This window comes from Phodopus roborovskii, unplaced genomic scaffold (genome assembly GCF_943737965.1).
Source record: "Phodopus roborovskii unplaced genomic scaffold, PHOROB, whole genome shotgun sequence".
Taxonomy (NCBI): Eukaryota; Metazoa; Chordata; class Mammalia; order Rodentia; family Cricetidae; genus Phodopus; species Phodopus roborovskii.
This window is the reverse complement of record NW_026126459.1, coordinates 2,669,304-2,813,482: the sequence shown is the minus strand read 5'-3', so window position 1 is coordinate 2,813,482 and position 144,179 is coordinate 2,669,304. Positions and strand designations below refer to the sequence as shown.

At 46.6% G+C, this 144,179-nt stretch overlaps 1 protein-coding gene across 2 annotated transcripts; it reads left to right on the top strand.

Annotated features, from left to right (window-relative positions):
- Positions 1-24,378: 24,378 nt before the first annotated feature.
- Positions 24,379-140,169, top strand: Cacng2 (calcium voltage-gated channel auxiliary subunit gamma 2). Of its 2 annotated transcripts, XM_051189305.1 has the most exons (5): positions 24,379-25,359; positions 25,624-25,769; positions 125,442-125,525; positions 138,164-138,304; positions 139,490-140,169. In XM_051189305.1, exons 2-5 carry the CDS (start codon positions 25,628-25,630, stop codon positions 140,023-140,025), a joined length of 903 nt encoding a protein of 300 aa, XP_051045262.1. In that variant the 5' UTR covers positions 24,379-25,359; positions 25,624-25,627; the 3' UTR covers positions 140,026-140,169. The 2 variants fall into 2 exon arrangements, with proteins under 2 accessions (XP_051045262.1, XP_051045261.1); XM_051189304.1 differs by having other exon boundaries at positions 24,379-25,769.
- Positions 140,170-144,179: the final 4,010 nt, after the last annotated feature.

The window sequence follows — 144,179 nt, the reverse complement described above, 5'->3', positions numbered from 1 at the left end:
AACACACAGGCAGGAGCCCTGCTTCTACCCTCAGACAGCTTCACAGTCTGATGGCCCAGACAAGCAGAGTGACAGAGCAAGCTAGCATTCCAAGCCATGAGGCCACAGGAGAACACTGTGAGTCTGGGGCTCTAAACCTAAGTGATAAAGGAGTGATAGACAGAGCTGGTGAATGGGTATCCTTCTATTCAGACCTTATAGGCTCTGCATTGCATTAGCCCAAGAGTGTGGGATCATATAGTAGAGTCAGGGTATCTTTCAGCCACTGGAGCATGGAAAGGATGCTGTATATGCCAATCTGTGTGACACAGTCAGGGAAGTCTGGAGTTAGGAATTTGGTAATATTAATATATAGCCAGCATTCATGTGGCTATCCCAGTTGTCCCAAAGGGTCCTGACATGATCTAGGAAAGGGATAAAGTCTTCACAGGTATAAATAGCTGTGATATATCATACAGAGCGGGATCAAAGCCATATCAACTTGAGTGTGCTGTCCCTGTGTAGATCAGACAGGGCTGGCTCTGGGAAAATCTGATCTTTCTTCTGTATCTCCCTGCAATGGCCCAGGAGAAACGCCTGGTCTGTTCTTGAATGAGGTACAAAGCAAAGTCCAAGCCTCTTCTGTATTTTCCTAGCTACATCCCTGTGTTTCAACTTATTGGTCCAGATAATGGTCTCATGACTCCTCTCAGAGTACTGAGACCAACGAGCTAAGACAATAGACACCACCATGACTTCTGTCTAGAGGCCAGGTGCATAGCAGTTGCTCAGAACCTTCACAACTGTGTCTCCTAATAAATGCTGTTGAGGATGCAGTTGTTGGAGGGATAATGAGTCCAGCAGTCCCTGGCCAAGACCCACATGCAGAACTTCAGGACAAGGAATGTGGCCGAGATGTGATGAGGTGATAATTCCTGCTCTCATGGGTCACTGCTGCTCTGTGGCTGGTTCACACCAGCGGTTGAGTATGCTCTGACTGCACATAAGTATCTGTTAGGTAAGAATAAGAGTCTGTTGATAACATGGGGCTCCCAAGCCAAGGCTACCTTTCCTGGATACCATAGGACTGTCCCCGAGAGGGCAGGCATTGAAGACAAAGACAGACCTGTTCTCAGTGTCTGTCATACCGTACCACATGCAAGGAACAGAGGGCTCCCACTGCAAAGAATGAGTCCCCAGGAAGGGCACTGGGTCACAGGAAAGGGGTATCCACAAGGGCTGGCTGGGTGGAGCACTTAAAAGAAAGATGCTGATGAAGGTGCAGAATGAGAATCTAGGGTTTAGCATAGAACAGAGATGCCAACTACCTTCTTAGGCCTGGGTGGTAGTCCTGTTCCTGCCCCCTCTTTTAAGGGAGCAAATTTATTATTTTTCTGCCCTGAACTTGAGGTCCAAAACCAAAGTATTGTATATTGAGTTTAGGTCGTGTACGTCAGAGCAGGCATGTTCCCTCAAATAACATTGCCTGGAAACTGGACCCAAAGAGGAAGAGAAGACAGTTTTGTGTGAAATTGCCATTTAAAACTTTGAAGTGATCAGGGTGGGTCTGGTGGTGTGGCTCAATGGCAGAGCACTTATGCATCATACTCCAGGCCCTAGGCTCCACCCCCAACACCACAAAACCAAACAGAGCATGTTTTGTGTGTATATGACCCCAACCCAGCCTCTGTGTGTAGAGACAGCAAAGGACCAGTGGGAAAGTCCCTGAGCATGACCATCGTAAGCAGATGAACTGTAGTCCTGAGAAACATTGTCAGGGATCCCATGACCTCACATACTAGAGCCTCTGCTGCCAATTGGAACTCTTCCCCTTTTGGGCAGTGAAGGCAGCTGCAAGATTGGGACCCCTCCCTGAGAGAAAGGAAAAAGTTTACTGTGCCCTTTGGAGGAAGCACCAGGTATTTTCTGAGCGTCCATTTTGTGCCAAGGCCCTGTCAACTTTGCTTCAGGGACTCCTTCACCTAAGGGGGCACTGCTGGGATGTGAGCCTAGGTCTATCCTGGAGCTGGAATACCCTCACCCCCTGATGCCACAGAACAGGCTGAGCTCTCATTCATCCTGCCCTTCCAAGAGGGCTGGGCTCATCTCCAGGAAACACCTCTCAGCATTTTCTGTGATCATCATTCACCAAGCTTCCTGCCCATGCATCTCCAATTTCATCGTTAGCTCACTGAGCAGTGGCAGCATTCCCAACCTCATTCAGGAGTCTTGTCTTCTGCAAGACACTAGGGACAGCAAGGAGGAAGGGGAGGGGACAGGGGACCTGAGTGGCTTCAGGTCAGCACCTTCCTCATGGTCATCCACAGGGAGGGTCATGGGTCCAGTGAGCTCCCTCTACCTCAGTGCAATTTCTCTAAGCGGTGAATCTATGCTCCTAAACTATAGTGGGGATGTAACAGGAAGCCTGGGTCAGACAGCATGGGTGTGATGAGGACACTGTAGGCTGAGATATGCTGGCAGTAAGGACCCATCTGTGAAGACCAACAAGCCTAATATCACGAGAAGGCTCATGAGTAGAACTGAACCACTAGGCCCCAGGTTGAGAAAGGAGTGGTGTGACCATCCCTCCTTTGATAGTTGAAGGCATTTAGGAGTGGATGTAGGTAGGGTCTATTGAAACCCTCATTTTAGGGGATGTCATTAAATAAGGTAATGATGACTGCAGTGGCCACAGTCCCATTTGCCCCTGTAAGTGACTCTTAGTTTTACCTCATTCCATCCCTATCAAACATCTCCAATGAAAATGCCATTATCACCTCCTTCTTCTCCTCCTCCTCTCCCTCTTCCTCCTTCTTCTTTTTCTGTTTTCGAGACAAGTTACTCTGTGTAACTTTGGAGCTTGTCCTGAAACTCACAGGTTGGCCTCAAACTCACAGAGATCTGCCTACCTATGCTTCTGGAGTGCTTGGATTAAAGGTTTGCACCACCACCACCTGGCTGCTCTTATGTCTTCTACTGGACAGATGAATACCAGAGGCCCAGGGAGCAAGGTGACTCTCCCAAGACCACACAGCTAAGGGGTAATAGATGCCACCCTCGATCTCTGAGGGCTTGCTCCAAGTTCTAGCTGGGATGTGGGCCTCATGGCCCATAGGGTACAACCTATAGAGGCCTTGAGAGCTCAGCTTCTCGTCACTCTCCCTCACCCTACACTCCCTGGAGCAAGATCAGGATTCAACAACAGCCCAGACACCTGCAGCTAGAAGTCAGTGTCCCTCATACCTTCAACCACAGGCAAAATATGGTGTCGAGGCACCTGGTGTGTTACAAATAATTACTTGACCATTCAAATTAAGAGAAAAAATGTCATCCTTGTAACTGATGCCCCTAGATCTCTCCATGAATCAAGAAAAGCCAAGATGTCCTCCCTCCCAGTGGGTAGTCTGAATGTCTCCTTTTACCTATAGGTTCTGGGGATCAAACTTAGGTCATTAGGCTTGGCAGCAAGCTCCTTGCCCACTTAGCCATTCTTTTGGCCCTCAACTCTTCATTCCAATTAAAATGTCAACTGATAGTTTATTGACAAACAAATTACTTGGTAATTGAAAATCAGAGTCTATTAATGTTATCATACACAGTGGGACATCCAGTCTTGATATCTGTGTGAGGATTTTGACAGTCCCCAGAGGCTTTCCAAGCTGACCAAATGTCTAGTGACTCAGCTGAGGAGCTGCAAGCTCTCATGTGGAGAGTTGGGAAACCTGACACCTCACCTCATAGGCACCTGGGCTGTGAACTCTTGGGTGAGCCCTGGCCCTGTCTGGGGCCCAGTTTCCTCATTTAAAAGTTTGTCTTATGCCTCTAGGAATCTTCTCACTTAGACTTGAGGGCTGTCAGGGAGTCTCAGACCCAGGTCTGTGAGCCTTTGAGGGCAAGGCTCATTTGCTCAGCGCTTGAGTTTGCTCCTATGGCCACACAGTTTCAGACTGAGGGCAGCACAAGCCTCCAATGTAGAGGCATCATACCCATCTTGTAGAACAGAAAGTGGCAGACAGCTGTTATGTAGGAGATGGGAAAAGGGCAAGGCCAGGAGTGCCTGAGACAGGTCCCAGTCCCAGATCTGTCTAACAGGATATTGCCTGGAGGAACAGAGACAGAAGAGAAGGAGGATGTCTCCAGAAGCTCTGTGTGATGCAGGGGACAGAGTGTGGACACAAATTTAGGGTGCTCATTCTACCCACTGGGAAGGGGCTATGGGACCAACAAGGCAGGAGACTGTGCCTTGGCACAAAATTGATGGGGCCAGGTGAATTACAGTGCCTTCTCCAGATCCCAACAGCCTCCACCCCTGAGGGCCCTGAGATAACCAAATCTGGAATCCTGCCCTCTGCATCCCTCTCTCAATGGCCTTGAGTTTTATAAGGCTCAAGATCCCCCAGCCAAAGGATTATGAGTGCTGGGTAAGGCAGGTTCTTCATTTTTGTGTTCACAGGACACCTAACCACCAGGGGAAGAACAGAAACTGTGGAGTTGCCTGGCTGAGCAGAGTGGGGATGTGGCTTTGTCTCTACCAGCACGTAGTAGGTACTCACTGGCTTTACAGGATAAACATAGCTGAAGCCAGGCCACTACAAGTGAGGTTCAGGACCCCAAGAGAGGATTTTTCCAGCCTATCTCACTCCAGATTTTGTTCACCAGGGGCACTACTATGTGTCAGGCTCTCCTCCCACCCCGACTCTTAACTTGCTTCTCAAAGGCACACAATGATACTACAAGGCATGACAGGGTAGGAATCTGGCCCACTGTCGTGCATTCCAGGAGAAAGTGCAGAGCTGGAATTTTGATTCAGATTTAACTAATTCCAGAATCCTTTCTTAGTCATTCCATTTACTGATTCTCAAAACTCCAACCTCGGGAATTTGTGTCTTTAGTTTAACCATCTGTTGTTCAATATTTGAGGTCTGTGTTATGGTATTTCATCAGACATTTACACTAGAGTATGAATGTATATTTTGATAAGAGCATCTGGGTTATGCATATGTTAATCAAATGCCCACATTAATATTATTACTGTGTTAATGTCATCACTCGATCGTCTACTACTTGTCAAGACCATTAGGAACTCTTTACAGTCATTAAACCATTTTGTCTTATAACCTTCTAGGACAGTGAAGATGACATTTCAAGACTCCATCTTTGGCCTCCTCCTGCCCCATTGCCCTAATGTGTAGCTTCCCTCCTGCCTGTCCATGAAAGTATGCCCTAAAGACCCAGCTGTCTCAGGAGAAAGAAACTCTGTGACCTTGAACATCTCCCTTGAATATCCCTGCTGAGCAAATAATCACCAGGTAAGAGGGATGCTGCTTCTCCACATAAAATAACTGAGTGATTTTCTGAGTCATTTAGAGCCTCTGGGATGGAGGGTTCCCTAGAAGATGCAAGAAGACTTAGCTTCCCTATGCCATAGGAAAACTATCAAACAAACAAACAAAAGAACTTGGAGCTTTCCAGTGTCCTGAACAAGTATTGCTAAAGGATATCAGGAGGCACCCAGACACCCAGATAGAGGAGCTGGAATGACCTGTAGGTCCCAGGGTTCAAGTTCAGAACAATGAGGAAACAGGAGGCTGGGTGGACCAATCGCTAGCCAAATCAGATGTCAAAGGCCAGCCTGTCCCTCTCCCAAAGACTCACCCTGAATCTCATTTCTAGGCATCTGATCCCAGCTGCTCAGGAGGCTAAGGTGAGAGGATCATAATTATGTTCAAAGCCAGCTTGGGAAACTTGTCTCAGAATAAAATAGAAAATGATGACTGGGCTCCATAAGATCAGGCTGTGGAACAGCATGTATAGCATTTTCTTAATTAGTGTTTGATGGGGGAAGACCCAGCCCATTGTGAGTGATCCCATCCCTGGGCTGATGGTCCTAGGATCTATAAGAAACAAGCTAAGCAAGTCATGACAAGCAAGCCAGTAAGCAGCACTCCTCCATGGTCTCTGCATCAGCGTCTGCCTCCAGATTTCTGCCTGTTTGAGTTCCTATCCTGACGTCCTTTAATGATGGACTACAATAAAACCTTCCCCCGCCCGTGCAAAAGATGGCTGGGCAATGGATGAGCACTTGCTTAAACGAGTCAGTATGATTCTAGATTCAATTACCAGTCCCAAAAGGAAGAGAGAAGTTCCCAGGCCATCCTGTGGGTAAGGTGTTCACAGCCTCATTTAGGACCATGAAGAACAAACAGCTGAACCCTTAGCACAAGCAGCAGGGAAGTAGTCACATGTTCTTCCAGCCAGCAAGCCCTGGATTTAAGGCCCCCTGGATTGTTTTCTACCATGGACCGCCCCTTGGGTTTTAAGCCTCTATGTTTCTGCATAACCCACAGCCTCTCCTTTTCTAGGACCCTGTTATTGTCCATTCCAATTTCATCAGCATGGAATAGTAAGGTATTTTGAGGGAGAGAAAGAAAGGCATGTTCCCATAACTTTTATTACACTCCATTGTCTCTTTTATTATTAGCTATTAATCTCTTATGTGCCCAATACATAAATTGAGCTTTATTATAGGTTTGCAAGTGTAAGAAAGCCACAGAATCTAAAGTTCAGGGTTACCACTGCTTTCAAAGCTACTGTTGTCACTCACAAAAGAGAGCCACCTCTGCCCCCAATGCTCTCCCTTCTGTTTTCTGTCACCTTCCAGTGCACAACTCAAAATGACCCAGAAAGGTGAACAGACCTTTAGAGGTCTGGCATCTAGCTCAGACCTAATGCATCCAACTAAGGAAGGAAGGAGGGAGTCAGGCCAAATGACTCTAATACTGATCACTTCTGACTTTTTTTTTTTTTTTACCTAAGACCAAAACAAAACAAAACCCACATTTTCTTTTCTTTTTAAAGGCATTGTCATGTAGCTCAAGCTAGCCCCTAAGTCCCTCTGCAGTCAAAGATGGTCTTGAATTTTTTTGTTGTCTTGCCACCGTCTCCTGAGTCCTGGAATTATGGGCAGGCACCATCATGCTTGGTTTATGAAGTTGTGGTGAGTGAACCCCAGACTTCTTGCATACTAGGCAAGTACTCATCAACTGAGCTGCATGGCTAGCACCCCAAATACAAATTCATACATCTAAATTATTGCCTTTTCACTAAGCCTTTAGCCAGTTTATCAGCTTATCCAAGCAGGCACCCAGCCTCCAGCTTCTTTGTCCCCTGCAGTTCTGGAAAGCCACACCCAGGTAGCCCAGGCCAAAGAAAGGGGAAGTCCCTCAAGAACCACAGTCTAGTATCTCTGGATCCCGAACAACTCAGGCTGCACAGCCACACTCCCCAAACACCACAGACACATGTCATCTGCACCTGTGCCTCTCAAAAGTCACCTTTCTGTCCCTCTACCTCCCACATCATCCATAGGGACCCTCCCCTTATACCCCAAGAACCCTCCTGAGCCCCAGGCAGAGACTCTTATCCATTTTCCTCTTTTCCTCTCATTGTGAGCTGTATTCCCAAAGCTATCCCAACACTGTCAACAAGTAGGAGAATGAAGAAGTGCCCGACAGCAGCCAAGAGGTCAGAGACACTCAGCCACACAGCCTGTCCTTCCCAGTGGTTGCTGGAACACACTATATTTCACTCATTCTCTGGAGTCCATTGAGTGTTCTGACTTCATCTTTCTCTATTCCAACATGCAACTTCGGGTCAGTTATTTCTTAAGTGAATTCAACAACTGTTTATACCCAAACCTCACTCATCCACAGTGAACATCCCAGGTACCAGGCTAAATTATGCAGAGAGGGTCCTTCTAAAGTCTGTAGGTAAAGAGGGCCAATCCATACAACCAATGAGCTCAACACCAGCAGAATCAAACTTAGGACAGCTACAGAGTAGCAGGAACTGTGTCATGTGTTACACACACACAACATGAGTTTGATGCAAGCAGTTGACCCTGCCAGTGACCTTGACAATCTGCCTCAAGATGCTTCTTTAAGGCCTGACCACAGGTCAGTGCAGCCCCAGGGTCAGTGCCTCTGGTCACAGTCTTGTCTCCACGAGCTCTCAGAACTTGCTAACCCGCCTGCCATCACTGCCTGTGGAGCTGGAGTTTTAAAGCAGCATAGATCAATTGGAAAAGTGGATTATCCCCAGTTAGTGACTAATAATAAGATAATAACACTATAACGGGCCTCAAAAGTGCGTAGGAGCTGAGAAAATGTAGCAAGAGCCAAAAAATTGAATTTAAGTTATGCAAAAAGAGAGAGTGAGAGAAAGAAAAAAAATAAAAGCATGTGGCCTTGCAAAGAGGCAAAGAGCAGTTAATTTAGTGTCAGAATTCAATTTCTTCTCTGTAGTAGATGAATTTAGCGTGGCAAAATGAAGAGAAATGTATTTAAACAATCATGAGTTTATAAATCCAATATATCGTCAGCATCTTGCTAAGATGTCTTAGCTCACATTTTTAACCTGTAACATCTTCCCACGGTTCTCAGCTTGGCCAGGGCTGTGTGTCCCTCCACACCACTCATCAAAGCTCTGTCTTACCAACTACTTCTTGCTTCCAAGTCTACACCTGGGGTACACACACACACACACACACACACACACACACACACACACACACACACACACACACACACACACACCCCAGGCTCCCACACAGCCTCCTCATCTTCCCTTCTATCTCCGCTCGAGGGGCCTTCTCACTTTCTCCCTCTATTTATTTCTTCCCATGAGTCAGTCCACTCACTTCCTACTGTGACAGAATACTAGAGGTGAGATAATTTACAAGGAAAAGAGGTTTTGTTTGGGTTTGGGCATCTCAGAAGTCCGGTACCCCACATGGGAAGCACAGAAAGGCAAATCAGTGCAAGAATGGCAGAGGAAACAAAGGCCAAACTCTCAAGAGAGCTTCCCCCATTCCTGTGAGAAAAACATTCAGCCCCATGCTTTTCAATGCCTTCCTCCAAGTCTGTTCACACCCCAGCATCCTGCTCCCATCCGACCCCACCCTGCAATCAGAAACAACCCACTGCAGGCAGTGCTGCACCAGGCTCAGGGGGTGGGGCAGGGTGGTGCTTGCATGCCGCAGCCTATTCCTGAAGGTCAGAAGAAAATTTGGAGGACTCACCTCTTTCCTTCCATTATGTGAGTTCCAGGGATTGAACTCAAGTCAACAGGCTCTGTATCAGGCATCTTTAGACCTGCTGAGTCATCTCACTGGCCCCTGTGTGCACAAGTAAACTTTTTTTGTTTGTTTTTGAGACAGGGCTTCATGTAGCCCAAGCTGGCCTCAAACTCACTGTGTAACCTAGGATGACATTGAACTCCTGATCCTCCTGCCTTCATCTCCCAAGAGCTAAGATTACAAGTGTGTGTTACCACACATGATTTACACGATGCTAGGGGTTGAACCTGGAGCCTTGTGCAAAGCAGGCAAGCACACTATCAACTGAGCTACATTCCTAGCCCTAAAGCTTTTTGTAATATGGACTATCTCTGGTATACATTAAAATAGGGAAGACGTGATAGCTCCCTGCTAACTGACCTCCTCCCTCCAAGCCCCAGTGCCAGAATGATGAAGCAGTGGTCCATCTTAGTCCATCTGTATTTTCACCTATCTTTGCCACTTAGGTTACTTAGAAACAGATTTCAAGTATCATAATCTTATCTTTATACATTCTGGCAAGTTTCCCTAAAATAAAAAGAGGGATTTGTATCTGTTGGTTTAATTTGCTTTGAATTATGGGGAAAGAATCTCATTATTTAGCCCAGGCTAGCCTAGAACTTGAGGTTCTCCTGCCTCAGACTCCTGAGTACTGGGATCATAGGTGTGTCCAACCATGCCCAGATGGGGCTCTTTTTAAAATATAACCACAATTATCACTATCTTATTATCACATCAAAAAATAGTGAACACAGTGCCATTGTTATAACCTGAACATGACCTATGTCTCCTTTAGCCATCTCTATATCTAAAGATCTTAGAGACAGGTTAGCCCATGGTGGGAGTTCTAAGCTCCTCCAGTGTGACAAGCTTCCAGCTCTCAGCACCTCAAAGGTGGCTCCATTTTGTAGGCTTGTCTGCTCTGTGGCGGTTTACCCACTGGATACTTTGCGTTAATAATACAGTGGTTCTCTCAACCTGTGGATTGCAACCCTTTGAGGTCACATATTGGATATTTACAATTCATTACAGTGCATTACAATTCATAACAGTAGCAAAATTACAGTTATGAAGCAGCAACAAAATAATTTGATGATTGGGGTCACCACAACATGAGGACCTACATTAAAGGGTCAGAATCACTAGTTGATTAGCTGCAGCTGCCAGGGTGGAGGATGAGTGGTATTGAGGAGAGAAAAGATCAGCAAGAACATTCCAGACACATTTGCTTCCTGACAGGAAGCTTTATCCATCTTAGACACCAGGATACCATAAACTCAGACACAGCTGAATATGACCACTGCAGGTTTGTGCCAAAGAAGGAAGAACCAGGTACAGCTAGACCCCATGGAAAATAAAAATCAGTGGGAGGATGTGGCTTGCTGGCAGTCAGGACAAACTGTGTTGATGAAGATATGGCTTACAGTGGAGGACAAAGACAGCACAGAACTAGAGCTGAGTATTCAGGAGCCTCAATCACACACCAGAGCTGATGTTTCAATCCAGTGGGAAAAGGAGACATTGTTTATTAATGATGCCTGAGCAAGCCACTATCTTTTGGAAGCAAGTTAAACCTCATGTTACATTATACATGTAAACCCCCAAGAGGACTGGAGAGTTAACAACCAAAACATTTTTAAAGCAATAGATATCTTGAAAGAAAATGTAGGAGATGGCAAAAATAATAGTTTCAGGTATCAAAACAAAAGTCATGTTTTAAAAGAAAGACACAGGACCAGGGAACTGACTTGGCAGATGAAAGAGCTTATTGTACGGGCAAAAGGACCTGAGTTTAAATTCCCAGCACCCATGGCCATGTGTGGTCACTCATGTTTCTAATCCCATAGGTGACAGGCAGGGACAGGAGACTCCCCAGAGCTGGATGACCGCCAGCCTAACCAGAATGCCAAGATGGAAAGATATAGAGCAGTTCCCCCCACACACCCTCTTCTGATCCACGGATGCACACACATGCATATACCACCCATCACCATCCCCAGTAAATGAACTATTTTAAAATTAAAATTGAAAATATTTCATTACACAAGCATTATTTTCATGGCAAAAGATATCATTTATAATGTCAATACAAAAACAAGCAATTTGAATATGAAACTATTTGCGACACAGTTGTCACACAAAAGGTTAATTCCTACACATTTAAAGAGCAGCTAAGAACTTGCAATAGACAACAAGGGTTGGAGTTGGACAAAGATGAGGCTAGGTTGGACACAGCACATAGCTAAGTCATCAACAAGCATACTAAAGATGAACAAGTCTTACCAGGAATTGGAATTATAGGAATTATGAGATTTCATGTTGCCTGCATCATTCAAGGGAAAATTCTAAATGATGCTAACACCTACTGCTGGAGTGGCTGAAGGGGAATAGATGGCCCTGGAATTGCTGGAGATAGCAGGGAAGTGTTACAAGGTCTGGCAACATTACCTATAAAAAAAAATACATGTGTCCTTCCACTGAGTAACCACATTACTGGAAGTGTGGTCAGTAGGGATAAAAGCTCTGATTGGAGAATGCATGTACAAGAATGTTTGCTGCAGCATTGTTTAGAGCAGCCAGAAATAAAGTGAATGGCTGTCAGTGAGAAAAGATTCCATGGAGAAATCAGAGAACTCCTCCCTGTGAAAATGAGGTACTACCATCTTAAGACTGGCCCTGATTACGCCACAGGCCTGGACAGAGTCCTGCTAGTGTGGTTGTTTGAGTGGGGACAGAATGAAGCCCCAATGCCTTCTACTGACCCTGAGGGTGTGAGTGTGTGAGTGTGTGAGTGTGTGTGTGTGTGTGTGTGTGTGTGTGTGTGTGTGTGTGTGTGTGGTTGGCTCCATGGCTGTGGCTCTTAAGTGTGTTTTGTGACTGTGCATGTTTAGAAACATAAAGCTGCCAACAAGGACATGAAAGAGACATGAGAGAGATGTGACTTCAGAGAGGAGGTTACAAGCAGAGAACGGCAGAGTGTGGAAAGGGACATGCCTGCAGGCTTGAGCCACTTGGTGGCTTTTCACCAGTTGTATGCCTGGTGTCGCACATAAGGACCATGGGGGCTGGCGGAAGGTACTTAAATACAGAGATCATGCCATAAAATAAGAGGGGTGTGCCTGACCTCTGTTGGGGGCTGGCTGCTGACAAGAGTAGGCTGGGTGTGATAGCATGGGATCAGAATCCACCGCTACATCTCAAGACCTGTATGAGGGAACACTGACATTTCTGTCATCCCTGGGCCACCCCTCAATACCACAGACCTGAAGCTTGCTATAATTAACCCCTACTGACCCATATAGTTGCTAGTCAGTATCTTTCTATTGTGAAATGAAGAAAGTGGGGCTCTTGGATTGAGAAGCACCTTCCCACAAGCCTCTGAGGCTCAGAACCCATGTCACATCCTCTGCCCCCTCACCAGCGTTGACAGATCTCCTTAGAGTAGGGCAAGCCTTGGCTAAACGCCAGAGCCCAGCCCAGAGAGGAAGGTGTGAACTCAGTTCACTGGGCAGAAGAGGAAGGTGACTTGCACAGCCTCTCCACACTCTGGAACTCTGGCTGTATAGTGGTCAACACTTTCAGACAAATGGAGAGAAGTATACAGACTACAGCTCAACATTTGCTAGTTACTCAGCTTAGTATGATTACCTCCCCTGAGCCTCAATCCCCCTCCCTGCAGGGTTTTTATAACAGGAGAGAATACACTCAAGGCACAATAGGTGATTCCCAAATATGGAGTCCCACAGCAGAAGCACACACACAAAAATAAATAAAACACACCCTGGCTGTCCTAGAACTCTTTCTGTACTGTAGACCAGGCTGTCCTCGAACTCACAGAGATCCTCTAATTCCCCTGGAGTGCCAGAATTAAAGGTACATGCCACTACCACCTGGTTTGGGGCTGGAACCTTGACTCTATTATATCTTAGCTGTGTGAACTTGGGCACGCTGCTTAACTGTTCTGTGCTTTGAGTTGTGCATCTGTAAAGTGAGCAACATGACAGAACTTGCCCTAAGGGTTTGTGGTGAAGTTTAAAAATGTTTACACAAAGTGAAGGGTATCTGGTACACAGTCCATGCTCAGTGAGTGAGCTGCTAAGAACAGTTAACAGGCTCTGTTTTTAAGAAGGTTTGCTGTGACCTGCATTTCTCCCCCTCCTTTTGTCCCACCCTTTTAAAACAAGTGTTGTGTCTATGGAGGTCTGCTCTGTTGAAGTCCTGAAAGATGCCAAGGCCAGGGTGAGGATGTGTCTCAGGCAGAGTGCTTGCATAGTGTGGAAAAGCTCTGGGTTTGACCCCCAGCACCTCAAAAAACTGGATATGGTGGTGCACAGCTGTAATCCCAGCTCTTGGGAGGTGAGGGCAGGAGAATCAGGAATTCAAAGTTCAGGGGCTAGAAAGATGGCTCAGTGGTTAAGAGCACTGTCTGCTCTTACAGAGGACTGGGGTTCAGTTCTTAGCTCCCACCTGGCAGCTCACAACTGTCTGTAACTTAACTTCCAAGAGATCTAAGCCCTCTTCTGAACTTTACACACATGATGCACAGACAGGTGTGCAGACAGAATACCCATACACATAAAATAAAAATAAGTTTATGGGGACAGAGAGAGAGAGAGAGAGACAGAGAGAAAGAGAGAGAGAGAGAGAGAGAGAGAGAGAGAGAGAGAGAGAGAGAGAAAGTGAGTCAAGGTTATCCATGGCTGCATAGCAACTTTGAGGCTAGCCCTAGGCTACATGAGATTCTGTTTTTTAAAAATGCAAAAGCCATATGATGATACCACAAACAAGGACTCAGGATCTAGGAGCCTGGACTGGGTCACCTACAATGCAACGAGAAGGGGAAGTTGTTTTGAGTATGTTTTTCCCCCGCCGACTTGGTCCCACAGCCGCGCCAGCCCCAAATAACACACAAACATTGTATTAGATATTATGCTGTTGGCCTGTTACTAGCATTACTTATTGGTTAGCTCTGTCTTAAGTATTAACCAGTTTCTATTAATCTAAAAATTTCCACGTGGTCTCATCTTACCAGAAAGAGGGTCTAGTATTCTACTCTCTCTGTCCTCCATGTTGAATCTCCTCTCTACTACTTCCCAAATCCTCCTTGTCTCCTAGTCCCACCCATCTTGCTTTTCTACTGGCCAACAGAGCTTTATTCATTAACCAATAAGAGAAACATTTACAGAATGACATCTCCCATCATCTCCTCTTTTCTATCTAAAATTTAAAAAAAAGGTTTCAACCTTAACATAGCAAAATATATAACAAAATTGTTATCAGATAAGAGCCACAGTTAACAATATTTACTTAATTAACATTTAGCAAGATTTAAAGTAAATATTCTATCATCTATCCTATCTTTATGAGTCTAAAATCCTATATTTAAGTTATCTCTAATCCTAACTAGGGAAACTATAACCATAACTATCTGTCTTCAACTCCTTCAAAGACCACAGAAGGATAGTATATAAACTCTAGAAATGACAGAGACAACTCACTGCCTGGTCAGTCACTGAAGTTCTTCTGTAACGTTCCATCTTCAGCCTATAGGCCATAGTGCATCTGGCAGACTCTTCAGCAAGGCAGGAAACTTTAAACTGCCCACCTGTATTGGCAGTTTGTCAGTCACTTTTCTCTGTGTCCTGCAGTCTGGCAGACTCTTCCATGAAGCACTGTCCATCCTGTTTCAGCAGTCACTTTCCTGTGGGTCCTGCATGTCCAGTTTATACAGCATAAAGTCAAACAGTCCAGACAAGAGCAGTATCTTGTCCAAATTGTTAGTCTTGCCATATTGAAAGCAAACTCCATAATGTGTTTCTTCAAGGTCTGTCTTCCTTTCTGACAGGTGGTATTGCCAGGAGCAGTTATGTCTCACTGTTAAGAAAAAACCAAACCATTTTAAATGCCATATTCTGTACGTCTTTGAAAGGTTTGGAGAATGCCTATCCATCTCAAATACATCTTGAAAACCTAACTAACTTAACTCTAAGTTTTGACTATCCTGGGTAACTATGTATAATCTGTACTAAATTATACATTACATTTCTAAATTAGCTATATAAACACAATACCTAAACAAGAGAAGAAATATACATATCACAAAATTGACCTTAAATTTGTATCAATAAATGAAAATCCATTCCAAAACAAAGTATTCATATCTACACACAATCCCCTTTTTACCTTTAAAGAGCTTGGTTGTGGTCATTAACTATTTATAACCAAGCCTATTTAAATGAAAACAAACATTTATAGACAATATTTGGGAATTTGGGCATCGTTCTTTCTAAACTGCTTCCTGCTGGTAGGGGGTGCTGTCATGGGGTCTTAAGATGATGCAGAAATCCTGGCTGTAGTGATCTACAGGGAAATCACAGAAATCTGCTTGCCACTGTCTCCCGAGTGCTAGAATTAAAGGCGTGTGCCACCACACCCAGCTACTCTCTGTCTTTTTATTATTATTTTTTAAACCATTTTATCCTGTTTCTTTTTCTCTTTCAAGCCTATGTATATTTTTAAACACACTGTAAATCTTTAGAGGTTTTTCTTAATCTAAATCTGTCTTTATTATAAATCTTTATCTTTTTCTGGCCACGAGTCTTTTATCTGCTAAACAACATTGGTCAAATAAAAGCCATACCTGTATTTGCCACCATCTATCAATGATGGAGGAGGGTAGCTTTACCTCCAGAACTGAGAGCTGTGCTCACTGCCTTGGTCTATGCTACCACCCAGCAGCATGTTGCTGGCTTGGAAATATGGTCACTGCCATTGCCAGTTCTCCTACACACCATTAAGTTGTTAGCAGAGCTCTTTAAAAGCCTTGTGGGTTTCTGCTGCTATGCTGAGTTAGGAAACCTCCCTTAAAGGAGCTGCGCAAATCTCTGCTTGTCTCAGAGAGTGCCCGGAGTTCTAGCCTGTTGGTCCTACATCTTGAAACTCCTCCTACCTCTTCCCGAAACTTCCTTGTCTCCTAGTCCCGCCTATCTTGCTTTCCTATTGTGCTTTATTCATTAACCAATAAGAGAAACATTTACAGAATGACATCTCCCATCAAGAAATGGAAGAGCCAGCCTAGCTGTGTCCCAAGTGTGCCCTGGTCTGAGGCCTGGGGTCACAGCAGAGGGAGCTTGTTTGGGGGAAGCAGCAGTTAGACTGACTGCCTGTCCACTGGCCTCAACCTGGTGGATATAAGGACCTGCACTAGTCCTCAGTGACCTTGGCCATGTATCCACAAGCTGGGTCAGTGACATACAGCTGCATATGTAGGATTAGCCCCCAGAATGAGCTAGCACACAGTGGGAGAGGCCATGAATACCACCACTGTGATCTGCATTCATTATTCTCTGATCACAGTGTCCAAATTACCTGTAACAGCCAAAGGGGAGAAAGGTTTGTTTGCCCACAGTTTCAATCCATCAAGGAGGGAAGATGTGACTGATGAACCTCTCCATCTTTGTCATCAGAGGTGAAGCAGCTGCTTGTTCACATGACAAGGACCAGAAAGTATGGAAAGAAGGAGGCCAGTCCCAATCCCTGCTTTCTCCACTTCCCAAGCTCTCAGCATGGGATGCTGCTGCCCACATTCATGGTGGGCCACTGCCCCTCAGTTTCTCTTCTTTGGGAAGACTTTTGCAGACATACTCACAGGTATGCCTCGACTTCCTCTGAGTCTAACTGACCAAGCTGACAGTGAAGACTATCATCACAGAGCTCCCATCCTGGCCTCCAATGGCTGAGGAGTGAGCAGTCAGTCTGTCAGAGTTTAAAAAGTGCTCAACCCTAGGGACACAGTTTTCTGCAAGTCTACATCTCAGTGTGCTGTCAGTACCTCATTCTCTGGTGCCCAAGAACCGGGGAAGGCTCTATCTGACATAGAACCCTCTGAGGCTCATTAACCCCACATGTGATTTATGTCCTCTAAGCCTGCAGAGTCCAGAAAGCTGCCTTCCAAGAGGCAGAACCAGGCTGTGCATTTTCCATTCCATTAGAAGTAGGGTAAAGGACACCTCCTCCAGGAAGCCTTCCCCACTGTGCCATCACCCATCCTGCTCCATGGTCCTCAATTAATCTTGTCCTCCTTGGGCCTCCTTGAACTTGGCACACAGTAGATACCAGGTTGCATCCATGGCCTCCCTTGCCTATTCTCCCCTCCTGGTCCCTCCTGGAACTTTGGGAAAATAAAATGATCTGTGGCTCCCACCCACTCACCATGCTCACAGCTGCGAGTTGTGTGGTCGATTGCTTAGCATCCACCTCTGGAAAGGTCTGTCCAGGAGGCAAACACCCACTGCCTCATGTACCTATGTGCTCCAACTTTGGTTGTCTGTCCCATATCGCTCGAGCTCATCTGCCTAAAAACCCTTTCTGAAAAGGCCACTTCAACTTCTCACATCGTCATCTGGCTTGCAGTTACCAGTTCCTCAAAGCCCTTTCTGGATGGAACCCCGAGAGTAGAGTCCCACCCCCTGAGGGGATACAGGGCCAGGCCTCCCTCCTCTTTGCCTCACCCACATCCTGTCTCCCACGTTATTCTGAGTGACATTTGATTATGTGACTCCTGAGCAGGGACCACGTCTTTCCCTCTTTTCTGTTTTATTCAAAGCGCACACTGCCAATGGGAGCTTAACACGCAGCTCATATTTATTCAGGGCTTACCACGGGAGGACTGCAAGTGCGTTTTCAAGTTATTTTATTTAATTATCAGAACAAGTACCTCCAGGCAGGCGGCGCTCCCTCACTTTTCACACAGGGTAGGAAGTTGTCACGTTCCTGGGCTCTGGCTGCTAGAATGCATCAAGACTTGGGTCTGATCCTCAGGGACCACTCCCCAGCTCATGTGGCATCCAGCCCTGCCATCCCAGTAATCACCACCGTCATGATTTGAGATTCATTGGCAAGGTCACCTCGTATCTTTCTTCCTTGCCCCTGGATAAGCTCTGCACCACCCCAATACCTCTGAAGCCTTCCTGTTGTTCCCAGAGACTCCTTCCACAGGCAGATCTTCCAGCCCCGCCCCTGTCCTGGTGGGTTTCCCAAACAACCATGACCACTTCCTTCTCCTGTGATGCTCAAGCCTCCACTTCTCTCCATACAGACCCAGGGGCTTTACCATTGGAGCCATGTATGTTGATTGAGGTCCTACTTTGTGCCAGACACTTTACAAAAGATCATAGCAGTCACACAGCCCAGCTCTGGACCTAACACCATAGCTAAGGAAATAATAAACACCGTGGGAAGTAAGAGGCTGCAAAGGACTGAAGTAGACTGAGGATGAGGAGACAGTGGGGTCACCCTTTGCTGTGTGGTTGTTCTTTGTACCTGTAGGAACTGGGGAATAAGCCAGCTCCTAGAGATGAAGGTCCCTGGCAGATGATGCTGACATAAAGGCTCTGAAGTTGTCATGGGATGGCCTCTAGAAACCTCCAGAAGGAAGTATAGAAGAAGAATTCAACCTGTGATGTGGGTGTCAGGTCAGTAGACCACTCATGACTACCACCCCGTCTTTCTCCAAACTACTCGCTCAGTTCTCTCCTTCCACTATGTGTATCCTCTGGATAAAACTCAGGTGATCAGGTGTGACAGCCACTGTCTTTTCACACTGAACTGTTTTATCTTCACTGTGTCATCTTCTATACTCACAGTGGTATCCTCCTTCCCCCTCATGCTTCCACTCTGGCTACCCTTTGCTCTCCCTGCCATCCCCTGCCCCATCATGTACCCTTTTGATTTGAAATTTTCTCCTCTGTAACTATGCTATTAATTTTCTTTCATGATTTTCATGGGTGGCTCAGCTTGTGGGGAATCCCACACCCGCCCTCGGGCTGTGATTCATGGCTCCAGCTGGGGGTGGCAGTCCCCAGGAGAGAAACAACTTCCCTGAAAGGATTCTTGTCATGGACATCTTCATAGCAGAGCTCTGCTTCCTGCTTTCCTCAGACTCAGAACAAACCACACCCCCAGTATACACGCTGGGTAGCCCAGTGCCCCAGCATTCTAAAGCTTGCCACGGGGAACTTCCTGTCTCCAGGCATCTCCTTCTCCCAGCCCTGGAATAACTGCCCTGCTTGGGCCTTTCCACCTCAGAAACCCCATGAAGTGCACTTTTCCCAGATGCCCCTATCACACCCCAGTGGCCAAAGTCAGGCCCTTCATCTCTTTACTTCCAAATGCCCCATATTCCCCGCTCAGTGACTACAATCCACTTTGGACATCTAGAAAGTAGTCATCCAGCAACTCCATACTCTGATAACTTCTAGATGTTGGGGCTTCCATAAGGGACAAGAGACAGTATTTGACATCCAGAGGAGAAAGGTGGGTGGAAGATACTTTGGATCATTAGTGAGAGGGTGTCAGACTGCAAAAATAATTGCAACAGTGGAAACAAACCAGACCTCTTTATCTGTGTTCAGTTATGTATGTCAGTGAGTACACCTTCCTGGAGGTGAGAATGAGCAATGCCAAGACCTAAACTCTATGTTTAGGAGGAAATAGCAAGAACAAAGGATCAGAGCATGCACTATTCCCATACTTACAAATGAGGCTGAGCCCAGAAAGGTTAAATCCCTCCATGGAGCCACATAGCAAATAGGTAGCAGAGCTGGATTCCAGGCCAGATGCAGTTGGCTCCACAAACTCTTCTGTCCCACCTCCCCAGCTTCCTCCTGAGCAAGGACAATAAGGCCAATGGGTATCTGCAACCGAGGGCGCCTCACTTTCTTACTGGTTTGTCTCTGCAATGCCTCGCTTGGAGTTCTCCCCCTCTCTTGACCTTCTGACATTTTCTTATGACGTTGATGGGTTTTCTGGTCACCAGAAAGCCTTCTGAGCCCCTTTAGGGTAGAACTAACTGCTTTCTATTCTGGCCTTGCATGCCTTTTATTCAGTCACTCATCAAACCCGTATTGCAGACATAGTATGTGCCAGGCAATCTTGAACATCAGTCTGGAATTCCAAATGCAAAATTAAGTGCTACAAGGGTATGTAGGAAAACATAGTATGAGATGTGTAGCCCAGAGACAACACACATTTGGATTTTTGCATCAGCAAAAGAGCTTTTTTTTTTTTTTTTTTTTAGTGTATACCTACTATGTGCTGGGCTGCTTTCTTTGGGTTGGAAATATAGCATGAACACAGTGGATAAAATCTCTTCCTTCATGAGATTTGCTTTCTGCTGGGAATAGAAAGAAATCAAATAAATGATTTGCATCCCTAATTAATTAATTAGCATGCAAAGAAGAGAGAGAATGAGAGCATGGAGTGGAGAGGTCTTAGAACATGGCAGCCAGCTCTGTGATAGAGGCAGAGGTCTCAGCTTCCAGTTCCCCACATCTACTCCTTCCAATTCTCCCCCACCTCAGTGCGGATCTCTGTGCTCACCTGGCTCTCCCCAGGTGCTCCTGCCCACCACTCCCATCCAAAGTTCCCTTATGCTGACCCGGGCTGCCTCATCACTGGCATGACAAATAACCACATCAGCCTGGCTGTCCCTGGTCCCAGGCTTAGTTGATGTCTTCCCTTCAGGTTATTCTGCTCTGGCCTCTTTTCCAAGGCTGCTGGGCACTTCCTGCCGTCATGTCAGCATCAGCCATACTTTATTGTTCTGTTTCCTTGTAATTGTTCAGTAGTCCCTTCTCACACATTTAAACCTTTACAGTCTGTTTCCTCAGCCTGAAATGTTTTCTCTTCTCAGTTCCCCACCCTACCCACACCCACCTTCCATAACTGCTTCTTCTCTTTTCTGCTAGCTGGCTTTAAAATCACAGTGATCCTTCTGCCTCTGCCTCCTGAGTGCTGGAACCACAAATATGTACTGCCATGCTGGAATCCTTCCCTTCACCTTTCCAGAGACTGCCCCACTTAATAGGAGTCAGCATAGTACCTGACACACAGTAGATACTTGAGTTTAGATTAAAAGCAAAAACACTGAACAAATCAGCTTTGGACTTGTTAGTGGCAGTCAGAGCACTTCAAGGTGTTCACGTCTCTGCTGACCCACTTATTTGACATATGACCTTGGGTTTAGGATGTGACCCCTCTGGGCTTTTGATTACCTAAAGGCAAGGTTCTTAGCATATAGTTGAGGATTACTTGACCTGATTGTGGTATCAGCATGAACACATATGACACCCAGACGTTTCTGTAAACTGCCTGAGAAGCAGATAGTTCTAGCACAAGACCCTTTCTCAGAACACTCAGAACTGGACTAAGACTCCCAGGCCTGTCATGCCCTAAGTCTGAAAAACGATGCCAGATACTTGCATCCTTAGGTGGCTCTGTTTCCTAACCTGTAAATGGGAGTAAGGCGATACCTTTCATAGGAGGGTTGTGGGATTCAATATGGGCTAGGACCCAACAAATGTCAGCCTGTGTCATAGCTGTTCACACATGACACTGGTGACCACAGCACAAGACTTGTACCCCCAGTTCTTGATAAATGAAAATATAAGTTTCCAGAGAGGGTAAGTAACTGTCCAAGGTCAAACAACAAGGAAACGGCAGCCTTGCACTTCAAGGCCAGGTCTGCCATGCCCAAATCCCATGTTATTTCCACTCCGTCAAAGAGGCATCTCAAAATAGGCCTGTGGCATTTCAGCTAATTTCCTCTAAGCCCTTCCCAAGTAACAAACTGCAGTCACACAAAGCTGTTCCCTAGACATCCACTCATCAGCCACTAAGCGCAGGTGCCTGGCATGTCCCAAGCAGCAAATAAGGCCTGAGCAGGTCCAGCTCTCCCAGATGGCCTTTCCTGGCCTGCACAAGGACCCCATGGCATAGAACTCATTTGGAAAGCGGGGGAGAGGATGTGAGATGAGAAGTATGCAGATGAACACAGAGTGCTATGGGTGTAAATTGAGTAAAGACACGAGAGGCATCCCCCTAGCTATATGCCAGGCTCTTTACCTTTCTTCTGCCACATTAAGTCTACACTGTAACTGCTTGGTCATAATTTACCAAGAGTCTACTGTGGATCCAGAACTTCTTTGGGTTCCAAAGTCTTAAGTGTGACCACGACTCAGATCTTGACCTCAAGAGCTTATGAGGCAATAAAGGGGGTCACAGCACAATTAATTGTGATCAATGTGGTGGCCAAAGTCATAGCAGTGTGGCAAGCAGTGAAAAGCAGGGAATAGGTGGGAAGCTTCCAGACACTGAAACTGGGTCTTTAGGAAGCCAACTTGAACAGAATATGGAAATTATCCGAGTCCCAAGTGAGGCTGTGTCCACAAGCCTTTCCTCCTTGCATCTGTCTCTGCTGTCTCCATGCAGGCTGTAGGGACTGCTTCCCTTTCCTCCCTACCCCTGTCGTTTTCCTGGTGACAATCTGGCCTAAAGATGAATCAAATGCTGCAAATGTTAAAACCACTGTCAGAAGTTCCAAAGTTAGCAGGGTCTGCAGACAAACACAGCCTTCAGAGCTTCTGCTATGGGTGCCTTTTGAGCAGAAAGCTCAGGGGCTTATTGGGAAGAGAGGAAAGGATGTGAAGAAGTGTTTTGCCTCCACAGTGTATGGGTAGGTCAAAGGCAGTCAAGGTGATAGGAGCCAATGAAGGGAACCCTCTTGGACACATATAAGGACACCCAAGCATCTCTCCCAGACTGTCATCCTCAAAAGACCTGGCTGATCTCAGGAGCCTTGAGACCTGTGCCTCTCATACTTCTTAAGGATAGCTACTGAATGGGGCTGGAGGGTAGCTCAGCCATTAAATGTTAGACTCACAACCGAAAAGTTTAAGGGTAGCAGCCCAAGAAAAGCCTAAGCCACTACTGAGCTGCCCCTGGGATGAACAGACCATTCCTTCTCTCTTCCCCACTGCTATTCCTGCCCTCCCAGGACAGGAAAGCAAAACCTGAGAACCCGTTCCCTGCGAGCCAGCTCCAGCTTCCACTAAATCTCTTAGCACAGTTGCAGAGTTCTGAGTCCCTTTCTCCAGATGCCAGGACTCTGTCCCTGAACTAGAGAGGCAGCTATTCATCCTCAGAAGGGCCCTTCTTGTCTAAAGAGGGAGCAGAGACTGGGAGAAAAGGATGTTTTATGCCGAGCAGTGAAATGGGCAGTATCTACCTGTGATTAGAAGGTAAAAGGAAGAAGTTAGGCAGTAGGCTTCACTGTTTCTACTTCAGCCCTCTTCTGTGGAACTCTAATTTCGTGATCACTGATAAATTATCAAGCAAGTCTTCACAAAACAAAATTAGGGGGTGGAATTACCAAATTATGAAATCAAGGCATCTCTCTACACCCTTCAACTGACCCATCCAACTAACAGCTTTCTCTAGCCCCTCCCCTGAATGAAAAACATAACCTAGAGACTGCCTCATATGTTCTCCTTTTACTTAATCACAAAACTGGTCAGAGAAAACATGTCATCCACTGCTGTGAGCATTGTCAAAGTGCATCAATTCCCAGGGTCACATTAAGGAAAAGTTGCACACACAGTTTGGAAAGGTGACATAAGAATCAACCCAGGCTCACAGTTCTCACAGAAATGTTTTTGTAAAAGATCTCTTCAATCTCATTTATGAATGATGAGGGAAACTTGGAAAGATCTACACTCACCCACTTCTCCTGAAAACATTTTTATCCCTGAGATGAGTATCATGGCCCAAGCCACAATTACCAGCCACCCTCCCCATATTCTTTCACGCAAGTAATCCTTCCAAAATGTCTGCTTGTGGAAGCAATATGTAGAATTTCACAGAAAATTACAGTGTTACAGATAGAGCTATGCACACCTCTGTTAGCCAGAAAGACACAAAGATCAAGAAGGGAATGAGGAAAGAGATATGTCTATCCAGCCAATAAAACAACCTCCCCTCCCTGAAAAGCATCGTGGAACCCATGGTTGGGGGCGAGAGCACATAGAGATTATGTTTGTAATTACCCATCCAGGTTCTATGTCCATCTCTCCCAAGTGGAAACGCTGCTGATTGAAGTTTTGTGGCAGTTGGACTGGGAAGGTTGCATTTGAAGCTCTGGGCACGTAGAGATGGAATAAGAAGGAAGCTGATCTGGAAGAAATACAGATGTGGGAGGGAAGAGGAGAGTAAAGGAGAGAGGGGAGGAGAAAGGGGAGAGAGAGAGAGAGAGAGAGAGAGAGAGAGAGAGAGAGAGAGAGACAGAGAGAGAGAGAGAGAGAGATCGCCAGCTACGCCTTCCTTCCAGTTCCAGGAGGCCCCGGACAGCGCTCATTCCGGAACTGTGGTACAGGAGTCAGGGGAGGCCAAGCAGCCCCGCGCTGGGCCCTGGCCTGGCCGGTCCCTGGAGGACAGAACCCTCTTGGTCCAGGCCTGACTCCTGGAGGGCTATAGAGCTCAGGGAGCGCGCAGAGTGGGGAGCTGTCCAGTTCAGCACCGTGGCGACGCAGTAGGTGGGCGCTCCTGCTCTGAGAGCTGTCCAGTCCAGCACCGCGGCGATGCTGTAGGTGAGAGCGCCCGATCGCAGGGAGCTGTCCAGTTCAGCACCACAGCGATGCAGTAGGTGGGAGCGCCCGGCCGCGGAAAGCTGTCTGTTTCAGCAGCGTGGCGATGCTGTAGCTAGGAGCTCCTGGCCCGGGGCTGCACTGCCGCGAGAGGGGGAGGCGGGCGGGCCTGCCTGCTGCAAGACGCCGGCTCGCGCGCCCTATCGCTCACTCACTCTCTGGCTTCCAAGGAGCTTTGCGGATCGGGGGAGGGAACCCCGCCTCGATTCTCCGGGAGAAACCCCCTCCCTCCCCCACTTCGCCGACACTACCCCCGCCGCCAACAACAATAACCGCGGCTGCTCGTCCTGCCGCCGCCGCGCCCGCCAGCCCTGCTGCCACCGCCGCCACCGCCGCCACCGCTGCCACCGGGGCACAACCATGGGAGGCGAGACCCCCGCACCGGTGCAGCTGAGCTCGAAGGCTTGCAGAAGATTGGACAGTCTCCTCTGAAACGGAGGCACCCCAAGAACCCCCTCCCTCCCCAAGGAAGAGTACTGGCAAAGCCACGGATTTTCATGGCGCAGGCCGCAGAGCCGCGAACGAAGACCGAAGGTTGCCTCCAGGCTCTCCCAGTCTCTAACTGTCTAGGTCCGGACCATGAGAGATGGTGTTGAAAATTCGGCTGTTCTCAGGCACGCTGTGGAAGCCATCTCCAAATTAGCGATCACATATGGAAACTGGAGACCAGAATTTTAGGAAAAGAGATTAAGACATCTCACTTGGGGGGGTGGGGGGTGTCTTTTTATTTATTTTCCCTTTTTTAAAAAAATCGCTGCAACTGGAACAGTTTTTTGATCTCAAAAGGCAAGCCTCTCTTCCCGTGTGATCTTTATAATTTACACACTTTTCCGTGAGCTTTCTTATCTCCCTTTTTTAATATATCTCTCCATATTCTCTATTCACACATATATCCATTATATTAGTAGTGGAATTACCATTCGCACCCTCACACACACGCTCCTGAGAACCAGAAGTCTGTTGGGTGTTTATATAATGAAGAATTATGGGGCTGTTTGATCGAGGTGTTCAAATGCTTTTAACCACCGTTGGTGCTTTCGCTGCCTTCAGCTTGATGACCATCGCTGTGGGAACCGACTATTGGCTGTACTCCAGAGGGGTTTGCAAGACCAAAAGTGTCAGTGAGAATGAAACCAGCAAAAAGAACGAGGAAGTTATGACCCATTCTGGATTATGGAGAACCTGCTGCCTCGAAGGTATTTGATCTCTTACCTCCTCCCCTTCCCACACTGCCCCTCCTCTCCACCCTCCCCCTCGCCACCCGACTCCAAATAAGTCCCCTCCACATTCCACCATTTTCCCACTTCACTCCCTCGGCTGCCGCTGTTGCAGATCAAGGTTGGCTGGGTTAGTTTCAGAGGAAAGAAAATCAATAAGCAAAACCCACACTCTCTACTCTTTGGCTTCCACCTGTCCTCCCAAACCTCCTCATTGGAATGTTGTATGCTACAATGAAAACACGAGATTGTCCGTAGAGTCAGATGTGCTCTGGGTGCTTTGGAGTCATTAAGGTTTGCCTTTGGGTCTAGCTTTGCCACCTATGAGGAGGGAAAATAATTTCTTCCCTGGGTGCTGCTCAGCCTTTTGCAGCTAAATCTGAAGGATTCAGAAAATGTTCTTCCCCTCACTCCTCAAAAGTTACAGACCCATCACCAACTGTAAATCTCCTTTTAAAAAAATCAGTTGTTTCTAAGAATCCTTATTTGGTAGATTCTAATTATTCCAGGAGCTCAAGCTGAGTTCAAGAGCATTTCGTAATGTCTATGAGCCCCACATATGATGCAAGGTGGCTGACTGTGTGTTTGTGTGTGTTTTAACATTTACAAAGTCTATAAATGCATGCGTCTCTCACAAGAAACAAGCCCAAGTTCTAATAAACAGTGGTCACTTGCGGGTTAGGCTGAGCGCTGATTTGCTTCCACACAGAGTGACATGTCTGTCATCCAGAAGCAAGTCCAGTCAGCACAGTGCAGGCAGGAGGTGAGGGCATGGAGAGGTTGAGAGGGGATGGGAAAGCATGGGGTGGGGGTGCCAGCTGTTGGCCTTGATCTTGCAGAGTCATTGGGGCATGTGTGCTGCGTGTGCCATGGGCCAAGGGGCCCCCATAGCATAAAGGCTGGAGACTAGGACATGAGGGAGGCATGTGCTTTGGGGACACATTAATAAACACAAGAGGAGGGAGGAAAACTCTGCAGGTCATACAAGCTGAATTTAGACACAGACTTTAATATGAAAGAGTGCATTTGCATAGCTATATCTGTCTGTGTGCACAAGCCACCTATAGGAAGACAGGCAGAGAGACACATATGCTCCTGTGTAGAAAGAGGCTTGTGTGTGTGTGTGTGTGTGTGTGTGTGTGTGTGTGTTCCACTGATGTGAACCAAGACTGGAAGCCCTTGGAGGCATCTTCAGGAAGTGAGCACTGCAGGGGTGTTTGTTAAGCTCAATGTGGGATGGTGCTGCAGGGAGTTAGGGCCAGCAAATGAAGGAGATGATAAAACTAACGCGGTCCTGGGATCTAACCCATATCAAGCCAAACACTAGTCTGGGAAAGAGCTCACATCACATCCCCCCCAGTGTTCTTGGTGCAAACGGTTGAGTGATGGCTGAACATGTTTTGAATAGCTAAGTGACTTCATTGAGCGATGGTCTGTTTGACGCATACTGCATTTGGTACCCTTTCTCTCAGTCCAAGCTCTGCCTTTAACATTCTGCAGAGATGCTCTCTGCTGAATACTCCATGCTCGTCCCCAGCCAGAGTCAATATCAGGAAATTAATAGGGACCGTTTTACACACACGCATTTTGCCTCTCTTAAAAAATGAAAAGCCTTTCATAGCGCCAGTCATTTGCAGTGGAAAGGCAGCTTCCATGTAATTAAACATTTATGGCAAGCTTTGATGCCGAAAGAGAAAGAAAGCAAAGTGAATGAGGGCTGCTTTGGGGACATGATCCTGGCAGCTATTTGCATTTCTTGGATTTTGGTTAGAGGGATAAGAGATCTGCAGCCAAGAAAAATTAGAGAAAAATCTGTGTCTTTATTTTAGGGCAAATGTAATCAGATACTGGTGACTTGGTATAAATATACTTTTTTAATCAAGGGCTTATTGACAGATCCTTAATACTGTGATCTTTTAAATGTCTTATAATTCACAGTAGACATGCAGACTTGCAGTGGCTTTGGGTCACTTGTACATCAAAAGGCTTAAGTATTTTCATTAGAAGCCCATCTGTTCAGTGTCCGCAGCTATGCATCCCTTTCGCTTTCTCTCCAGGCTGTACTCTCTTCCTCCTCAATCGACTATGAAGGGTTAGAATTGCAACACTCCCCTAGAGTTGTGTGATGTGCACAGGAGCTGTGGGTTTGGCACTGTCCCCAGTGGCCTCCCTGGGTGCCCAGTCCAGGCACTTGCCTCCAGGCGGTGATGGGGGAGCTGGGTTAATAGTCCCTTTTCCACGTGGAGTCCAGGTCCACACTGGAAGAGCTAGTGAGTTTCAGGACCTGTCTGATTTGGCTTTCCATTTCTAGAGTTTTTGTCCTGGGATTTTACAGGCTTAGGACCACCTTGGGAAGCCAGGCCTTGGCCACTCAGGAAGTGGCTGGAGAATTTTAAGGTGCCTATTTTCAAATTGAATGTACTTCCAAAATCTGAGGTTCACAGTTTCCTTTGAAATGGCATGCACAGCTCATATGGTATTGACAAGTTTGTGTCTCCGTGTATTCAGAATAGAGTCAGCATCAATGAGGTTTGGGTCATCAGCACTTCAAATCAGGGCCTGGGGTGACAAAGTAGACTCTCCAGAAATAGCCCCCCATCCAGTCTTGAATTGCACTGCGTACTGTTCCCAGAGACCTGGGAACAGGTTTCCAATGTCGCCCTGAGATGTTGCCGATAAAAAAGCGGGCCTGGCCTCTTCGCATCTTTTGCTCTCTACTCTTCATGAGGACTTCTGTGTGTGGTCCCCTGAGACTGTTATTTTCTTTTACCTCTTCATGAAAAGAAGAACTGGGAAATAGCTCCTTGCCTCTGCAGCTGCTTTTGAAATTAATGAGTCTGCGGAGGGATGAGAAGGGACATGGCCACCTGTTAGGGCTACACTCTGGGAAAGGAGAGAGATCAAGGAAACACCTCGGGCCTTATTTTCCCCTCAGCAGATAACTGAAAACTCTCTCTGTGTGAACTCGAACTCTCTGGCAGGTAGGTGTCCTTATTAGGATTAAAGCCTGTGGTGGGAGAGAGGGCAGGCAATGTGTGACACTGGTATATGCAGAGTGTTGGAGTCGAGAGCTGAACTGACTCTTTCAGAAAAAAAAAAAAAAAAAAAAAAAAAAAAAAAAAACTTGGTCAAATCGCCAAGAAGTCACAAGAATGACTTGCTCCAAGTACAGCACCTCTTGGAGAATCAGCCTCTGCTGTAACCTCACAGGAAGCATCATCTCCAGGGACAACAAGAGACTTGTCATATTGGTCCTCTCCAGCTCCTGTCTCCCTGTCTCCACTCTTCCCGAGAGAACTTCCATCTCTGCAGAGGAGTCAGGAGTCAGTACAGAAACCACCCCCATCTCAGTCCCTCCTTGCTTACCTCTTACCTCACCATAAGGAACAACAAAAATATTTCCCTCTGCCCAAATTGGTGGCTTCCCCCGCCAAACCTTCCAGCTCATGCAGCATCAATGGTGCCCCCATCCGTTTGTGCTCGGCACCTTCGATCTCGTTGAATGATGAGCACCTCCACCATCCCTAACTGTCTTTTCTAAGTTCAGAATTGCATGGTCCTCACCTTCTGCCTTCAAAGTGGCAGAATATTCCAGGCCTCTCAGTGTGCACTCTTTTTTTTTTTTTTTTTTTTTAACCGAGGGAAGGAATAGAGCTTTTGGTCTAAGGGAGGTCACCTGCCTTTCTGCACACTTTTGCCTTTAGCTGAGCCTTCTCTCTGTGTGTACACTGCTCCCTAATAATATAGTATTTTTTAGATAACCTGACTTTATCTAGTTCCTAGAGTCTAGGAACTTTGCCCACAATAGGTACATAAGAAATATTTATCAATATCTTGATTCAGAGATTCCAAATATGATTGAAATGAATACAAGCATGATGAGAATGGAGAGAGATCAAGAGAGACCAGAATGATTTGTTTTTCTCCCTGGAATTCGTTTTTAAAAAATAATAATGAGTCATGAGTCTATTATAAAATAAAAGAAGCCAAAGGATTCTGTCATAGGGCTGTGCAGTTCCTAACTGGCCAAAGTGGGGGCAAATTTTTCAAAGGAAGGGGGAGATAGTACGCACAATCTCTACAGGGTAGGGACAAGGAACAGCTGGTTTTCTTCCATTTCTGTTAGTCCCAATACAAGTGTCTCTCAGCCATTTCCAGAGCACGGACTTCTGGCCAGACAGTGGGTATTACAATACACCATCCCTACTCAACATCTCCAGAACCTTATGTGCTTTAAGAAAATGCCCATGTAGCTCATCTAAAGGCCCTAGAACACCTCCACCCAGGCCATAGGTTCTGATAGCAGCTTGCCAGAGAGCATGCCCAGTGTTTTAGCATCTCTTACCCGCTACCCAAATCTGACATTACAAAATGTACTTCACAGCTCCCCACCCCACCATGCTCTTTGACTTGCTTCTGCTTCCCAGGTGAGTGGGAAGAGGGGAGCACGTACCAGGGTCACGTGGCAGAAAGTGGCTGAGCCAGAACTTGTACTCAGGCTCCTGTGACACATGGGGCTTCTCTCTCTACTATGTTCCATATACTTCGGAAACCCATGGGAAGCTCTGGGCATGGCTTCTTTGCTACTATTCATGGTCATGGCTTATAACAGGCCATGTTTTATCTGCATCAGATGGAGACTTGTAGAGGCAGCATGAGTAGTCAGGAGGGCTGAGCTCTGATCACTTAACTCTGCCAATGTGCCACCCTTCCCCATCCATCCCCTCTCTCTAGCTGCCCAGAGAGCTCCAGCAATTGTCTCTGCATTCCCAGCACTTCCCGGGGATTAGCAAACACACAGTACAATTGGACCTTTAATGTAGGTTCTGAGAATCAAACTCAGATGCTGATGCTTACATAGTAAGCTTTTTTTTAACCAACGGAGCCTCCCTACCCACAACCATTAGCATGCCTTGAGTGCCTCTTTTCTACTAAGAACTTCTGTTATTTCCCAGATGTTAGCTCTCATCTAAGCTTCACAGAGCTGAAGCTTAGAACAGCACCCTATTTCAAGAAGCTCAAGAAGGTTAAGAACTTGCTGAGGTCATATTGTGCAAGAGCTGGGATTCCAACCCATGTCCATCTAACCCCAACACCTCATGGGCTCACAATTTCCCCTGGACTTCCTCCCCAAGCCTTTCTTTGAGATTTTCAGGCTGTTGATGCCTGTACTCCTATGCCTGATGACATCTTCAGCAATCCAAGGCTTAGTTTAGAGTAATGTTCCTTACCCAGGGCAATGTAGGGAAGCTGGAGAAGCCACTCATCAGATTTTCCCATTATTCTCAAAACAGAAGATACTGCTCAATACAAAGTCATCCTCCTTGTAGTTGGGGACAGAGTAACAATTCCCTGTCCTTTATCTTCTATCTACTTCCCAGCTTCTTTGTCACCTCCTGCCTTGGCTGAGCTGGGCTCTGTACCCCACTTTGCTTTCCCATGCATGCCCAGCATAGTACCTGTCATCCTTAGTTTTGTTTTCAGTGTATTTGTTTGTTTTCTGAAGCAGTCTTGGGGAACCAAACCTAGCCTCGAACTCTGTGTGGCTGAGGTTGGCTCCTGGTTCTCCTGTCTCTGCCTCCTTCAGGATGATGCTAGAAGGTGTATAAGTTGCTTTGCTACAGTGAAATACCTGAGACACTGAAGTGAAGAGTCAATTCAGTGGCTTAGAGAATTTGCTACTCTTGCAAAAGACCCTAATTTGGTTCCAAGCACCCATGCCAGGCAGCTCACATAGCCTGTAACACCAGCTCCAAAGATTTCAACACACTCTTCTTCTGGCATCTGATGGTACATGTATGCTCACACACACATTCCTATACACATATACACGTATACATAATTAAAAATCAATACTAAAAGAAAAATACCAGACAAATGCAATTTAAGGAAGGAAGTATTTATTTGGACTCACAGTCCATTGTGTCAGGGAAGGCATGACTGGAAGAGCCAGGGGCCAGCTGGTGGCATTGCATCTGCACTCAGGAAGCAGGGAGAAGTGAATGCTGGTGACCATCTTGCTTTCTCCTTTTCATCCTAACAGGGACCCCAGCTGTCTTAGTTAGTGTTCCTGTTACAATGAAGAGACGGCATGACCATGGCAACTCTTATAAAGGAAAACACTATTGGGGTGGCTTACAGTTTCAGAGATTTTGTCCATTATCATCATGGTGGAACATGGTGGCATGCAGGCAGACATGGTGCTGGAAAAGGAGCTGAGAGATCTACATCTTTGATCCACAGGAAGTCAACTGAGACACTGGGCATAGTTTGAGCATAGGAAACTTCAAAACCCACCTACACAGTGACACACTTCCTCCAACAAGGCCACATCCACCCCAACAAACTCATACCTAGTAATAGTGTCACTCCCTATAAGCTTATGGAGGCCAATTAAATTCAAAGTCCCACACCAGCCCATGGGGTGATACCTTCTACACTTTTGTTTTGTTTTGTTTTCTGAGGCAGCGTTTCTCTGTATTGTTTTGGAGCCAGTCCTGGAACTAACTCTGTAGACCAGGCTGGCCTCAGACTCTCAGAGATTACCTGCCTCTGCCTCCCAAGTGCTGGGATTAAAGGTGTGCGCCACCAATGCCCAACTGATCCATCCACATTTAAGGGTAGGTCTTCCAACCTCACCCTCATCTAGATAATCCCTCATGGGTGTTGCCAAAGGCTTGTCTCCTAATGGTATTATATCCTGTCAAGTTGACAGTCAATATTAACCATGGCAGCCAGCTTACAACCCAGGCCCGGCATGCCTGTTATCTTCTAAGTTGCTATTTCCTGAAGACCATGGGTTTCTTACCCATTTACAAAAGAACTTTCTTTTCTTTTCTTTCTTTCTTTTTTTAAAGACAGGGTTTCTCTGTGTCCTGGACTCTCTCTCTCTGTATACCAGACTGGTCTCGAACTCACAGAGATCGCCTTGCCTCTGCCTCCCGAGTACTGGTACAAAAGTACTTTCTAAAATATCATTGTGTTCAAGAACAGGATGTGAGTGAATGGCAATGTGAAAGGGACCACCAGGGTTTGGACCAGTTCTTCTCAACTTTCCTAATGCTGCAACCCTTTAATATAGTTCCCTATGTTATGGTGACCTCCAACCATAAAATTATTTTTGTTGCTACTTCATAACTGTAATTTTGCTACTATTAGGAATCATAATGTAAATATCTAATATGTAGGATAGATGATATATAACCCCTGTGAAAGAGTCATTTGACCCCCCCCAAGGGGGTCATGACCCACAGGTTGAGACCCACTGGTTTAGACAGTTGCTGGAAGACTGGATGTAGAAGGGATGGTTGAGAGAGGTGAATAAGAGGTGTGATATTGGATAGAGACCTCATCCGAAGGGACATTCTTGCTTAGTCATTGTTTAGGGTCTACACCTAAAGGAATGCAAGAACAAAAGAATAAGGTTTTTAAAAAACCCAGCAGGTTGTATTTTGCATTGAAGACTGAGACATGCATTTTTCTTGGATTTTCCAAACTCCAGCACCTCCAAAGTTTTCAATCTGTTCCGGTCAGGCCTACTGTTTCTGTCATCTCTAGCTTCCAACAGCCTGGGTTCAAATCCAGCCTGTTCACTTACCAGCCATGTGGCTTTGGGCAAGGAATCAAATCTTGCTAACTCTATTCCTCCCACAAATGTCAGGAGAAAGGATGGCACTTGCCATGTGAGTGGGTCGTGACCTTCTCCAAAAATGCCCCTTGCCCCACCCTTAGTCCAATGAGGGCATCAATTAACATAGATTAAGCACCCACCAGGCACCAGGTACCTCCACAACCCCAGTGTGCCTGACAATTGTCACCTTAGCACTGGGAATAGAGATCAGTTAAAGATGGTGTTAGGCCTCAAGGTTCCACAACTGTCCCATGAATATCCATGGCATTGGCTTCCCTTGGGGGAAAATATTTGTGACCTTGGTCCTCATCTTTGCCTGGTAACAATAGTGGGATCCAGGCAGCAGATGTCTCTGGTAAGACATATGCTATGCTCTGGCCAAGTCCCCATAGCTCCCAGACATCCTGAGTGGCTACTTTGATTGTTAGTGGAATGCAGGCATAGGCCCATCCTTTGATGTCTAGAAACCCAATCAGTACTGCACCAGGCAGGAAGGACTGAGAAGTAACAGAGGCAGGTGGAAGGTATCCACCTAACCACACCTATAAACAAACACACAAGCAGACTGATTCTCTGAATGGCACTGGTGGGAGCCAGGCATGTGACTGGTTCTGCCACCCAAAGAGAGAGATCTGTGCCCATGACGCACCACCATGGCTGTGTTTTTAAAGGGTAGCTCTCCCAACCCTTGATCCCAAGTCAAGAAGTACTTCCTTGCTGAGCTTGCACTTCAAAGTAAGCTTCATTCATAACTAAATATTGGTTGCTAGGAAGACAGATTTTGCATACTGCCTGTGCAGGAATGCAGGGGATGGATTTCTGGTGGATCAGAGGGTACCCCATTTCCAATTTGTATCTCTAAAGACCTTCTAGAGTGGGAAACCTTTAAGAGTTCTCTAGGTAGGAAAAAATATCAACCAGTGATCACTCAGAAAAGGGTGTAAATGGAATGTGGGGCTGGGACAATGGCTCAGTAGTGCAATCATAGGACATGAGTTCATATCCCCAACTACAATGTAAAAGCCAGTTGTGACAGCGCATGTGTATACTCCTGGCACTAGGGTTGGTGAAAGGTGGAAACAGGCAGGTCCTGAGGCATTGCTGGACAGTGAGTCTACACAAAGTGACAAGTCCAGCCAGGCTCAGTGTGATCACTGCATCAGAGGAAAGGACACACGATGTGGACCTTCGGCCTCCACATGCACAGGTGTGTGCACTCAAACATGCCACATACATACACATACCACACATGTACATAAAAACACACTACATATATACACATGCTGCAAATATGCACAAAAATCGGTCAAAATAAACATAATTTTTTTTGTTTGTTTTTGTTTTTCAAGATGTCCTGGAACTCACTGGCTGGCCTTGAACTCACAGAAATCCACTTGCCTCTGCCTCCTGAGTCCTAGGATTTAAAATGTGTGCCACCAATGCCCAGCCCAAACCGATAAATTTTTAAAAGACATATTATTTGATCTAGGAGAATAGTTTGACTTAATCCACTTTGAGTTGTCTTGAATGACAACTGTATTAGACTCTGTTGTGTCAATGGGTGACTGAATCCAGCCAAAGCCTGGGGAAGAAAAGACTGCTTCCCGTCCCCTGACCTCTGCCTGATTTACTTCTTGCATGCATTTCCACAGCACACGTTGCTCCCATCCTAGCCAGGGTCCTCTATTGTTACTCAGTGTCCTTGCCATTGTGAAAAAAGGTGACAACCATGTAGCCGTTAAGACAGTGTGTTCTAGGAGTTTGGTAAATGTCTGTGGTGGCAGATTTGTCTCGTCTCTGAAGGAGAGGAAGCAGTGGGAAGGCACCGAGGTCTTTACCATGAGCTGAGTTCTCACAAGGGCCAGAGAAGAAAGCAGACATATATTAGGGGTCCTGGTAGGGAATCTTCCACTAAGTATTCTTTACACTGGGTTTTGCAGGATGAAGATGAGTTTGCTGAGTAGAACAGGGAAACTGTTCAAAGGAGAGGAAGGCAATAAAACCCCTCACAGCTGATCTCAGAAGGGTGAGGCCAAGGAGAGAGCAGATCGAGGTCTAGATATTCCTACAATCCCCAGGGATCCTGCTGCTATGTTAATACTTGTCCCAGGTCCAGATGGATGCTGACATGCTGTGTTTCCAGCCTGCAGGTGCTGCTTGTCTGTGGGACCACAATGAAGCCACAGAACTCAGCCAACAGGCTCTGAGAAAGGGACATGAGGTGGAGGACTTTCCCTGGGAGCCATCTGGTGATTAGGTGCCAGGCCCTGTCCTGAGGACCACACAGGTCACCCTCCATGAGCTTGCCAGTATTCTATGGCACGGGTAGTCCTGCAGGAAGCAGACTGTGTGCTCAGATCCTGCAGCAGCTGTGACAGATGACCACGAGCACGGAGTCTTCGACCAACACACATTTATTTATTCTCTTACAGTTCCACATGCTGGAAGTCTGAGTGTGTTTTGCAGGCTAAGGCCAAGTGCCCAGCATAAATGGGTTCCTTTAAAGGCTCTTGGGTGTCTGCTGTTTCTAGAAGCATCAATAGTCATTTTCCTGTGGCTCTTCCTTCATCCCCAGAGCCAGAGCTGAGATGGTCTTTCTCTGGATGCTCACCGTTCTCCTCTGTTCTTACAGACTCTATGACTATGTGGGGACAGTGCAGGAATACCCTTCAGATGGAGGTCAGGTGACTAGAGGCCCTAATTCCATAGCACTGCACTGAGTGACAGCATAAACAGAGGCATAGGTTGCAGAACAGGAGTATAGACATTTTGTTAAGTTGTCATTCTGCCTCCCATGTGGAATGAATATTTAAAGAATCTTAATGTCATCCAGGGTAGTGGTGGCACACACCTTTAATCCCAGCACTCGGAAAGGCAGAGGCAGGTAGATCTGTGAGTTTGAGGCTAGCCTGGTTTACAGAGTGAGTTCCAGGACAGCCAGGGCTACACAGAAAAACTGTGTTGAAAAAAAAAAAAAAACACAACCACCACAAGAAAGGAAGCAAGGAAGGAAGGAAGGAAAACCTAAAACAGCTCCAGACCAGTTCCCTGGAAGGAATTTTAGATTTTTTTTTAATCCAAAAGGATTACATTGGATGATAAGTAACAGAAAAACAAAAATTAGCAAGGGAGTCAAATAAGATGAAAGAGTTTCTTCCTGTACAAACTCTCCAGAAGGACAGTGCACACTGGTGTCTGGAGGCTCCAGACCCTGGCTGGCAATGCAGACTATCCCTGATACCCCCCCCTTTACTACCATAACTGTATGATTTTCAGTCTTAAGAGTCCAGTGTGGCTGCCATAGCACCAGCCACTGCTTTCACATTTCACATATTAAGGTAGCAGATGGCACCAATAATAATAATAATAAGCCAGGGTAAAGGGCTCCTTGGACTTCTTCCTATAAGATATCACAGAGTCTTGCTTTAGTCTCAAATGGTAAAAGTTCTTTTCCGTGGCCATAGGTAAGGTACAAGGAATGTTAGACAACTCATCCTCTGCCCGAAGCTGCCATGTTTCCAGGAGGTTCTGTGATTCTGGAACAAGAAGAAGCTAGCAGTGTCACCCAAGCATGCTTATTCTGGAAGACCTTGAGGCCAGAAGAAGGACTCAGTAGGGCCACAGAGCTGGTAACAAGTAGTGGCTACAGGCATGCATCTGAATGCTGATTGTGAGGTGGCAGGGGCTTGGCCATTCCTTCATTCTCAGATTGTTCCTCTTCTCCATGTACCCTGCTAGACACCACCTTCAGGAGGCTCAATCACTTGTCCTTGAGTCCCTTGACTGTCACATGGTCTTGCATCTGTCTTGTTTCCCCTGGTGAACTCCAGGCTCATGTGACAATCTGCAAAGCCATCACTCACCAGAGCGTATCTACCTATAGCAGAGTGACACAGCAGGGTTGGCCAGAGAGGGCCCCCACATGTCCATGGCAATGTGGGGCTTCCTGGTTTGTATGTTGGCAGAGTCTCTCTTTGGTGATGGAACTTTGTGACAGGAGAAGGCTTCCATTGTCTGGGTGTTGTGCGGCATTTATGGTAACACAGATGGCAGATGGACCCAAGTGGAGCCGGAAATGTGTGGCATTTGCCCCTCTCCAACCAGCTGAGGGGTACCCTTGGGTCTCCGCTGCCCACCAGTTCAGGCACATGAAAAGATCCATATATTTTCTTGTACCTCTATTTTTAAGCACTGTTTCAATCAGGAGGTAAAGTTAAGAACAATGCCTGGTAAGTGAATAAGGGGCCGGTCAATGGGTCAGGCGAAGGAAAAGAGACAGGGTCTGGTGTGTAACAGTCTCACAAAAGAAAATTGCAATGTAAGAAAGGACATCTGATCTGGAAAGGGAGATGGAGGAATGCTGTCTGGACTCTGTCTCCTCACTGAAGCAACAGAAACAGAAAGCAGGCAGCTGCCCTGCGGCCTGGGCCCTGGAATAGCAGAGTCCCTCCCAGACTGCCTTCAGAGAAGGCTACTCACATCAAAAGGCCTCTCCCCAGCACAAGGATGCTGTGCCCTCATGCCAGGACACTGGCAGAGGCAGAGCAGGTGAGATGGCTTATGTGTGACACAGAGCAAAACATAGAAACTGCCATCTGAGAAAAGGAGCCAAGGGTGAGACCCAGGCTGGTGGGAGGCAGGAACACCATATGACAAGGTGTGGTGGCAGGTGTTGGGGAAGGGGTGAGAGTCTAGAGGGTCAGTGGAGGCCTCCCTAGGCACAGGGGTATCTCCACTGGGAACAGGTGGGATGATAGAGCCCATGTTGGTTGGGGGCAGAAGAGACAATGATTCAAGGAAGGATCTGCCTCTCCCAGGCAATGGGGATCCCTCTGCTCCTCCAGACAGTCTGTTCAGAGACAGCCCTCTGAAACACCACTGTTGGTGGAGAAACAAGAAAGAGCCACAAGTCCTGTGGCCCTAGGACCACAGATTAAATGATATCTGAAGCCTTGACCAACAGGGTCACAAGTTGTAGCACCTGTAGATTTCCCCCTCAGCCCTAAGGGCTTCCTGCCCTTGATTTTTCCAGTGGCTCCCTCCCCTGGAAAAGGTTGCTCTGGACATTAGCCTCTCTGAGCCACCTTCTCATCTGCTGGCAAAAGCAGAGATGACATGCAACCAGCAGCATGCTAGAAGACTCACATTCAAAAGGTCAAGGCTTACTACACGCAGAAACTCTGATGTTAGCAGGTGTTGCTCCCAAGTATGAGTTCTCAACCACCCATTATTTAGAGACCATGTGCATTATCCAGACACCGACCACTCTGCTATTTTCCAGGCACTTGTCTCTAAGTGATTAAAGTGATACTGATGCTACAGCATCATCCTGAGCAATGTTTACAGTCACACAGATTTAAGGGTCTCATTATAGTTTTAACAATGGCTTCAAATGCCAAGCTTAAGGCTAGAGAGATAGCTCAGTCAGTGAAGACTTGCCTGGCAAGAGTGAAGACCCAGTCCGAGCTCCAGAACTGATGTAGAACTCCTGGCATGATGGCATGAGCTTGTAATTCCAGTGTTGAGAAGATGCCTTTCTGGAGAGCTCCAGGCCAACAACTGAGCCCCTTTCCAAAAGGAAAAGCAAAGTTAATAGTGCCTGAGGAATGACACCTTACAGAGAGAAAGACAGAGACAGAGACAGGCAGGCAGACACACAGAGAGAAGCAGAGACAGAGAGGTAGAAAGACAGAGAGAGAAATATTAGCCCAGAAACCACACTTTGACAATAGACCATCATTGGGTTTGAAAGAAGTGGATGGGGGGGCCTCCATCCCCAGAACACCCAAGATTTCTGCCTCAGATGTGCTAAAGAACAGGGAAAAAAAGAAAGCATAAAGGTCAAAAGTCAACCCATGGAAGTCTCTGGATTTCCAATAGCCTTTATGGGGTGTCAGGAAGTTTCAATTCTTAGGATTGTATCTGTCTCCCATCAAGATCATGTTATAGGTGACAGTAGGGAGAGAGATGGGGTGGCTGCCCTTATGTGTGCTGTGGATTTGCCAAACTTCCTATGGGCAGTTGGGAGAGAGACTGTTCCCCAAACCTCCACCAGAGATAGAGGGTTTGACCCCTTCCTCTCTGTGTCGAAAGGATTTCTTTCCCTGCCTTAGTCTATCAAACCTAAAGATCAACTGCCTGGTATGAAGTATAGTCATGCTTTTGTATCCATGTGGGAATGGTTCCAGAACCCTCCCCCAAGGCCCTCATTGGAAAAACCCAAAGAGGCTCAAGTTCTTGAGAAAATAAAGGAGGGGGAGGAAGAGAAGGAGTAAAGGCAAGTAGCCAACACATATCTGCTGGTATACTTCAACCATCTCTAAATGACTGGTGTCTCCAGGTATAACTCAAATGCTGTGTAAAAATTCACTCCAAGATGTCATTAGGGAGTGAGAACAAAGAAAATGTTTGAATGATCTCACTGTATTGCAAGTCTTAATAATATATGTGACCTGTGGTTAGTTGAATCTGTGGATGTGCAATCCACAAAGCCAGACAACTGACTGTCTTTGCTTCTGGAAGAAGTGTCCAGGTATTTCAGTAGTGACAGTTCCTGGTCAAAGAGGCAAAGGGGACAACTGTGTCACAGAGGTGACAGCCTCCTTGTAACATCTAGTGACAAAAGTATTCAGGGAAAACAGGAAGGGTTTGGAATAATGTACCTTGAAGGCCTAAAGATAGTATCTTGGTTTCTTTCCCTGGTGCTGTGATAAAAAGTACTTAAGTTGCTGGCCGGTGGTGGCACATGCCTTTAATCCTAGCATTCAGAAGGCAGAGACAGGCAGACTTCTGTTAATTTGAGACCAGCCTGGTCTACAGAGCAAGTTCCAGGGTGGCTAGTACTGTTACACAGAGAAACCCCATCTGGAAAAAGAAATAAATAAAGTAAAATTAAAAAGTACCCAACTTGAGAAAGAAAGGATTTCTTCTGGCTCACAACTGATGGTTTAGCCAGCCCATCATGACAGGGAAGTCAAGGCAGGACCTTGGAGCAGATGGATATATCACACTCAACATCAAGAACTAGAGAGGAACAAATGTATGCATGATAGTGCCCTGCTTGCCTCCTCCATTCTACAAAACCCAGGGGATGACCTGGCCCACAATGAAGATGAGTTTCCCCATGTCCATTGACACAGGTGATTCCTCTGCATTCCCAGAGATCCATCTTCCAGGAAATTTGAGCTTCTGACTCTGATATTTCTGGCATGATAGCAATGCAGGTGTTGGTTGTGCCTAAGAGGACACAGGCCATTGGTTTGGTTCCCTTCATATGCTGGCTGGACCACTTAGATTCACAAGCATCCCCTCCTGCCTCATTCATAAAGAACACACTGAATTTGGAGTGTTGAACTTCACCCCAAGAGGACTTCTTCCATAGATAAAGCACTGTCTTGTTAGATCCTAACCCTCTGACAAGAGCTGTCATGATTCCTTCCACCACAGAACATGTCCACACATTAGTAAGGCTATAAACTAATTACTGGGCATTAACATGAGGCAGTGAAATAAATCACAGAGTCCCTTGTTGATTTAGCATTGAGAAGTCAGGAAGGGAAATGGGATCCCTCCCAACAAAAGCCCAAAGCTAGTGTCTGCCCTTCAGAGGGACCCAAATGCTATGAGCTCCCTGGATCCAAGCGCCCCCTTTGGGATGTCAGTCTTGGGGAAGTAACTACTCTCACAATGAAGCTGATGAGATTTTAATAGCTGGACAGATGGCCTGAGGGGTTGGGGGGGGAGAAAGAATTGGAAAAATGAGGGGAAAATCTTGCATAGCTTTCCTTTAATTAAAAGCGAGGCAAGAACTTCCCATGCTGCAAAGATGCATCACCGTTGTCAGTGTTCTCAAGTTGGGTGTCTTCTTTTTAATAACTGCATGATTGGGCATCAATTATAAACTAGGGCAGTAGTCACAAACAAATCAGAGGTTAGACATGCCCACTGGCTTCCCATACAATTACTGTTATTTTGATATCATTTGTTTTTCAATTTAGTAATGAGCCCACATAATCAAGTTGCCGTCATTATGCATGCAATCCAACTTATGTAGGATTCTTCCCTGCCCATCTTCCCAAGGTCACTGGGCTCCAGCATCCCACCTCTGAACCACCAACATTTCTAAAAATCTACATCAAGGAACCTGGGAGGAAGGAGAAAATACAAAGAAAATGAAAGCTTCAAAGAGAAAGAAATGCACTTTTATATTATTTTATCCTCACTATAACCATGTGGGCCCAGCTTTAAAATCTCATTTTGCAGATGGACAAGCTAAGTAGCCAAGAAACTAGGTAATCACCCTTCACAGCTGATAAGTAGAGGTGGGGCTGGGTTTGGGTACCCTCTGTCCACTTCCCTAGCTCCAACATAGAGTCTAGGCCCCATATCTTCTCCAGGTATGAGCCAAGGTGTCAGATCTTCCCCCATCTGTGGAGTGAATTGTCTCAGAGCATTCTTAAAGTTTTTAAAAGGACATACAATCATGTGGGAATTTAGCCTCCTTCCCTGCCTGTGTCACAGCTCCCAAATGCAATTATCAACCACCCTAGATGGATGAGTGAGGTAAAGATGAGCAGAGAGTAGAGAGAGGGTGGACCCCAGGAGCAGGCAGCTGCAGAATCCCTCCGCTGAAGCAGAGATGGACCCTGTAAGAAAATGTGGTGACAAAATAACGTTCCAACAAGCCCAAAGATTGTCTGGGTGCCAACAGTGCAGGAAGGTCAGAGAGGCACACCATTTTCTTCATCCCCTTCCTACCCCTATCTCTGACTGGATCACTTAGATCCCCTTCCCCATCATGCAAAAAGGAATCTCTGGACTTGGGGTCTGAACTTCACCCCAAGAATATTTAATATAGACCCTGGAACTAAATTAGAGTTCCTTGTCTGTGCCACAGGAGTAGCCAGCAAGGGGACATAGGACACCTCCCAGGAATGTCTGTCATTCACCCAGACATCCAAATACCACCAGTTCTCTGTCTTTCAGGTGTCCCTCTGGGATGCCATGCTGTGGGAATCAAACACCCAGAACATCCACCTACCATGGGCTGGATGGACTCCAGGCACTAACGTAAAGACCATATTTCACTGGATTCTCACCCATGCAGTATTATGAAATTACCACTGACTGGATGAGAAAGCAAGACTCAGAGAAGTCGGGTGATATTAGATGAGTCATCAGAGGGGCTGGGTATGAAACTCCGGTCCACAAATGGATTTCCAGCACAAAAGTCCATCAGTGTCAGAGTTTGATCAAAAGCAAAAGGAAGCAATGGGCAATGCCAGGGGTGTGTCCCGAAGGGAAAGTCTGTGGACTTTATTCCTCACTGCCTGACAGCTGAGGGCCAGCATTAACTTAGTGAACACTGAAGGGGTGGGACACTGTACATCTCTGTCTGTAAAAGGCCTGGCATCAGTTCAGAATGACTATTGATTTGGATGGAGACGTGATTGTGAGTACAGAGAATTTAAACTCTCCTTGCTTCAGCTGCCCTTCTCCAAGCTGTTTCTAGCAAGCAAGGTCCGCATGACTTGTAGGCCTTTGGAAGTGTGCTGCATGCCAGCCTCAAGGGAGATGGAAGAATGAGAAGAAAGCAAGGGGAGTCCTGGAGGACATGGAAAACAAAGGGAAGGAAAGTTGCTAAACCACAAACGGATAACATATCCATAGAGATATGTTTAAATACTTAAAAATAAAGACAAGGGAGCTGAGACGTGGCTCAGTGGACAGAATGCTTGCCTAATAATCATGAAGCCTGGGTTCAATCTTCAGTGTCACCTAGAAACTGGGGGTGGTGGTACAAATCCATAATCCTAGCATGTCAGCGGTGGAGGCAGGGGCATCAGGAGTTCAGAGCCATCCTTGACTAGGTATCATGTTTGATCCCAGCCTGGGATACAAGGTATTTTGTTCAAAAAAAAATGAAATAAATAGGGAATACATTTTCTATTTTTCCACCATTATTTTCAAAGACTTCATTTATAAATAAAGGGGATGGTGTAGATGAAGAGGCAAAGTGAAGAAAAGGGAGTATTGTGATGAAGGTGATACCTGAGTGTGGTAATGTTGGTGAAGGTGGTACCTAAGTGTGATGGTGATGATGATGATGATGAAAATGACGGAGGTGTTAGCTCTGAGTATGATGATGGCGATGAAGGTGATACCTGAGTGTGAGGATGATGATGATGATGGTAGTGGTGAAGGTGGTACCTGAGCATGATGATGGTGGTAGCTCTGAGTGTGATGACTGGGATGAAGGCCAAGGTGAAGAAGGTCGTGATGGCTTCTACAACAACTGGAACTTTTATCATCACAATAATGAACATTTAAAATAATTCTTTGTCACATCCCAAACCTTTCATCTGTGATTACTTCATTTTGGAAAGAAAATTCTGCTTTTTCCCAAACAGCAGCATTTCTAATCTTAATCCCAGCCTGAGTGTCACATGGACTCCGGTGAGCAGGCATCTGGCGGTCACTTTGTCTCCATTGCTTACATAGGCGATTACAAAAGGAGAAACACATGAGAAAGATGAGGGGAATTGCACAAAGCCCCTTTGGTCTCCCTTCCACTAGTTGCCACCACTCCATGTTTATCTGCATACATCAATCCCCGAAAGTGACGATACTTAACAAATTGTTTGGCAGCTTTTCTAACTATGGGTAAATTAAAATCATTTGTGATGATTGACACATATTTACTTAATAGGAAGACCACTGAAAGCCTTCTTCAGTCACCTCTTAAAGAGTTCTACTGGTGTGAGGACCTGAGGAGAAGGTTCTCTGGCTGGGACATTGGCCCCTTCCTGGTCCTGGCCTGCCTCCTGGTCACACTTCATAACTAATCACAGATCATTTTTATTATTTTTAAATGCAAGCACTGGCAGATAGGCAGCCAACAAAATTATTTATTTAAAAATAACCTAATAACAGAATTTCAGATGAAGGCACAGGCAGCTGCACAGTTTCCTCTGGCCATAGCAGGTGCGGTGGTAATTGCCTGTGCAGGGCTGGGCTGCAAACTGTAATTGGGAACACTGGCATTGTGAGTGGCCTTGACATTTCAATAGTGACCGGCAGGCATGTCCTTGGGAAGGGGCTGTGTGGTGAGGTCCGAGATGGAAGCAGAGTTTGAGGAGTGATCTCTGGGAACACACCTTGGAGAAAGGACACTGCCGAAGTAGAACTGGGTCTTCCCTGAACTGGAGAGGCGGGTGCTGTGTGGCCTTGGGGAGAAGAACGTTGGTCCAGCTCCAGTCTGTGTGGGGAAACAGGGAGGAACAGGTGTGACGAGGAGCCAGGGGGTAGAAGCGAGGTTGGGGCTATAGCGTGAGAACGGAGAGTGGGGGGTGACTGCATGTGCATGAGGAGGGATGGAGGCAAATTGGGTCATGTCTTTGTGGAAATGGTAGAGAAGTGGGTCAGAACTGTGGGGGAGAAGGCTTGAGAATTGGGCCGAGTCTTTGGATAGAAGGGGGAAGTGGGTCAAATGTAATGTGTGTGGAAAGAGGATAAGGAGAAGGTGAGATTGAAAGTGGGCTGGTTCCCTCCAACTAAAAGAGAAGCAGGTTGAGGAAGCAGCTTTGATCTGCAACCTGAGTGAAGAATGAAGCCAGGATGTTCCGGTCACTTCCTCCTGACCCCACTGATGTGCTGACTCCCCTCATGGACCTGTAGACTCTCTTACACAGAATCCTGAGGGTCAGCTATAGCAGAATACTTTTCAGTCTTCACTTAACTAGCCAACCCACATTTGGATTTAGGGAAGTCAAAATTCCAGAACTTTCCTTGGCCTTATGTTGCCTAGGACATCAAGCCTGGCCACGGTGGTTTTCCCCTTAGCCCCAGTGAATCAACACATTCATGACACACTTGTCTCCTTCCAGCTGTTGGCATCATTACCTGACTAGCAGCCTCAGAACACACTGTGTCGATAGAGCTGAGTAGTACATTCATTTTAGTAGCTTCCAAACTGGCTTTGTTCAGATCCTCACAGTCACAGAAAAGTCAGATCACAATACTTAAAATGACGCTTAAAAGAAATGGACTTTTATTAATCAGTTTAACTCCTATTGGCTGCTTGGCTGAATAGAACTGTTCTCCAAGCAGAAAGAGAACGTGCAATTCACAACTTGGCTGTGGCACTCCACAGAGGCATTGTAAAACGCATAGACCTGCATTACAAGTAAAAGGCAGCAGCGTGGGGAGGCCTGTGCCTGTATATGTTTTTCTGGCAATTTCAGCTTTGCTTGTAGAACATGTGGGTCGAGTAAGGTTTCTACAGAAACACGTCCTCATGTCCCTCAGTTTCCTTGGGGATCCACATATGGAGCTCTACTGAATCTCTTCAGACCAGGGCATGTATCATGGTGATGAATAAGATCAACTTGTAATAGGCTTGCATGGTTATGTGGACTACTTTGACCTTCCCCCTAGCAAGATACTTACCAAGACAGGACAAGGGTAGGAAAGCCATACCCTCTCCTGTGGATCTCAGGGAACCCTGTCCTGTAGATGGTGTTTGGTGGTGTTCTGGATTTATAGGGATGGATGCTGGTTAAGTAGACTTTCAGATCAATCATTTGGCGCTGTCATTTGTTTGTTTGTTTGTTTTGTTTTGTTTTTCCTAGATAGGATTTCTTTGTGTAGCACTGGCTATCCTGGAACTAGCTCTTATACACAAGAGGAACTAGTTCTTATAGACCAGGCGGGCCTCAAACTCAGAGATATCCACCTGCCTCTGCCTCCCGAGTGCTGGGACTAAAGGCATGCACCACCACTGCCCAGCTGACTGTTCTTGACTTAGAAGGATTTTGCAGATTCTGCAAGCCTCTTCCAGGAAGTGCAGAGAGAAAGAGGTGACTAAAAAGAAATAGTTACCTCTGTGATTCAAATCAATGTTTCTTTAGTGGGGTTATTTTCAGTCATTCATTATGATTTCTCCTCTGAAGCAGAGGCTATTGGATATGGAGAGACATTAGCACCAAAGGAAGGAAAAGCGACAACACTGAAGTCACTCTCTTTTCAGTTTAGGGTAGATTTGGTGCTGACAAAAGATACACACACACACACAAGCACATACGCACACACACACACACACTTCATAGCAGCAACAGCAGCAGAAACAGCTCCATCAAGTCACACAAGGAAATGAGGCCCTTGCCATTTTTCTTCCCAGGACATTCACTAAGATTTGCCCAGCAGATGTTCCCAGGCAGTGAGTGGGGTGCCAGAAATAGTACTGGATAAAAAAGTGGATAACCTGGGCTAGAATCTTTCTGTGTCTTCCACTTCTAAGCATTATGAACTTGGCCAAGACTCTCACTCTTGCAGCCTCCATTTCCTCTTCTGTAGGAGGAAAGAGGTAGATGGTGGCTGTCTAGGTTTAATATGATGCCCATCCTGCCAGTCATTGCAGGCCATGCCCTCCTTGTGGTCCACACCCATAGGTGTGTGGGTTGATATCGGGGTCTTCTATTCAATTCCATTGGCCCACCTGTCAGTTTTCATGCCAATACCAAGCTGTTTTCATTAACGTAGCTCTATAGTAGAACTTGAAATCAGGGATGGTAATGCCCCCAGATGATCCTTTATTGTACAGGATTGTTTTGGCTATCCTGGGTTTTTTGTTTTTCCATGTGAAGTTGAGTATTTTTCTATCAAGGTCTGTGAAGAATTGTTCTGGGATTTTGATGAGGATTGCACTGTATCTGTAGATTACTTTTGGTAGGATTGCCATTTTTACTATGTTGATCCTACCTACCCAAGAGCATAGGAGATCTTTCCATTTTCTGGTATCCTCTTTAATTTCTTCCTTTAAAGACTTGAAGTTCTTGTCATACAGGTTTTTCACTTGTTTGGTTAGAGTTACCCCCCAACATATTTTATGTTATTTGTGGCTATTGTGAAGGGTGATGTTTCTCTGATTTCCTTCTTAGCCCATTTGTCATCTGTATATAGGATGGCTACTGATTTTTTGAGTTAATCTTATATCCTGCTACATTACTGAAGGTGTTTTTCAATTGTAGGAGTTCTCTGGTAGAATTTGGGGGGTCACTTATGTATACTACCATCAGCAAATAGTGAGAGTTTGATTTCTTTTCCAATCTGTATCCCTTTGGTCTCCTTTTGTTGTCTTATTGCTATAGCTAGAACTTCAAGTATTACGTTTAATAGATATGGAGAGAGTGAACAGCCTCATCATGTTCCTGGTTTCAGTGGGATTGCTTTGAGTTTCTCTCCATTTAGATTGATGTTGGCTGTTGGGTTACTGTATATTGCCTTTATTATGTTTAGGTGTGTTCCTTGTATCCCTATTCTCTCCAAGGGTATTAAATTTTGTCCAAGGCTTTTTGCAGTATCTAGTGGGATGATCGTATGGGGTTTTTTCTTTGAGTTTATTTATATAGTGGATTACATCGATGGATTTTTGTATGTTTAACCATCCCTGCATCTCTGGGATGGATCCTACTTGGTCATGGTGGATAATTTTTCTAACTTGTTCCTAAATTTAGTTTGCCAGTATTTTATTGAGTATTTTTGCATCTATGTTCATGAGGAAAATTGGTCTGTGTCTCTTTCTTAGTTGTGTCTTTGTGTGGTTTGGGTATCAGGGTAACTAACCTCATAAGAAATTTTTTGGCAATGTTTCTTCTGTTTCTATTGTGTGGAATAATTTGAGGAGTATTGATATTATATTTTCTTTGAACATCTGGTAGAATTTTGCACTTAATCCATCTGGGCCTGAGCTTTTTTTGGATGGGATACTATTGATAACTGTTTCTATTTCCTTAGGGGTTATATGTGTGTTTAAGTTGTTTATCTGTTCTTGGTTTAATTTTGGTATTTTGTACTTATCTAAAAAATCATTTATCTATTTAAAATTTTCCAATTTTGTGGAATACAGGTTTTTTGAAGTATGACCAGATAATTCTTCAGATTTTCTCAGTGTCTGTTGTTATGTCTCCCTTTTCATTTCTGATTTTGTTAATTTGGATAGTCTCTCTCTGTCTTTTGATTAGTTTGGATAACCGTTTATCTATTTTGTTGAATTTCTCAAAGAACCAACTCTTTGTCTCATTGGTTCTTTGCATCATTTTCTTTGTTTCTATTTTATTGATTTTGGCCTTCTATTTGACTATTTCTTGCTGTCCAGTCGTTCTGGGTGAGTTTGCTTTTTTTTTTTTTTTTTTTTTTTTTTTTTTTTTCCCCTAGCACTTTCAGTTGTTCTGTTAATTCGCTAGAGTGGGATTTTCCAGCTTCTTTATGTAGGTATTTAGTTCTATGAACTTTCCTCTCAGCACTGCTTTCATTGTGTCCCATCAGTTTGGGTATTTTGTGCTGTCATTTTAATTAAATTTTGGGAAGTATTTTATTTCTTTCTTTATTTCTTCCTTGCCCCAGTGATGGTTTAGTTGATCATTGTTCAATTTCCAGGAGTTTGTGGGCTTTCTGAAATTAATGTTGATGTTGAATTCTAACTTTAAGCCGTGGTGCTCTGATAGGGTACAGGGGTTTATTCCTATTTATTTATTTACTTTTTATTTATTTATTTACTTATTTTGTATCTGTTGAGGTTTGTTTTGTTACTGAGTATGTGGTCAATTTTTGAGAAGGTTCCAGGAGGTGCTGAAGAGAAAATATATTATTGTGTTTGGGTGTTCTATAGATATCTGTTAAATCCATTTGAGTTATAGCCTATGTTAGTTCCATTATTTCTCTGATAAGCTTCTGTCTAGCAGATCTGTCTAGTGGGAATGGGGTGTTGAAGTCTCCCACTATTAGTGTGTGGGGCTTGATTTGTGATTTAAGCTTTAGTAATGTTTCCTTTACAAATGCAGGAGCCCTTGTGTTTGGGGCATAGATGTTCAGAATTGAGATTTCCTCTTCATGGACTTTTCCTGTGATGAATATGAAATGCCCTTCTTTATCTTTTTTGATTGATTTTAGTTTGAAGTCTATTTTGTTAGATATTAGGATAGCTACACTAGCTTGTTTCTTAGGTCCATTTGATTGGGAAAATTTTTTTCCCAACCCTTTACTCTGAGGTAATGTCTGTCTGAGGTGTGTTTCTTGTAAGCAGAAGAAGGATGGATGGATTCTGGTTTGTATCCAATCTGTTACCCTGTGTCTTTTTGTAGGTAAATTGAGAATATTTATATTAATGGATATTAATGACCAGTGATTACTAGTTCCTGTTATTTTTGTTGTTGATGATGGCATTGTGTGCTCAGTTCCCGTCTTTGGGATTTGCTGCTGTAATCTCATCCATTTTCTGTGTTCTTGTGGACATATGTGATTTCCTTGGGTTGGCATTTTCCTTCTAGTACTTTCTGTAGGGCTGGGTTTGTGGATAGGCATTGTTTAAATTTAGTTTTATCATGGAATATCTTGTTATCTCCATCTGTGGTTATTGAAAGCTTTGCTGGGTAAAGTAGTCTATACTGGCATCCATGGTCCCTTAGTGTCTGCATAACCTCTGACCAAGACCTTCTGGCTTTCATTGATTCTGTTGAGAAGTCAAGTGTAATTCTGATAGGTCTGCCTTTGTATGTTACCTGGCCTTTCTCCTTTGAAGCTCTTAATATTCTTTCTTTATTCTGTATATTTATTGTTTTATTATCTGACAAGGAGACTTTTTTGGTACAGTCTATTTAGTGTTCTGTAAACCTCTTATATTTTCATAGGCAAGTCCTTCTTTAGATTGGGAAAGTTTTTTCTCTATGGTCTTGTTGAATATATTTTCTATGCCTTTGAGTTGGACTTCTTCTCCTTCTTCTAGGTCTATTGTTCTTAGGTTCATTCTTTTCATGGTATCCCAGTCTTCCTGCATGTTTTGTGTTAAGGATTTGTTGGATTTAAATTTTTCTTTAGCCAATGAATCTATTTCCTCCAAGTTACCTTCAATGCCTGAAATTCCTTCTTCCACCTCTTGTAGTCTGTTGTTTGTGCTTGCATTTGTGGTTCTGGGTCATTTACCCCAATTTTCCATTTCCAGAATTCCTTCAGTTTGTATTTTCTTTATGCCTCTATTTCAGATTTCATGTCTCAAATCGTTTCCTTCACTTGTTTGATTACTTTTTATTTATTTTTTAAGGGATTTGTTGATATCTTCCAACTTTTGTTTGTCTTTTCCTCTATTTTTAAGAGATTTTTTCATTTCCTCTTTAAGGGCAGCAATCATCCCCATAAAGTTATTTTTAAGTCATTTTCTTCTGCTTCATCTGTGGTGTGATGTTCAGGTCTTGCTATAGTAGCACCACTAGTTTCTAGTGGTGCCGTATTACTCTTTATATTGTTGAGTATGTTCTTACCTTGTTGCCTCTTCCTCTACTCAGAATAGATGGAGGTTGTTCTTCAGGGGTTTTCTCTTTCTCCAGTTGGTATAATTGGGGACTATGGCTCTGTTGACCTCTCCTTCAGGCACAAGTAGAGCAGAGTTTCCAGTGAACGCTCCTCTTGGTGGAAGTGGGCCCAGTGCTCAGGTGGTCACTCCTTGAGGTGCAGCTGGGGCTACAGCTCCAGTGGATGCTCCTCCTGTTGTAGGTGTAGGTGGGGCTGAGGGTCCAGTGGTCCAGCAGGTATCTTCCACTGAGAAATGGCAGTGGATGCTGGCTGGGACACAGGTGCTCTTTCCCAAGGGAACTTTTTGTGGTAGTTTCTGGAAGCTACTGCTGGAAAGCACTGCTGTTTCTTCACCCTGTCATCACTCCTCCCTCCTGGGGCTGAGGAGAACACTGACTTTTGGGGCAAAAACCTTCCCCTCTGTTACTCCTGCAGTGAGTGGCAGAACCAACCTCTCTTTTTTCTCTCCTCATTCTCAAACATCTGCCTGTAGAAACAACTGTGGTCAGGAGTATCAAGTTCAGAAAACAAGGGAACTGGCTGAAGGCAGGAATGAGTCACAGCTTAACTGAGAACTGGGCCCTTCAGAGCCCACACACTAGTCAGACAGGCCAGCCCTTCAACTGGCAGGTAACACTGAAATTCAGTCCATCTCAACAGGCCTCGTTGTGTCTGATAAGATGTGACTCCTAGGTCCAACTCCATATAGTGAGATGCTCCATCCTGGAAGTTAACACACAAGGGTTATGTGACTCATAGGATGGAATTTACCTTGATCCCTTGACCCTAAAAACTGATCATAGCCTGTGTTGAGTGGTGGAAAATGAGGATCTGTACTGCTATCTTTTGATTAATGGGCCACTTCATAAGCCACCTGGCTATCCTCTCTCCAACCCCGAGAATAAAAGCCCCAGGACATGCTTAGGAGTTGTACACTATCATATATGAATAATTTGGGTCATGTCACGTTGAAGCAGGTTCAAGACAGGGTTTCACTGTGTACCTGGCTGTCCTGGAATCTGCTCTATAGATCAGGCTAGCCTCAAATTAGGAGATCCACCTGCCTTTGCCTCCTGAGTGCTGGGATTAAAGGTGTGCACCACCAGAGCCCTGCTCACAATTGATTTTGTAATGAAGAAACTGAGACTCAGAGAGATTAATTTACTTAGTTAAGGCCACACAGCCAAGCAACAGAGAGCAGGGACTGAGGTCATCACTCACTCTGGTCCCCATCTCCCTCCTCCTTGTAGTGTAGAACAGAAGCCAGTTCTCTGTCTCAGGAAGCATACTGCCTGGGTGCAGCCCAACTCTTGTGGTGGTCTACATTAGGTCTCAGTTACCCTGTTTGTAAAATGAGGCTCTAAAACAATCTTCATCATGGGCATGGTTTTAGGATTAAGTGAGTTCGGCCTCAGTATATCATATAAAGTAGGAGCTAAGTGAGGTACAGTCATTTTCCCACGGCCACTTCTCCCAGATGGCCACCCTTCCCGTGCCCAGAAGCCACTCTGGATCTGAGGATACCACATGGTACCATCAGCCAGGACCAAAGCCATCCCACAGAGGGAAACTACAGTACAGGGGTTTAGGGCCAAGCATGGTCATTCCAAGATCAGAGAATAGACAGCTATCCTGGGCCCATCCATAATTACATGTAACAGTGAGATGCACAAGGGCTAGGTGACCAGGTAGCCTGTCCCTCCTCACTTGGGAATGCCTTTCTAGTTCCTGAAGTCAGTTCTCCAACAGGCCCAGGTACTTTGACTTCGTGAAGTGACTCGTGAGTTGTTCTGTAAACTGTAGAGGAATTACTATGGAGATTGCAACCTCTGGTGAAAAAGGCAAAAACACTCTTCCCCACCCTGTGGTCACTTTCCTCTGAAGCAGGAGGGTGGTAGTTTTCCTTTGCTCTTGTGGCCAGCCTGCTATGATTCAAGTAGCTCTACCCTTGGCTTCTCTCTGCCAACTTCCCATCCACCATTCCAGCAGAATGGTCCTTAGTTCATTGGGCACACCCATTCCACAGCATGGAGGAATTTGTAAATGAAATCAGTGATATATTCTGTGAGATGTTCTTTTTGTGGGCAGGCTACTATCAACACAAAGGTTTTAAGGACAGTTCTGACATTATGAAAGTTCAGAGGGTTCTATTTTCAGTCTTTTCCATCTTCTCCAAATCCGTGCTACCTACTCAGATGTATCAACCACCTCCTTCCCTTTTGTCGAGCCCTTTCACAGCCCTCCCTGCCCTGTTGTCTCTGTTGTCTGGGAAATTCTATCGTTTACCCCACACACATTCTGAATATCCTACCACAGCAGAAACCCTGTGCTTAGAAATTAAAACCTGGGTGTTGGCGCACGCCTTTAATCCCAGCACTCGGGAGACAGAGGCAGGCAGATCTCCGTGAGTTGGAGGCCAGCTTGGTCTACAGAACTAGTTCCAAGACACTCTCCAAAGCAATACAGAGAAACCCTGTCTCAAAAAAACAAACAAAAAGAAAAAGAAATTAAAACCAAACATTAGATACCATCTTGGCCTGTGAATTGAAGCTTCCAGCCTTTGGATTTGCTTCCTAATCCTCAACGTGCACACACCAGCAGGGTCCAATGAAAGATGGGTTCAGCAAGTGTGGATAAGGAAACACTGTGGGGAGCCCGCATACCTAAAGGAAAGCCCTATCTAGGCATGCCAGCACAGGCCTTTAATCTCAGCACTCAGGAGAGACAGAAGCAGGCAGACCTCTATGAGTTTGAGGCCAGCCTGGTCTACAAAGTGAGTTCCAGACCAGGGCTACACAGTGGGACCCTGTCTCGGGAGAGGAAAGGAAAGAGGAGAGAGAGAGCCTGGAGGATGACTAACAATGTGAGCTGAGGCCTGTGCTCACTTGCTCTCTCTTGCCCTGAGTCTAAGGAAATGATTCACTCTAAGAATGTGCCATGTTTCTGTCACTTGTGACTGTCTTTAATTTCCCCTCTTTGATGCCTTTTGTTGAAGTTGTCACTGACATGTGTCTGTCCACCTTCAGTCCCATTTCTAACCTCTCAGCCCCATGAGTGCACTGTCTCTCTCCTCTCTTCAAAAGGGCAGGTCATTTTGTCCTGTATCAGAAGGCCCAGAAGAAACTGGGGTCCCCCTTTGATAGCAGACAATCTGGGTCCTTGATAGGCCTGTGAAATTAATGGAACCCTATCTTAGAAACAAAGGGGGCCAGGTTCCCTGCATGCCAAGCATGCAACTTAGAACTCAGCTATCACCTCCGTGTGTTCCAGGAAACACAGCCAGTTCTCGCCTTTGACTGCCTGTCAGTGAGTCAGTGCCCGGGAGAAGACCAGGGAAGGAAGGAATGTCAAGTGCTTGGTACTCGAGCATGCAGACTTTTCATTCCACATGCCATGTAAAAGCCAAGCATGGCATAATATTTCTGTAACCCCAGTTCTGGTGGTGGCACAGGAAGAGAGTGATCTTGGGGGTTTGCTGGCCAGCCAGTCTAGCAGAAATGTTTGGCTCCAGATGGAGTGAGAGACCCCCATGGCAAAAAAAAAAAAAAAAAAGTGGAAAGGCCAGTGAGATAGCTCAGGGCATAAAAACACTTACCATCAGCCTGATGACCTAAATGATTCCCAGTACCCACATGACAGAAGTTGAAAACAGACTCCTGAAAGTTTATGCACACTGTCACACATGCATGCACGCGCGCGCGCACACACACACACAATAGAGGAAGAAATCTAACTTGGTCTCCACACCTACACCACCCTAACTTCACAAATTATTTGAGAGAGAGAGAAAACACAGAATTGCCTGAAGATGCTAGGGAGATGAGTTTGAGCCTCACTCTGATGCACAGTGAACGCCTAAGCCTGTAATCACCCATCAGTCACAGCCTTCATCAAGCAGGTGCTACTTGGAAACCATAGGCCTGGCAAAAGGCTATGAATTATTTAAACCAATCAGCTGTCAATGAGTGGAACCATTCTGGGGTCAAATCCAAGGGGAACACAGAGTGGCATTTTTCAGCCTACTCAGAGATTGTCAGATTAATTTTTACTTATTTATTTCTGACCTTACAGAAAATGTATTGCCACAAGGTCAAAGCATTTCTCTTCATATATAATTTTAGAACTTCAGAAATAGAGAGACTGAAACTAGTTGAGTAAAAGAGCATAGATGTGGGCTGGGCCTGTAATTCTGGCTGCCCTGACTGCCCTACGGCAGACAGCTTAAGCACTAGAGTTGAGAGTTTACCAGGGCCCCCTTGGAGCACAGGCATGGGGAGCTGTTCTGCATGGACTTTCAGGCAGCAAAGCACATGTGAGGAGGGACCAAAGACCCTCTATCCTGTTACCAAGACAGTCGTTTCTCCTCTGTGTGTCTCTCCCACTCCCTCCCTCCCTCCTTCTGTCCCTTCTCTCTCTTCTTCCTTCCCTCCTTCCCTCCATTCTTTCCCCTCTCTTCCTTTTCCTTTCCTACCCTCTGTCTATCTCCATGGCCTCACTTATAGGCCAGGCTAGCCTGAAATTTTCTATATAGCCCAGGCTGGCCTCACACTTCCAGTAATCCTCCTGCCTCTGCCTCTGAGTGCTGGGCTTCCAGGTATGCACCACCAAACCCAGTTAGGAAATCATCGTTTCCCTAACAGCCTAGGACTTGTGCAGCTCTAGGTCTAATTCCAACTGCATTCCCATAGCCCTCCAAAAGGATGGACTGGGCTGGGGAAATGGGGCAATAGTGGAGCACTGAACAAGCCCTGGATGCTACTCTGTCATAGCCCCAAATTCAAGGGGGTAGACCACCCCTGATCTACCTGGGACACACACATACAGATGTGCAGTTTTATCAGTGAAATGGGTACCCCTACCTGGCTTCTCCTTAATTTTCTTTCCATGGTTGCTGTCCAACCAGCATCCAGGGTTGGCCACAGGACCTGGTGCATGATGAATGGCTAATACATTTTTGCTGTGAGTAATCTGAGTGAATGAAGGCTGTAAAGAGGTGCTTACAGTTAGATAAACATTCTGCAGAAGCTCAGTCAGGGAGACTTGATCCCTACTCCACACTGCAGTCTAAATACGGGAAGAAATCAATCTCATGAACACACATGCCACACATAATACACACACACACAAATCCCAGAGCACACAACCACTGGGCAGCCAAACATTGAATCAGGTGGTTAAGGCTTTTTCTGTTTTGTTTTTTGTTTTTAGAACAGGGTCTCACTATGTACCCCTGGCTGTCCTAGAACTCCTCTGTAGACTAGTCTGGCCTCAAACTCAGAGATCCACCTGCTTCTGACTCCCAAGTGCTAGGGTTAAAGGCTTGTGCCACCACAGCTCAGCATAGTTAGGGCTCTTGAGTGCACATTCAAAGAGAATTTTCTGGCAGAGTCTAGACCTCAACCACATCTTCAAGGGATAGACTTGAGGCCATCTTGGGGAGAGAGGGGAGAATGATGTTCAATTTTATGTTCTGACTTAACTGACCTAAGGGATACCCATGTCACAATACAACTGCACTTGAGTGTGTGTGTGTGGTGTGTGAGTGTATATGTGGTGTGTGTGAGTATGTATATGAATGTGTGTAAGCGTATGTAAATGTGGTATGTGGGTGTGTGGGTGGTATGTGTGTGTATGTGTGTGTGTGTGGTGTGTGTGACTGTGTGTGTAATGTGTGTGAGAATGTGAGTGTTTTGTGAGTGTGTATATGTATTGAGTACATGTATGTGAGTGTGTGTATGTGTGTGAGTGTGTGTATATGTGAATGTGGCAGTGTGTGTGTGTGCCTGTGTGTGTGATGTGTGTGTGATGTGTGTGTATGTGTGTGTGTGTGTGTGTGTGTGATGTGTGTGTGTGTGCGTGTGTGTGTGTGTGTTTCTAGAGGACTCGGATTTATCAATGTGGGTGGGCACTATCCACCACTCCAAAGATGGACCAAATAGGAAGAAAAGGATATGGGGTGGGGCTGTTCCCTTGCCCTCCTGGGTGCAGTGGGCACACCCACTGTTCTTGTTTTACTCTGATGCTGGACAAAGTTTTGACCAAAAGGGAAAGAGGGGTTTATCTGGCCCATATGTACAGGCCACAGTCTATCATTGAGGGGAGTTAGGGAACCATGGAGGGATGCTGCCTGCTGGCTCACTAAGTAAGATCTTGTGCTCAGCTAGCTTCCTTCCTTTTTAAGACTAAGTTTAAGATTTATATTTTATGTATTTAGTTGTTTTACCAATATGCATCTGTGCACTACATGTGTGCCTCCGTACCCACAAAGGCCAGAAAAAGCATCAGATCCTCTGGAACTGTCCTTACAGATATTTGTTAGCCTACCTGAGGATTCTGGGAACTGAACCTGGATCCTCTACTAAACAAGTGTTCTTAACCACAAGCTACCTTCCAAGCCCTTAGTGATTGTTCTTAAACATCCCAGAATGGTACACCTGCCCAGGATAATACGTTCCACAGTGAGCTGTCACTCCTACATCAATTAACAATCAAGACACACCCCAGACACACTCACAAGCCAGTCTCATCTAGGCAGTTCAGCTGTGTTGAGTTGACAGAGCTAACCAGACCATTCACCTTCTCCTCCTCAGACACAGGAGCTGCTGGTCTATGGACTCAGAACAAGGCTTACACCACTAGTTCTGCTTTAAACTCAGAGCCAGCTGTACCCCTGATTTCTGGTTCTGACATGCCAACTGTGACCATGCAAATAGATAGATGGAGATTTTTCAATCTATCCAATCTCTCCTCTCTCTCTCTTCCTCCCTCCCTCCCTTCCTCCCTCCTCTGCCCTCTCTCCATCCTGTTGGTTTTGTTTCTCTGAAGAACCCTAACACAACTGAGTTAGTGTGCAGGAACATGCAGGGTCCTTACACCACCTGGGAGCTTGGGCTTGTCCTGAGAATCCAAACCCACTAAGGATGCTCAAGACCAAGCAGCAATCAGAGAGTTGGGGACTAGGTGGAGGCAGGTAGAAGCAGTGGGCCTGGTCCCCTCCCCTCTGAGCTGGGGCAATAGTGTGACCTGCCTCAAAAGCTGTGGGGAGATCTGAGGAATCCTCGTGGGTTAAAGACTCAGAACAGTGTGTGCACGAGGCGAGGGCAAGGCAGGCTTTCTGTTTGATGGTGGTTAATATCCTGAAGGAGCTTGAGCTGAGAAGTAACAGCATGGATGGACTGTTTCAGGAAGCCAAGTCTAGCAGAGCAAAAAACCAAGATAATTACCAGATATTTAGGCCAGAAGAGAACTGATTAGCATAGCTCTGTAAGGCACACTCAGCAACACCCAGTGACCTGATTTCTCAAAGGAGAAACACAAACCCTTGCTTTAGCTATCTTTCCTGCTCCAGAGACAAGGAAAAGGCAGACTGGAGTAGCCTCTCCTGACTATCTGTCTAAGGGTCTTTGCCCAGGAGAGAAGTAGCCCCCAGGGTTGGGCTTAGGAGACAAGGCCAGAGTGCTCTTGTTTTTTTTTGTTGTTGTTGTTGTTTGTTTGTTTGTTTTATTTAAGAGGCAGGATATTTCTAGATTGCCCAGGCTTGCTTCAAACTCCCAGGCTCACACCATCCTCCCACCTCAGTCTCCCAAGTAGCTGAGACAGTAAGTATGTACCACCAGGTCCAGCAAATGCTCTCCCCTTCTGAAGTCAAATCCATTGGGCAGCCACCATCTAAGGCTTCATGCTAATTATCAAATTGGCCTGGGGAGGATGTTACAAGGACTTGTGGATGAGCCATCTCCATCCAAAGTGGTCAGGTCAGTCATGGAAGCTACTCAAAGTAATAAAGTGATGAGGAGACAGGCCCACACTGTAGCAAGGGGCTGTGTGGTGTCACTAATGAAGGAATGGGAGATCTAGAGCCTACAAAGACATGAAAGGATCTCTCCAAGATGACAGTGAGTGTGTCATAAGTGTGACTCCATGTTGGACCTGGGCCTGAGATGGTAAGGTGGCTTCAGGGGAAGAAGCATAGAAGTACAGTCCCCAGAGAGTTAAGAGCTGTGGACATTGAGTCCATCAGGTTCACAGAGTGTGATGGGAGAGAGCCACGACATAGAAGGGAAGCAGGCCAACAATGGCCTTGAGAGCTAGGCTGTAATTATGGTTTCCTCTGAGAGCAAGGAAGAGCCTTCACCCACACACATTTTATTGTGATAAAATACATATGACAGAATTTGACACCTCAATCATTTTCTGAGTTTTTGAAATGGCCAATGTTAAGATTCATTCAATTATGTGAGATACCATCAGTGGTGTGAAAATCATTCAGTGGTGCTATAAATATGACTAATACTATCAGACATGGTTATGTGCAACCATTTCTACCATCCACCATTTCTACCATCTTACTATCTTATAAAGCTGAAACTCTATGCCCCTAAACACTAGTTCCACATTCCTCTCTTCTCCAGTCTTTGGCCACCCCATTCTATTTTCTGTTTCTAAATTTTTGACACTTCTACTATAACAACACAGTATTTATCTTTTTGAATTATGCTAATTTATGGTCTGTGTTCTGAAACTTGGTGTCATTCCACTACCTCATGTTGGTACCTGTGAAAGAATATCCTCTTTTTTCAGGCTGCGTAATATTCCTTGGGCTGGATACACCACATATACCGAAGAGGGAGATATGGGCTGTTCTGGGTCTTTAATGATAAACAAGGGTGTGCAAATAGCTTTTGCCCCTTCAGTCCTTTTGGCTATGTACCCAGAAGTGCAACTGCTGAGTTATATGATCATTCTATTCTTAGCTTTTGGAGGGACACCCATACCATTTCCACATTAGTTGCACCATTTAATATTTTATCCACAGTGTACAGGGTTTCAGTTTCTCCATCTCTACCAACACTCTTTACTCAAGTTTCTTAAAAGTAGCTATACTAATGGGAGAGGTGTCTTTTAACTGTGAGTTAAACTTGCAGCCTCTTGAGTTAGAGACACCAAGCATGTCCCTGTGTGTGTGACCACTCCTTCCAGGGATACATTTACTTAAGTCCTTGCTTATTTCTGCTTTGAGTTGTGTGTGTGTGTGTGTGTGTGTGTGTGTGTGCACGTGTGAGTGCATGTGCATGTATTCATGTGCACATGTGTTATGTATGTATATATATATATGTTTGCACCTGTATGTGTGTACATGCATGTGTATATGTATATATGCACATGCATGCCTATATGTGTGTGCATACGTATATATGTGTATGCCTGCATATATGTGTGTGCATGTGCATATGTATGTATGTATGTGTACATGTAAGTGTCTGGACATATACACAAGTGTATGTATATGTGTGTACACATGTGTGCATGTGTGTACATGTACAAATGTTTGTGTGCATTTATATGTGTGTACATGCACATATGTACATATGAGCATGTGCATTAATGCACATGTGTGTGCATACATGAGCATGTATGTATGCTTGAGTGTGTATTGTGTAAATATGTGTGGTTGTGGGTGTATGTATGTGTACATGCATATGTGTGCGTGTGTATTTAGTCATGAAATTTAAAAAGGGAGTATCATGAGAAGACCTACAGTGATGACAAGCTAGTGTGTGACAGTAAGGGAGTGTTTGCTTAACAGGCTCAAAGCCCTGGGTTTGTTCCTCAGCACTGAAAACATACTGAATGCAATAAAGACAGCAGGTCTTATATGTTGAACATACCAGCTACCATGTGAACTCTGTGTGCACTGGCTCATCAGTCATCATAAAACCCTGTGGGTCTGGTGTGACTTCATTCCTCACTTAGAGATGAGGATATGGACATCAGCACAATTAAGCCACCTAGCCAGGACTTAGCACAGGCGTGGGCTGACTAAGTTTCAAACCTAGGCAGAGTCTAAATGCTAATCATGGGCTCTACTGTGCTAGCAAATTCCCTTTGGCTTTCTGGAAAGGTAGATAGTGGGAGGGAATCCACATGCCCCTGCCACCTGCCGTCCCCATCTTCCTCCCACCTCCTGATACCCTCCCAGAAGGGCTTTCTGCCTCCCCCCCCCCAGCTCCCAAGTGTCCACCTGAACTTCTTTCATCAGAGCTAAGCATCAACCAGAGACTCTGTTTTCAGGTCTATTCTCTCTACACTTCTGCTTTAAACATGTGCCCCTCCCTACTGAGATCCCTGTCTTGACATTTTTCCTTTCTTGCTCTGCAAACATTAAAAGTGGGTGCCGATAAGAGACGGCCCCCTTTATTCTACTCCAGTCTAGCAAACGTAATGGAATTAGGCAAGGCCTTTAGTGAGCCCACTCCAGCTGCCTTTCCCTTCCTCCTCTGCCAGCCCTCCCAGCTCAGGTCTGTCAGGAGGCTTCACAGAGAGTCAGAAAGCCAGCCTGGAACAGAAGTTAAATCCTGGTCAGCCCACAACCCAGCGGGAGACCTGGATGGGCCATCTCTCTGAGGCAGGGAGAGGGCATACTACATCCACAAGACCAGAACTAACATTGCATTCTGATGTGGCTTTGGTGATATTAACCCTGTCCAGGTCTGGCACCCAGAGAAACACCAAGAAGGGAATCAATCGACGCTTTTCAGTGAATGAATTCTGGGATAGATGAATGAATGCTTGGATGGATGAATGAATGCACACATCTCTATTTCTTGGCCTCTTATGAGTGTATGACTCTAACCCTCCTTGGTCCCTCCTTCCTTACACTTCTTACATCTGCCAGCTATGGTGCATGAGGCCATTAGAATGAGGTCTGAATAACATCAAGTTCCAGATTTTCCCAGCCACCCTCAAGCCATGCCTAGTATGAGGAAGATGGGCAAGTGAAAAAAACTTTTAGCCAGGTGGGGCAGCAGAGATTTGAGGCACCTGGGAACAAATGAGCCGGGGAGCTGGCATTCCTTAATGAACTCAGGTGTGGCTCTATCAGCAGAGTGTGTGCTTGTTCCTGCCACTGACAGCCTGGTTCCTTCTGAATCTCTTCAGGGCATCAGTGCCCTTGGTTAGAAGCCGGGCCATGTGACTGAGCCCTGTGTCCTGAATTCCCTTGTCTTCCAGCCCCCTACAGATGGAAGCCAGCTTAGGACTACCTTGTTCTTGCCCAGGACACAGCAGGTCCCCATGACGCAGCCCTGCTCGACTCTGAAGAGTAGCAGGCACTGATCTGAGGCACCTGGGGACACTGAGGACTAGGAGCCATGCGAGCTCTTTGGATGTCTGCTTCCCAGAGCTTGCAGGAGAGGCCCCCTCGAGACACATTAATAAAGATTAAAGGTCTCTCTCGTCCCTGTGATCTTCTCTGTGTCAAAGGGAGAGTCTCTTTTCTAGCCTTCTCTCTGCCGTTTATATTACAGACTTTGCTCTAAAAAGGAAAAGCTTCAGGTACCCAGAGAAAACAGCCTTCGGAGTGTCACTTCCATGTCGTCTTATCAGCTCATTCTGAGCTCTTGAACAGCAGTCACCAGAAATTCGCTGTCCCAGAGTCGGGGGGATAAGGGATTTTTTCCTCTGAGTACCCTTGGCATACACCAGAGGCTATTCAGCTTAGGAGCCTTGGAATCATCATGGTTCACAGAGCAGTGTGGACAAATCATCAGTTTTGTCAGAGAAAGCCACCTGTCTGTCCACATTGTGTCCACTGAGCATGCTGTCCATGGAGGCTGGTGGATCTGGCACATGATCTGATGGGTAGGACTCCCCTCTCACAGGGCTTTTGCTCCTAATGAAACAGGGAATGGGGTGTAAGTTCTGAAGATAGGAATCTGGGGTCCTTGTGTGCCCCAGCTTTTTTTTTTCCTTTCAACTATAATTGTTCTAGCAATGCATTAGGAGTACTCAGAATCTCAGCCATTCTCATTCACTTCCCTAGACAGCACAGGGCCCTGGGGACACAGAGCTAAGTACATCAAGGTCCAGTAAAACAGAAATGCATAACTGATGCCCGAGGGAGTAGCAGAACGTTTAGGACTTATCTGGGTTTGAATTCAGGCTCTCTAAGCATTGGGAAATATCTGCAAAGAACTCAGCTCCGTGCCCAGAACACAGACATGCAGTCACCTTCTACAGACTGCTGACTGAGGTGAATATCAGATACTGGGTGCCATAGGGAAGGCATCCTGGAAGGGGAGGAGAAAATCAGTCTGGCCAGTTTGGAGATTGATTTGGGTGCATGAGGTATGAGCCAGGGAAGGAAGCAGAAGTTGGGGCAGGGAGTGACTGAATGAGAATGAATATATGAATGAGGTTCAGCCTCACAAATAACTCCATTATCCCCATTCTCCAGGAGAAGAAACTGAGGCTTGGACAAATGAAGGATCTTGCTAAGATCCCAAAGGATCAGGGTGTAAACACAGCTTGGATCTATTCAGTATGTGCCCAGGCTCATCAGGCTCATCAGGGGTTTTGTCATATGACAGGACCTGAACCAGATCCCCTTACAGCAGTAGAAGAACTGTAAGCTTCTGTGTCTCTTTCATGTGCTGGCAAACAGTAGAGCCAACTACAAATTTCTGCCTTCTGCCTGGGATGTCATGGTCCATAACATAGCATACCTATCTTAAGACACGAAAAATGAACAGGGATGCCCTCCACAGCATTTGTTCATAGGAATGAAACTGTACACCACACCCCCTGGAAGCTCACAGAGCCTCCTGGTGAATCCTTTGAAGAAGGTTTACTGATCAGCCCCATTCACAGGCAGGACACCAGCCTCAAGGATGACTGATGTGTTCTAAAGCACTCTGCTTAGATGTGGCAGAGATACGCACCAGTTTTACCCCTCCTCCTTTTTGCCAACTGAGTAGGGAATAGGCCTCCATCTCAAATATGTCCTCAGGGACCCAGTGTTAGCCTGCAGGAGGAATAAGAGAACTAAATCAAAGTCAGTAAGGCCTCCAGAACCACACAGACATCTGCCCTGGCCCATGCCATTTCCTGGCCCTGATGGAGGCACACAAAAAAATGTGATTGCTTGAAAGACACCCCCTTTCGAGCACCATGGAGCTGATATCACAGCAACAAGAACAGTGGTATAGGAATGCATAGCCAACACACATCCAAACACAAACACATATCCCCAAGCAGCAAAGGCAGCAGCCACCACATTTATCCATCAAAGGCTCACAGGGCGCCAAGCCCTGTTCCGGCCACCTAGAGTCCATCTCATCCCCCAGCCCCCATGGCCCTGTGTTCACATCACTTTTGTCTCCTTGATGGGAAAACTGAGGCCAGAGAAAATGAGTCATTTAACCCTAGACAAACAGTTCCTAAGAAATTGGACTAGAGAGATAGTTCAGCAACTAAAAGCATGTACTATTCCTTCAGGGAACCCAAGTTTAATTCCCAGGACCCACATTGAGTGTTTCGCAACCACCTGTATCTCTAGCCTCAGAGGACCCTGCACCCTCTTCTGGATTCTCCAGCCACCTGCACGCACGCGCGCACACACACACACTAAATTTTTAAAAAAAAAAATATTAAAGGAAAGAAACTAGAAGAGCAAAGCGAGGACTTGGGAAAATACCTGAGGATAGGAGCTGAGTGGGGTGGGTGGTGATTCAGGATGGGCCCAGGGTTCCCACAAGCAGCTCCCCTTTGTGTTATTCACCATCCCATGCCTGCCAACCCTGGACATAGTCTCCATGGAGCACCCAGGGAATGAACACTAGTGAGCAAGCTGGTCTCGTAGCACTCCTGCTGGGCTAGTCAGACAGACAGACAGACAGACAGACAGACAGACAGACACACACACACACACACACACACACACACACACACACACAGTGCTCTCTCACCTAGGCAAGGAGGGACCCAGGCTGGCAGAGAAAGGAGGCCACTGAGCTGAAAGTAGCAACATCCTTGCTTATGTAGGGACACAGCTCCATGTGCCCAATTCTGCTTGAATCACATTGGCAAGAGTTCCAGGAGCAGCATGGAGTTTCCTTGTGATTTTCCAAGACAGAAAGTGAGAATGGGCTGGAAGAAAACCAACAAGGGAAGGCATGGTAAGGAAATGTGACAGATGCTGGTGCTTTGTGCCACACATCTGAGTGATGTGCTACCCATCCACAGAAGTCTGGTCACGGGGCGTCTGCTGGAGATGGTCCTCAGGCAAGGGTGCAGGGGCTTCCTGTTTGATTTGGATGGGACTTCACCAAATATTTGCCAAGTAGCCCCTGCATTGTGCCAAGTCCTACCGAAACACTAGGAAGAGGAGATGACTCAGGCGGTCCCTGCTCTGCAGGGACTCACAGCCTAGTGAGGGACAATGACACATAAACATGCAAATCCATGCAAGAAAGCTAGCTAAGTCTGGGCTGAGGGTGGAGAGGTTGACGTGGGAGACTGGAGCTTGTACAGGGACCAAGAGCAGAGGCATGATGGGAGTATCTCTGCCTGTTCCCAACAGAGGCTGGGCAGTCGGACCAAACTGGGAGGCACCAAGCCACTGGTCCACTCTCCTCCTTGCAGTTCCACTGGCAAAGAGCCAAGGAGAATGAGTCAGGCTCTTCTGGGGGCTGCTTACTCAGGCAGTCTGTGGCAGGAGGAACTGGGTTGGTGGGGCTCCTCTGGGGGACAGCTGAGGAGATACATGGACAGGCAGGGTACCCCATCTGCTCCTTGGCTCTAGCAGTTGGTACCAGTTGGCATTTGAGGCCAGATCTTTCTTATACCCAAAGCAAAGTCCTCTGCACACCAGCCTTTCCAGGGGAAAAGAGACTGCAGTGTGGCTTGAGGGCCACACCCACCTAGACCACCCCAGGGGCTTTGCTGAATTCTTGGTGGTAGAGAACACCTGCCTAGTCAACTTAATCTTTCATTGGAAGTCCATGGATAGGCCCGCACCTGTGTCTAGTGGGTCATAATAGCATGCCCCAAGGCCCTGAGCTTCTTGCCACTGTGTACAGTGGGATATGCACCCTCTTTTCACGTGATCACCTCTCCCGGGGAGCAAGGTTTATGCTGGGGTGAAAGTGAGCCTGTCAGGCCCACTCTCCTTCACTTTTCTTTCCAACATTAGAACTCAGGTTACCTTAACCTGCAGAACCCTTCCCCATCCCCATCCCCATCCCTGCTGTTCTCTGCCCTTCCCCACATGGTGTTCCAATGTCTCCCCTTAACTATACCTGAAGGTATCTAGGATCAAGCTGTGGTTCACTCTATATGCGCCCAGCACTGCAAACTCCAAGTTGGCAGAAAGGGTCCTGCTTTGATCATGGTGGGCTCCTGGTGTTTGAACAGGGTCTGAAGAGAGGCGTGATGAAGGAAGGGAAAGAGGGAGGGATTTTTTAAAAGACCTGTGAGCCAGTCAGGCTGGTGTCTAAGTCCTAGTCCAATGCCCAAATGCCAGGAGCTGGCCTGCACATTGTCTATCCAACTTCCAGCCTTGATTATTCCTCTCCTAGAAACTGGGAACAGTATCAGCCACTTAATGGTTATTTTAGGATCTTATGAGAGCTCCTCTATTTCCTCCATCTCTGAGCCCCCATAGTCATCTTCAAGTCTACACAACTGTGCGTGGCATTCTCCACCTGCTTTGTCAAGGGATCACTCACTGTTTACACTAATATGCCCTGACCTTGGATTTAGGGTCTCCAAATTCCTCTACATATAGTTTTACCTTCCCACCTCATGCTCAAGTTCACTGGCCATTTTTGTGCACCCCTGTAGGTTTTCAAGATCTTGTTCATAGCTGTCTTCAGGTTGATGTATTACAGCTTCTCACAAACAACTCCACATGTAAATGTAAAGCCTTGTGAGAGAGGCGTAAGTGTGGGCCTGCCCAGGAGCTTCCAATGTAGGGGTAAAGTAGTCAGGAGAAGCTCTGAGGCAGCAGAGTGGTGGAGCTGAACCTTGGGACCATTCCCCATGACACGTTGGCAATGCACAGCCTCACATTTGCATGTGACAAGTCTCTAGTTCCGTTCCTCCACAGACTCTAAGTCCCTATGTATTCTGTGTTGCAAAGTCCTTTCAGATCACTGGACACCTAGTGCAGAGAACCCAAGGCTCCCATTTTACCACTTGCTGGATTGCCAGAGGCCAGGAGTTCTAGGAACTCACTATTCTAGAGAAGCTCCCGTCTGCTGGTCCTGATGGAGGACACACACCTCAGGACACTCCTCCTAATCACACAACTGTCCACCATTCACCAGGCAAGCTTACTGTTGTCCATTATTTTTAACAAAAATAATTTTTATTTAAGTTTAAAAGTTACTGTCACAGAGTGTGACTCCTAAAAGAAATCTTGGGGTAACTCTGGAGCCATGAGACACATTCAGATAGAAGCAACTCCAGCCCCCACATCCTCCAGCCCAGCTTCTGGGGCAGCCCTCACGGCCCTTCTCCCAGGCAGAGCCTTCCTCCTTCCTCCTTCTTGAACCCACAAGCAGCATGTGCCTTTCTTGCTAGTGGTTTTTTTCCTTTGGAGGCTCCTATGTTTGCTGTCCATTATTGACCACAGCCAGGCCCCTCTATTTTGCTCCATTGGTCTTCCATGCCCATTTATCTCCCCCCCCCCCAAAAAAAAGACAAAACCAGCAAGAAAACAACATTAGTTCCCAGCTGTGGAGCCATGGGCATTTTACACAAAACTACTACAACATATAGTATAAAGCAAAAGATGTGGTCCATGAGAGACCACTCTCACTACTGGTAGACTTCTGATCTTGATTCCTCCAATCTCATGGGGCCCATCTGTGTTCTCAACACCAGGATATGAGAACACACAGGGCAAACAAAAGCCTGGGCTCTCATGAAAGTCCTCATTCTCCTTGAGAGGAAAGAGATACCCAACCAACCCACAGAGCATAATACAGGCCAGTGGAGATAAGCAGTAGAGAAAATTAAACCAGATGGTATTGGAGCACACCAATGGGGGAGATCCAGGGGCTTTAGTGGGAAGAACCCCAAAATGAGAAGGAAAGAATCCTCCTGTGTCTAGAGGATGAACTATGTGGATGTGTGTTATGCTGGAAGAAGAGAAAAATCATCATTGTCCCTAAAGGTGGGGCAAACTGGGGAAGAGACAGGTTGGAGCCAGGCTAGAAAGACTTGGCTCTGCTCTGAGCATATTGGGAGCCACCAGGTTCATGTCATGCACAAGGCATTCGTGATTGGCTGGTGGGTGGGGAAAAGTTGTGTGACTACAGTAGAAGCAGGGACATCAGTTAAGGGTCCATCACAACATCCCAGGCATGAGAGATCTGGCTTACATGGTTGAGATTAGGAGCAGGAAGAGATGTAGTAGATTATAGGCTGTGTGTTGAAAATGAAGAGAATAGGATCACTTATGGTTTAGATGTGGGTCACTAGAAAAAAGCAGAAGTCAAAGGTGAGCTTAAGTTTGGAGACTAGTTTAGTCCAAAACACCTGCAAACTAATGTCTCACTTCCATGAGTTGCCCTGCTTGCCTTCTGGGAGCTCCCTGGCTCAAAGCAGTTAACCTCTATTGCAGTTAAATAAGGATCAGGATAAACAAATAGGCCGAATAGATGTTTATTCAGGGAGAAATAACTTACAACCTAGAAAGATGAACACCAGCAAGTTCCACCGGATACTCTCCTGTCCCTGTCCCTGTCCCGCCAGCAAGCAAGAGAGCATTCCCAGGTTCTTTCTCAGACCTCCTTCCACAGGTCACTTCTGCCCATGGCTCCACCCCCCGATGGGCGTGGTCAGTGCCACAGAAGGAGACAAAGTATCTCACTACAAACCTCATTTACCAACTCCTTCAGGGAGCTTGTATTTTCTGATCACTGTAGGCTTAGCTCTGGGATTAATCTATAAATCTAAACCCTGCTATGTGACTAGATCCCACAGGGCATAGCATGAGCGTGGGAACTTGTGTGCAGACCCCTAGGAGCTGGCTCATTGCTTCAGGGGTCCAGGAAGGCATCAGTGGAAAGGTGATCCTTGGCCCAGGTTTCCCTTAGCCCACCAGAGGATTTGGTGGTTCTAGAACCAGAGCTGCTATATCACAAACCCAGTAAGCTGAGCCTGTGTGGCCCAGACACATGGCAGCACTCCAAGTGGCTGAGTTCTGCAAAGATCCCTGTCTAAAGTCTGTCAGATCTGTAAACACTATAATACTGACCTACAGTCTCATCACTCAGGAGGGGGAAACAGGGTGATCAGGAATTCACAGCTACACAGTGAGCTCAAAGCCAGCCTGGGCTGCATACGACAAAACACGGAGGCAGAGAAAGCCAATCAAAGAGTGTTTAGAAAGCAATTTCTTATTTTAAAAAAATTAGCCCCAAATAATTGTTCCCATTTCTGAGTCTCCTCCACCAAACACAGCCAGCCATTCCTCAGCCCTATCCAGAGTTCTGCCCCTGCCCTCATCACAGCTCCCACAACCATAAGAATCTGGGTTTCCCTTTCCATTCTGTCTTATTGCTCCCCTCAACATCTTTCTTGCGTCTACACACCTAAGACTCAGACACCAGTGTGTCAAGAACTCAGCCAGGACAGAGTGCAACCGGCTGGGTCCTGCCACAGAGAAGCCAAATGCCAAGTGCCCTTCCTCCTCTGTAATGAAATTGCCCAGGTCAGGAAGAAATCAATATGCTGACATCCTAGAGGACCCTGAGGGTTCTTATCAATAAAGATGGCCAGTGTCATAGTGGAGCCACCTCAGGTGGGATACTTGTATCAGCCTGAGGTTCTGACAACGTTTCATCCTGGATTGTTCCATCTGGCTTTCCCCTAGAATCCCTCCCAGGGCAGGTCACAGCAAGTGGTGCCACTGTAGAATCCTCACAAGCGGGCTTGAAAACGTCAGAACCAAAGGGCTATTCATGGGCTAAAGCATGTCAGGTTTCTTGGCATGAACAGATTAAAGTGAGGACACAGTTCCAGGTAGAACTTGATCAGCTCATTTGAAGAGAGGGGAAACTTTGCTAGCACTCCCCTGGTTCCTGCTAGCTTCACTTGGAGACTCATTCCTTTAGCTAGTCCAGCCTGAGTGTCTGTTGTGTTTTGGGATGGGAGGAGCTCACTCACACTCAAGTAGGGGAGGGGGAATAAACAAGTAAATAAAATAAATAAACTGTAGAGCTTGTTTCTTGAAGCCATGAATAGGATGTGTGACTCCCCATTCAGTGAAGTTGTGGGTTCCTTATTCAATATATATTGCACATGTGTTTGCATATATACAAAGACTATTAAGACAGAAACAAACTAAATGCAGAGTTCTGGACACAAGGCCCCATGTAACAGTCCAGCTCAAAGGCTGCTTGAAACTAGCCTTACAAGCCACATAGAGACAAATGCTAAAGAAGAAATATAGGCAAAATGTGGGCTTTCTGGGGCCAGAGAGTGGCTCAATGGTTAAAGAGAGCTTGCAGAGGACATGGGTTCAGTCTCCAGAACCCATGTCCATACACTCACAGTTGCCTGTAAGTCCTGCTCCAGGGTCCATTGCCCTCTTCTGGCCCCTGCAACCACACTACACTTAAAAATAACAAACACTTTTTAATAGGCTCTCTTTTCCAGGGAAAGGCAGTTAGCTAATATACAGGGTAAATAGGGACGATCTTAGTAACACTGAATAAATACATCTGAAAGAGAGAAAGGAACAAATAATAAATCAGTGATAAACAGTAAGAGAAAGATGCCTGAGTAGAGGAATTCACCAGGCATAAAGTATTTAGACCAGCATGGAGGACACTGTCTAGAGTGAAGCCAGCACATGAGGTGACAGCCACTGGCAGGAGTGTCTAGCCCATCCCTGCAGCCTGAATGATGCTAAGGATAGCTATGAAAGACACTCAACACAAAACTGTGAACTTACTCAAAGTACTATGAAATTTTTCTCTTCGTAACTCAGTCACACCATTCTCTAGGGTGAACTTTGTAAATGACAACGTTGTATCACAATATCTAAATGCTGGACACCCCTGCTAGAGGAACTTCTAGAAAGGTGGTCCAGCCTGACTGGTGTTTTAGCATTGCTCTTCTATGTGCTGGATGAAGAACTGAATGAAGGACTGTGGGGAAGAGGGGCAGTGGGAAGAGGATAAATTCAGAGAGTGTGACAAGTCAGACTGCCATCACCATCCAGGCAGGACTCCATAGGCAGCCATCATAGTGGTACTGGTTAGGGGCAACTTCGAGAGGGGCAGATGGCTAGCTGTGCTGACTACTTGGAATCTGGATGTGAACTGTGGAGGGACATGGGAATACGAGTATTTCAACCTGATCAGCAGGGAGAAAGGGACATGTGAGTTTTGTAGGAAGAGGGTATGGTAGCCATCTAAGAGAGGTGTCAGTTTGGAAAATGAGGAGGTCATCCAAGCATCACTGATGTGAGAAGTACACATGTGGGTGTGTCATACACATGTGTAGAAGTTGGTTCTTTCTTCCCACCATGTGGGCTGAGGGATCAAACTTGGGTCATCAGTCTTGGTGGTAGGCACCTTTACCCACTAAGCCATTTCTCTGGACCCTTGCATGGTTTTTCTTCATGAAAGGAGAAATAACAGGAACCTTCCAGTTACATGGATCCCTGAGGGCAGAGAAGGACAGCACAGGGACCCAATATGGAAAACAGTGTTGTGATTAGAATGGGGGAGTTGGAGAAAAGGGACCGTTAGGGGACAAAACTTATTGGCTGTGGTGTAATGGGTACCAGAGAGAGATAGGAAACCATGCTATTCCACTCCCATCTTTGGGAAACAGGGCTCCAGCAACACTGTTCATTGACAGGTCAAAAGAAAAGGTATTCCATCACTCAGAAAAGCCATACTCTTAGGTCCAGCAAAGGCAGGCAGAGGGATGTGCACCAGGAGACCTGGAGAAGAGGGCAAAGAGAGAAATGGGAAGTAGCCTGTGGCTCAGGGCAGAGAGATGCACACCTCCTCGGTGCACACATTTGGGTGTTCTAAATAAGGAGTGAGACATGACTGGTGGGTCTCAGGACAAACTAATTCTCCAGTGGGAACACAGTGAAAGAAGCCCATTCATATCATGTTCTGATAGCAGCAGTACCTAATGCTGGCCATGCTACCCAATTCTGAGGGACCACTTTCACCAGGAAAGATGACCAGCACAGAGCCTGGCTTTTTCAGTTGCTTGACTTGGAAATGTTTTTTTCATTTTGTGATAGACTTGCTGGACACTTGCCACAACTAGGTGGGGGTGTCTTATAAAGGCCTAGACTTCAGGCGGGAAAGATCCTGCATAACTTCTCAGGCTGAGACTAGGGATTGTGCTGCTGTCATGCTATGCAGCTGACATACTCCTTCTCTGTGACCAAATGAGAGTTGTGTAAGGACAAAGACTGCTCTCCTCATCTTGGCCTCATCAAACAAGCATCTTACATTTACCTCAGAATCATCCACTCACTTATCGATAGTTCTTCAATCTCCACTGTGAGCCTCAGTTCTGGGGCAAGAGCAAGAAGCCACAGTGAGCCAGTTACTCTGTTTAGTGCATGCATGCACATGTGCACATGCACACACACTCACACACACACAGATGTACTATAAATGATTGCTAAAACATGGCCTCAGCATGGCTGATGGCAGAGGATCATGTCCTTACCTCCCTCAGACTCAGCCAAACAGGCTGCTCATAAGCCTGACATCTCCCTCTGTGTCATTGGGAAATTTAATTCCAATGTACGTTGTTTGCAGAATGTTGTGGCCAATGTCCTTATTTCATATTTAGGAAACACACTTGCAAGGAAAAGTGTTTTTCACTAGCTGCAGTCAAACTTACCTCTATTTTAAAAAGAAATGTGTAAATCTTGGGCCAGGGAAAGATGGCTCAGTGAGTAAAGTGCTTGGTGTGCAGTCATCAGGTCTTGTGTGTTTATCCATAGCTGAGATCATGGTGTTTGTGTGTTTGTGCCTGCGACCTCAACATTGGGGCATGGAGACAGGAGGATCCCAGCAGCTTGCTGACCAGCCAATCTAGACAAATTGGTGAGCTCCAGGTTCAGCAAGGTCTGTCTCAGAAAACAGTGGTATAGAGTATGATCGGGAAGATGCCAACCTCTAGCTCAAACACACACAAACTCACTCATTTGCATGCATGCATGTACACATATATTATAAACAGACACACATCACACACAGACACACACACACACACACACACACACACACAGATGGCAGGCAGTGGAAAAGAAAGTGACTGACTCTGTAACCATGGCAAAACCTCTCCCAGATGTGTGACAATCATTTCTCGAGAAATCAAGCCAAGCTAGAGTTTTCTTTTTGAGACAGTTTCACTATGGAACCTAGACAGGCCTCAAGTGCATGATCCCCTGCCTCTCTGCCTCCTGGATGCCCAGATCACAAGTGGCTCAATGTGCCCAGCTTTTGGACAACTTTAGGGGTGGAGCTAAGAAGCCCACCATGTAACTTTAAATCATTTTAAATAATATTCTTGAAATTATAACAGAATTTTAGCATTTCCCCTTTTCCTTTCCTCCCACCAAACCCTCCCATGTGACCTTCCCTTTGCAGTCTGTGTAATGTTGCTTGTACGTGTGCATTTTCAGGCCTGACCTTTGGTCCTAGGTAACTGGTTGTTGTGCTCTTCCCTGGGGAGGACAATTTCTCCCACTCTCAGCATTCCTTGTTACCTGCAGCTTCTTGTAGGGCTGAGGCCTCACGAGCTTTGTCCCATCCAAATTTACCATTGTTGTCCCTGTTCAGCGCCTGTTTGGGTAATCATGTTGGTGAGACTTCATAGGTGTGGCCTCAAGGCGAATGCCTGTTTCTCTGGCTCTTTCAGTCTTCCTGTCTCTTCTTCTGCAGTCGTCTCCTAGGTCCAGGAGTTGTGTGGTAGATGCATCAGCCCAACACATAACTTCTGCCACTGGAGTTTACATCACCCCCCCCCCACTGTGCTGGAGTCACCAGAGAGGAGGGAGTCTCAACTGAGAAAATGCCTCCATAAGACCAGGCTGTACACAGCCTGTGAGGTATTTTCTTAATTAGTGACTGATGGATGTGGGAGGGCCCAGCCCATTGTGGGTAGTACTATCCTTGAGCTGGTGGTCCTGAGTTGTATAAAAAAGCAAGATGAACAGCCATGGGGAGTAAGCCAGGAAATGGCACCTTTCCATGGCTTTCTGCATCAGTTTCTGTCTCCAGGTTACTGCCCTGTTTGAATTCCTGTCCTGACTTCCTTCAATAATGAATAGTGATGTGAAAGTATAAGTCACTTTCCTCACAAACTTGCAGTTTGGTCTTGGTATTTCATTGCAGCAAAAGAAACCCTAACTAAGACCCTAACCCTAGCCAGGCATTGGTAGTATACACGTTTAATCCAAGCACTTGGGAGGCAGAGGCTAGCAAATCTCTGTGAGTTGGAGGACAGCCTGGTCTACAGAGAGTTCCAGGACAAGCTCCAAAGCTACACAGAGAAACCCTGTCTTGAAAAAACGAAAGGGGGGTGGAGAGACCCTAACATTAATTCATCTTCCTTCATTTCTGTCTCAAACTTTGGGTTTTAGCCTAATGTTGCTAAGATGTTAGCAAACATTGAAAGAAAAGTTATATTTAAAAGAGCTGTCTCTATGCAGGACATTTGATATTGACATGCATTTTGGGCCTTTTTAGGTGGAGACACAGGGTTGCCTTATGCCTCTTTTCACATTTGTCTGAGGAAATGGAACTTCCTCAGACAACTCAGAAAGAGCAAGCGTGAGCAAGGAAACCCATAGGTAGATTCCTTACAAGCTTTGTGTTCTGCTGGAAACATTGTGTTTCCACAGAGTAGTCTAATACCCCAAAGGCCCATTCTCAAATCAAAGCCTCACCCCCATTACCACCACCAAGGGAAAAAATAGAGTCCTCCTCTACCCCTGTCCAATATAGACACTTTGAAGACAAATATAAGCACATGTAATAATAGTACATGGCTCACTTTCCCACAGAAAGTTTTACTAGAAGATTCTCAGGTGTTTTGTAAACAGTGGTAAATTAGACACCTAATATCCCCTTAAAGGGGCCAAGAGATGCAGGGGCACTGGCTCATGCTCACTTCCCTGTACAGCTATTTAAAAGCCATACAGCACACAGGACCTGGGATCTTAGAGCACAAGGGAAGCCTTTAGGATTCTAAGATGCAACAGAAAACTGGATGTGGGGCAGGCTTCTGTCTTAACAAGCAGATGTGATAGGAAGGGAGGAGAATAAGATTTTTTTTCTGTCATCAGTCATCACTGCTCCCCTAGGGCCCAATCTATCCATGGCATGGTGTAGCTCCACCAGGCTTGTCGTCATCCTTGAGATGACCCCATTGCCAAGCAACCTTGCCTTAAGGAGTGTAGCCAAGTCTCTCTCTCTCTCTCTCTCTCTCTCTCTCTCTCTCTCTCTCTCTCTCTCTCACACACACACACACACACACACACACACACACACACACACACACAAACAGGAGAGAGTTTCCATGTGCTGCTAAATTCATAAGAGGTAATAACTCATCTTTGCAGCAACTCTTTTAGGAACCAATACTATTATTGTAATTGCTAGTATCATCATCACCATTTTATAAGTGCAGAGAGGGGGTCATAGAAGGTTTAAGAAATGTTTTTGGGACAGGTATAGCAACAAAGTCCTTTAATACAGTACTCAGAAGACAGAAACAGTTCAAGGCCAGCCTGGTCTACATAGTGAGTTCCAAGTCAGTTAAGGCTGAATAGTGAGTTCCTGCCTAAAAAAAAAAAAAAAAAAAAAAAAAAAAAAAAAAAACATTAAAAAGGAGCTTCCATCATTGCTAGCTGGGCCCTGGAGCAGGCAGAGGCCAATTGGACATGTTTGTTTCTTCTTTCCTTAGTAGGATCAAGGTTTTGTGAGAAAGAACTAACTGTAGTGCTTTCGGGCCAAGGGACCAGGTCAACTCCAGCCCAGGGCGCCTCAGTCCTGCTTTTCCTTTTCTTGGGCTGGTGTTTCAAATGCCTTGGGCCTCAAAGCTAATGAATTCCTAACTTGACATCAGTTTCTTCATCACATGAGGGCTTGCCCTTCTCTTATGATCACCTTCCCCCAGACCCTCTTTCATGACAATCAGGCCACTATGTGCCATTCTGAATGCCTTGCAAGAGAGGTAGTGTGTGGCCTGGGGATCCTGGGCAAGGTTCTTAGGTTTGTAACACCAAGTTTTTAATCTGTGAAATGGAGCTAGTGATGGTAACTAAGTGGTGAGATTATCCTGGAGCTTAGGTAAGGTCATGTGGTTAGAGAGCATGTTTTATTAATGAGAAAAACAGGGTGCAGAGCTCTCCCTGATGCACACACACACACACACACACACACACACACACACACACAACCTTGGCTATTTCCTACCCGGTTCCCAAAAAGCACAAGTAACAAACAAGTAACTAACTGTACAAGATACTGGCCTCCTGCTGGTGTTTGCTTCTCCTCTGGTCCTGACCTTACCCTCTGATTGACATTCTTCGATCCCAACTCCCTGTGATTTTTTATTGTCTATGTCACAGAAGATCACTGTGTGAGATGGATGGAGAGAGACAGATCATTAGAGTGTAGGAAGCTGAGCTGAGCAAGCTTTGTCTATTTTGTTTGTTGTTGTGGCTCCAAAAGACTAGGACAGCATAAAGTGTGAGCTAAGGGTTCATGAAATAGTTATTGTGATGCTTAAAAGATTGGTAGGCAGACAAATGATTGACGGATGATAGAAAGATAAAGGATGGATAGATGGATGATAATCAGAGGGCAGAGGAAGAAAGGGCAGAAGGGGAGAAAGTAGGAAAGAAGGGAAAGAGAGAAGAGAGGACAAGCAAGCCCTCTCTTGTCAACTCTTCTATGTTCCACATGGCTTTACAAAGTTCGGGAGACATCTGTTCTCACTTGTCATGTCTGTCTCTTATGGATGTTGACCCTGTGTTGAGTGGACTGCACTCACCTAGCCTACAGTTTTACTCTGGTGGCACAGTAATGGCTGCCACCACACTGCTAGTCACTTAGGATCATAGGAGCCTTTGCCAGAGAGCCAGGCTGAAGATATCTTGGTGAGCATCCTCCTGGAAGGGTAGGCTGTCTTTTCCCCTCTGTCTGAGTACAGACGATGGAGCGGGATAGGAGGCTAAATAGAACTATTCCTCCTTATCAAGATGACCACCTTGAGATTGAAGCCCTAAAGAGAGAGCAGGCACTTACCGGTTCAGTGGAAACCATAGTAGTAAAATTAGTCCCTGAAAAGGCATGCCCCTTATAGCTCTGGAACCCAGCCTGACAGGAGGTTCCCCTGGGAAGTTTGTACCCTTCCCTGAGCCACACAGAGGCTCCAATCTGTTCCTCAATCGTGACAAATTAATAGGCTGGCTGGGGACAGGTTCGAGTCCACCATCCCTGGCATAGCAGCAAGTCCCCAAACCCTTACCAGCTGAGTGCAAGCTTAGGATTTTTCAACAGCCAAGAGTTCCCGGCCTCTGATTTTAGGAAAAGATAACTGGAGAAGACACACTCTTCCATCTCCCCTGCCTCTCTGAGTGTATCAGCCTTCAACTCAAGATTTTAACACCCTCCTAACTTGGACTGAGCTTCCCTTCCAGTTTCTGGAGGGAATCCAGTCTGGGTTCTTCTTTGTCTCAGCAGGTGTGGCAAAAACAGCAATTGCAGCCAAGCAGGGAACACTTGTATTTTTCCCTCTTCAGGAGCTTTTCCAGCTCTGGTCTTCTTGCAAGAATCTTGCCTCAGAAGCCTCCCTGGGAATAAGCAAGCATTTTCTGAATGCCTCTAAAGATTAAGCCAATGAAATAAAATTTCATTTCTAAGACATAAACTAAATGGCCAGGGTTTGCTGTGGAAATGCTGGCACTGTGGCAGAGGCGCAGCGGCCCTCTGGTTGACAGTAATTTGCCGCAGTGAGCCAGGCAGTCCCAGAGCCGGGCGATAGACAAGACATCATCAAATACCACATCTGAATTCTGTTCATATTATAAGAATGAAAAGGGTAATGTAATTCAATTGCCTGGAGAATTGGCACACACAGAGACATAAACAGAGCTGGCCAGAGACAAAATTGCTTAGCAAGTGAAGAAGGTCTACAGGGCCCCTGATTTGCCTCATTCAGTCTCCCAACTGGGTCCCTTTTCCAGGAATCTGGTGTGAATTTAACTAATTTTTTTAAAGTTGTGTGTGTGTGTGTGGTTGTTGTTGTTGTTGTGTGTATGTGAGTGCAGGTGCCATTGGAGGCTAGAGGCATCACATCCCTTAAAATCGGAGTCGTAGGTGGTTGTTGTAAACTACCCAATGTGGCTACTGGAAATTAAACTTAGGTCCACCACAAAAGCAATAGACAGTCTTAATCACTCCAAGCCATCTCTCCAGCCTCTGGTATGGATACTGAAGGGATTAAAAATTCACATGTAGAGCTGGTAAGATGGCTCCATCAATAAGGTTCTTCCCACACAAGCATGGGGACCTGAGTTTCATTTCAAGGACAATGCTAAAACTTTGGGCACTGTGGTGTGTGCTTGTGATCCCAGGGCTGGGGAGGCAGAGATAGGCAGATACCTCATGTTTGCTGGCCAGTCAGTTTAGCTTACTTAGCAAGGTCAAGGCCAGTGAGAGACCTTGTCTCACAAACAGGTGAACAACAAAACCAAAGATTGACTCCAGGCCTCTGCACTCAAGTGCACACACATGCACACACCCACAGGAATAGTCATACATGCTCATAATTCTTTTAAAAGAAGAAGGTATCAAACACCTTCTATGAACCAGAGACTTCATTTTTTATATTCATTTTATACTCCAACCACAGTTCCCTCTCCCTCCCCTCTTTCCTCTCCCAACTTCCCCGCAGCCCACCCCCATCCACTCCTCAGAGAGGGTAAGGCCTCCTATGGAGAGTCAACAAAGCCTGGCATATTCACTTAAGGCATGACTAAGTCTTGTCTCATCATCCCCACCCCTTCAAGGCTGAGCAAGGCATCCTACCATATGGCATGGGCTTCAAAAAGCCAGTTCATGCACTAGGGATAGATCCTGGTCCTACTGCCAGGGGTGCCAAACAGACCAGGCTACAAAACTGTCACCCACATGCAGAAAGAAGACCTGGTTTGGTCCCTTGCAGGCTACCCAGCTGTCAATGAGCTCCCACAAGTTCAGGTCAACTATCTCTGTGGGTTTCCCTGTCATGATCTTGACTGACTGTGGCATCCTGTAAGACCCTTTTGGATCCAATGTGAGCTCTCAGCTCCTGTCCCAGCACCACGCCTGCCTACTGCCATGTCCCCACCATGACAGCCATTGCCTAACCCTCTAAAACTGTCAATTTAATGCTTTCTTCCATACACTGCCTTGATCACGGTGTCCCCTCAAAACAACAGGATAGTGACTAAGACAGATGTCATCATTCCCATTTTATGCATAAGATGACCAGAGAAGTGAAGTGACTAGCCCACGGTCATACAGCTTTATAATAACAAGGTCTGTGGGCCAAACTTAGAAAACCTTGACCCGGAAATGGAAACCCAGGCTCTTGACCTTAGGTGCTTTCCTATCTACTCTACCCACACTAAGCTGCCCAGGGCTGGCACAGTCTTCCCAGTCACTTTTACATCTTCAGCACCCTGTTGGTGCTTAGTTAATATTGATGGAAATGACTCAGGGGTGAATAAACGGAAAACTGCACTAGGAAGAACTAGAGTCTATATATATATATATATATATATATATATATATATATATATATACATACATATATATACACATACATACATACATACATATATATATACACTCATGGGCACCACATTGCCGGGGCTGATACTGACAATCCTGGGGAACCAAGCATTCATTTGACAAACTTAAAACGCTTACTGAAAGTCTGCCACAGACCACTAAAGGGGTGAGGTCCACGCAAGGGGAGATGCCACGGGAGCAGAGCCATGCTAGCCCCTAACCTTGAGGATTTATAGAAAAGGAGGACCAAAAGCAAATAGCAGTGACATTGCAAAGAAAGAGACAACAGGAAACTATCCAAAAGTGACAGGGCCTGGGGACAGAGCCCAGGGTGCAATGCTGCTCAGCATATATAAAGCCTAGAATCCACCCTAAGGAAGAGGGTGAAAGGAAGAGATGGTGAGGAGGAGGGGGAGGAAGAGAATGAGTGGGAGGAGGGAGAGCTGGTGGGAGGAAGGAACAGCAGAGAAAAGACAGGTGAAGCAGAGGAAGGAAAGGGCAGGAAGGGATGAAGACACCATATGGGCTTTGAGAGAATGGGTGTGATTGGACAGTAAGGTCCAGGGATGTGTGTGTGCCTGCCTGTGTGTGTCTATGTGTGCCTGTGTATCTGTGTGTATGTCTGTGTGTGTGTGTGCGTGCCTGTGTGTCTGTGTGTATGTTCATGTGTGAGTCTGTGTGTGTGTGTCTATGTGTGTATCTGTGTATATGTCTGTGTGTGTGCCTGTGTGTATGTCTGTGTCTGTGTGTGTTTCTGTGTGTGTGTCTGTGTGTCTGAGTGTGTGCAAGGGTGCACATGCACACACATTACAGTATGTGTGTGGAGATCAAGGATCAACAACTCTGTGAGCAACTCCCTCCACCTTTACATGGGTCCTGGGGATCAAACTCAGGTCACCAGGCTATGAGACAAGTGCCTTTCCCACCAAGTCATCTCAATGATCCTCAGAAACATTCTCTTAAAAAAAAAAAAAAAAAACCTAGGATGAGTATTAATCACTGAGGCAAAAAAAAAAAAAAAAAAAAAAAAGTTGGGTGAAAGATTCAGGGTAGGACTGTCTTATGTCCAGTCCTTACGACAAACAAAACAAGAGCCTGGTACCTTCAGATGGCTACCAGAAAAACAGTGTGATTAGAGCAGAGTGGGAGATGGGGAAGAAAGAAAGGACGGGACAGGGACTAACAGTGCAAAGCATTGTTGTGTTTGGGTTCTAGCATAACTCAGTGGGAGGCCTTCAAAAACAGGAGGCAGGGAGATGAGCCACATGGGTCTCCTGCTGAGTGGACAATGAGAAGAAATGGCAGTTGCAGGAGGAGTTAGGGTCTCTGGATGACAGGGTCTCCCATATGTAGTCACTGGGAGATAAGAAATAGGCAGATCTGAGACCTCTCCTGTAAGCAGGCTGTTGAATGCAGAGATGACAGTGCATTGTTCCCCCAGGAAAGACAGTGCATTGTTCCCCCAGGAAAGAAAGTCTGTGTGGACATGGTTGGTGGGTGTGATTTTAATCCCCCACCAACCTTTATTGGCAATGTGATTTGAGGCACATCATCCACCCTCATCAGGAACATAAATACAGGAGAGGTGGCTATCAAACAGGATATACACTGAGCTGAAACACTCCCAAGCAAGCCACTTTCCCTCAGCCACCTCCAGATACAGTCTGACCTCCCTCTGCCTTCTGACTTCTGACCTCTATGGTGCCAGGAAACTTTCAAGAAAATGAACTTGGTTGGGGAGATAACTCATTTGGTAAAGTGCTTGCCACACAAGCATAAGAATCTGAGTTCTAACCCTAGCACCCACACACAGAGAAAGGCACAGTGCTAAGAGGGTAAGGACAGGAGGCTTCCTGGAACTTGGTGGCCAGTCAGTCAAGCTGAACCAGGGGCTGTAGGCCAGTAGCTGACCCTACCTCAAAAAATAAGGTAGATAATGGTAAGGAAGGCATCCAACATTGACCTTTTGCCTCTACATACTTGTGTAGATCTATGCATGCATGCCTGGTCACGCATGTGAATGAACACACACACTTGCATGCATACAGGAAACAAATACCTCCAAATCCTGTGTGACAAGAGAAAAGTACACACAGCCCACACCACCTGCCAGTCTTATGACACGGATACCCTGTGCCACTGGCCGGAGCCTATAGTCACTTTAGCAGTAATTCAGTGGCCATTCCCTGGGCACCTTTGGGCACAGAGCCAAATCAGATGGGTCCCTATTGTTTTCTCAAGACACTGAAGACACAAGTCAATTACTTGGCCCTAATGAGAGCTTTTTATCACCTGACAGCAGCCACTGAGCCTGAACTGAGCTCAGCCTTAAGGCCACCCAGGCTGCTTCCCAAGACAGGTGCTCCAACAGCCAGGAGGTGCCACATAAACCCTGGCACTGGAACCTCACACAGCAGATGTTGCCGCCTTCAGTGCTGGCCATATCAGGACAGTGACACCCTGGACGCTAATCCCTAGGTCCTTGCCAGCCAGTGGGGACCAGCTGTACTCTCTGCTGTTAATGACATGGGTCCTCTGGAGGGGTTGCAGAAGGACCTTGAATTCCAAGCCGGACTTGTCCCCATACCATTTCAAGGCCTGAGATTTTTCCAGTCTTTCATCATTTGGAATGCCTGCCCATGTCACTAAGGCTTGCTGTTACAACTGAGGCCCAGAAAATGAAATGTCTTACTCAAGGAACTAAAACACATCGGCAGGAGCCAATTGAATACAAATGTACTCAGAAGTTGGGAATCTGGTTAAATACATGCTAAGTTCCACAGGAGTTAGAGAGACAGCACAGCCACAAATGACTAGTCTCCCTTCAAATTCAGGATCCCAGCTGTGATCTGCACCCTAGTACCTCATGTTCAAAGGTGGGGTGCCCAGTCTGCAGTGTAGAGGATGGGGGTTTGCTAATGTCTGGTTCCTCCCTGAATCGACCACCTCAAGTTACCTCTGCTCAGACTGGGTAAACTGGCCCCCAAGGAGCCTGGCTGGGCTGCAGAGGGTGGCTGAGTTAATAGAGAAGTAGAGGTGTGAACCTGGCAGAGGTGTCTATGGAGGTGGGGGGAAGTGCTCAGAGAGGGACAGTGGAGGAACAGAGGTACTCCAGCGTGTACACTGGGAGTGAGGAAGGGAGTGGTAAGGAATAGAACGGATTGGGAGAACAGGCAGGGAGCTTGTAAATTTAGGTCTTTGGACTAAAAGTCATAAAAAGCCATTGGGAGACTGAGAGGTGAGGAGCCATTGTGAGTGAAAGAGTCAAATTTTATCTTGTCTAGAGAGGATCCTGGGAACAGGAAAGTCTCATCTGGGAAGCTTAGCTACTGTGGCAGTGTGAGAAGTTGGCAACAGAGACCAAGAAGGTAGTTGAAGGCGAGGCTTAAATGAGTTCACCAGGGAAGCACCTACACAGATAAGAATAAATAACCGCTGCAGTCTTCCTGTTCCAGAAGATGCAGTTTCTCCCTTCCAATGCTCTCTGAAACCCAAGAGAGCACAAGCCAGCCCCTCCTCTACTTTAATGGGTCACTTCTGCATCTGAAACCACGTCCAAAGGGGTTGGCCAGCACAACAAGTTCCCTGGCAAGGCAAGATGGCACTACAGGTTGTTCTTAGAACAAAGAGGGAAAACGTAAATGTGTGTGGAGTGTGATGGATTGAACATGAGGAGGAGTGAGCATAGAGGAAGACTCCCACAATCCTGACTTACACTGGGATGAGGAGGCAGAAGATGTCAGGAGAGGACTATATGGGATGAAGGAGAGTATGGAAGTTAATATTGTCAGGATCTAGAATCACTTAGGAGGGAGGCTTCTGGGCATGCCTTTGAGGGGGGTTCTGGATTAGATTGACTGATGTGAGAATCCCTACCTAAACTGTGGGTGTGCCCTTCCATGGGCTGGGATGTATGAAAAGAAGGAAGCTGAGCATTTGGTCATCACTGTACTCTCCTACAGCAGATGCAACATGATCAGCCTTCCCCACCATTATGGATTGTGCTGTCAGATTGTAACTAAAATAAACACACCCTTCCTTAAGTTGCTTTTGTTATAGCAGTGAGTCAGGTAGTGGTGGCTCATGCCTTTAACAGCACTCAGGAGGTAGAGGCAGGCAGATCTCTGTGAGTTGGAGACCAACATGGTCTACATAGTGAGTTTCCAGATAGCCAGGGCTACAGAGTGAAACTCTGTCTCAAAAAGAAAAACTAAAAAGTAAGTGAATGCAGAGCAGAACATGGTCAAGCAATATGGATACCAGTCCAGACTTAGGATGCCCAAGAAGCCTCTGCAACATACATGTAGACACCCTAAGGGACAAAGAGTGGAGTGGAGTTGGAGAAGTCAAGACCATGGCTATGAATATGAGTCAGTCATTAGAATGACCACAATAACTGAAGCTGGGGAACTGCTTCAGCCCAGTGAGGTTTGTTAGGAACATGTCACATCAAAGGGACAGACCACAATTCACTTAGGTACTCACTCCCCATTGGCTGGCTGAGTTCCTTCTGTCTTTTGACATTTTAAAATAGCTCAATAATGAGCATCCTTGTCCCGTTTACAGCCTTTTTCGCATTCTAGGTTAACTTTCTAAGGAGCCTACATCACTAACATGGTTAGCAATGAATATTTGCTAGAAGGATGAATACATCATGCTCGTTCTTCTGAAAATGTAATAGAAATTCTTTCTAGATTGCCCATTATCCTTGGTGGCTCATGTAGTTGCTGTCTTCCATTGTCTGGCTGATTTATGAATACTTCCCTAACTGGCCACAGGAACCTCCCTCCTCTGAATTCTAATGGTTATTGCTAGAGACACTCATTCTGACCTTGTCCTGCAGAAGCCTGATGTCTTAGGACACACACACACACACACACACACACACACACACACACACACACACACACGAAGGACATTTGCCTTCTCATAAAAAGGACACGGAACTGGGAACCAGGGCCTTGCTTTGTATTTCATGTGTGTGTGTGCATGTTTGTATGCATGGGGCTACATGGGTGTGTGCATGGATATAGAAGCCAGAGGGCAACCCCAGGTGTCTTTCCTCATGCAATGCCCTTCTTGATTTTAAGACAAGTCTCTCCTTAGTCTGGAACTCACCACACAGGGTAGGCCAGCTGGTCAACATGCCCAAGGATCCATTTGGTTCTGTCTCCTCAGTCCTGGGATTACAAGAGTGTACCACATACCTAGTGTGTGTGTGTGTGTGTGTGTGTGTGTGTGTGTGTGTGTGTGTGTGTGTACATTTTACACATGTCAGGAAACACATGAGTTTGCATGTATGAGCACATGTAAAGACCCAAAGTTGATGTCACATTCATCTTCAATTGCTCTTCCACTTGATTCATTGAGGAGAAATCTGTCAATCAAACCCAGAGCTTTCTGTATGGCTACTCTTGAGAGCCAGCTTGTTCTGAAGACTCCCCATCTCCTTCCACCTTCCAAAGTGAGAATTACAGGCAGGTTGCCACATCTACCTAGCATTTTACATGGGTTCTAGGGATTTGAACCAGGTCCTCACACTTGAGAGGCAGATGTTTTAACCACTAAGTCATCTTCCCAGCCTACCATCTGGTATGGGTAATTTTTATTGTTTGCCTGGTGCCCATGGAGGCTACAAGAGGGTATCAGATCCCCTAGAACTTAAGTTAGATATAAGTGAGCCACCATTTTGGGGCTGGGAATTGAATCTTAGTCCTATGGAAGAGCAGTACTCTTAACCACTGATCCATCTCTCCAGCCCCCTTACTTTTTAAAGTGGCTCTGGAACTTAACTCCGATCCTTGTGCATGCAAGGCAAGCATTTCACCAACAAAGCCATCTCCCCAACACCTCCCTGGATTTCTGGAATCCCCTTCAGAGATTAGTAAAGCTCTGACATGTGTACTGACTACCTGGAGTAGTTTAGCAAGAGACTTGGAAGCACTAGTATCCCTGCTATAAACCTAGGTCTGCCTGGAAGCTTCAAATACAAAGGGTTTCACACATTGTTTTTCATAGGTATCGGGGTAAGGACATCTGTTATAACAACCAAGTTTCTGGCCCCTAGTGCAGCTCTGTACAGACACATTTAGTTCATATTCACTTTAAGTCCAAACAGGGCACTCTGCAAACATCAATCCAGACACACATGTCTTTCTGTAATTGTGGCTCCTCTGTCTTAAGTACATATCTTTAGAAATTGCCAGGACCCTCTTTCTCAAGCCAGAGGGAAAAGAAATGGCTCATCACACTGGAGTGGCCCTTAGGGGCCAGGCCTGGAGGTGGCACACAATTTCCACTTCCCCCTAGCCAGGATTCAGTTCTGTATGCATTGCCATAGGGAATATAGGAAACAGTCAGGCTGGGCATGAGGATAGAAGGGATGCAGGTTCCCACAGTAAGGGAAGTAGGTTTGAGTGATTCAGTGCTCAGCCTGTGTACTGCAGAGCTGAGACTCGATCCCCAGCTCATCTAAGCCAGAGTCTCTGTTCTGCCTATTGTACACATCACTAGCTGGTGACATCGTCCATCTTGCCCTAATCTGAATCACCTTGGCTGTTGTTTAATTCCATGTTTACCCATCTTCAGACTGCAGTGAGCATGTCAAGTTCTCCTCCCTCTGAGCCTCAGCTGTGGTTTACAGGTGTGTCCTCCATTTCTGGGGTGCTCTCCCTCAATGAGTCAATCAGCTCCCTGACATGCCCTTGCACTACGTAGGCACATGTTCTTGTTCTAAAGCTATGCCTTATGAACTTGACATATTCAGATGCTATGGCTTATATCTGGAGTAAATTAAAGCTCTTAAAATGTCAGAATGTTTTCAATTCATTTGACATTCTCACCATAGGTCAAACTGCCTCTGAAACAGATGTGTCTAAACGGCTGTCTACCCTTATCGCTCAGAAAGGTAGTTTAGGAAGTTTGGATGCTCAGATGTGTACTGATCTGAGGCCTGTCAACATCAGTCATTCTGGCTGGATTTATTCACTTATAAACTTTTGACATCCATTCCCTATGCTTATGATTGGTTACCTTGAAATCTCCAAGGGATCTTGGGGAGCCATTATCACTTTCTATTGCTTTGTAAGCACAGACCCTGGAATACTTTTATTATGTTTTATCTATCTATCTATTTATTGTGCAATTTGAGGTAGGTGAAAGCATGGAGGCCAGAGGACAACTCACAACTGCCAATTCTCTTTCTACCATGGGGGCCCCAGAAATTAAACTTAAGTCATCAGGCTTGACAGCAGACACTTTACTAGCTGAGCCATCAACCCTGAGATCTTTCAGTTGGGGAAAATAATGACTTTTGTAATTATGGTGACAGTCACCCTCAATGGAAACTGAAGGTGCAGCTGCACAAACCAATTTCCCCAACCTCACAAAGCATGTTTCCTTGGGGCAGAGAACAAATGTACAAATTGACATTTCATGTATCTGGTGACATGTGCTTTGAAGATAGAAAAGGGAGACATGAAGAGGCATACAGTTGAAGCAGGGAGATGCTGGATCACTGGGTACCAGAGACAGTCACAGACTGAGCAAGAACTAGAAGATGAAGCAAGTGGACTGTGGGTAGAAGCACGGCAACCAGAAGTGTGTTTGGCACTTTCCAGAACAGAAAATAAGACTACGAGAGTGAGGGAAAGAACAGGCTGGAACTGGGGACTGGCTGGATTAGGGCCTTCAACTTTCAATTAGGAAGTCGGCTTCTATCAGGAGATGTGAGGGGCCAGCACAGCTTGAGAAGAGAGGAAGTCAGGTGGTCCCTGCAGATGTGGAGGATATGAGGAAGAGGATAAAGGGACTGAGCCGGAGAGGTGGGAAAAGTTCAAGGGAAGGGAGAGGACAGGTGAAGAAGAAGTCTGTGGCACATGTGATGTCACCAGTTACTCAGATAAACAGGGAACTGGCCATCAGATGGGCAAGCAAGGGTCTCTAGTATTTGCAACATGAGCCACAAATAGCAGAGATGAAAGATGAAAGACCAGGGAGAGAAACCCTGGGAGAGATACATCAAGGATGGGAGGAGAGAAAAGTGCCCTGCCTCTCCCATTCTCAGACTTAGCACAGGCTGATGGACAGATGAGTCCTGGGACCCTGCCAGTAAAGACATAGAAACTGGACTTCACCGTAAGTGCCAGCTCCCAAAAGCTCCCACCTGTCACTTCAGGGCTAGTCCATGCCTTTTAGAGGCCACCTAGGGCAACTGACACAAAATGAATTTCCACTTTTAAAAGAATCTCAGAAAATAGGTCACCCTGCTTCTGTCGGAACAGCGTCTGAATCATTCCAGCAACGAGTGTCTCTCCCGTGGGTTTCTAATTGCAGAAGCTCCATAGCCCACCTCTGCACACGACTACACAGTGCATCGTGCTCTGCAAGGGAGAGCCTGCCTTCCGCTACTCTGCTTCCTCGTTTAAAGAAAAGGTGTGGAGGACTTACAGGAAATGGATCCAATTGATTCCAGTTTCTGAGCGCATCTGAGCCATGACTCTTTTCCATCTCAGGCCCTGGAATAGAAGTTGGTGTGGCTGTGTTCTCATGTCCACATCAAAATTCCCACTGTTGCTCGTCTCTCCTAAAATGCATGGAGCTAGAAGTAGAGAAACACTCCACCAGCTGGGTTCCCTATAAAGAGGGGGATTACTCATAGAACAGACCAGCTATAGCCTGTTGGTTTGTTTTTCACTTCGCCCTCAATGCTGGTAGCAGAATATGTATAGAGTTTGGGGCTGTACAGACACAAGGACAATGCCCACGAGACCAGAAAGAGCCACTGTAGATTTTCTCAAATGGAAGCAAGGAGGCTGCTTCTCCAGACACTTTGGTCAAATAATCATTCCTACTCACTATTGGCCAAGGTTCTGTTATCTGGCTAGTCAGGGGGAGTGTGTGGACCCCAGATGGGTCAGCTTCCCCCTGAGGGATATGGCTACCCTGACACATCCTATCTAGTAGTCTGACACCAACACTATGGGCTGGGCTCTGCCATGCTCTGCTGTGCCCCACATTGCTCCGTAGGAATTGCAAACCCTACCCAGGAGCAGGTAGAACAGTGCCAACTCTTTCATGCCAACCCAGCATCCTGCACCTCCCAGCCAGGAAGCAGCTCAGGCACCTGCCCACCTCTACACCCACCTTCCTGAGGTTCTCACCACTCCATCACACTTCTTCCTGCCACCCCTGTCCAAATGTCCATAGTGAGAGCTTATGTCTCAAAAGATAGACCCTGACAGACTCACTCCAATCATAAAAAGCCACCTCAAGATCCTATGGCTTTGAGTTTATGCCCAGCTCTCTTACATGTCAGCAGAAGAGCCATCCTGACTTTGGCCTGCCCTAACCACCATTTATTACACCCAAATTGATACCATGCTAAACTACATTAGGGATTTGTCCCCCACTGTAAACAAAATTCTTTCCCATCTTGTGAATGGTTATCATCTTCCTGCTATGTGTGCAGAAGTCTCAAGACTTTCTATCTGGTTCCTTTCTTTCTTCCTTTCTCTCTTTCTCTCTCTCTTTCTTTCTTTCTTCCTCTCTCTTACCAATCCAGTCCTTCCACAAGTAATGTTGGTTCTGCCTTTAGAACACAATTCCAAACTAGTATCCTCCACCCAGGTTCATGGCTCCCATCATGACCCAGCCCTTCTTATCTTCCCACTGGGCTATTGGCCAGATAGCTGGCCAATTGGTCTACCTCCCCCTCTGTTCCCCTTTCAGACAATTATTTATCTCTTACTAGGACCAACAGGTAAACATAATCTGACTTCATCTTATCTATCTCATCCTGTCAAACCCTATTCTCTGTCCCAAGATTTACTGCCACCTCCTGGTCCTCATAGACAACAATTTATCCCCTACCTAAAAATGCTCACTTTTGTTGATCCCCTCTGGGATGTTCTTTCCAAGATTACTATACCACTGATTCAGAGAACTTCAACCCTCTGAGTTGCCCCCAAACCTTCTCTATGCCCCCAGGGCCTCCATTCACATGTTATTGCCTATGGTCTCAGTGACACATCCCTGTTAGAACATACACTTCAGTAGCCATCTGCTCTGAAGCCAGCGAACATGCTCATTATGTCCAGGCAAACCTTGGGACTTGGGTGCTAGAAGTGGTAGTAACTTAATGTGTATGATAACTAGATGAAGGATACCTATCTGGCTTATGTGCTCCACATGCCCTGGCACCCTTATCTATATAATTCCTCCATGCCCTTCATTCTACCAGTCATCAGATTATACATACACAGCATACACACACACATCATTTACAAGGCACAAATTATCTCTTTACCTCCCACACTGATGCCTAGAACTTACAACCATCCTTTATGTGACATTATGTTACTGCAATGGTCCCTTCCACATGCTCTAAGTGACTATCTCTAGACCAGCAACAGCATCAGGTAACGGATGGATGGATGGATGGATGGATGGATATATGAATGGATGGGCTGGTGACAGGTAGATGGTGAATGGATGGATGGACAAGATGAATAGACATACAGACAAATGGATGGATTAATATATTCTTTACTGGGGCCCAAGGCTTTAGTTATTCCATAGCTGTTAAAATTAGACCTGGGTTACTTCATTCTCTCAATCAATCCCACATTTGAGAATGAGACCAAGGAGAAAACATGTTAGTTCCTGTCCATGTTCTTGAATGCACAACTCTCAAGGTGACAGGCTAACATTGTTCCAAACAACCAAGGAACCAGAATTTTCCTCCACAATGTGTTTCTGATCCATTGCTATTTGTTTTGATAGTTGTCGGATTTTTTATTTATACCAAGTTCCTCTGGGGTCTGGTTTACTGGATTCTCTCACTCTCACACTTAGATAGAAGAATGACTTACCTGTAAATCTTTTCTTTATTGAAGGTGCATCATAAAGCAAACCTGCCTTCACCTCTTCATGCTCCCCTAAAAGTGAAGGATTCTTGTATTTTGTTGATGCTTTTACCTCTCCTCTCAGGGAGGATCTGGAGGGCTCAGAGCTCGCCTAGGAGCTTAGCTTCCTAATGCTGAGAACTTTTAATGCAGTTCCTCATGTTGTGGTGACCCAACCATAAAATTATTTTTTTGCTGTTTCATAACTGTAATTTTGCTACTGTTATGAATCAAAATGTAAATATCTCTGTTTTCCAATGGTTTTAAGCAACACCTGTGAAAGGGTCTTCAACACCCCAAATAGGCTAAGATCCACAGGTTGAGAACTGCTGGCCCAGGAGGATCCACAAGACCCATACTCTCCTGCCAGCAGACCCAGTCCACAGCAGCTTTCAATGACACTCTTGACAGTTTTGTCCCTGAAGTATATTGCTAAGCTGAGGACCCATACAGCTTAAACTGCAGGTCATTTCCCCTGCTTGCCTCTTCTGATTGATTTCTGGCAGATGTACATGGATAAAACTCAAAATGTTCACTAGGAAAGCAAAATAGAAATAAGAGAAATATTGGAGGGGCTCAGGAAGGCAGGGGGACCCCTGGAACTCCCTGATCAATGGTGAGAGACCCTGTCTCAGTAGAAAGGTAGATGGCAACCAAATATCAACATTAAGCTTGTCCTCTGGCCTCCACTCACACCTGCACATACATGTGAGTGTATACACACACATACACAGACAGGCAGGCAGGCAGGCAAGCACGCACGCACGCGCACACACACACACACACACACACACACACACACACACACAGAGTAACTTCAGGGGTTCCTAAAGAGAGAAATTGCCCTTTGTACAGCTGGTGTTCTATCAGAAGATTGGTACTGAGCTGAGGCATCTTTAAGAAAGACTGTAAAAACACAAGAAAGCATCTTCCTCAGCTTCCCACTCCTCCCATCCACTAGGACTAGAGTGCTGATGAGGTAAACAGGAAATTGCTGCTTTATTTTGTCTCTTGTACACACCAGTCACTATGCTCCTTTCAAAAACATCTTGTCCTCAAATATCTATTTACATTTATAAATAGTATGTCTTATTCTCCAACCATATAAGCAAAACATGCCATTGCATTAAAAAAAAACTACAGTAAATATAGAAAAGCACCAAGAAAATGGTTACAATAACTCAGTATTTCACCTAGAAGTAGGAAATTAGGAAAAAGGTGAAGGTTCTCAGATGTTTTTTAGCAGATGCAGGCTCATATCTTAAGACTCAGATTGTATTAAACATATAATTTTATATTTTCTTTTTTCTCAGAATCATATCAAAATGTTTCCAAACCCTTAATCTGAAATAGGATGGCTGGAAAACCGTCATCCTGTTTTGGTTGTCTTAAAATCCATCTTAGAGCCAAGTGGTGGTGGGTTACACCTTTAATCCTAGCACTCAGGAGGCAGAGGCAGGCAGATCTCTGAGTTCAAGGCAAGCCTGGTCTACAGAGCAAGTTCCAGGACAGCCAAGGCTACACAAAGAATCCCTCCCTCAAAAACAAAACAACAAAAAAAAATCCATCATAGAAACAAAAGAAAAAGTGATGGTACCAGATGCCAACAGTCCAGCTACCCCCAATCACCCAGACTCACCACCAGGCAGCTCCTATGTACTGCTCTCTGGTTGTCTCCATGACAACTTGCCAATAGGCAAGAGCAGGTGAGCCTAGCAGGGGAACTTCTAGCCTGGCTGGGTCTCCTACCCACTCAGTGTGGGATTACAGCAGGCCCCTTCCTCTACCACTCTTTTCTGGCGGACCACTGTTTGCATTGTCATGAGTGCGCTTTGCTTTTAAAATCCAAAGTAAACTTTCTATTTTACACTGGTGCTCTCCCACTTCTTGAGTGCACACACACACATATACACAAGTCCCCTGGAAGCCCATTTCCCATGCCCAGACACCATCAGAGGCAGGCGAGGGGCTCTGTCATGACCTCTGATCTCCTTGTCTGGCTCTAGCCCCATGGACTAGAGCCTTCAAGCAGCATTGCTCGGGAGATGCCCTCAAGTAGAAGCACACTGGGCTGTGACGTCAGCTGTGTCACTTCCTCTCTGCGTGGCCCTGGCCCAGCTCTGTAACCTCTCTGAACTTCAGTTCTCTTGTCTGTAGGATAAGGATGAGGGTGGCCTGTTTGTGGGGTGACACCAGGGTCAATGTAGTCAGCTTATGCCAAATACATACAGATCGCTGTGAGTTCATGAACCACTTGGGGCCTTGATTTACTCTAAGCCATCTTTCTGTCATTCTCTAGCCAAGACCAAAACTAAGTTCTCCTTAGTTGTGGCTACAGACCCTTCACCAGGTGATTTCACTGCTTGGATAAAGTGGTATCTTTTAATGCTGGAGCCAGAGTCTTTGCTGGTAAACCAGATTTCAAAAGCAAACCATTGAGTCGACAAGACCCAAACATGACTCAGCTCCTGTGAAAGGCGCTCCCCTGCCTGTCTGAGGCCTGGCTTGCCTCTGCAGAGCACAAAGACCTTCCATAAATAGTGTCTTCACTGAGACAGAGCAAAAAACACCAATGAAACCCCACAGTTCCATCCTGAACCCACATTCCAGCCAGTAAAAACCTAAAAGGGGTTGGGGGAAGGGAGAAAGAGGCAGGACAGGAGAGGACAGCAGTGTAAAAGAGTCTAAGGATGGCCAGTAGAGAGAAAGAAGGGAAGAAAAGGAAGGGGAGAGGGGGAAGGGAAGGGGTGTGGAAGGAAGGAGAAAGGAAAAGAGAACAAGAGAGCAAAGGAGTGGAAAGGGAAAACAGATGGAAGAAGAAAAAAGACAGAGAAGGAGAAAGAGGCGGCTGGAGGGAGGGAGGTGGAGAGAGGGAGATGAGAGTTAGTCAGCGATGAATTAGGTCACTGGTGTCCTGCTTGCCCTGCCAGAGCTGAGGAGTGTGTGTTAGCAGAAGTGTCTCCTTTGAGGCTGCTACAGACCAGTATCAGCAACAGGGCTGGCGGCTGGAGTGCCTTGTTAGCATGCAGCTGACACTAAGTGGCAAGGTGCTGTGTACATCTCTAGCCAGGTGAAGGTAGCCAGCTGGGCTGCTGTTTCTGTGCCTGTACCTTTAAATTCCCAGGCAGCATCTCCTGCTGCTGGGAGTACTTGTTCTCTTTCTTTCTTTTTTTTTTCTTTTTCCAAGAAAATGACTAGAGATAAAAAACCCATATAGTCAAATTACTGTCGGAAGGTTTTACTAAAAAAAAAAAAAAAAAAAAAAAAAAATTAACTGCAGTTAAAGATAAACATGGTTTCTCTGAATCTGAGCTCTCTCATCAAATCAGACAAAACCTAGCACAGTTCCTTTTTTAAGATTCAGATGAATGTCTGCCACCGGTGATCATCAGGGTGTGATGCATTACCCTGCGCAGCGCGGAGCCGCCCACAGCACAGCTGAAGCTCATTCATTCCATAGAACAGGCTCACGATATCAGAGTGTGTAAAGTCTGTCTAGACCCTAGACATCCACAGAGGGTGAGAGTCAGAGTCCACCACAAAGCACCCTGCTCTCCAGCAGGCAGAGGGGTAAGCATAAGAGCAGCCTCAAAGCAGAATAGGATGCCCAAGTGGTGGAGCCCACAAAGGGTGTACTCTCTTCTCCTCATTTAAAATGCAGCCCAGAATGGGAGTGGTGCTTGCCCAAAATCACACAGCAAGTGGATGGAAGAGCCAGAATGAGTTCTTAGATTCCATATCCAGTGATCTTTGTTCTGTATCAGAGATGGATTCAAGGAGCTGGAAGGGTGGCAGAGCAGTTAAGAGTGTTTACACTTTCCAGTGATCATGAAAGTGGTGGCTCACACTTGAAACCACAGCACTGAGGAGATGAGGCTTGCAGGCTGGCCAACCTAGTCTGCTTAGTGAATTTCAGGGCAGTAAGAGACCCTGTCTCAAAGAAAAAAAGGTGTCAGGACCCTGAGCAGGCCAGAGTTCTGCCTGGGTACTTGCAAGCACATGCGTATATCCTGCCAGGTCCCCAAAGGCAGGAGCCTAAATGCTAACAGTAGTGCCTGAGGAATGACACACAAGGTTGTCCACTGGCCTCCACACACACTCACACCTACACACCCATGGACACACACGTGTACACACAACAACAGACATGAGCTTGAATTTTTAAATCCACCATTGACCAGTACTTGGGAAGGTGCCAAGTGCCTGGGAAGAGGCAGGATGAAGTGCCTTACAGGACATTCTAGGGCCCTAGCAGGGGACCCATGGGCCTGTCAATCCAGTGCTGCCTCCCTAGTACCATGGTCTCTCAGTCGGGTCTCTGAATGGCTTCTCAGTCACCTTGGAGGTAACTGATAGACTGTTTCCAGAGCCCCCGCAGCAGGTTTGGATGGAGACATGTCTGGGAACCCAGAGTAGAAAGGTGAGGAGAGGCAGTTGCTAGTGGTCTTCCCTACAGGACCTGCTCTCAGCCTCCAGCTGGGTGTGTGAAGGCCAGAAGCTGGCCTCACCTGTGGAAGAGAGGCCTGTTCATCCCTCCCCTGGTTTGCTTTGTGGCCTGGAAGACTCAGGGTCCTGAAACACACACTTGTAAGAAGGTGCATAAACCTCTTGTATGCCTCTCACACGGACTCACTCATCCCCAGCTGCTACACCATTCTCGATGACTCCTGGGTTGTCTAAAAGTTCAAGTTCTAGTTGTGTGCCATCACTGGATATACGCTGGCTCCCATGGACACCTGTAAATGGCATGTAGACACATGGCTGAACTTTTCTGGTTCTAAGATTTATTAACCCACTGGATTTTCAGTGCTAACCCTTGACCCCTAGAGTTCAGAGTTGATAAGCTCCCGTGCTGAGGTCACCAAGTCTCAAAAAAATATGAAAACAAATCTGTGACCTTCAGAGGACATTGAGGCCATCCCCACACTGGAGGACCAAGGAGATGAAGCAGCTTGCACAGGTTGGATCACCAGGCAGAACCTCTATCTCCTCACCTGACAGAGAAATCTAATGGGGGTCACTGAGAGTATCTATGCGATGTTCAGTGGGCCATTTTCAACAGTGACTGGCCCACTAATGTCTCCATAAAGGGATCTAATTTGACTTATGGGAGTATCACTAGCTGTTAGAACCATCTCCAATGCTGTTTCAAACAAAGGGCTTCCAAGACTGGGCAAGGAAGGTTTAGGCCCAGTGTCAGAGAATGGTGACAAAACAGACCTAAAAATGTCATTTGCCACCACAGAATTTCAGAGTCAAATCAGCCCTGGGACTGAATGTAGTTTGGCTCCCATGCCTACCTGTAAATGCTGTGTATTCAAACATGGCTGAACCGCCCTCTTCTTAGACCCACTAACTTGTGAGCTTTCCAAGGCCATCAGCTCTTGGAACCTTATTAAACAAGATCTAGTCTTTACCAACTGAGTCAGAAACTCCAAGATGAGCCTTGCAGTCCAATTTCTGAAGCCCTTGGCAAGTCCACCACTGAGAACTGCCCATAACAGGGGTCATGCCACACCAAGCACATGCCCGATGCATACTAGGACACAGAAAATTTTGGCTGGGCTAACTAGTTGCTTCTAACTCCTGCTGCACCACTGATCAGCTGAGCAACCTGGGTCAGGGCACTTAACTTCTCTGTGCTTTAGATTGTTTCTCTGCCAAGGGAAATGGGAACCCTGTGGACTTTGCAGTTGTGCTTGGAGGGCTAAGGCAGATCGCAGGCCTACATGGTTGAACAGAGGGAGTGCCAGACAGCGAGTACTCAGTAAATGTCACCTGCTGTCTAATTGTTGTTGTGGCTGGCAAATACACAAGCCACCATGCGTGCTTGACATGACTTACAGACGAGTCATCCTTGAATGGTGTCTGACATGGCTGAAGCTCCAGGTGTCTCATTAATTCATTTCCAGTCAAGGTACCCTTGCTAAGCATCTACTGTTGGCTAGCACTGTTTGGTTCCACACATGCAGCAGACTTGTAGGGGTCCCACAACCTTCGTGTGTCATACAGCACACAGGAAGGTGCTGCCCTGGGGACACACTTGCTGTCTGGCACATGCTCTCGGGTGCACAAGCATGAGCGCACACATGCACACACACACACACACACACTGCTTAATCTTGAACTGTATTACAAAGCCTGGGTAGATGTTTGAATGGAAAGTCACTCTGTTCTCTTGACCTGTTGAAGTGTTTCAATCAATAAAGATGGCTACCAGTCATTCACAGGGGCACCACCCCAAATTCCAACAGGTTATCTTTGGTTTCACCTTGCTCCCATCACATAAAATATAAGAGTCCTAAAGTCAAAATACAGACCAGAATATAGATGTGTGGATGGATGGCAAAGCTACCAGCTGGGAAAAGGCTGTCTAAGTGGAGGTCACAGCCACTCCAGCTATCTCGACGCAAAGTAGGGCTGCAAAGTGTGTCTGTCATTCATGTCCTGGTCATCTCAGGCCACAGACAGTATTTTAGCCAAGGAGACGCAACCCAGCCATGTCAATGTGCATACTCCCAATACCTTTCTCCTGTGTGGACACACATTACCACCAGGGCACCTTACAGATGAGCATGAGGAAGTGTAAAAACTGGACCTCTCAACCCTCCATTGTGGAAAGAGTATGGGCTTATGAGGCCCAATCCCTCCCTGGGGTTCTGTATGAAGTTTCTGGTTGATGGGGGAGGGAGAAAGGGAGAAAGAGGGAGTAGAATGAGAAAAACCATGAAAACATAAGGGGATCTAGTTGAGAACAGGGAAAGGATAAACACAAGTAAGAGGGGAATAAGAGAGGATAACAGTGTGGAGGGGTCTATGACCAAAATACATTAGGGATATGTATGAAGATGTCATAACGAAACCCATTATTATGTATATTTAAATCATTATATTTATATTATATTTAAAACATGCTGCTAACAAACAATTTTTTAAAAGGGGATGCAGAGAGGTTAAGTCTTTGCTCAAAGCCACATAGTCAATGAGCATTATCCCGACCTGGGGAGCCTTACTTATATATCTATGCTCCCAAACTCTTCACTCCACTATGTCAGGGGCTGAAGTGGTTTCTATGTGGCAAATTTATTTGAAAGAAAAAGTAAGAAACCCTGGAGTCTTTTTTTTTTTTTTTCTTAAAATGCTTCCAGGGAAGGGATCCTGTCCCACTGTGATACCCACTATAGTGTACGGCTCTGCTGTCACTTATTTGAGAGTTATTCAGTTGCATCCCAGAGGACAAGCTGTTCTAAGTATCTGAGGCAGTCGAGGAATGCTTCACAGAGCCACCCTGCAGCAGATTGGAAAGAGCTATGTTGAGAGTACAATTACAGGCTCTGCTGGCCAGCTCAGCCTAAATCCCAGGGAAATCACAAAAGCGGCACAGCCTATTATTTGTCCTCTGACCCTGCAGCCTTGGGACTGAGGCTGAACATATCCTGATGTTTGTACTTGAAGAAAACCTTAAAAATCCACAGAGGCAATAACTGTAAAGGGGCCATCCAATCCCACACAAATGTGACACTTTAGTGCTAGAGTGTGTCTGTGTTCACATAAACCATTGGCCCCAAGTGACAACATTTAATTGATAAGCATGTCTGACTGCCACGCAAGTGGCATGTACATCCAGTGGGCACCCAGATTGCTATCTCCATAGGAAAACTGAAGTTAGAAGTGGAGAGACAGTTCATCAGGAAAAGTGCCTGCAGGCCAAGCAAGGATGGAGCTCAGTACCCAGAACCCACATAAAAACTGCTCAGAATTCCAGTGCTGGGGTAGGGGGTGGAGAAAGACAGCTGGCATGCTTGCCAGCTGGTTTAGGCTACTAGACTAGCTCCAGACACAAAGCGGATGGTGTCTGAAAAACAACACCTGATGTTTTTCTCTGGTTCCCATGCACAGATGTACACAAGTGCATGTACACCCTCACATTCACAATCACATGTAATGTACACACTGTACAAACTGAGAGAGAGAGAGAGCGCACAAACTCCCTCAGAATCTGTCACTGAAATGCAGACTTGGGCTAGAGACACAGCTCAGTGGGTAAGAGTGTGTACTGCTCTTGCAGAGTTTGGTTCCCAGCACCCACACTGGATGGCACACAACCACCTATGACATCAGCTCCAAAGGATCCAGTGCCCTCTTCTGGCCTTCAAGAACACTACACTCATGTGCACATTCCCACACACACACACACACACACACACACACACACATGCTTAAATATAATTTTAAAAAATCATACTAATTCTTCTTAAAGAAAATAATCAGACTCAAAATATAACATGTTCACTCATCTCATGAGCTGAGGCTTTGATTTGCAATCACAAAAGAAGTGTCATGGTGAATGAGTACACTTGTGCCTTTTTACTAGCGCACAAACCTAATTAAGGCATGATGGACCACCGCCCGTGAAGGGCACATAACTTTTTGGTAACCACCTTAGTCTTGAGTGAAAACACTGGTCCAGAAACAGCACCAGCAATGTCAATCCCAGTCCCCTCTCCCTCCCTCCCTCCCTCCCTCCCTCCCCCAAGCCCTCCCTCCCTCCCCCCAGCCCTCCCTCCCTCCCTGTTACGCTCTCTGCCCCCTCACATGCACCCTGACCACCCTCCCCTCCCTTCCCCCCACCCAGGGCAATGCCATCCAGGTGGGGTCATGTAGGTCTGACAGGTCATGTGAAGTAGGGACTAGGGCTTCTCTCCTGTCTCTAGATTAAGGCAGTTATCCCTCCATGGGGGATGTGTCCACAAGGTCCTTTTGTGCACCAGGAATACATCCTGGTTCCACTGTCTGAGGTCCCTTAGACTGCTCAGTCCTTCTGGCTGAGACCCATATTCAGGGGGGCCTGAGTCAATCCCATGCTGTCTTCCCAGCTATCAGTCTGGTGGCCGTTAGCTCCTCCTTGTTTAGGTAAGCTGTCTCTATGTGTTTCTGGTCTTGTCCTCTCCCTCTGCTTCTGGGTTCTAGTTCGACTCAGTGTGAATTCTGGTAGGGTGGGACTGTGACTCTCATGGTAATTTTGTTTATATGTTACAGTCATGTAAGAACTGGAAGCGCAAGCATGAGAAATCCCCACCTTGCATGGGCTCTACATATTAAGAATCAGAAATTTTAAGAATCTGTCAGCCTTCAGGTCCATGAGGATTTGTGTCCACTTCACAGAGAGAGCAAGAGCCAGAGTGAGAGCGAGAGAGAGAGAGAGAGAGAGAGAGAGAGCAAGCCCTGGCTCCAGAAATGCAGAAGAAAGTATGAAATTAGGGCCCCAGTGCAGTGGAGTGTAGGCCCTGCCTCCACGACCTCATACTTGGCAATCTTGGGTCATCCCTTCTTTGTTCTGAACTTTGTTTTTCCTCATCTGGGTAGGAGAAACAAGCTGGCCTCACATATTTACTGGGTGAACTTTAGATGGACTTTTAGGGAGTAGAGAGAGAGCTCGATAGTTAAGAGCCAAGTTCAATTCCCACAACCATCTGTAATTCCAACTCCAGGGAATCTGGCCCCTTTTCTGGACTCCATGGGCACTGCACACACATGGTTCACAGATATATATGCAGGCAAAACATACAATGAAAACAAATAATTCCTTTAAGAAAGTATGTCCTAGGACAGGACATGAAGGTGCTAGGCAAAAATGCATTCCATCCCCACCCCTTTCTCTAATGTTATCCTATCTGCATGCCCCTATGGTCTCTCAATGGTAAGACACAGCATCTCTGTAGATCAGGAATTCCTTCTTGAATCTGTTTTTTCTCTCTGATATGTTGTAACTGGGGCTAAACAAGCCTGTGCATGGCCAGCAGGAAAGGGAGAGTTGGGGGTGGGGCTTGGTACCTTCAGTAGCCACCTGTCTCTCTGGGAAGGGGGGGGGTCAATCTTTAGTAAGAAGGCATCAGAAAGTTCTGGCAGCAGATTGGGGCAGCCTCTACAGCCAGGCTGTGACACAGGAGCAGCTGTCTCCAAGGACCCCCACAGGCACACTTGGCCACCTGCCTCTGGGCTTCACCCAGTTCCGGTCCAGCTGAAGATATGGCCATATGGCAGATGCTCCTTGTTGGGGAAAAAGGGAAGGCCAGTCCCATCATGACTCAGGGGGCAGAGTCACAGGGGAGAGACTGGCAGCGTCTGGGACCCAGAGTCCTGGAACCTATCCAAGAGCCACTGGTGTGCCAACACACCACTCACAATTCATTTGCTGTCCCTCCCTGCCTGTCTTCCACCTCTGCCTATGATGACATGTGGCCACACAAAATCAGATAGTCACTCACTGCCTGTTTATTGATCAGCTACTATGGCCGGGCAAACCTTGCCCAACCCTAGTTCATACTCAGCAAGCAGCTTTTCAGGGTGAGATTGATAGCAGCCATTACCAGCTCCTAGAACGTGGCAGGTGCTCAACATAAATGATCTCCATGAATCTTCCCTGAATTCCTCAAAAGCAGGAGCAATTACCCCACTCTACAGACAAGCAGGCGGACTCAGAGAATGGAAGTGCAGAAATGATGGTGTCCATGTGCAGTCCGTATGTTATGTCACTCCATGGCTAGCTATTCCATTATGCCAGGCTGACTTTCAAAGTTCCAAAGGGCAAAGGAAACGAAGGTCTTGCCAAACAGTTACTGGCTGCAGGGAGTGAGGGTTTTCTGTGATTTCTTTCTTTTGGCTTTTGAGCAAAACCAGGAAGTGGGTAGGATGATACATCCCTTCTGGATGATGAAACTGAAGCTCAAGATGCTTTGGAAATTGGTTCAGTGGGACCTAGCTAGCACAGGATAAAGCCAAGGTTGCACCACATCTGTATGCCTCCAGAGCTGGGTGCCTTCTCTCCCTGAGGCTCCTCCCCTGAGCCAATGACCCTATTCTAACATCACTGAAATGACTAAAAATCAGAAGCCACCATCATTCCACCCACCATTAACTAGCAGTATGGAGCACCTGACCAGCTTCCAAACCTGTGCTTGGCTCTGAATGCTAGTGTCTCCCCTAGTCCCTGAGGAACACCCATCCATCTAGGGATATATACTGTGGAGCATGAAGAAAGTGTACCAAATATACCAGTGCTCTGCAAAGTGTGGGGTGGGAAACGACAAGCTTCCTGACCCCATGCCCTCTGTTTCTCAAGTTTTTAGAAACCTCTGAGGTTCCCAGTGTCATGCGAATTTATCTATCAGGAAGGATTCTGTTGGTTACCAGCAAGTTTCATATCACTAGGAGTCTCTGGCTGCTTCTTCCATGACTGCAGCCCCCTGGCCTGTATCCTTGTTGAGAACAGGAGTGACCTCTGATGCCCTCTGCATGCTCTCCTCAGCACCTGACATCCTCAGTGATTCACACAATACTTGACAAATTATACGAAGTAAATGTGGTAGAAGACATGAATAAGAATCCATTGTGGGAGCACCTTAAAAAGCATGGGAGTTGATGAGTGAATGAGAAGTAACAGGGCAGATGGGTCAGAAGAAGTGTATGAGATAAACAACAGAGCAGGCCTCACACTTTACAGAAGATGTCAACTTGGATGGGTCACAGATGTCAACAAGAAAGGACAAAAGGCAAAAACTCTCACCAAATTAAGTGGAGGGTAGAACCCAGTAAATGACCAACCTCAGAGTATGTGCTGCAGCCTTCCTGGGATAATCTCAACTAAGAAAGGTAGATATTGAGCATAGTCTTGCCTGCAAAAGGTACCTACCATGTAAGGGCAGAATCCTCAGGGAGGAGGATTTCCATCAAAATGCCACACTGAACAGACCCAAGAGCAGCCAACACAGATACAGCTCTCACATGGGCCAGACACGTTTTAAGTGTGTCTGCTGGTCCCCCTGACCATCATTCCATCATAGAAGAATCCCTTTCCTCCCTGACCTCCACTCCATCATAAAAGAATCCCTTTCCTGTCTCCTTACGCTTGTTGAGATAATCAAGCAAGCAAGAGGTTACATCTGTCATTCCAGGGAAACAAAATTTAAACATCTTTTATTTTTTGAGACCTGGGCTTGAAAACAATGAAGTGCAGATGCTCCGCCTACAGCATATGAAGTTGGATGGATCAAACAAAGCAATGCTTATAAACAGTTCATAACTGTTAAAATTCAACTCTGTAGCACCTCAGGGGACTCCTTGTTGTTTTTTGTTTGTTATGTTTACATCCCCTCCCTCCTCTGCTCCCACTCCCTCCCCTTACCTCCCCACCTAAATCCATTCCTCTGTTTCAGAAGGGGGTAGGCCTTCCATAGGAATCAGCAAAGCATGGCCTATCAAGTTGCAGTAAGACTAAGCATTTCCCCTTGTATTTAGGCTGAGGAAGGCAATCTAGTATGAGAAATAGGTTCCCAAGAGCCAGCCAAAACTTTAGGAACAGCCTAATTGTTAGGTGTCCCACAAATAGACAAAGCTACACAACTGTCATTCATATATATATATATATATATATATATATAGAGAGAGAGAGAGAGAGAGAGGGGGGGGGGGGGCCTTAGGTCTGTCCCATACAGGTTCGCTGGTTATGAGTTCCTATGAGCCAGGTTAGGTAGGGGTGTGTGTGTGTGTGTGTGTGTGTGTGTGTGTGTGTGTGTGTGTGTGTGTGATGTCTTTAACCTCTCTGGCATTCTAAATCCACAGTCCCAGAGAGGTGAGGTAACAAGGAGGGGCCAAGGGGGGAATAAATTAATTTCCCTGGGAAGGGGAAATAGAAGAGATCTCCTTGGTGAACTGGGGGGAGGTGGACATGGGAACTTGAGGATTGGATTGGAGGTGGATGGAGGGAGAGAGTACTAAGAGGACTGAAAAGGTGGCTTTTCGGGGTCAGATAGAAATCCAATGCAAGGGAAACTTCCATGAATCTACAAGGATGGCCCCAGCTAAGACACCTAGCAATAATGAATATACAGCCTGAACTGGCCATCCTGTGACCAGAGGGTGACTACCCCAATTACCATCACAGAGCCTTCATTAAGTAACTGATGGAAATATATTCAGAGACCTACAGCCAAACATTAGGGCAAGCTTGGGGAATCCTGCTGAAGAGAAGGGCTTCTGTTTTTAACTAACACGGTCATGTCATTTTTTCTTTGAAACACAAAAAAGGCTAAGACAGAATGTCCAACATATTAACTCCTGTGCTCCACCAATATTTCCTGAGTTTGTTATGAGCCCAACATTGTGTGGACATGCAGGCTGTGACAGTCCTCACCCTGAGCATCTCCATCTTGGGGTGTGGGGATGGATAATAGCAAACACATCAGAAAAAAAAATAGACCTCAGTGAATAATGAGTGAGTAAAGGAAAATGAGTCTATAATCCCAGCACTCAGGAGGCTGAGGTAGGAGGATTGCCATGAGTTCAAAGTGTCTGTGCTACATAGTGAGTTCCAGACCAGCCTAGGCAATAGAGTGATACTTTGTTTCAACAACAGAAATAAGAGAAGGAGGGAGGAGATGATAATGATGATAAGCCCAAATGAGGGAACAGAGAGGAAGCTGGTCAGGTGGTGTTTTCAGGGTTAGCCTTTATTTGATCAATTAATTTAAGTAAAGATACCAACATCGGGTATAATCCTACTGATGACCAGAATTTTTTTACATTTGTTTGTTTGTTCAAGTGAGTGAGGGCTCATACATGAATGTACATGTGGAGATCACAGGACAAGTCTGCTCTCTTGTTCCAATATGTGGGTCTCAGGGATCACACTTAAGTCACCAGGCTTTGCAGCAGGTTATTGCTTGATGTTTTTTACTCTTTTGACTTTCCGGGGGCCCGCCACCCAGCTCCCAAATAAATCACACATGGAAACTTATTATTTATGAATGCCAGGCCTTAACTTGGCCTGTTTCTTGCCAGCTTTTCTTAATCTAAATTATCCCATCTATCTTTTCTCTCTGGGCTTTTATCTCTCTTCCTTCTGTACATCTTTCTTTCACTCTTACTCCATGGTTGGCTGGGTGACTAGGTGTCTGGGTGTCTGAGTATCTGGGCTTCTGGGCTTCTGGGCGGCTGGGCGGCTGGGCGGCTGGGCGGCTGGGCGGCTGGGCGGCTGACCCCTAGCGTCCTCCTCTCCTTGTTCTCTCATTGTTCCTTCTCTTTTCCTCAGTTTTCCTTCTATTTATCCTTTGCCTGTCAGCCCCACCTATCCTTGCTCCTGCCTTGCTATTGGCCATTCAGCTCTTTATTAGACCATCAGCAACCAAAGAATCACAGCTTCACAGAGTTAAACAAATGAAACATAAACAAAAGTCACACACATTAAAATAATATTCTACAACAGTAGGTAACTTAACCTGCTGAACCATCTTCTCAGCCAACCACATGATGTTTAAGCAGAGATCTGAATGGAGAGATGGAAACTGCTCTGTGGATATAAGGCAGGAGAGTTGGTACAAGTGTGTGGGTATAAGACAAGTACCAATACCCTATGGCTGAAGCCTATTTGGTATTTTCAGGGAAGAAGTGGTAGAGACGGAGCAGATTGCATGGGGGTTGGGGATAGAGTGTGTCAGCCACTACAGACTGAAATAAACACATTTCTGTAGGCACAGTGCTATTAGATATCCAAAGCGTCTATACCAGGTAGCATTTCATATGTTAGCTCACAGGTCTTCTCTGTATGAGTCTAGCCAACCTCTGTAAACCTCATGCATACACTTTTCTTCCTGACCAATCAGATATAGCCTTATAGGCTACAGTGGGCCTATCTTGTGAATGCATTCATCCAAGTCATTCATCCCCCAGTTATTTACAAAGCACCTGGCCAGGTGTTGGGACTGCATTGTGAACAGAACTCATGTGGTCCCCAGTCAAAAGCAGGCATTCCCCTAGACCTAAAGTAAGACAGGAAATAAACTGAATCAACATGCCTGGTGTCCATTTAACACTGATCAAAAGGTGGGCTAAGGACAAGGGAAGCTGGAGAAGAAAATGGTTCTGCCTCCAGATTGTTTCCTCCAGCTCAGGTTGTGGCTCAGTGCAGCCAGTTTCAGCTCACAGCTGGCCACAGACAAATGGGTCACTGCAAGCCACAGAAAAGCCCCAACTACATTTCAGTCAATAGGAGTGATCTCTTCTGTCCATTAGCCTTTCCATAGCTACACAAAATCCAGCAGTTGCCACCACTTGCTGCTTCCAGAGCTGCTCTAGCTCTGTGAATGGGCTGACAACTGAAAGGGAAGCAGAAGAGCATGGACTGGCTGCCTCATGCCTAATGACTGACAGCAGCTCTCCAGTAGAGGGGCTGGACAAGACAACAGGGGGCAGGGTATTAGCATGCAGTGGAGAGGTTTCAGCCAAGGGTAAGTGGGGCTAGCCGGTCTTTGGAATGATAGATAGGGGTGTGATATTTAAGAAAGCCTCCCTAGAGGAAATCGTGTACCAGATGAACATGAAGGCACCAGTCGGGACATCTAGAGGGTGAGCGAAAAGGAGTGAGAGAAAAGGTACATGAGAAGCACAAGGACAGGAGAGAGGCGTGGACTCTGGGACTCAGAGAAGCTTGAAGCTTGTGGCTTCCGGAGAACAAAGCAGGGACTGGATGCATAATGGTCACACTCTAACTCTGAAGCACAAAGTGCTGTTCAGACTGTGATAGGCACTGGAGGCTTTTCCAACTGTCCTGAAGGAATCCAGGTGGCATCTGGGGGCAGTAGATCAAAGGTCCTCTTTTGTAATTCATGATTGCTGTGGGCAAGAGTAAAATTGGCTGAAGCAGGAGGATGCTGCAACAAGGCAGAGAAACTTAACCATGGTCTGGACCACAGTGTGATAAGTTCAGGATGTCTGATGACCTAGGAAGCAGAGGGAGCAGAGCCAACAAGGTGGAAACCAAGGGCAACTCCCAGGTCTGCAACTGGGAGGCAGGCCAGACAGAGGTGTGGTTTGTTCAGCAAGCCAACAAGAAGCAGACCCACAGAAGAAACTGACATCTGTAGGATGCTACAGAAGACATTCAGAGCATCATGAGATCAGGGGAGACCAGTCAAAGATGGACATAATGATGACAGGTTCTCCATACATGGATGACAATTAGAGCCTGGAGAGGGATTTTCTGGGAAGTACATGGTGAATGAGAGAGGTGGCAGAGTATGAACAGAAAGAAACCAGGCAACACCAGGTCCTGGACACCCAGTGGAAAGGGCAGAAAAAGATGCCAATTGGTCATATGGGCCAATTGATGGCAGAGACAGGCAGAGGCTGGAGGTAGGGACACATGTAGAAATGTCTCTGACACTGACACCTAAGGCAGAACAAACAAAAGCAGGTGTTGCAAACCTTTATAACCTCCCTTTCAACACCATCTGCTCTAGGTGAAGGTACACAAGAATCACTCAGTGCAGTGTCTATCAATGGATAATCCAAAGAATAGAAACCACATGTGCATACACACACACACACACACACACACTCATACATACTTATACACACACCTACATCCATCCATGCATGCACATGTACATACACAGAGTCTGTGATGGAATGAGTCTTTGGAGGCACTGTGCTCCACATTCCCGTGTTAGAGTTCACAATACAGTTACCACAGTTATGGCCCCAGGAAAGCCCACTGTGCTGACACATCTCTCACAGCCTCTTCACGGCTGGCATCAACAGAATGTTCTTTGAAAACCTCTGTGTTGGGGAAAAAGGGTACGTCTAACTAGTGAGATGCCTGCCTCTGGCAAGCCACAGGGAAAAGGCAACCTCTCCCAGCCTTGAGACATGCCACTACTTTGGTCTGCGTTCCCTTGTTTGTTCACTACTTTAAACTCTATGAGACATCTACTGGGTGGTAGCACTGCCCAGCAGGTGGCAAAGGTAGTTTGTTTGGGAAACAAAGGTTGAAGAAGACCAGAAGACATTCTTTGCATGTATGTTTTCTTGTAATAGAGAAAACAGTTACTCTAGTAATCAGCCAGGCACTGGCCTCTTAGGAGGGATGAAGAAAGAGAGGTCACATAGAGTCACCTTCTACCCTCCAAAATATTATGGGACTCGGGGGAATGTGGACAGTATGTGAAATATCAGGGGCTAAAGCACTAGAGAGGGTCTCATGAGAATAAGAGTTCTTCCTGCAGGCAGTGGAATCCCATTCCGGTGGTTATAGTTGCTATCATTTATTAAGCACCTACTGTGTGCCAGGCTCTTTCTATAACAACAGTATTATACTTTCAAACACTTGAGCTCCTATTATACACACATGTCACTCTTCTAAGTCGCTTATATTTGCAAAGTACTGACTCATGTGGCCTTCCAACAGCCCAGGAGCTACTTATATTAGCCTGGTTTCCACAGCTGGGACAAAGACTGTTTAAAAGGAGGAAAGGGGACTGGAGAGATGGCTCAGAGGTTAAGAGCAGTGACTGTTCTTCCAGAAGTCCTGAGTTCAATTCCCAGCAACTGCATGGTGGCTCACAGCACTCTGTAATGAGATCTGGTGCCCTCTTCTGGCGTGCAGGCATGCATGAAGTCAGAACTCTGTATTCATAATAAATAAATAAAGATAATAAAAAAAAGGAGGAAAGGATCGGTTCGTTGTTTTAGAGGCTTCAATCCATGGTTGCTTGGATACATTACTCTTTGGTCCAGGGTGAGGCAGAACATCATTCATAGAATCCTGTGGAGCATGGAGTAGAAGTCTTCTCTGCAGGGATACAAATTTAAGACAGACTTTCACTCCAATAGCTCCTTTAAGAACCACCCACAATGACTTCACTTCCTCCTACTATACCTCATCTCCTAAAGGTCCAATCACTTTAGGCTATGACCAAGCCTTCGACACATGGTGTTTGAAGCATATCTGAGACCCAAACCACATGCCAGGCATGGTGATGTGTGCCTGTAAACCCTAAATTCAGGAAGCACAGTCAGACAGATTAAGAGCCTGAGGTCTGCCTAAGCCAAACAGCTCATTCCCTAGATAAGAGAAGCGAGTCACTGAAAGATGGCATTTCTTGCACAAGGCCATAGCTAGCAAATTGCAGGGTTCAATTCTGGCCCCAGACAGTCTGGTTCCCCCAGCTATTACTGCTTTAAATGCTACATTCTTTGACCCTTAAAAACATCTTACTGGTACTGGAACTTGAATTGCTTCAGTCTGGACCTAAAGTGCTAATGATGCCATCTGGAGCCTCCCAATATTATATGTGTACTTTAATTTTTATAGCATTTTGGTATAGGTGCAGAAGACCAACACAGCTTTGTGGGGAGCTGCTCTGATATATCCAAATCCAGGTGTTCTTACCTAAAAGTTCAGTCACCCAGGCTGCTGGAAATTTTACAAGCTGAAATTGGGGTCAAAGTTGTCACATCCTAGGCAAACATTCATGCACCCCACCCCCACCCCATCAAAGGACATAGGTGCTGACCTTGGTGCTGCATTCCATCTTGCATCTTTTGGCTAAGGTCCAAAGGATCCCTGAAGAGGGGCAAGCTTGGCTGAAGCAGAGAGAAGAAGGGAATCTTGAGGCTGCATGGAAAACAGCATGCATTTTGTCAAGCCATATCCATCAGTCAGTATAATATCAGTACATATCTGAGGAATGTCCGCTCTAGCCAGAATCACAAATGTATTTGTTGACCTGTTTCCAGCAGCTTTGACCTTCAGCGTCCCTGGACTCAGAGCCAAAAGAACTGAAACACAGTTTTTCTGTTCAAAGTTGGACTCTGAGGAGTCTTTACCTGACCTAGGGTCATGGTCTTGAGTCTCAAGTAGGTCAAGTTCATGTGCATTGTTCTGTAATCACACGCTGCAGCCCAAACCTAGAGCTGCAGATTTTCAAGCACAGAATGGGCCAGGACCCTCCCTCCATCCCTCCCTATGGACAGGATGACCAAAAAGTAGTGTCCTTGATCTAGAATTTGTGGAGGGCACCATCCCAGCCCCCAAAACCCCTTGATAGTATTGCAGATCCCCACGCGCAAGACCCTTAAGTGGATCCTAATTGAAGGGCTTGCCAAGCCCTCTGTGCATTGTGGATCTAATTAAGTTCCAACATCATATCAAATTAAATCCTTTTATTAAACATTTATCTTCGGATTCCAGAGTGTCACAACACTACATTGTTTTAAGTGACAGAAATGTAAACAGTCTTTACCACCAGCAAAGTGCAGGCCAGAGGCAGTAGCAGGGCACCCCTTCCTAGAGACCATCCTTCTTCAGCAAAGGTAGCAGAGGCCCAAGTGGTGCTGCCCTGAGAACCTGCCTCTATCTCTCACACATTCATGCAATGACCAATACAAGCAGCTCAGCCTCCCTGAGCTCTTTGGATCAGCAGCATACTTCCTCAGCCGTATAGTTTGCGCCTCGGAACCCCCTCTTTTCTGTGCTGTCAGTACTGATCCTGTCTATACAAGGGCTGATTCTGGAGCCAACGCTCTCTGAATATTCTCCTTTCTCCTCACCCCACAGACAGTGAAGCCTACAGAGCCAAGAATCTTCCTTTCTTGTCTTAGTTCCATCCCTAGCTTGGTGCCTGGCTTGGAGAGGGTAGTTAATGTGCATTTAGCTAATTTGCAAATCAATAATGAAAGAGAAAGCATTGCCCTCTGGTTCTAGTCTCTTTCACTTGCCCCAAGGATGACCAAATCATGGGGTACTAGTTCCTACCAGAAAGGTTCATAAAAGACCCATTTTTATGGCTGTGGATGCAAAGGAAAAGCATAACACTGAAGAATTCATGACCTCCTGAGGGGGGAGACAGTCTTTCTTCTACCAAGACGGTCACCCTAGAAAGCCTGTGACTTACACTCTTGTCATTTCCTTCCAGGTTCAGCAAGCCCACCATTCTTGACATAGAATATATTGTTTGGGTCTTCTCAGAGATCAATTTGCATGTATAATCCCTTCTTTAACCCACACAAGGAACTGTGTGCAAATCATATTAACATCCCACTTTACAGTAAGGAAGGAAGCCTCTAAGGAGTTACATGCCTTGCCCATGGCTCCATACCCTAGTGTTTCCCACAGCATGGATCCTGAGTCTATTAGAGGTTAAAATTTGTCAGCCTCTCCAAGCCCACCATTCCTTACCTGGAAAGTGGACTCATTCATAATCTGAGGTGCTAATATGACCCTCGAATCAGGTTCTATATGAACTATTGTCCCAGACCTGGGGGTGGATTAAAAAGTGTTAAAGACTCTCCTAACCCACAGAGAAGGAACACAGTGTGAAGTCCAATACTCATCTTTGATGCAGTAGTATCAGGGAAACGGCTCGTGAACTTTGAAATAACAAGACAAGGCAGGAATCCAAAAGCTGTCCCAAGGTGCCAGGGATTAATCACTAGATCGGTGATCTTGAAGGTAAAGGCAAAGATGAAAGGAGCGTTACAGCTCCAGGCTAAGAGGATCAGGGAGGGCTTCTCAGAATCAGGCTCATAGATGGCTAGAAACAGATTTCCAGTCACTAGGAAACCTCCCCTTCCATATCTCTAAGAGGTAGGCAGCCACTTTCTACTTAAACTCCTCTAGGGATAGGTAGCTCACTACCTGGGGAGGTCACTCCAGAGACCCTAAAACTTACCCACGTAGTGGCCTGACATCTTGCCAAATGGGAGCCAACAGATGGCAAAATAGGTGTTCATTTCACTTCCTAAAGTCTGCCCCCTGGGCTCCTCACCTAGTGGTGGCCCTGCCTGTACATGCCAACTGTGGCTTCCAGCTCTGCCCTCCAGAAACAAATGTTTTAAGTAGAGAAGAGGAGAGAGCTTCCCTTTTTTGAGAAAGAAAGCAACAGGGATGGAGAGATAGAGAGCCCTAGGCCTGGCTGAATGTAAACCTGCGCTGAAGGGCACGTGAACCCTTGAGCCTTGCGAGCAGGTGGGCATCCTTAGCTTTCGAATATTGATTGACATTATTCCTGGGAAGAACAGATGGCAAATTCCCCCAAATAGGAAACCAATAGCAGAGCTCAGCTTGATGAACCAATGAGTTTTATTGGGGTTATCAGAATGTGGGTGAGGGGTTACTTATAGGAACATAAATGACACACTCTGGAAACTGGAGCACACTGCACAGCCTCCAGGCAGCTCCCCATGTTGGAGAGTTAAGTAGCTGGGCTGGTCTCTGCTGTTTACAGACAGCTCAGCTTGTCTGAGAGTGTCTCTCAGTGGTCCTTGCTGCTTATATAATGCTTGGGGAAGGTGGTCTAATGAATCTGATCAGTTTCAGGAACTTCCTGAAGTCTTTGTGTTGTCTTCTTCCTGAGCTTAAGGAGCTCTCCTGTGGCATGGAATGGTTCACCTGTCTTTTGAATAGCCTATGTCTTTATGAGTTTCCTTCCAGTGTGGAATGTTTTATCTCTGAGGAAACTTCTAGAGAACAGAGAGTGTGGTCAAACACGCATCCCAGGCTTTGGGTCCTCACTGTGCAAGCTGTTTCCCCCATAAAGACCAGTGATGTAGATGGTATCTGGCCATGGCCTAGCTCTCTGATGAATATGCTGAGCACTGGGAATGAATTCAAGGGAGTCCATAGTCAGCAGGTTCAGGTAGATTAAGCAGGGGAAGGCTGCTAGCATCTTCTCTATCCATGGAGAAATCTAGAGTCATGATTCCACTTCTTGTTTCCCAAATCCATTCCCCATTCAAGCAACAGGGCACTATCCTGGGTCACTGCTCAGGTCATGTTAACTTGGAGATCCCCCATTGAGCCAAAACTCACACTTAATAACTCATTATAATGTCCTAAATAAAACAATCTCTGCTATTCCCTCTCAGCTAGTACAAACACAGAGAGGAGACAGAGACAGAAAGAGAGACAGAGGGGGGAGTGCCAGGATGGCAGCACCAGAAATCCCAGTATTCTAAGCAGGCAGGCAGTCCATGAGTTTAAGGCTAGCCTGGGCTCATAGTAACACTCTGTCTCAAAAAAACTTTTTTGAGAACTAGCTTAAAGTTCTAAAAGGACAAGAGGTGTTTGAACAAGTTGGTAGAACATTTGTCCTAAGACGTAATGTAACCTATTATTAACTATGTGGTCTGAAGTGTTTAGCTGTCAAGCTAGATTCCTTAGTAGACCAAATCACTTGTCACCGAAGAGTTCTGAGATATAGCTTCATGTTTTAAAGGGGAAAAGTTGTAAGTATGGAAAAAAAGAAAGAAAGAAGAGGAAGGATGGGAAGATGACTGAGACTCCAGCTCTCCTGCGAGGTCACAGCTGCCAAACCCACACAGCCCGCCATGATGGGTCTGGGTTGTTGATACAGAGCAGTGTTTTCTCTGTTAACTCTCAGGACTCTGGAACTGACCGTCAGCTCAACAGGCCTGTTCAGAGGATGTCAGTGTCCACGGGTCCTGTGACCACCTGGAGAACTCTCTAGACACCTAGTGGTGTGATCGCTAGCCTCCCCCACCCACCATGAGCTTGTTGAGGAGAGTGACTCTGTGTGTCCATCCTGCTTGCCACTGTGGAGTGTCTGCTAAGTGACAGGCTGTGTTGAGCCCTTGCAATACAGGGCTCCATGCAGTTCTCACAACCCCATCAGGTAGGTGTGCCTGTCTCAAACTTCAGGAGGCTGAGGCCCAAGGGAGCGCCACAGTGTAGCTGCAGCACAGACTGAGGCAGCAGCCCAGAGACTAAGCACCAAAGATCACTGCCCTCCAGTGGCAGATGCTGAGTTGAATGGAACTGTATTTGGAGAGAAGTGGCCTAATGTCATGCCTGTGACAACTTACAGGGTGGCCTCATGGGTGTGGTTTCATCAGTCTCCTACCCTGTGTGAATTCCTTGACCTCCTCAGGAATGGGATCTGAAGTTGTCTGGGGTTCAGCTGCCCATGATGTGGGTGCTTTCCCATCACTGGGAGGTCAGTTCAGAGTCATCTCCACCCCCAGTATATGAGGCTGTGATTAGAGATCTCAAAGTTTCAATTCTTGAACCCTCCAAGTTCTCAGTCCTGCTGAGATCAGACTCCTACTAACCCACACATCATGGAAAGAAAAGCCACAGGCTGTACCCCCTCTGCTTGTGTACAGGAGCCCCACCCCTGCCCATTCCCCAGGCTGACCTCCCTTCCCTATGTACAAAGCCTCACCCTTGCCCATCCCCCAGGCTGACCTCCCCTCCTGTGTATAGAGCCTCACCCCTGCCCATCCTCCAGCATGTGCTCTGACTATCATTTCCAGAAGCCTCTCAGACAATCTCCAAGCTCCTTTCTGGAATCTACTGCTTTCTTCCCCTGTTGAAGGTCAGATCGCCATCTTGTGCTCCCTGTTAGCTTCCTTTATCCAAGGCTGGCTTACTTGGTCCATTCCCAGCCACCCCTCCTACCTCTTTCCACCATTCATGACAGTAGCTAGCACTGGGTGATAGTAAAATTGATCCAAAACAAAAAGTTCACAGAAACACTGAGACCATGTTTGATCAATCCAACAGTCAGTTGCTCAGTAAGTAGTTAATGAGTACCTACTTCATACCAAGCACTGAGGAAACCAACTGATTTTCTTCTGTAAAATATATTTTAATGTGTTTAATATTAAATATTCATAAAAGACTACTTTAACCAGTAACAAAAATGAAAAGACAGCCTGGGAACTGGAAATAAATATTTGCAGATCATCAGATAAAGAATTCAGATGTAACTCAATAACAAAAAATGTTGCCTAATTTTGAAATGAGCAATGAGCTTCAGCAAACATTTCTGAAAAGTAGGTCTGTGACAAGTGTTCAATTTCACTACCTACCAAAGAAATGCAAATAGAAGACGGAAGAAGGTCCCATCTCATGCTTATGAAAATGGCTATTACCAGAAGGGCCAAAGGTAACAGGTGTTGATGAGCATGAGAAGAGTGAGCACCTCGTGCTGTAAATGAGGATGGTAGAGAGAGATAACCATTATGGAAGACTGTATGGAGGTTCCTAAAGAAAGTACATGAGCCAGCAACACTCTTCAGGGGATGCACTCAAGGAGATAAACCCACCAGCTGGTAAAGGCGCCTGCACTCATGCCCCTTGCAACATCATTCAGAGTTGCCACAGCATGAAATACCATAAGGTATCCATCAGTGAATAGCTCCTAAAGAGACCTTGAAGCCTTCAGATATGGCGGGCGACACATGCCTTTAATTCCAATACTTGATTGAGAGGTAGAGGCAAGTGGATTTCTGTGAGCTTGAGGCCAGCCTGGGTTACAGAGTGAGACCCTGTCTCAAAAAGAAGGAAAAAAAAAGGAGATTGTAGAAACGTATAATCTACTCTTCAGGTAGAAACAGGAGGCCCAGGAGTTGAAGGTAAGCCTCAGCTAGACAGCAAATTCAAGGCCAACCTGGGCTACATGAGACACCCATCTCAAAAGAGGAGATAGGAAGGAATATGGGAGGGAAACCATGAGATTGTACATAATGAACAATCTTCAGCCTTTTAGAAAGAGACTCTGCTGTTTCTTTGCAATGACACAATGCAGATGAGACTAGAAAACACTGTGCTAAGGAAAATAAGCCAATCACAGATGGAAAATTATTGCAAGATCTCACTTATGTGTAAAATTCTTAAAAGTTAAAATACAAACAACAGGATTGACCATATAGAACTGGAGAATAAAATAGTGACCCCTGAGAGCCACAGTGACTTATGATGCTGTTGTAGTCTGACCTCTGCTCCATGATGAGAGACACAAGACCCAAGAAAAGCAGAGTGATGCATGTTTGCTGAAGGAACAGAGAGAAGCAGATCCTTGAGGCTTACTGGCCAGCCAGTCTAGCCAATACAAACACACACACACACACACACACACACACACACACACGCACGCACGCACGCACGCACGCACGCACGCACGCACTCTGAAGGCAAGCTTTCCAGGTCTAGGCAGACACCTCATGATGGTGAGGGCTTAGACACACTCTCTCATTCTACCATGACACTAGAGCCCACTCTCAAGATTACCTGGGAATCCAGTATGGTAGCCAGAGCTACCACAAGGCCCAGAAGAAAGGGCTGAGAAGTACCATCCCCATCCTGAAGAACATTTCCTGAGACAACAGGATGTTATCAAATAGCCAGCCATGTCTGCTACAGAGAAAGATGGAGACTAAGACAATGAGGCTGAGATGCTAATTGTCAGGTCAGAAGATGGAGCAGCCCTGACATGCTGAAACAGCTGAGAACCCTTCCCCACCTCAGGCAAGGACTTCTTGAGTCCGATGCCTCCCATTCCCCTGCCTGGCTTTCCAGTTTTACCATGGACACAGGTAGAAAGGACTTGAACATTCCCAAAGTTGCTACTCATTGGAGGTCCTAGAACCAATCTCCTGTGGAAACCAAGGGGCAACCTGCATTTCTAGAAACTCTATAAATTAGTTGTGCATGTTTTTATCTTTAAGAAATGCAACCATTATAGATTTTTCTGTAGTTTGATTTTACGATGAATTCAGTTTTAAACTTGTTAAATATTTGTGTGTGTGTGTGTGTGCGCGCGCGCGCGCGCGCGTGTGTGTGTGTGTGTGTGTGTGTGTGGTTGTAGTCTCTACATGGCAGGCTGTGCATGTGGAGGTCAGAGGTCAATGTAAGATGCCATCCTTGACACTGTTCCCCACCTTAGTTTTGTTTTGTTTTGTTATTTTATTGTATTTTATTGAGACAAGGTCTCACTATATAGTCTTAGTTGTCCTGGAACTCACTATGTAATACAGGCTGGCCTCCAACTCACAGATACCTGCCTGCCTCTGCCTCCCAAAGCCAGAATTAAAGGGGTGCACCACCACACCTGATTCTCCCACCTTAGTTTTTGAGATGGGTTTCCTCACTGAGCTCAACCAGCAACTAGCAGACTCCATGGAAGCACCTGTATCTTCCCTACACCTGGATTTTACATGGGGCCTGGGGATCCAAACTCAGGTCCTCCCTCTTGCATACCAGGCACTTTGCCAACTGAGCCCCTAATTTTTTTTAGTGTTTGTTTGTTTGTTTGTTTGTTTGTTTGTTACTGGAATGCTCCAATGGTACAAAAATGTGTTTCATTCTGGTGTTTGCACATACACCATGAACTGTACTCATATCCACCCCCTTATCTTCCTTTGACACCCTCCTGCCTTCACACTCTCTCCTTCCTTTCCCACTTGGCCCAGCTCTTTCACATGTGAGGTAAAATACATGATATCTCCCATTCTGTATTCGGCTTATTTGAGTCAACCTGATGATCTCCAGGGCCATCCATTTTCCTGAAAAATACATCATTTCATTCTTTTTTTATGCCCAAATAAAACTCCATCATGCATATGTACCACATTTTACATTTCACACCACACGTCATCCTCTGATGAGCATTTAGGCTGAATCCAGAGTTTGGTTATTGTGAATTATTGTGAATAGGGCAATTACAGACACAGGAGTGTGGGTTGTACCTGCAGCCTGGTTTATTGGTGTCATCCTGTTGTTTGTGGAACTCATCTGCTTTCGCGGGTATGACACTTAGGACCCATTCACTTTCACTGCTGCCTAGACACCTATCCTGCTCCTGAACCACAAGGTGATAGACAAGGTGGCCAATTCTTAGTTTGCTTCAGTGACAAGCAGTGCTGTTAGAGACAGTCCACATGAATCTTCCTGTATCTTCACACAGGGCTTTCCCCAAGCCATATGTCTGAAGGAATTGCTGAGTGTGACATGCACACACATTTCAATTCTGTCAAATAGACTTTTAATAAGGGAAGCACAGAAACTTCTCACACCCCATGGATCAAGTATTTGGCATGATGCTCATTTGTTTAGAAGAATGGAAATGTGTCCTGTGCTGTCTTTCCACTTGCATGGATATGCATACTCACTAATTTGTGGATTTTCTTTCTTGTGTTTGATAAACTTTTCCCAGGAGAAAACTTTTTCAATTTTTTAGATTTGTTTTTATGTTTATGTACATAAATGTTTTGTGTGCATGTACATATGTGCACCCTGTGGATGCCTGTTGCCCTCAGAGGTCAGAAGAGAGTGTCAGATTCCCTGGTACATTGTAAGCCTCCGTGTAGGTGCTGGTAATTAAACCCAGGTTCTCTACAAGAGCAGCTAGTGCTCTTAAACACTGAGCCATCTCTCCAGTCCCAGAGACATTTTTCAGGAGAAAAGCCACATGTTGTGTTAAATGAACCCAACAATAATGAAATGTACACATGAGCCTCTTAGAATCAAGGAAAATATGGTGTCTTCAGGGTAATCTAGAAGGCAGCCTTGCCCCTGAGATTACACATTTGACACTTCTTTCAAGTAACACAAAGACAGAACAAGATCAAAGCATGTGAAGAATATCTCACAGCCTCATCCTCCGGGTCCAATTGTGTCCACTGAGGTCCTTGAAGTGTGGGCATCACCTGGGGACTTACCAAAAACACAGTGCTCTGGCCCCTCCCTGTCCATGTGAGATGACTCTGAGGAATTTCTAAGCCCACATAATCTAAGCACCCCACAGAAGCACAGAGAAGAAAATAGTCATTCCAGCTGAGGACAATTAAAGTGTCACTCAACGAGGGCATACACACAGGCATGGAGACATGTGTCTATAAAGTCAGCACTCAGAAAACTGAGGAAGGAATTTCGTGAGTTCAAGGCTACCCTGTGCCACATATCAACTATATGTCTCAAGAAATAGGAGGAGAAAAGAGGGAAGAGGAGGACAGAAAAAGAGGGAAAATAAAGGAAGAAGAAAAAGGAAGGAGGAGGAGAAGGAAGAAGAAGAAAACACAGAAGAGGAGAGGAGGAGGAAGGAGAAGAAACAAGAGTCAGGTGGTGGTGGCGCTTGTCTTTAATCCCAGGACTTTGGAGGCAGAGGCAGGCAGATCTCTGTGACCTTTGTAGGCCAGCCTGGTCTACAGAGTAAGGTCCAGGACAGCCAGAGCTGTTATACAGAGAAACCTGTCTCGGAGGGGGGAAAGGAGGAGGCAGCATTTATTGGATACTTAGGAACTACCAGGAACTCTCACTCCTGTTATCTAATCAAGTCATAGGAGTTGACCCTCAGATCTACACAAGGATTAATGCCTCTTCCTTACACAAAAGAGACTGAAGCAGAGTGGCCGCACAACCTTCAGATTCACACAGCTGATCCCTGACAGAGCCAGGCCAGAGCCAGGCGTAGAAGCCAGATCAGAGTCCATGGCTCCAACGTCTTCAGTGTTCCCTGCTACAGTCAGTGCTGAGGGCTGCAGCACGTGGAACATGCAGAGCATACGAAAAGAGCAAGCACCATGAAACAGGAAAGCAAAGCAGGCCAGTGGCCCTACCCAGACACTGCCCAACACCTGGCTGCAGCCAGCATTCACAAGTACTCGCTGGATGAAGAAGTGAATGAATGAATGAATGAATGAATGAGTGAGTGAATGAACGAACAGCTCACACACCACCACATGAGATATCACTACAAACTATCCCATACCAGCTGGTACCCAGGATATGATGAGGGCTGAAGAAGTACCAGTCATTCATGGCCCCCCATCTCCTGAGGTCTCCCGAAGTCCCACTGACAGGGACCTCCCTGCCAGGAAAAAAAAAAAAAAGCCAGGAGCAGAGGTTTGAAAGCAGAAAGCCAACAGTTCCCACCAAACCCTGCATTTACTCCACTTTAAAAATTACTTGGCCAGCCTTCCTCTGGTTCCTCCTGTGCTCTGCTGCCCCTCCTTGCTCTGCTTTTTTAGCCACTCATGCATATGTGAAAATAAACCAGCACCAGCCGCCCCTAATGACTGGCTTCACCAGAAGCCTATTGTACCTCCAGAAACAAGGCAGCGGTTGGTGTTTTCATGGAACCGCTGAAACTGCCATTTAAACCACTTAGTACCTACAAGCCTGAATTCCAGGGTGCCCGTGAAGTTTCTGAGGGCAGAGTCTTGACAGCCCCAGCACCCTACCTCCTCCACTTGGCCTGAAGCCATGGGGTTTTAAGGTTGAGGAGGTTCCCCCTTAGTGGAGTAACCCTTCAAAGCTGTGAGTAGGAGTCCATCCCAACACCTAAGTGCAAAGCTGTATGGTGGAGGGTCAGTGGTGAGGCATCTCCCTGGTTCACACTGGTCTGGGTGGGAACTGGCCAGATGTCCAGCCATCTCCTGCCCTCATTGCACTCGGAAGGTAACCCATCCTTTAACAGCTCCCCCCTACCCCCCCACTTGTCCTGTGTTTGCAAATGATGGTTTAACTGCAGGTTCTGAGCTAAGGGTAACTGGGAGAGGGACAGGATGGGAGGTAGCATTTGGAGATTCTTAGTGTAAACTCATCCATCATAGCAGATATTAAGCTCTTAAGAGCTAGAGAGAGATACTAACTACCAAGTGCCCTCCTTTGACCTGGGCAAGCGAATTCTGTCCTTCGAGCCCCACACTGCCCCTCCCCTTTCCTCCTCCCCTCCCCCACAGTGTTCCAGCACTGGTTGGTCTTCCTCCACAAGCTTTCTGTCTCCCACCATAGACTTGAAGTCTCTAAGAATCAAACTACACTTCTTTTTTCCCTGCATCCTCAGCAAGTTACTGTTGGTGCTACATAAATGTTCGCTCCCATCAGGCCTTGCAAATCCCTCTAACACAGTACTTGAGGCACTGCCTCTACACACTGTATTTTCCACCTCACCCCACTGTACTGGGAGCCCACAGAGGCCAGAGATCAAGTAAAGTCTACCTCAGCCATGCCAGCACCAGGCAGTTGGCCAGCCCTAAGTCTCCACCATGACTGCCCCAGGATGAAGCTGGCTTGATGGAATGTCAGAGGCAGGGCAAGAGAACAGGATCTTTGAGCACCTGACACATCGGAGGCCACTGTTCACCAAACAGAAGGAGATGTGGTGAACTGGAGGTCAGCCCCAGGAAAGCCAGGTCACACCACTTCCTGTCATGATGTGTACATGTGAATTTCCTGTGTGAGTGACATCCATGTAAATGGAGTGCTTTCAGTACCCACCCACCCACCCCCCTTAGTGAACAGGTACTGGGAAAGAAGCCAGGAATCCTGGCTACCCCAGACTCTGTCCCGTGACTCTCACAGCCTCATCATCTGGCCTCAGAACCTAACGGACTGAGCTCATCATGATCTGTGCCTCCCTGAGCCCAGTCACTCCTCGATTGTTTGTGTGTGCTTTCATTCTCTAAGCTGACCCAGCCCCAACTCCACAGCTTTCACAGGCCTGGCCCTGGTACCCTCTGGAATGCATGTCCCAGTGTAGGTAGAACTCCCCAAATTCCCATCACTGTTCTCTTTGTGTCCCTAAGGCTACAGCTCCCCCTTGCTAATGTTAACTGTCTGCAGGCAATGCCCCAGCCTCCTCCCTAACCCCCCCCAGCCTCACTCTATTCCCCATCTTTCTCTAGCTCCCTTCACTCCCTCACTTGCTGAAGAATATAGCTCTAACCTGCTATCTCCTCCTCCCGGGGCATCTAGCAGTTGTTCTATGAGATTCCAAATCCATTGGACAGTCCCCCCAGGCACTGGCCCTGGTCACCTCACCTCCAAGAACCTAAACCTGGTCTGTAAGGGTGTTTGCTTTCCTTCTGTGCTCATATTCCCAGTAACTGAAGGGAGGTGGACTGGTAGAGGGACCTCCAGCATAGTACAGGCAGAGAGGAGGGAGGGCTGGATGACACCATCTTTTCCCCTCTTTCCCCTCAAAGGCAGGCCAGGGGCTGTATCCCATCCACAAGCCCTCAGTTCTGCAGGCTCTGAAGCCCATCCTTGTGAGCCCATGCCTGGCTGTACTCCCCACTACTGGGGAGAATGCTTCTTCTGAACTCTCCCCCCCTCACACCCTTGCTGCCCACGGCTCTAGTGCCATCACCCAGTCCAAGGTCTGGCCTCCTGGCACTGTGGTTCCTGGGCCAGTTTCAGAGAACCATAGATAAGGAAGGAAACCACACTGACTGGCCAGGCATTCTTCTTCCAACCAGGAGGCTGGGAAGCATCTGCTAAGGCTTCTTGTGTCAAAGCATGGTCAGACAGGGCCATCATTTAGTCCGCAGCAGCCTCATCAACCAAAGATCACACCAATAATTTCTAAAAACCAACCAATTATTTGGGGCCCATTAGCATAATTTGATGTATCATCTGCACGTCGACTTTTCACTGGGTAGGCAGTTTCCTAACACACGCTTGACATATGGGGGAAACTAAAAAGGATGCAATTGTCTTGTCTCAGGATTCCTTTATACAGTCTTTTCTGTTGCAACGGACTTTCAGTGGCACCCCCTCTGTTCCTTGAGACACCTTGACCTTGGCATTACTAGTCACCCCAACTCTCTACAATCTCCCACTCTCTGACTACCATGTCTCCCCTTTTAGATCCTTCCCCTGAGCTTCAACAAACACTTCACTCAATGCCCATCTACCCAAGGCTTCCTAGCTCCTAATGAAATTGCATGCACCTGCACACATGCTGAGAGAGAGATGGGAAGTGGGGTTCTCAGCATCTAGCTTGCCCCTAGGCTGAGTACCCTCAGGAGTTCAGCTACATCTACACACACACACACACACACACACACACACACACTGAACTCATCTAAAAAAAAAATCCATCCTGGTCAAAGCAGCTCCACCAACTGTATCCCACCTGCACCCTGAATGGTGCCAGAGATCAAAGAACCTCAAAAGCAACCTTCAAGTTAGTACCCATAGGCCAGATCACACATAGAAGCCTGATCCATCCCTGTCCCAGCTCCTAGGGAAAAGAGTCCTCCCCCAAATCTCCAAGACTTTCCCTTCCTCGTCTCCAGTGGATCCTGCTTTCCATGGCATCGGGAAATTAGTAGCAAGCAAAAGATGGGTATCCCAGGATGCTGCCTTCAGTGCCACCCTCCATCCAGTGTACCAGCACTCCCCCTACACACACACACACACACACACACACACACACACACACACACACCTTACTTTTGCATTGTAGGCCTTGCCCCATCCCAGTCCTCCTTCATCTCTTTCCTCTCCCCTTGAGCATTCTCCAGTACCCTATGCAAGCCTTACACACACACACACATACACACACATACACACACACACACACACAGAGAGAGAGAGAGAGAGAGAGAGAGAGAGAGAGAGAGAGAGCACAGATTGGTCAGCCAGGGGCAAACACTGTAACACAATGCAGGAGGAAGAGAAGGGAGTTAGAAGGGTTCAATGAGGGCTCAGGAAACAAGACAAGCAAGTGCAAAGGCCCAGGAGTAGGAAGGAACACAGTAGGTGAAAAGGCAGAAATGTACCAAGAAGGAGAAGGTAGGTGGGAAGCGAGGTCAGAGATAGGGCAGACCCTAGCATGTTAAAGATGCACAATTTTCCTTGTGAGTCTGAGATGGTGCACAAACTGCAAAGGCATGATGCCATTTGCATTTTCAAAGTTTGGGAAGGGGAAGGCATAGAATGTAGAAGAGGGGTGACTATGGTACCATACAAGTTTGTAGAGAAGGGGTGAAGGGTATGGAGGCATCAGCATAGGCAGTGAGAAGAGGCTAAGGTGATGACCCTGCTCGCCCTAGGAAGGGGAGCCATGGAGAGGCTCTCGCTGCTGCTTGTAGAAACTCAGGCTTGAGGGAGGGAGTGGAGTGCAAGACGGAGCTTACAGCTCTCTATAACACCCCTGGGGCATGGCTGGGCAGTGGGCCATGCAGACATGGGCCTTGAAGGAAAGGACAGGCTTCTCACACCTCACAGCCTCCACTCTCACCTTTGGACACTTCTCCCATGCCTGGCACTATGCTAGGAACCACCAAGTCAAGCAGGGGTGGGGCACAGGAAGAAGCAGCCAGTCTGAAGCAGGTGTGGATGAGGAGGAAGTTTGGAGACCTTGGATGGGACACCAGGAGGTACCACCTCAATCCCTGGGCTCCAGACTCAACTCTGCCCACATGTTGTTAGGGCCTTGGCCTCAGGGGCCTGAGACTCCTAGGTACAGTCCTCATACAGTTGCCTGTCACAGAGCCATACTGATGAAATATTTGTCAGATCAAATGGAAAGAAAATGAAAGTGCTTTGAAAGTGTTTCAGAAGGCCTGGGGTTTATAACTGAATAGGAGAGAGGAGCTAAGCAGCTACTGCAAGGATCTTCCTGGGGAGAAGGGGAAGAAGGTGTGAGCCTGGATACTGGGAATAAAGTTAACAAGGTGGCATAGGCCTCTTGTTAGCACCCTCAAATGCAGAAGGGTAGAGAGCAGACAACACACCAAAGCTGAAGAAAGAAATATCAAAATCCCTAGAAGATTATGGATCTATTTTGACACTACAAAGCTAAGTTAAATAGCAAGAGGATCCAGTGTGTGTGTATGTGCATGTATGTGTGCATGTGTGCACATGTCTGTGGGTATATTGGGTACATATGCATATGTGTATTGTGCATGTGTGTGTGCATGTATGTGTGCACATGTCTGTGTGCATATGTGTGCATGTGTGCATACATGTGTATGTGTGTGTGTGTGTCTGTGTGTGTGTGTAATCTTCAGACTCTGTAAGCAAACAACTTGTTAAGTTGAATGTGGTGGCTCATGCTTGATATCTCAGCATTAGAAAGATAGAGGCAGGAGGATTGCCATGAGCTAAAAGCCAACCTGAACTAAATAGTGATTTCCAAGCCAGCCTGAGCTACACAGAGTGAAGCCTTGCCTTAAACATAAATGAATAAATAATAGAAAATAAATTTTAAAGTTTTAAGTTGCTGAGTTACTGGGGACTGTATTTATTGGGTGATTCTAGCAATTGTCACAGAAAGGCAGTAGCTGATGGTAGCCCAGTTCATTGCTCCCACATCAGTCACCAACCTAAATACTCCATCAGCTGTTCAGGACACATGTGGGTGCTCACATAAAAACTGAGTCAAGTGAAGAAAGCTGAGCTGGACCTCCTTCCTACAGGGACTGCTACCAGCATTGTCTCCACTGCTGCTGGGAAGTGCACAAAGCAGACCAGAGGCAAAGCTGACACTCTGGTGATGGCAAACTGAATCCCACCTGTCAGTCTGTCTGAAGGCCCCCCTCTCATGAGTCCTTCACTCTCTGTGTGAACACTCTAACAGTCTACTGGGGCCCTGTGCTGGCACTTGCCTGGGACCAGTTCTCACCAAGCAAAAGTATAGAGACAAAGGCCAAAGTCTGAGTCCTTGTTGCACTCTGCTCCAGTCTGCTGTCTTAGTACTGAGGAGCTTGAGCTTCAGTTTCCCTGTCTGTGAAACGGGATGACAACGCTGTTCACGTGGGCTTCTTGTCGCTATGGTGGGCTATAGTCCACAAACTGAAACCTAGCATGGTGGCTCAGGCCTGTGGCCCAGCATTTGGAAGGCTAAGCCAGGAGGATCATGATGACTGTAGAGCTAGTCTAACCTACACAGAGAAACCTGGAGTCCAAAAAGGAATATGATAGAGGGTCAGTGCAGTTGGAAGTTTTCTGTCCCTTCTGTCAGTTCCATCAGCCGCTTATGAAATAGCACTCTGAGACTTAATACCAATTATAATTGTTTGCTCAATGGCTCAGACATATTACTGACTAGCTCTGTCTTATAAATTCACCCATCTTTATTACTCTGCTTACTGCCGTGAGGCTGTGGCTTACCAGTAATACTCCAGCATGTTACTTCTTCAGTGGCTACATGGTGTCTCCCGACTCCACCTTCTTTCTCTCCATAATTCTCTTTGGATTTCCCACCTAGCTATATTTTGCCTGGCCATTGGCCAAAACAGCTTTATTCATCAACCAGTGAAAACAACACATATTTGCAGCATACAGATGGACATCCCATATCAGGCCAGCCCCCCAAGCTCAGAACTGCTGGGGCTGTGGGACTGAGAAGGGGAATATCTTGCCAATGCAGATGGGATCCACCTTGTGGCCTCTTCTAAGGACTTGTCTGTCAGCCTAGGGTGGGGCTTCTTGGGAAAGAATCTGCAGCTTGCAAAGAACTGGGTGACTCTCTGCCAAGCAGCAGCACCTCATCATCCTGCTGGACTGCCTATCTCCCACCCTCCCTCAGCACAGCCAGAACCAAACCCAGGCTCTAGCTAATCCTCAGAAGGCTGTGAGGACAGGGGGCAGGAGGTCGGGACAGAAGGTGGGGTTTGATGTCTGAGCCTCAGATCTGTGCTCAGACCCACAGAGTGTGCTTGGATTGATTAGGCAAATGTGCCAGCAACTGGCCCTTGGGAGATCATAGTGTCCAGAAAGGGCAGGTGGGTCCTGAGCCATGCAAACCACGCACTCACTGGCTCCTTCTGCATTATCTTGCAGGGAACTTCAAAGGTCTGTGTAAGCAAATCGACCACTTTCCAGAGGATGCAGACTATGAAGCGGACACCGCAGAGTACTTCCTCCGTGAGTGTCATGGTGTTTTAATCCCCCTAGCCCAAGGGTCCCTCAGATTGTTCCTTCTGAGACTCAAAGTTCAGGCATATTCAGAACCCTGGTTACAGCAGAGGGTAGGAAACTACTGCTCCCTCTTGACTGGCCAACTCATCCCCCCAGACCCTGAAGCCTCACCTCCTCCAGGAAGCCACCCTGTTTACCATGCTGAGAGGAGAGATGGGGTCCTGTCTGCTGGGTAACATTCCCCAGTTCTGCAGAGAAGGAACAGCCTCTTCCAGTACTGGACATGGTACAGAACAGGAATCCAGGAAACATTTCTCAAATAATTACAAAACCAGCAGCGGTGACAGAGCACTTGTACTAGAGGGGAGAGGATTTTCCCTTCCCCCACAAGTCAAATTAAAGCTAAACTGTGGTGTAACTGCTGTGACCTTAAATCCCCTGAGACATATTATCAAGAGAAAGCACTTTTGAAGCCCCAAGGAAATTTCTCAAGCATCCCCGGAAACCAATACAGACCTTGTTAGTTATCAAAAGGGATTTCCCAGAGAGGAGCTGAGGGTCCTTGAGGTCTGGGACAGCCATGCTAAAGGCTCTTGGGCTGCTCGATGAAGGGTTTGCTCACAGAGTCCCAGCAGCATCCAGGCCTCGGCCTCTGCTCCCTCCTGGGTGCCTCTCCTCTTCCCCTCCCTTACAAGCATCCCAGTTAACATCACCCAGGATCCTGTTGATGAAAAAAGAATGTAAGAGGCACTTTATTATATGAACTGCCCATCTCTTTAAGTAATTACTACTCAGGTCAGCCTGAGATCCAGTTTCCCTGAAAAGCCTTTGGAAAGTGGCACTGGTGAGGCAGCCAGAAAGAGACAGGAGGGGAGCAGGACACAACTTACAGGTTATTTATTTACTTACTTTGTGTAGCCCTGTAGACCAGGCTGGCCTTGAATACAATAGTTACACAATAAATGCCTCTTGTGAAATACAGGGTTCCTCAGGGGCACCCTCTGCCGGCTGCGTCTGTTTCCTTAGGGTGAAAGAGAGAAGTGTCTTGGGGTATTGGCTCATCTTTTCCCTGCCCTGGCATTTGTGTCAGCAACATGGGTCCCAAGGTCTGACTTGAGTTCACTGAGCAAGGCCGGGGTTCTAAGGTGTGTATAACAAATGAGCAAACATTTTCTGCAAAGGATGAGACAGGAAATGTTCTCAGCTGTTCAAGCCACAATGGCTCCATCCTAATCACAGACACCAGAAGCCTTTAAGTAAATGTGCCAACCCCTCCCCTTTTTATGGTTTTTCTAGATGGGCTTTCTCTGTGTAGTCCTGATTGTCCTAGAACTCAATCTGTAGACCAGCCTGGCCTCAAACTCATGGATCCACCTGCCTCCAGATTGCTTGGATCAAAGGCACGTGCCACCACCCTTTTTCTAAAAGACAGGGTCTCATGTAGCCCAGGCTGACTTTAAACTTACGATAGAGCCAAGGATGACCTTAAACTTCCAACTTCCTTCCTTTCACCTCCCCAGTGCTGGGATTACAGGATGATTTCTCTAGAAGGGTCCTTGCCTTCATACATCTTTTCTGATTCTAAAGCCCCTCTTAGGCCCCTCTCACCCCACACTACAATTTTGCCAGTTCACAGGCAGCGAGCGTCCTGTCAAGACAGATGTTTCCTAGTCCGAGTCCCACCCGTGTGTTCACCCCCATCTAGCACAGCACCTGACAAGGGGATGGGATCTGATGATACGTTCCTCTGCCAGACAAAGGAAGTGACTGGATGGGCAAATGGGTGTGCAGTAATCCATGATGAAATGGCACCAGGGACAGAGCAAGCAGCAGGGCCTTCCACAAGAATTGCTGAGAGCCAGCTAGGTGGGCGGGGCTCACCTGGAAGTAAGTGCAGCCTGAGTCAGCCCAACACAGGTTAGCTCACTTGAGAGGCTAGGATAGGGACAGAATTAGCCCTGAGAGCTAGCTATCTAAGGAAAGACTTGGGACCTAAAGCTCCTGCCTCATACAGAAGCAGAAGGCGGCCTGGGGTGTTGAGGGAGCCAGCCCCTACCCCCTGACCTGCTCCCCACAGAGGTGCTCCCAAAAATGTTTCCTGAAGATGTTACCAGGGTGTAAACTTTGGTTCTAAAAGGCTTATTCATGCTGGGTGGTGGTGGCAGATGCTTTTAATCCCAGAACTCAGGAGGCAGAGGCAGGCAATCTCTGTCTCTGTGAGTTTGAAGCCGGCCTGGTTACAGATTGAGTTCCAAACCAGCCTCCAAAGCTACAGAGAAACCCTGTCTCAAAAAAAAAAACCAACACCCCCCCCCCAAAGTTCATTCATTCATTCACTGTGACATGTTTACTAATCGCTCACTATGTACTAGGCTGTGGGTAGGGACTCTTGTTAGCCCTCAAGATCTCGGGGTGAAGCAGAGAGCTGAGGACTTTGGAAAGGTCCTAATGGAGGCAAGAGCCCATGTCCCTGCCTGAAATGGCCTCAGAGAATGGAGTGTGATGGGAAAAGGAGGGAAGCGGTGTCACCTAGCAAAGGGACCAAGACACCCTTTCTAAATGAGGAAAGGGGAAACAGTGGGAGGATTTCTTGGGGAAGAAACAACCTAGTAAAGGGAATCACCAAGCAAAGACTTTGAAGCAAAAACAGTATCCCGTCTTCAGGCAACACAAACAAGGCCAGCCTAGCTGGAGTCCAGTCTACAGCCTAAGACAGCAGAGACACTCTGCCTAGTAGGTCTGAGGAAAGGGTCTGAAAAAGGCAGCTGGCCATTAGGAGCAGGGGATTAAAGGGAGTAATGGAGGCAGGGAGATCAGTTCCAGCTTTGAGTAGCAAACAGGGTACAAACCAGAGAAAGGTGAAGCAAGGTGAAGCTGACAAAGTTAAGCCAGAGACTAGGGTGAGCTGAAGGCCAGGCAGAAGGTAGAAGGCCGGACACCCAGTAGAAGGTTCATCATTGAACTCTAAGTAGAGAACTCTGGATAGGACAGAGTGGAGGGCAGGGAAGGAAGCTATCCAGGACAGTGGGAAGGTTTCAGCCAAGGGAGACACCAGAGCCTGTCCCTTCAAGGCAATTCTGGACTTGAGAAGACAGTGACCATGCAGGGTGGGCTCCAGAAATGTAGTGAGTCTTCCAGTGGTTACAAGATCACAAACAGCCTGTCTGTCTTACTGTTCCTGTTGCTATGATGCAGGAGCACCCCAAGGGGAAAAGGGTTTATTCTGGCTCACTACTGAAAGGCACAGACCATTGTGGCAGGAAAGTCAAGCTGGCAGGAGCTTGAAGCCACTGGCTCCATCACATCCATAGCCAGAAAACAGAGAGCAATGAACACATGCTGCCACTCAGCTCCCTCTCTCCACTTACACAGTCCAGGATGATAGTAGGGGATGATACCACCCTCAGTGGACAGGTCTTCACACCACAGTGTAATCAAGATGACCCAGACAGGCACACCCGGAGTCTCATCTCCATCAAGCTGACAACACTAACCATGACACCATCCAACTCTGCTCCACTCAGGGTAGGATCAGACCAGTGCCAAGCCTGGCTCCCCACACCCACCCAGCCCAGGGCCGGCCAAAGCAAGCTCTGAAGATAGACAAGTGTGAGCTGAGGAGAGCATGGGCCTAACCAGACAAGCCCTAGGTCACACAAGCCTACCAATGGTGCTTACCTGAGCTCCTTGGGGCTGAGAACACATCAGTGCTCAAGAGAGGCAAGAGCGAAGCTGCCCAAGGCCTGGTCTGGCACCCAGTTTGAGTATCAGCTAAGCCATGAACTACATGGAACCTTTCCCTCTCTGACCAAAGTCCCTTGGCTGTAAAAATTAGGATATTGCCTACTGCATAAAACATTATCGCGAGAGGCAGGGGCTGCATTGAAACATCCATTCCTCTATCCCCATCCTAGATCTCCTCATTTTGTTTCTGACTTCAGGTTTGAAATATAAAGTGGATGAAGATTATACCTATTTTTCTTAAAGAAATAAAAAAAATTAAAACTCAATAAAGAGCCAAGAGTGGTGGTTCAAGCCTGTAATCCCCGCCCTCAGGAGGTGAGGAAAGAGAATCTGGCCCCACCCTCTCCCTCAGAAAAAGCTATGAGCTTCTCTTCCATCCACATGTTCAGTCAGCACACCTTCCCAGAGCCTCACTGTGTCCCAGGCACTGTGCTAAGTGTTGGGATGCAGAAGAGAATGCTGCAGTGCTAACTCTGGTCCTGATGGAAGAAGACACTGAAGAGAAAAGCAAGCATAAAGCTCCTGAGGTGTGTGAGAACTACAGTGCATGCAGCCGGAGCGAGAGGGTAGGGGAGACAGTTGTTTTCATACAGTGTGACCAGGGAGGCTTCTCAGAGGCACTAGCATTCAGGTTGGTATGAGGCCCCTCACCTCCAATAGATGCCAAGTTCCCTGCCCAGGCTATCAGGTTTTTCTAAAATGATAGTGGTATGAGGAAAGGGCCAGCCAGTGAAACAGGCTTTGCCCCAGCAGCAGCTCTGCCCAATCCACAAAGAGTAACTCCTGGGGCATCTGGTTCAGAATACCTTTGCTAAATGTGATGGTGTGGGCCTTGCCTCACCTACCACTGTCCCCACTAGAAATGAATGGCCACACTGTTTATCCCACCCAGCACTGTGGGCCATAGGATGTGCCTATCATGGTGGCCTCTGCCTCTTTCTTGGTCTGGATGAAGAAAAGGAGAAGGTGTTGGCTAATGGCCACCAGCCTCTTGTGAATACCAGCCAGTATATGTCTCTGCTAGGGTCAACATCTGTGCCATGTTCTGTGTCTGAAATCCCTGTGTCCATGCATCTAAGTGTATGTATGTATGTATGTATGTATGTATGTATGTATGTATATAGTATGTATGTATGGTATGCATACATGCATGCATGTATCTGCACATGTCCCTTTCTGTGTCAGGGGCAGGTCTCTTTGTGCTAGGGGTGTCTCTGCTATGCCCATAAGATGAAAATTTGTATTTCTTAGTTTCTCCATGTGGCTTAGAGTGAGGGAAAAGGAATCAGGGCAACTGGTTCCTGTCCATAATCACATATTAAGCACCTACTGTATGCCAGACAACCAAATCATAGTGAAAGACCAACAGTTAGAGCCTAGAGCTAGAACTTGAGGGGATGGGCCAAGACTAATACACTGGAGCTCACATATACACACACAAATGCACATACATAGAGACACACACATGCACAAGCACACATGCCTGCCTGCACACACCCTCACACACACACACACACACACACACACACAGAGAGAGAGAGAGAGAGAGAGAGAGAGCAGAGCTGGGTATCTCAGAGAGAGAGAAAGAGAGAGAGAGAGAGCAGATACACACACAATACAGAGAGAGCACAGAGAGAGCACAGAGAGAGAGAGAGCAGGCAGAGAGAGAGGGAGGGAGGGAGAGGCCCCTCACCAGAAACTCACCTCAGCCTGAGAGAGCAACTGAAGCAGCAGGCCCTCCCCAAGGACTGTCAGACCACTAGGTAGGAAGGACACTGACAGGGGGGGAAAGAAACCACCAGGCAGCCATGGTGGGTTACCTGGGGATGGATACACTGAGCTAGGCCACCAGGAGGCATGGCTTCAGAGGTTTGAATCCAGCAGCCTTTTCAGCTGCCTCCCTGGCCTCCTTGTCAATGCTGTCTCCCGAGGTTGTGATGAACATGGAGTGAGCTGACTTAAGACATCGCTTCTGAGCAGCCCGGAGCACAGTAAGCACTCAGAAGGCATTAGCCATTGCAGTTGCTTAGTGTGTAGATTGACTGCGGTGGTACAGAGAACAAAGAGGAGGCTGGGGTGGGAACGGAGCCGACAAAGAGCTGGCCTTTCCAGTCGGCTCCTCAAGCCAAGAGTAGCCTTTGAGCAGAGACCCAGGGGAGCTGGAGCTGCACCCATTACACACACACACACACACACACACACACACACACACACACACACACACACACTGCAGGGAGGGGACACTCACAGAATCTCTGACACTGGCAGGCTCATAGCTTTGCTCTGAGATGGGACACTACCCACCCTGTGTGTGAGGATTTTTGAACAGAGAACACGGTCAGATACTCAGACTCAAGGTTTGGCTGGCTTCTCTGTCCTGGGCTCAGCCAGGAGAGAAGAAGCCAGCTGAGAGGCAGCAGGCCATGAGAGCCAGGATGTGCAGCAGTAGGTGAGTGGGAAGGGTCATGGTAAGGAGGGGGTGTGCTTACCAATAGCCTGCAGGGTATTGAGGGATGTGAAGGAGCTCCAACCAGGATAAGGGGTAAGTGATGCTGCTCTTCTCTAAGGCAGGAACAGGCTAGGTTCCAGGCAGAGACCACAGAGCCACTGAGGCAGCCTGCGCCTGAGTTCTCTCTCTCTCTCTCTCTCTCTCTATCTCTCTCTCTCTCTCTCTCTCTCTCTCTCTCTCTGGTTTTATTTTGTTTTTCTTGTTTCCCTCTCCCCTTTTTTTTTCTTTTTGGATTTTTGTTTTGTTTTGTTTTTGTTGTTTTGTTTTATTTGGGTTTTTTTTCTTTTCTGTTTTCCACTTTTTTCTGCACTTCTGGGAATCCAACCCAAGGCCTTGTGTGCACTAAGCAAGCTCTCTACCTCTGAGCTACAACCCCAGTCCTGGGTTTCTGGTAAGATTCTTCTCCTCACTAGAACATGAAGTTCTGGGAACAGGATCAAGAAGCATCTCCTAACATCCCTTCCTTGCCCAACCCTTCAAATGGGGTCTAAAAAACAAGGACCTTCCCCAGAAGTCAGAACAGTCAGACAGTCTAGCTGTCACATCCTCCAGCAAGGAAGTCTCTCCAGGCCCGGCCAGAAGCCAATCAGTGCAGGGCAGGACAGCATCAGCGTTCCTGCCCTGGCCCAGGCCAGTTCCACTCCATGTTCACTCTTACTCCCATGCTCTTGGCTTTGAGGCTGCTGAATCACAGTCTGCACTTAATAAACACCCACCTCAGGAACCCAGATCCCCAGGAACATGGTGCATCCTGTCACCTAAGCTGGCAGCCCAAATTCAGTGTCTGGGACCCACATGGTAGAAGGAGACTCCCACAAGTTGTCCTCTGATCTCCATCCACTCATACAACACAGCCCACATAGGCTCTCCTCACCTCCACCCCACCCATACACCATAGACAGACATATGAATGGATAGATAGGTAGATAGATTGATAGAAAGGGAGAGCAGAGAGGACAGGCAGATAGGACAAAGATGGATGGATAGATAGATAGATAGATAGATAGATAGATAGATAGATAGATAGATCAGACAGATAGGTATATGGACAGATAGGTAATAGATGGATGAATAGAAAGAGAGGGAGAGAGAGAAGATAGATATAGATCTTTGATTATTTTTAAGGCCCATGAAAAGCAACAGCCACACCCACTCTGGTGTCATAACAGCAGCATCTCCTGACTCCTGGGGGACATGCCCTGCCCCCCCAGGATTCTCCCAATAGCAGCTGAGAAGCTGGCTATACTCCTTCCTGGTCTCTATACTTAGAGCTGGGGAAATTGAGGCACAGGTCCAGGCAGCATGGCCATCAGAGATTCTCAGACAACTGTCTCCAGAACCTAAGTGATGGTCAGTCTCCACATACAGCAGAACATGGAGGAGTGACTGGTCCAGTGCCAACACAGCCAGTGCTGCCCCCCCCCAGTATATCTTCCATGACGCATCACAGAGAACAAATGGATGCTGAGCACTTGACTGTGTCCCCAACCTGACAGTAGCCTGATTCATCTTTGCAGCCACCCTGAGGTAGCCATGGCTGTTTCCCCATCATATATATGGGAGAGCCAGGCAGAGACCACAGAGCCACTGAGGCAGCCTGCACCTGAGTTCTCTCTCTCTCTCTCTCTCTCTCTCTCAACCTCTCTCTCTCTCTCTCTCAACCTCTCTCTCTCTTTCTCTCTCCTTCACTGCCTTCCTCTGTCCCTGTCAGTCATTCTATGCCTCTTTCCCTTTCTCTTTCCAACACACACACACACACACATACACATACACACACACCACATACACACACCACACACACATACACACTACACACACATACACACAAACCACACACACACCATAGACACCACACACACATACACACACCATACACATACACACCACACACACATACCATACACACACACATACACACACCATCACACACACACATACACACACACACATACACACACACACACACCACATACACCATAAAGTGTCCTCAACACACACAAACACTTCACTTACAAAAGCCCCTTCATTTCTTCTGGTCATACAGCTTGTGAAAATACCCATTAGGATTTTCATCTTCTCTGGGCAGTGGCCACATGCTGGGGGTGCCCATCTGTATCTGTGAAACCCACATAAACAGCTTAATATACACAGTTCCTTAGAGTCCCAGCTGCCCATTCCACAACACGGATATGGCCCTGGAAGACCTCAAACTACAGATGTCTTAACCCCCCCCCCTCCGTAAGCATTTTGACAGACCAGATGAAATAGACAGGGATGGATATTCTGGCACTCAAGAGAATACTAAGTGTTACAGCTTGGATGGAAAGTTTTCTGGCACTCTGGAGTAAAGGAATACCACAGGTCACAGTAAGCATAGCGGCTTATAGCCCTGCTCCAGGGAAAGGCTTCCCCAGTGCAACAGAGCTGCTGCTCTGGCAGGAGAGGGCTTCCCAGTGAAGTTGTTACAGGTCAGCTCCAGTTCCCAGAGTGTAACAACTCCATTTTCCTGGGCGAAAGTGTTACAGTCCTGTTCAGCTCACTCAGCTCTACTCTGCTTTGCTCTGGCTCTGATGAAAAGTTGTTACTTCTCTCCTTTGCTCCATTCCTGCAAAGAAAGGTCTCACCCAAACCTCATTCATTTATTGAGAGGGAAGAATCCAGGAGAGTGGCTGCCCTTTGCCAGGGTAGCAGAGAACAGCCAGGCAGCCAGACAGCCACAACTGAACAGGCACAGGATTTATATAGGGCTTCTTAGGGGTGGAGTGTCTCCTAGATTTCCAGGGTGGGGATTGGTTAGATTTCAACCCTTGAGCTCCGAATGACTAAATTTCTTGCTCAGGGACAGGTTGGTTTTCTGCATGGGTTTAGGGTCAGATTTGGCTCTGGTTTCAGGGCCAAAGTTTGTTTCTTTTACTGGTCCTTTTTAGCTTTTGGCTCTAATTTTAGGGCCAGGGTGTATTTCTTTCACTGGCTCTGATTCCAGGGACAAAGTATGTTTCTTTGGAACTGGTTTCAGGGTCAGGGGGGGAGAGAACATAAAAGAGGGAGCCATTATTGGTTTGAAGAGAAAACTGAACCTAAAGAAAGGTCTAGAGACCTACAAGACTGCCGCCAACTAACAATTTGAACCACCGTGGAAAGACTACCATAAATGCCCTTCCCGGATAGTGAGTTCAACAACTAACTTATCCATGGAGCCCTCATCTAATACCTGTTGGAAACAGAAGGAAACACCCATACCTAAATACTGAGTCGAACTAGAATCCAGATGCAGACAGAGAGGACAAGGCCAAGTTGCAGAAACACATAGAGACAGCTGACCTGAACAAGGAGGAGCTGACAGCCCCCAGACTGATAGCTGGGAATCCAGCATGGGACTGACTCAGGCCCCCCTAAATATGGGTCTCAGCCAGAAGGACTGAGCAGTCTAAGGGACCTCAGATAGAGGAACCAGGATGTATCCCTGGTGCACAAAAGGACCTTGTGAACACATTCCCCCCATGGAGGGATACTGCCTTAACCTAGAGACAGGAGAGAAGTATTAGTCCCTACTTCAAATGACCTGACAGATCTACATGCCCCCAACTGGATGGCATTGTCCTACATGTGGAATTGGGGTGGGGGATGGGAGGGGAGGGTGGTCAGGGTGCATGTGAGGGGGCAGAGAGGGTAAAAGGGAGGGAGGGAGGGAAGAAGGAAGGGAGGAAGGGGTAGGGAACTGGGATCAACATGTAAAATAATAAATTAAATTTAAAAAAAAGAAATCCTGCTCACTGGGCAGTAGTGGCACAGACCTTTAATGCTAACCCTAGGGAAGCAAAGACAGAAGGATCTCTGTGAGTTTGAGGCTAACCTGATCTACAGAGCTAGTTCCAGAATAGCCAGGGCTGTTACACAGAGGAAACCCTATCTTGGGAAAAGAAGGAAGTAAGAAAGGAAAGAATAAAGGAAGAAAGGAAGGAGGGAAGGAGGGAAGGAAGGAAGGAAGGTAGGAAGGAATGGAGGGAGGAAGGAAGGCTGCTCACTAGCTGGGTAGTCTTAAACAAGTTGCCTCATTTTTTCCTCTCTAAATTACAGCATCATTGTGATGTGTGTTAGGTTCCCACTCAGGACCCAGCACAAAAGAGTCTCTCTTCTCCAAGCTGTCAGTAAGCACTCACCATCCCAATGTGCTTGTCCTGGTAGGAATTCAGGAAGCTATGAACTATTTGCATGTGTACATGTGCATGTGTGTGCATGTGAGTGTGAATGTGTCTCCATGTTTGTGCACATGAGTGCTTGAGTCAGGTCCAGTTAAAAACAGAGTGCATTTTCTAATTTACGAGTGAATACATCTTGCTAAGGCCTGGGGAGGAAAGCAGCCCTGTCTCCAGGATATGTCCAGTTCCATCTGGGGCCTGCCTGGACATAGAGCTGTGCATGCCTTCAGGTCCCCTGCCTCCATCCTAAAACTGTCTACTCACTGAAGAGCAGTAGTGACTAGTTAGACCATGCCATAGGTAAGGGGTAGGGTTACAAGGAACTTCCTAAAATTCTGTTTGAAAGCCCAGGTCTGTCCCCTTTAATATCAGCACTACAGAAGCAGGCAGAGCTCTGTGAATTTGAGGACAGCCTGGTCTACATAGTGACTTCCAGGATAACTTGGGCTACATAGAAAGACTTTGCTTCAAAAAAGAAAGAAAGAGGAAAAAGAGGAAGAGGAACTGTCCCATAGCTAGCATGTCAACACACACCTATAATCCCTACACTGAGAGACTGAGAGACTGGTTCAAGGCCAGCCTGGGCTACATAGTGAGCACCTTTGTAGAAAGAGAAAGGAAGAGAGTGGGGAGGGAGAGAGATTGAGAGAGAGAAGACAAGGACATAGACATACCTGGCATATTCGCCACCAAATTATACCATAGCCAATCCCTGGGCTTAATTCAAAGGACCCACCTCTTACAGGCCCCAGCTTCCTTTGAAGCCACTGAAGGAACCATGGAGCTACCAGCATCTGGTGGTACAGGTCTGTCATGCTAGCACTCAGAAATTTGACACAGACAGATCGTAATTTCATTGGGCTATGGAGTAAGTTCAAGGACAATTTAGACCCTGTCTAAAAGGTAAAAGGAGAGCTAAGGGTGCAGATCAGTGGTAGGGTACTTCCTTAGGATGTGGAGGGCCTTGGGTTTAAACTGGAACACTTGCCGGGAAGGTAGCCACTGAGGAGATAACTACAGCATCTAAGCAGGCACCTTCTCCCTGGCCTTCAGCTCCACCCCTTCCTGGTCACAGGGAAAGATGAATGACTTTGCAGGGACCCTCAGAATCTCTGTAATCTGGCATTCATTAAATGCCGATTCCCACAAGCAGACACACCAGCTGCACTCCCCTATGTGTCCACTGCCACCCTGCCCTCTATCCCCTCTCTTTATTTTAAGCTAGTTTTTCTACTGAGTCCTGCCAGCCAGGCCTTCCTTGCTTCCTCGTCCCAAGACCCTGAGTATCTCTTTTCCGCTTTCTCTTTGCAATGAGCCTGTCTGCCACCCTTTCTGTGCCACTTTGATCACTCTATGTGTACGCACTAAGGGGTCTCCTGTGTCTCTGAAAAGGCAAATGAAGAAGGAAGCTATAAAAAAGAAGGCATAGCCCTTTGGGCTCTATGACGTACGATGAAAACATATGTACAAGCAAGCGCTGGATATGACAACTGTCATATTTTATAACATATTTTATAAATCTATTACCTGAACTGACTCATTTAACCCTCACAAAGCTCCTTGGAGACAAACCATCTTGTTTTACTGAGGTGTGGACATGCAAGATGACATTCCCTAAACTTAAATAGCTAATAATTGCTACAACCAGACTCCAGCCAAGCTCTGTGACTCTACCTGCCTCCTAATATGCTCAAGTGCCCCCAAGCACCAAGGAAGGAGCTAATAGGTTTCATATAAAGAAGTCAAGGAAGGTGTCACAGAGGAGAAGACTTTGAACTGGATTTTGATAGATGAGTAAAAGTTTGCATAAGAAATGAGAACAGAAAAGACATCCCAGTAAGGAAGCTAATTATGGCATGAAATGATACATCTTAGGAGGCTGGCTTGCCAGGGCAAGAAAACATGGAGGCCAAAAAGCAGGAGGTTGGAGAGGGTGATGGCCAAGTGACAGGTGATGGCCCTGTGTATCAGACAGAGTGCTGAAATCTGGTCTTAAAGATCATGGAGATCCTTTAGGGGACTTTGAGCCAGGCAGGGAACCTCCTTCCTTCCCTTCCTCATAGTGCTGAGCCACCTGGACACCAGAGCTATATGCATTAAGCCCTGAATCCTATGTGCTGGCCCCCCACCCAGGCTCCCTACATCTCCCAGCCCTTCTCCCTCACTGAACCTCTGTGCTCTGTGTTCCATAGGGGCCGTGAGGGCCTCAAGTATCTTCCCAATCCTGAGTGTGATCCTGCTCTTCATGGGTGGCCTCTGCATCGCAGCAAGTGAGTTTTACAAGACACGCCACAACATCATCCTGAGCGCTGGCATCTTCTTCGTGTCTGCAGGTAAGGCAGGGGCGTGCTTCAAGAGGATGGGGGTGTGTATCTCCTGCTCTGACTACAGGCTGTGTCCCAGGGGAAGGTTAGACTGAGGCTTCGGTGCATAGACCCCACCACACACCCGATGCCACATCTTTCTCCTACCACTTGAGGAGAAGGCTAGCACCCTGGTAACTTCCAGGACATCAGGCACACCCCACTTGCCCTCTGACATTCCGGCACATGCAAACTGAGGAAGAGGCAAAGAGAGAAGCACCACGGAATCTACCCTTCCCCAATCTGCCCCATATAGTACCCAGCTACACCCTGGAAGCCAAGGAAGCCTGCCTCTGTGCCCATCATCCAGCCAGTAGAGCAGGCAGGCCTCACAGCCAGCTATCTTACATGTTACATGACCTATCACAAGGGCCTCAGATGCCCAGGGAACAACAAGAACTGTATCATAAGCCAGTTAGTAGGGCTGGTTGCCACCTAAGAGTGCTGGCCATGTCTCCAGTGCTTTCTCTTTCAAGAACATTCACTTGTGTTCCTTCATTGAGCCTTCTCTGGGGTCTTACAGGAGTAAGGCCTGGCCTCAGCCCATTTGCTGATTGGAAAACTCAGACCATGGCCACTGCAGCCAAAGGCTTCCAGCCCCTTGCCTTTCCAGTTGCAGATTGAACATAGAGGGAGCTTAACTGCTCTGTGCTCTATCTGCAGCCTGTTTGTGGAGCACTGGATAGGGAAAGCAATTGTGGGTACTCAGTTACCATACCTATTGCTATCACTACTCCAGGGTACCTCTGTCTGCCTTGTTGCTTTATGAATGGTCTGCATGATAAGATATTAAGATGGGGCCAGCCAGATGGCTCAGAGGATAAAGAAGCTTTCCACCAAGCCTAATGACCTGAGTTTCATTCCTGGGACTCACACAATAGAAGGAGAGAACCAACTCCCAAAAGGTGTCTGACCTCCACACCCAGGCCATGTTTCACTCTTAACGAAATAAATAAAGTTTAAAATTTGAGATAGTAATAGGAAGCTTCGAGGTGTACCCTCCCCATGTCCATTTGCTCATGGAAATGCAAGATCAAGCCCCATCCTCCACTCCACCTCCCCCACCCCCACCTCCTACCCACTCCCACCACCACCCACCTCACACCCTGCCTCTCCTTCCCCTAACATCTCAGGCTCTTCTCTTTTTCCCTCCAGGCCTGAGTAACATCATTGGAATCATCGTGTATATATCAGCCAATGCTGGAGACCCCTCCAAGAGTGACTCCAAAAAGAACAGCTACTCCTATGGCTGGTCCTTCTATTTTGGGGCCCTGTCCTTCATCATCGCCGAGATGGTCGGGGTGCTGGCCGTGCACATGTTTATCGACCGCCACAAACAGCTGCGGGCCACGGCCCGTGCCACCGACTACCTCCAGGCCTCTGCCATCACCCGCATCCCAAGCTACCGCTACCGCTACCAGCGCCGCAGCCGTTCCAGCTCGCGCTCCACCGAGCCCTCTCACTCCAGGGACGCCTCGCCCGTGGGTGTGAAGGGCTTCAACACCCTGCCGTCCACGGAGATCTCCATGTACACCCTCAGTAGGGACCCCCTGAAGGCTGCCACCACGCCCACCGCCACCTACAACTCGGACAGGGATAACAGCTTTCTTCAGGTCCACAACTGTATCCAGAAGGACAGCAAGGACTCTCTCCATGCCAACACAGCCAACCGCCGGACCACTCCCGTATGAAGACAGTGGAACCGGGGGGACCCAGGAGGCTTGGCCCACGGGTGGGGGAGGGACCGCAGCAGCCACGGGGAGACCTTCCACACGCAAAAAACAAACAAGCAAACAAGCAAAAAAAAAAAAAAAAAAAAAAAAAAAAGAGAAAAACATAGCAAGTAAATTTTAAAAAAAGAATAAAATACAAGAGGAACAAAATCAAAACCACAGGCTATGCGGGGAAAATATAACCGAGGGAAAACAAACTTTAAACAAAGCAAGAGGGATAAAATTAAAATAGAAAATAAATCTAAAAGAAAATGCATGATTTCCCATGTACCATTATTTTAACATTTAATAAAAAACCAATTTAAATGAAAAAATAAAAGGGAACCAAGATAATGTAAAGCAAAAAAACCAAAAAAAACAAAAAAAAACAAAAAAAAAAAAACAAAAAAAAGACAAAAAAAAAAAAATGAAGAAAGCAAGAGAGTATTTATTAGGGTTTTTTGTTGCCTTTGTTTTTTGTTTTTGTTTTGTTTTAACTGCAGGGAGAGTTTAAAAATAAAACAAATTCTTTTCCCTTTAACCCCAGAGGAACCTGCCTCCCGGGGAGAGTAAGGGTAGAGACTCAGGGCCCCCAAGGCCAGGGGAGCAATGGTCACTGCCAAGCCCCTGGATCCCTGGCTGGGCCCTGGGATGCTAGGGAAGTTCAATGGCTCTGCAGCCAGCTCTACCCAGCACCAATAGGGCAGTCGCAGGCCTCCAGGTGACCCAAGCCCTTGGTCCACCCTTGTCCTTTAGGTGCCTGGAGGTGGTGCACTTGGGGCCACCCAGCCCCAGGTCCCTAGTCCTTAATGGTCCTTAACCCACTGTGATGACTTCCTAGGCCTTGAGGAAGAAGGGATGACTGCTTGCCACTCATGAAGAAGCCAGATCCCTGGAATCCTCAGGGGGATCTGTTGGGGGTCAGTAACCCCAGCTCCTGTCCTTGGAGGCTGGAGACACCTACCCCCAGGGGATATAGAGCAGCCATCCCTCCTCACCCCTCACCTCAGGACCACTAGATGACCCTGGGGTGATGGTGGACCCCCACACTCACAGGCCCCCCCAGCCCCCTGGGAAGGGGGCTCTTTGACCCTTTGGGGGTCTGTGGACTCAATGATGCCCCTCTGGGGACTCAGTGAGTCCAACAATGACATTGCAAAAAGGTTTCTTTTTACAAAAGAAAAAGGAAAAACAAGTGGTGATTTTTTTAATAAAAAACCACAGACTATAAATAAATGTAAATATAGAATAAGTGAATTTACTTGCAAGAAAATCAAGTAGTATTTTTTCTTTTAATTCTTTTCCAGCTTTAAACTGTGAAAAAAATTGGGGTGGGGTGGGGGGACTTAAAATTTAGCAGGGCACTTGTAAAGTCAAAACAGAAAACAAATATAGAAATCCATTAAAACAAACAAGTAAAACCCATTGGGAGAGATGTGAGCTGGGCACAGAGCCAGAGAGAAAGGAGAAAGGGCCTACCATCTTCCTGGGGACTGCAGAAGAGTCTCTTCTTGCCTGCAAGGAGGTGCTGCTGATGGAGAAAGGAGACAACCCCCAAGCCGTTTCTACCCACACCCACAGTTCCCTAGGCTCATGCTGCTGTAACCACTCATGTTCACACTCAACAGAAACCCTCCGCATCCATCACAGTCAGCGGTGTGGCTCAAGGGAGCAACCTGTGCCCTCCAAAGCCGTGGAAAACCAGCCCAACAACTCCATCACTGGCCTTTGTGCCCCTGTGTACCCCAGACTGTACCTTGACTACATGTGATCACACACACACATGAACACATCACATTCTCGTTCATGGAAGGGCTCCCATCTGTATTCTAGACTTCTTTGTTGTGCGGCCTCTCTAGGTCTTGGTGTCTCAATGTCAGCTAATGGACAGGCTAACTTGAACTCCAAAGGCCCACTCTTAATTTGCATGTGACTTTTAAATCTGCCACCAGCCCAATCTAGTGGAAAATGACCAGAAACAATCAAAGCAAGTCTGGTGACATTGAGAGCATTCCTAAACCTCTCTCTCTCTCTCTCTCTCTCTCTCTCTCTCTCTCTCTCTCTCTCTCTCACACACACACACACACACACACACACACACACACACCATGTGCCTCCTCACTGTGTTCCCCAGCCCCCCCACACCCAGTGTCAAAGCAAAAATTCACATATGTGAGCAACCTATCCTGCCATGAAGACAGGGAAACGCACTGCCCCCAAAGTTCCTCATTTACCTTCCTCTTTTGAATGTTATAACCCCAGTCATAGTAAGGGAGGAGGCTTCTTTGAAAGATGGGTCCCCTGCTGTCTTTGGGGTCAGTGCAAAAGCAAGTGTTCTGGGGTAAAAGACCTCCCTGTGTGGAAATTAATGTTTGCAGACCACTCTCCCAGGCAAGTGTCAGCCCAGATAGGCTTGCACCCCAGAGTGGATTGAGGGAGCACTCAGGTTTCCCCTTCTCCTTCCCCCAAAGTAGCAAAGGCCAGATCAGAGAACCAGGCTAACCATTTCCTAGCAGCCTCAGTGAGAGGATACCCCCCCACCCTGAGTGAGAGCCCTGCTCAGAATCAACCAGCCTCCTGCTTGACTTTGCTACCCTGACACTGGCCCCTGCTCTGAGGGGTCTCTGATGGAACTCTCTGGAATTGGAGGGCATGCTGAGGAAGACATCTATAGCTTCCTGTCTTGTGTCTGGAAAAGGAACATTCTCCTCCCAGGTCCGCACAAGGCAGACCACCTGCTAGTCCAGCCCAGTTCAGAGGAGAGAGACCTCAGGCCCCATGGCTCAGATCTGTGGGCCAGTTAACATGCAGAGAGGTCAGAGCGGCTTCCAAACTGGGCAAAAACTGCACCTAATCCCTCCTCATTCAGCCCTGTCCAAGCCCCCAGCAGATTCCAGACCACCCCAGATCAAGGCTTAGAAACACAGGAAAGGGCCATACAAGTAAGTTCCTCTCTGTGTAGGAACTGTGGCCCCAGCTCCCCCTGAGCTCTGGCCAAGTATATGAGCAGCAATCAAACTTCTTCCCAGACAGTGAGACCTGGGGTCAGGCCACAAAGAAGACTTTTGGGTGAGAGGTAACATCAGTACAGCTGACCAAGAAAGGGATAGGGAGCCTGGAGGGGTGGGGCAATGCTTCCTGTGATGACAGACAGCTCATACCCAGCTCTGATCAATTCAAGAAACCAATCTCCATTTTATTTTCTTGGTGGGTCATTTTTTTCCAGACTGTTAACAGAAAAAAAATTAAAAAGAAGAAACCTAAAAACAAAACAAAACAACAAAAAAAATCCTGGTACATGAAATAAAGATTTTTTTTTTCATAGCTTGGTCCTCACTTCCATGTTCCTTTAATTGCTTGCCCAACTCCTGGCATCCTATTTAAAGCACCTCAGAGCTGCTATGAACTCTCAGAGTTGAGGGGCAGTAGAATTAGATGACATGTGTAAGGTGTCCCAACTTCCAAAAACAAGAATCCCCTCTCTTCAGCATTCCTTAGTGAAATTGCATGCCTCCAGTGATAGGGGCCTTGCCCCCTCAAAAGGTGGTAGAGACAAGTCAGTACCAAGCAGCTCTCTGGCAAAGTCCCTGCTGTCTCTGTCCATCCATTCCCTCACACCCCAGCAACACTGGTCCTTTCTAATGTAATTGTACCCTCATCTTTGAAAGCAGAGCTTATACCATCCTTGAGTTCTCCCTTAACTCTCAGCCCTAACTCTCAGCTTGTCTGTGCAGCCTGGAACAGATACAATGCTGAGGTATGCTCTGAAGGCTTCTTACAGATGAGACTCTTTGGAGGGAGTCAGGGCTGCCAGAAAAATGGGGAGGGACTTGTAGGAAACCCTCAAATTGACAAAGTGGAAAAACTAACAGGGAAAAAACGACCCAAAGGGTTTGATCTTGACCTTGGAGAGAGGCCTTGTATGATGGGTGAAGAACAGAGCCAGTGTCGCAGAGCATGGAAGGAGGGCCTTCAGTGCCTCTAAATGTGAATTGAATCTGTTTCATTTGGTTCACTTCTCACTTTAAAATCTGTGATGTCAAACAGGTTTAGGAGAAAGCAGAGGTTTCAATCAAGTCAAGACTTAGAATATAAACCAAAAAAAAAAAAAACTCATTGGTACACAATTGGAG

What these genes read in the sequence shown, in the direction of transcription:
- Cacng2 (XM_051189304.1), top strand. Translation starts at nt 25,559, where the DNA reads ATGGGGCTGTTTGATCGAGGTGTTCAAATGCTTTTAACCACCGTTGGT. An exon ending in GAGAACCTGCTGCCTCGAAG is followed by an intron (nt 25,770 to 125,441) that starts GTATTTGATCTC and finishes ATTATCTTGCAG; the next exon opens with GGAACTTCAAAGGTCTGTGT. An exon ending in CATCTTCTTCGTGTCTGCAG is followed by an intron (nt 138,305 to 139,489) that starts GTAAGGCAGGGG and finishes TTTTCCCTCCAG; the next exon opens with GCCTGAGTAACATCATTGGA.